This window comes from Oryzias latipes, chromosome 15 (assembly GCF_053564925.1).
Source record: "Oryzias latipes strain Hd-rR chromosome 15, Olatipes_Hd-rR_3.1".
In the NCBI taxonomy this organism is placed as follows: domain Eukaryota; kingdom Metazoa; phylum Chordata; class Actinopteri; order Beloniformes; family Adrianichthyidae; genus Oryzias; species Oryzias latipes.
The window spans coordinates 4,775,550-4,890,904 of record NC_136251.1 but is presented as its reverse complement, the minus strand read 5'-3'; the positions used below and the strand labels follow the sequence as shown (position 1 = coordinate 4,890,904).

General features: G+C 43.8%; 4 protein-coding genes across 12 annotated transcripts; 3 read left to right on the top strand and 1 right to left on the bottom strand.

The window, feature by feature from the left end:
• The first annotated feature begins 5,045 nt into the window (after positions 1-5,045).
• On the top strand, positions 5,046-33,365 carry LOC101163025 (insulin-degrading enzyme-like). The gene is made up of 25 exons (XM_023963161.2): positions 5,046-5,179; positions 6,085-6,273; positions 9,128-9,335; positions 9,961-10,130; positions 11,990-12,112; positions 12,290-12,402; positions 12,548-12,710; positions 12,822-12,914; positions 13,034-13,125; positions 14,056-14,136; positions 14,293-14,396; positions 15,037-15,139; positions 15,236-15,358; positions 17,936-18,018; positions 18,639-18,783; positions 21,065-21,175; positions 21,288-21,408; positions 28,206-28,297; positions 28,646-28,757; positions 30,256-30,423; positions 30,528-30,800; positions 31,801-31,862; positions 32,370-32,442; positions 32,514-32,581; positions 32,661-33,365. The coding sequence occupies exons 2-25, from the start codon at positions 6,114-6,116 to the stop codon at positions 32,754-32,756; spliced, it is 2,937 nt and encodes a 978-aa protein (XP_023818929.1). The 5' UTR covers positions 5,046-5,179; positions 6,085-6,113; the 3' UTR covers positions 32,757-33,365.
• Positions 33,366-36,148: 2,783 nt separating this feature from the next.
• On the top strand, positions 36,149-59,798 carry LOC101157559 (insulin-degrading enzyme). Of its 2 annotated transcripts, XM_004076883.5 has the most exons (25): positions 36,196-36,258; positions 36,804-37,000; positions 37,161-37,368; positions 38,972-39,141; positions 40,033-40,155; positions 40,305-40,417; positions 40,522-40,684; positions 41,178-41,270; positions 41,354-41,445; positions 41,608-41,688; positions 41,936-42,039; positions 42,443-42,545; positions 44,649-44,771; positions 44,895-44,977; positions 45,141-45,285; positions 49,729-49,839; positions 49,975-50,095; positions 52,108-52,199; positions 53,581-53,692; positions 55,230-55,397; positions 55,536-55,808; positions 55,957-56,018; positions 57,975-58,047; positions 58,305-58,372; positions 59,414-59,798. In XM_004076883.5, exons 2-25 carry the CDS (start codon positions 36,841-36,843, stop codon positions 59,504-59,506), a joined length of 2,934 nt encoding a protein of 977 aa, XP_004076931.1. In that variant the 5' UTR covers positions 36,196-36,258; positions 36,804-36,840; the 3' UTR covers positions 59,507-59,798. The 2 variants fall into 2 exon arrangements, with proteins under 2 accessions (XP_078788330.1, XP_004076931.1); XM_078932204.1 differs by lacking the exons at positions 57,975-58,047; positions 58,305-58,372; positions 59,414-59,798 and having other exon boundaries at positions 36,149-36,258; positions 55,901-56,019.
• Positions 59,799-59,915: 117 nt separating this feature from the next.
• On the bottom strand, positions 59,916-74,753 carry marchf5 (membrane-associated ring finger (C3HC4) 5). Its single transcript, XM_004076884.4, has 6 exons — positions 73,831-74,753; positions 68,494-68,696; positions 64,984-65,114; positions 64,721-64,904; positions 61,582-61,748; positions 59,916-61,018 (listed from the first exon to the last, which is right to left on the bottom strand). The coding sequence occupies exons 1-6, from the start codon at positions 73,872-73,874 to the stop codon at positions 60,902-60,904; spliced, it is 846 nt and encodes a 281-aa protein (XP_004076932.1). The 5' UTR covers positions 73,875-74,753; the 3' UTR covers positions 59,916-60,901.
• On the top strand, positions 74,604-115,123 carry cpeb3 (cytoplasmic polyadenylation element binding protein 3). Of its 8 annotated transcripts, none has more exons than XM_078932206.1 (11): positions 74,604-74,742; positions 76,191-77,011; positions 81,029-81,113; positions 91,532-91,588; positions 94,916-94,939; positions 97,584-97,751; positions 99,902-99,991; positions 106,966-107,084; positions 107,322-107,436; positions 107,846-108,027; positions 110,866-115,123. In XM_078932206.1, the coding sequence occupies exons 2-11, from the start codon at positions 76,202-76,204 to the stop codon at positions 111,091-111,093; spliced, it is 1,878 nt and encodes a 625-aa protein (XP_078788332.1). In that variant the 5' UTR covers positions 74,604-74,742; positions 76,191-76,201; the 3' UTR covers positions 111,094-115,123. The 8 variants fall into 8 exon arrangements, with proteins under 8 accessions (XP_078788332.1, XP_023818932.1, XP_078788333.1 ...); XM_023963164.2 differs by having other exon boundaries at positions 81,029-81,182; XM_023963163.2 differs by lacking the exon at positions 74,604-74,742 and adding an exon at positions 74,884-75,008.
• Positions 115,124-115,355: the final 232 nt, after the last annotated feature.

Sequence of the window (115,355 nt, the reverse complement as noted above, 5' to 3'; positions counted from 1 at the left end):
CAGGTATTTCCACCATTTGCTGCAACGACAGCTTGAAAGGGAGGGGGAGGGACAAGCTGTACGATCCTCTAGTCTCTTCTACAGCTGTTCCCAGACTATGGGGTTCAGGTCAGGGGTCATAGCAGGACACCACCTTTCTGAATTCCAGCTGTGACCATTTTGGTACCATGTGGTGGAGCATGATCCATGAACGGAGAGTTGGGGGTTCTGGTGGAGTTGAGGATGATGATGGTTGGATGATGTCTCTAAGGAACCTGCAGTGACTGGACCGTCTATAACAGGGATGTCTAACTCCAGTCCTCGAGTGCCAGTCCTGTAGATCTTTCAGAAACCAGGCTCTGTTTGCTGCTGATTACCTGGATCTGGTGTGTTTTGCTGATGAGAAGCTACAACAGCAGGTTAACTGGAAGAGATGAAGTACACCGGCCCTCAAGGCCTGAGTTTGACACCTGTAATCTACAATAACCAAATGGGTTTTTCTCTGACTGCTGATGCCTGCCCAGACTGTTGCTTCGCCACCAAGGAGAACCCTGGAACCATGCTGACCTCGGCGTATCGCTCACCTTGCCTTCTCCATCAACGTTGACAATCATCGTTTCTGTGACCCGAATGTCATCAGTGAACAGGACGGTGGAACGTTGGTTCATTGTCCTGGTCACATGGTCTAGTACTGCAAACGTTCACGGCGGTGTCTTGGTGTGGGTGGATTCAAACATACAGGGTATTTATTTATATAAACCCTTTTTGTATTTGAGGCTAAACTTTACATTTGTATTCATGTCTTTTTAAACTGGATGAAAGAGAAGGAGGGGACATTGGAGATGGAGGACAAGCAGGTAAAGGATTTGGAGTCTGGTTAAAGAAACACATTGGGGGGGGTTTACAAAATTACTTCTTTAAAATGTAGATGTTTATCACAAAGGGCGGGTGTGCAAAACCTTCACACATGCATGTCAAAATGTACACGAGATAAGCTAACACACACATGCATACAAGCAAGCACATGTCCAGCCCACACACGTCTGTACCAAGGTAAGCAGGTACCTGTACTCGAGTGAGCAGAGACCTATACTAATAAACTATTTATATAGCACTTCAAAATCCAGATTACAAAGTGCTGTACAATTTAATAAGAGACAAAATCATACAGTTTCCAGTATGTGCAAATAAAACCCAACACACACACGAAACTTTGATAGTGGTTAGAATCAATAAAATCGATAAATCAAAAAAATCAAATGTTTATATTTAAGAACCAGTAAAATCATTAAAAGCACACCTGTAGAGGAAGGTTTTTAATAGAGATTTAAATACTGGTAGGGACCCAGCGAGCCTGATCTCTTCAGGGAGACTGTTCCAGAGTGTTGGGGCTCTTATAGCAAAGGCCCTGTCTTCCTTCGTCTAGAATCTGGATCGTGGGGTTGTTAAAAGGCCTTTTGCCGAAGATTGCGACCAGATAAGGAATGAGGAGATCTGCTATATATTTAGGGGCCAGACCACAGAATGCTTTAAAGGCAATCAGTAAAATCTATTCTAAAACGGACTGGGAGCCAGTGCAAAGACACTAAAACTGGATGGATGTGGTCTCTCATTCTGGTTCCGGTTATGAGTCTAGCGGCAGCATTTTGGACTAACTGGAGTTGATACACACTCTGCTGTGAAAAGCATGTGTAGAGTCCATTACAATAGTCCAAACGGGAACAAATAAAAGCGTGAATCACCATCTCCAGACATTTGTTTGATAGGAGAGGGATTATTCTGTATAACCTATGTAGTTGCCAGAAACAAGATTTGACCACCGTTTTAACATGTGTCTCCAGATTCAAATCGGTATCAAATATCACCCCCAGATTTCTGCAGCTTGAAGAAACATTGTTAGACAGAGACTCCAATTTCTGAGCCACGCCATTTCGGGCCTCAACTGAACCAAAAATAATTACATCAGTTTTGTTCATAATCAACTGCAGAAAATTTTGGGCCATCCAGGTTTTAATATCAGCAATGCAGCTATTGAGATTCTTTAAAAGACCAAGGTCACCAGGTTTAAAAGATAAGTAAAGTTGAGTATCATCGGCATAAAAATGAAAATTGAGTGGTAATACCAGTGGTAACATGTAAATTGAAAATAGCAGAGGTCCCAGTACCGAACCCTGGGGAACGCCACATCTCATTCTCACCTTAGATGAGCAAGAATTGCAGATGAAAACATTAGAAAACCTGTCCGATAAATAAGAATAAAACCAGTTAAGAACTGTATCAGAAAAAAACAACCCAAGATTTTAGACGTTGTAATAAAATTGAGTGGTCAACTGTATCAAATGCTGCACTGAGATCTAAAAGAACTAAAATAAATATTTTTCCTGAGTCAGCAGCCAATAAAAGGTTATGCCTTACTCTCAGCAGGGCAGTCTCTGTGCTGTGGTTGGCCTTAAAACCAGATTGAAGGGTCTCAAATAATTTATTTTTAGTTAAAAAGGAAATCACCTGCTCAGCCACTAGCTTTTCCAGAATCTTAGCCAAAAAAGGCAGTTTTGAAAATGGTCTGTAATGCTCCAAGCAACTTGGGTCCAGGGAGGGTTTTTCAATGGTGGCTGAATCATAGCAGCCTATACTAAGGTTAGCAGGTACCTGTACTTGAGTATCTGTGATGTAAGGAGGAAAACAACATAGAGGAAGGCTTGGTCACAAAGCAGAAGCGAGTAATACTTGCATCATTGCCCCCCCTCCCCCCATCCCACGCAGAGTTTGATACATTTTTTGATTTTGATTTTTTTTTTTTGATTTATTGATTTATTTCAAGCATTGTAGTCAAAGCAATAAAGGTTTTAAACATATTTATCAAACTCATTACAGAAATGATGAAATGCATAGATTAAAAAGACAGAAAACAAAACAAAAATGTCACTTAAATCACATTTGCTTAATTAAATACAGTGATCATTAACTGAAGTATAAGTAGAGTTTGATTTATTGCTTGAAAAGGAGTGGGAAGAAGCAAGCTTATATAATCCCACCCCTACTGAGTTCATTCATTTGATAGTTTTACAGAGTTTTAAATCCGGTTCTGATCAGATAGATTCTCTTCAAGTAACAAAATCCAGTGCCTAGAAATGATTGATGATCTTCAGAAAACATTCATTCATGATTTCAGTAAACAGTAACGATACCGATATGTAATAATAATTGATTATCATTAGAACACATGATAACATCAAACTAGTAATTATTGCTACACATTGCAGATCAAGTAAAGAAAATCAATAGCTTGTTGATTGTAATTTAAACATTTCAGTAATCATTATTGCACATTACAATGTAACACTCAGTGGTTGTAATTAAAAGACTTTTGATTATTTCACCACAATCAAGTTCACACATGGATTTGGAATTATTCAAACACCTGTTGATCCTTAACTCCTCTCATCTTCATATCCTGAAATCAGAGTTTCTTTATACATTTTCTTGAATATTTGAACATTGTTTGAGCTCATTACTTAAACTGTTCCAAAGTTTAGTGCCACACACCGACACACAGAAACCTTTCTTTGTGGTTCTTATCAGTTTGATCTTGAAGTTCCTACATCCCCTCAGTCTGTAACCTCCTTCATTTTCTAAGAACTGTTTTTGGATGTTGGATGGTAACAATTTCCAGCTGGCTCTGTATAAAAGTTGCGCAGTGTAAAAATCAACAAGGTCATGCAGTTTTAAAAGTCTTGATTGATAAAATAGATTATTCGTATGATATAGATATCTGGCTTTATGTACAATTCTGACGGCTCGTTTTTGAAGTAGAAAGAGAGGATGTAGTGAGCTCTTGTAATTATTCCCCCAAATTTCTATACAGTAGGTGAAATATGGTAAAATTAAGGAGCAGTACAATAAATATCTGCTGTTGTATCCTAATATATGTTTAGATTTATTTACGATTGAAATACTTTTTGGGCCAAAAAGTATTTCAATCGTAAATACTTTTTGGCCCAAATAATGTCAGCCAAATGATTGATCATTTGGCTGGGTAATGTCCTTCCTGCCTAGGAGGAGGGGGCCAGGCTGCCACTGAGGGACGGCGATGCCAACCGAGCCGCCTGCTGTTGGAAAGGATAAGGTCCAGAACAAAAGGACCTGAACCAGCACCACAGGGACACAGACCCCCCACCCCAAGCTCAGATGTAATGTGATCCCTGGCTGACAGCAGAGCCACAGATCCCCTCCCCATGTGGATAGAGGACTGCCAGTGTCCCAGAGACACAAACACCTCCACTGAGGGACTATCACGATGAATATGGGTTAAGATGAACTCATAATGCTACAAAATAGAAGGATCAAATAGATCATATCCTTTCATTACATTTATGACCAAATACATTGAATTCTACCAAGCTGAAACCATATTTAATATTCAAATGTTAGTGTCGTTTGCATTTTTACAGGTGTGGACAGTAACATATACGGTAAAGTATGAAAACCCAGTTCATTGTTGCTCAAAACCACATTTTTTAAAGATGATGTCATTTGAAGCTTGCTGTACCACTTCATCCCAACCAAAGTCTGCAGCTGATTCAGTCAGTTCACACCGAAACTTGCAGAACTGGAAATCGGGAAAATTTAAATTCTAATTACTGGTGACTGATACTAAAACAACCTGCTGAACAAGCATCAAAGAATGCCAGGCAGAAGAAAATCCCTCAGTTAATCATTTCATCTGACAAGGCTGTCAGAAATAAGACAACCTGGAATAATAGGCATTTATTCTACTAATGTGTTCAAATGTTAGTTGAGTTTTATGGGGCGCCCATAGATTTTGGGTTCCTTGTCGTGTGGAGGTCTCAATCCAGTGCAGGCTAAATAATCGATACTAGAAGCCATGAAACAACCGTTAATAGAACAAACCAATAAAATGTAGTGTAATGCTAATTTCTGTGTAGATTGTTATTAATGTATTGACATCAGTCAAATGGAAGCGATTGCTAAGGTGAAACGGGTCCGTTTAACTTCTTTGAACTCAAACAGAGTCATGTGAATGTGTTAAAAGACTCGATGGCTCTGTGATCGGCTGCTTCTGGCTGCTGGAGGAAAGCGGCAGGTTGTGTTTGTGTCACGTGGTTTGCATCCACAGGTGTCTGACGGTCCAACCGCTCGAGCCACTTTATCACTGACGTTGGAGGAAGACTGTTTCCAGGTAAGCAGGTTTTTCAGAAGCATCCATTTAAATCTTATTTTTGTATTTTTATTTTAATATAAAGGTTTATTTTTTCTTTATTTCAACTTGAATAAAAACTGCAGCGGGACGCTATGACTTCTTTCAGCTCAGGAGGAGGGGACAACTTGGTGCAACAGATAGTTTGATTAGTAGTAGTGTAGTAGTAGTAATTTGATTAGTAAACGTCTTTCATTGATAGTAAAATATCAATGAAAGACGTTTACTAATCAATTGTAATTTTCAAATTGGAGGGATCATATGTTCATTTCTTTATAGAAGTTAAAATTGTATTTATATTCTAATAAGAAGTAAGAAAATTCGAAGGACAGTAGATATAAAACTAAAAACGGCTTGTCTGAATGAACCATGATAATAGAGTTCTTTCCTGACGGAAATGTTTATCTGTTATCTGCTCTTCATCTTCATTTGTTAGGATCAATCATTTCCTGTCATAGGTTTGATTTCCAAAACTTCTGTTTCTTTTCTTTCTGTTTTTTTTTTTATTGGATATTTTTTGCTATTTGGTAAAAGTTGTGCAGTACCACATTGGATCTGTTTTTTTCTTGATTATAACTTTATCTTTACCTATTAAATATCTTTCTATACATCTGGCTGAGCCTGGGTGCTGCTAACGATTTTCTCTTTCAGTTTCATCAAGACTCCCGTAAACTAGATGCCTTGAATATTTCTCTTCTTTCGCTTTTTAAGAATGTTTACTGAAGAAAAAGAGAATTTTAGGATCATGACAACAACGGAGTTGGACTTTCTATTTTAAATTCTCCCACAATGAGCCAGAAGGCCCTAACAAAGTGGAAACAGTTTTTTCCTTTTCCGTGTAAGTTTTGGGGATGTAGGTGATCCCATTGTGGGCTGTTTTCCTCCAGACCAGCAGGAGTCTTCCTCAGCCCTCGTGATGATCGGTCCAGCAGTGAGGAAGGTGGTCTCTGGTGTCATTAGTTCTTCTGAGGACAGAAGGACGTACAGAGGCCTGGAGTTATCCAACGCTCTGAAGGTCTTACTAATCAGCGACCCGGCGACGGACAAAGCCTCTGCTGCTTTGGACGTCCACACAGGTAAAGGCTTCTTATGTCTTTGGTCTTTTATTATAGTGATACATCATAAAAATTTCACTTAATTGCTTACTGGTCTATTTTCAAAGCGCTCCCAGTAATTTTTTATTCATGATTGTCGTTTGTAGCCAAAATCTAAAGTCCTGTGTCTTTTAGTAGGACATAGTTTCTGCAGAGCGGCAGGAGTTCATTAAAATTCACCTCTGAGTTGTGAGTTGGACTGTTGGCATAAAGTAAGCCCATCCCCACCTCCCATTACCCATCTGTTCATTTACTCTCCCACTAGCTTACAGCTCCTCACACCCCCAACCTGACATTAGTGGTGCAACAAAAATGTCCATCAAAATCAGATCTGTCCATCTGTTCAGTTCTGAACCAGATTCCAGCTCAGACCAGGAAAACAAAGACGTCCATGGATCCGTCTGTCTGACAGTGGATGATCAGAATGGAGCAGAGCATAGAGACTGTGACCCGCCTGCAGCATATTTTCTACGTCACAAATAAACTATATTTCCAGCAGCATTTTCTAATCTGCTTCTGATTCACAGCAATGTGAATAAAGAAATACTCAGAAATGCTGTTTTAGGCTTAATTTTATTTATTTATCCTCCGTCATCAGAAAAATGCTGCAGGAACATGTTAGAAACACCAAAACGCCATTTTCATCAGGTCTTTAAAATGAGCATGACAGCTAAATCAGATGGACAGTCTGGTTTGTGACGTTGTGGATCTGAATTAAACCTGACAGAATGCAGACGCTGTCTCTCTATCAACATTTATACCATGGTCCGGGTGAATACTCGATTCTGATTGGCTGCTGGGTGTGCATTAAAACCTGATGACTGCACCGTGAAAAAATAAGTTCCGGTCAGCTAGCTTAAATGTTTTGTATCGCTGCGCCGGCTTCTTTAAAACAACCTTTAGCTTCATCATCTGGACAAAAATAAGCGGTAAGAGGAGAACTTTTTCACTGAACTGATGCTTTATTCAACCCATCGGGACGATCAGCATATATATATATATATATATATGTTTATATATATATATATATATATATATATATATATACATCGCCCAATCTTGACTGCAGCGCTGGTGCGCCGCATCACGTAACAAATAGTCCGCTTTTTGTGAGAAAAGCGATCCAAATCGGATGAAAACAAGAATAAAGGACTAAAAACTGGTTCATATGTGTTGCTTTTGTAAGTGACCATGGTAAAGCGGGTTAATGGCCTTCAAAGTGTGCGTTATCACTTTTTAACGCACTTCGAGGAAGCAACCATCCGACGCGAAGGCTTCCACGGCGTGCGTTAAAAAGTAGTAACGCACACTTCGTCGGCCATTAACCCTTACGTAGCTGTTAGCAGATGTTTCTTTCCCAAGCATCTTTCAGGTTTCTTGATTTTAAATTCATGATGGTGTGAGGACATAATGTATTGTTTTTTTTTTTCCTTTCATGTTTGTTGTTTTTTTTCAGTTTAGAGACACTCACTGTCCAAATGGATGTTTTAGCCTGAGCTAGGAGGATTTCTGTCTTCTTTGTCCCTCCTCTCTGTAATCCATTTGCCTTAGAGCCAGGCAAACCTGTTAGAGTAGTGATTTGTACAAACTCACTCCAGTGAAAGTCTTGTTTTTGCTGTTTTTAACATGTTCTTTTAATAATAACAAGAATGGATTGGATTTATCTGTGCTTTTCCAGACGCTCAAAGCTCTTACGATGTATTCATTATTCATTCACTCCTCATTCATATTTGGTGATGGTAACTACTGATGTAGCCACAGCTGCCCCGGGGCAGACTGACAGAGGCGTGGCTGCCAGTTTACCCCCACTGACTATGAAGGTAGAAATGGGTCTAAATGGACGAACTTGTAGATGTAATGGGAGGACTTGTAAAACAGAAAGTGAGAACTTGCGCACCAGAAATCTGCTTCTGTGTGTAAAAATCTTCTGCTGTAAAGTCTGACCAACAAAATGACAGCTGACAAATTCCCATTTGCATGTGTTCATTTAGAGTTACAACCTCAAATCTGTGATTCCAACTGCTCAGATCTGCTGCTGCGTGTGCACGAATGTGAAATGTTAGTAGACGTATGATTCATAATAAAGCTGCTCACCAAATATCCTGTACTGACTAATCATGACCCTTTTGTCCGACTACAACAAAGATTACAGCAGACTAGTTTTTGGTTAGCTTCAGTATCTTTATTGAGCATTTTTGACCAAAAATGATCCATATTTAAATTTGAAAAAATTCTTTAAAATAAACAAAGTGAATTTATGACATAATCTTTTTTGTGGCAGGACATTGATCATGGTTTGGGGACAATAGCTTCAGTATCTTAGAGTTTTAAAGCAGTTGTAGCGCACTCGTGATCCGCAGCATCAGAATGTGCTGCCATTTCTGTTGGACCGCTGATGTTAGGTTGGGGGTGTGGGAGACTGTAAGCTAGCGGGAGAGTGTAAACAGATGGATGATGATCAACTTAGAGATACATTTCTATTGAAGTCCTGCTGCTCTGCAGAGACTATGTCCTAGAAAACGACACAGGATGTTGGCAACAGACGGCATAATCAGAAGTATTGGCCACTGCGAACAGTTTGAGAATGGATCCAAAGAGGCTGGTAGTGGGACTTTAAGGATAACCTGGTTGCATGCGCTCATGATGAAAGCCTCAGAAGCTTTCTTAGTTTTCCAACATGTTAGAACGTCTGCCTGCTTTGTGCTCGGCTAGCAAACCCTAGAAAGTGTAGCTGCTCTTACCCGCTAATGAATAGTTATGTATGTTGGTTTGTTTTTGATCCCATAAATATTCCCACCCAGCTCATTTGATGTGTGGAGTGTACTGTTCCCCTCAGGGTCTCTGTCAGACCCGGACAGCGTCCCCGGCCTGGCCCACTTCTGTGAACACATGCTGTTCCTGGGAACGGAGACTTTCCCCGAGGAGAACGGGTACGAGGAGTTCCTGAGCCAGCATGGGGGGAGCTTCAACGCCTTCACCAGCTCAGACCACACCAACTACTTCTTTGATGTATCCCATGAGCACTTGCAAGGAGCTCTTGATAGGTACTTTCAAAAGTATTTTCCTTTCATACGCTTATAGCTCATTTTTATCAGTTATTACTGATTGTTCCTCTGAATAAAAAGCTTTATCACTGCTTGATGAGAGCATATTTTGGAGTTTAGAGCTGTTTTCTGTGCCTGAAGTATGGTTTACTGTTTTGATGCGCAATACTTTAGGCGCTAATTTGACACCATACTGAAGGAGATGTCAGCTTGCAGCTTCGGCATTTATTGTTGATACAGGCTGAACACAGCAAACAGACACAAACCCTCAGAAGATCCTTTCTGTCGGTGGACTGAAACAGACGACACAAACTTTCAAAGCCTCTGAAAACGTCAATATGACCACAAAAACAAACAAATCTGGAGGAAGTCGAACCAAAAGCATTAAAAATTCTTTCCAATAAGATAAACGGCTGCTTGCTTGAGTCTTTTTTTATTGTTTCTGCTCTGAAGCTTGCATGTGCTTTGCATGTCTTCATTTGCATGTCAGTTGAGTCGACCTTCTCTCCATGCAAATGCATTTAATCTGTGCATGATAGATGTTACACAGCCAGCTTTACTGGATGACGATGCTCCAAATGCCAAATCTAACAAAGAAACTGCCATCTTCTGGATGTGGGTGCAGGTTTGCTTCGTTCTTCCTGTGCCCTCTGTTTGATGAAAACTGTAAAGTTCGAGAGTTGAACGCTGTGGACTCTGAGCACCAGAAGAACCAGATGAACGATGACTGGAGGCTTTTTCAGCTGGAGAAGGCAACGTGCAACCAAAGACATCCGTTTAGTAAATTTGAAACAGGTCAGTGATTCTACTGGGCCTCATTCAAAACAGCAACACAAGGTTTTTCAGTGGATCAGATTCTGACGGAGTGGATGTTGGATGAAAGCGTTGCTGCCTTTCTGGCCCTGCAGTGATCAGAGGCCTGACGGTTGGTTAATGCAATAAGCAGAAAGCTTTACATTGGAGCATCTCACAGTAATATTTATCTCCGTACTTCTGTTCATTTCAGTTCATTTTGAGCACGTTTTAGTGGTTCCTAAAGAGAAAACCCATTGAAAGGAAAAGCTAGTCTGCTCTTCTCAAAGTGAACATTAAGGCCGCATTTACACTGCATGGTTCAAGTGACCCAATTCCGATTTTTTCCTCTCATGTGGCACAGCTCGGATGTGACCGGTGAACGTGTAAGCAGGAAAAGGGCTCATGGATTCCGATTTTGTCAAATCGGATACAGGCCTCATTCATATGCGGAAATAAACCGGATACGTGCGTTTGCGTGTGCCATGTAAGCAGACAAATCGGATATTCCCCAGTAAATGCGTGTCGTACGTCAGTGACGTAATCTCAGGACACCACCAACGGAGATCACATGACTTATTAAGGTGCTTCTGTGCGCTGATTTTGCTGTTCGAGGACAGCTGGAGCCCCATCAGCGTGTTATCTTTCAGCCATAGGTTTCAGACCGTAGTCAGAAACTGCTGTTATTTTGTGTCCGGTCCCGGTCGGGGCGCAAATATAACTAATCAAGCGGGACACCGTTGCTCTGGAACAGGCTAGAAGCCGTTTATTTCTTTGCTTGTGTTGCGGAGTGGGGGCGTGTATGATGGGGACCGCGCGTGCTGTGTGTGTGTGTGTGTGTGTGTGTGTGTGTGTGAGGAGAGGAGAGGGGGTGTGAGCGCGGAGCGGGGGAGTGTCAGAGAACCGTAAATCAAAAATAAGGTGTCTCCCCCAAAAGTTTTGGAGTCTTTCTTAACCCACTCTGGAGGCTGAGGGTTCAGAACGGAAAAGTGAACCCCGAAGGAGAATCCGCCTTTGGCCCTGGAGAAAAATCTCCCGTGCGCTTCTGACCACGGTCGGAAAAGAGAAGTCATTGCGCAGGAAAGGTTCAACACTTGGATCAAACTGTTAGTACAGCACAACGTCTGCAAACACTTCCTCATTCAAAACTCAGAGAGAGCACATAAGCCGGCCGAGCAGCCCCCCTTTTTCCTCTCCCCTCTGGAGCGCCCAAGGCAAAGCCTCCTTCGTCGCTGAGTTGTCACCATGACAACCGCAGTCACAAAGTCCGAAGGAGGTCCGCGGAAGGCGGAAATGCTGCTACGTAGTCCTCAGAACGTCTACGTTTGATAGTTTCAGCATTGTGTAGTGTAAATGCAAAAATCTGATACGGGTCACTTTTAAAAGATGATGTAAGCGGGTCGTCAAAAAAATCGGATATAGTCAGAAAATCGGATTTGGGCATCAAGACCTGCAGTGTAAATGTGGCCTATGACACTTCATTGTTTCAATAAAAACATTTTTGAGCCACAATAGCTCCTTCCATTCTTCATTTCCCCTCTTTTTTCATGTTGTGAGCACAGTTGACTGTATTCGGTTCATTTCACTGAAGTACATGTGTTATATTTCTGTTGGTTTTTCTGTTAACTTTAGCTGTGGTTTTGGAAAATAACAACAGTTTTTATCCTGGTTTTACCTTTGTCTCATTAACATGTTCTTTTTCTCTTTATTGCCCTTAAAAACATCTTTCACTGAAGTTTATGCAAAGCTCCACACAGTCAGAGACTAACGATTAGATTTCAGTTTGTCACAAAAGTCGAGGTAGTTTGTTTTTTATCAGCACAAGTTTTTTTTTAATCCAAATCCATTTGGTATTTTTCTAGGTAATAAATGGACTCTAGAGACCAGACCATGTGAAGAAGGCATTGATGTCCGTCAGGAGCTGCTGAAGTTCCACTCCACGTATTACTCTGCTAACCTGATGGGTCTGTGCGTGTTAGGACGAGGTGAGACTTTACATTAATGTTTACATCTCTGACAGTATTCATTCTGCCTTTGCAGCGGTTCATTTAAGGTGAAAATAGTCGGGATATTTTAGATTATGATGAAACAATTTCCATCTTTATGCTTTTCTTTAGTTTCTAAACCATATGCTGTCTTCGTCATTTCCTTAATACCTTTAGAGTCACTTGATGAGCTCATGTCTACAGTGTTGAAGTTGTTTGGAAAAATCCAGAACAAAAGTGTCCCCATCCCAGAATTCAAAGAGCACCCATTCCAGGGAGAGCAGCTGAAAGTAAGTCGTTTGTTTTTTTTAAAGAACCTTGAACGCCTCACGATGACTTCTTACTTTCAGACAGCAATTAGGTCCTTTTTTGTATAAAAATGTTCAATTTTCCTTTTTGAAATGTCAGGAAATTCCTGTTTCTTTTCTTTTTCAGCAACTCTTCACCGTGGTTCCAGTCAAAAACATCAGGAAGTTACACGTGACCTTTCCGATCCCAGACCTACTGAAGTATTACAGATCAAAACCTGGACACTATGTGGCTCATCTGATAGCTCATGAGGGACCTGGAAGTCTGTTTGCTGTTCTGAAATCAAAAGGTACACATGCTGCAGAAAACCAAAAGGGTTCTGGTGATCTACATCTGATTCTTTGTATGTCTAGACATGCTTGTTTTTGATCTGTGACATGTTTATCCATTAAATGTCCAGGCTGGTTGGACTCTCTGGTTGGAGGACCAAAGGAAGGAGCGAGAGGTTTCATGTTCTTTGTGGTGAAAATGGATTTGACGGCAGAGGGCCTCTGTGAGTAGCTCGTTTGACTCTGTCTGCTGCTTTTTCATTGCTTCAGTTTGCTTGGTGTGCAGAAATCCTTCCCATCTGTGCGCAGAATACATGCAGTGAACTGTGATCTGCTGTTTCAGTGCACGTCAATGACATCATCCTCCACCTGTTCCAGTACATTCACAAACTGCACACAGAGGGGCCGCAAGAATGGGTGTTTGAAGAATGCAAGGTTCAGTTCATTCATAATTATTGTTTCAAAGGGACAACTTCACCCTGGTTACCTGTAAATACAGCGGAGGAAATGTTTGATCTGTTGCTGCTTTTGTAAGTTTGCCCAATTAAAAAGAAATTCACAGTCTGTCATCATAATGGTAGGTAGGCAATAAGAGTATTTGGTCTCCTAGTAACCATAAAGGCTGCATTTCCACTGCAGGTCTGAGTTTTGAATCAGGAAGTGTTTGCAGACGTTGTGCTGGACTAACAGTTTGATCCAAGCAAAGACATAAACGGCTTCTAGCCTGTTCCAGAGCAACGGTGTCCCGCTTGATTAGTTACTGTTTGCGTCCTCACTGGGAAACATACTTCTATCAAGATCATGGCGCGTCCAAGCCAGTCTCTGGACCTCTATCCTGTAGAAAACATATGGAGAGAGCTGGAGCTCAGAGTTGCCAATGATGTAGAAGTCATTCATAAAGAAGAGTGGAGCAAAATACTTCCTGTGTGCAGAAACCTGCTCATCAACTACAAGAAACCTCCAACATCTGTGCTGATCATAAGGGTTTTACCACAAAGTACTAAGTCTTTGGTTCAAATACTTCTTTCTCTCAATGAAATGCAAATAAATGTATATCAATTCTTTAAAGGGAAATTCTTGATTTCCTATCTCTCACTGTTTAAATGAACATACCATAGGAATGTCAGACTGTCAAACCTACAAAATCAGCAAATACTTATTTCCTCATCTTAGTGACACTTTATCATAAACCAATTCAGACCTTCCAACAACTACATTTTCCACACATGAATTAAGTGAAATGAAGATCTGAGCTCATGGCCATGCTGCAGTGTTCATGGAATCAGCTGTCTGAAGTGTTTGCTTTTGGATTTTTTATTCTGCGGCTCCTCTTGTTTAACCTGTTTTCTCTCCATTTGCTGGCAGGAATTATGGAGAATAGACTTCAGGTTTGAGGACAAGCAGCGCCCCCGAGACTACACCTCTAAAGTGGCGAGTTTACTGCATGTAGGTTTGCTTTTGGTGGGTTATTTTGAAAGAGAGAATTAGGACAGAATGTAATGTCGGCACTACCTCCCATCCTCAGAATACCGGCCTTCTGTTAAGCAGCACTGGTTCTAACTGGACAGGGACATGTGTCACACGTTTCTCTTTGTGTTGCAGGACTACCCTCTGAAAGAGGTTCTCTCCGGAAAGCACATTTGTGAGGAATTCAGGCCAGATCTGATTCAGATGGTCCTGGAAAAGCTGACCCCTGAAAATGTCAGGTCAGTGAGGCAAGAATGAGCCTTTGGTCACACAAAGAAAATTGTGAAGCAATAAACATATAGTGGCCTTTATAGACAGAGTAAACAGCTTAACTGATCTGATTTTACTGTCAAATTAGGTGGGGGCCAAACATGTCAGGAAGTAGGACAACCTGAAACCTCCAGCAGATCCAGTCCAGTTAGTGGTGGTTATGAAGTGGGATTTAGGTCTAGAGAGAACAGAAAGTGGATTCAGCATCCTGCACATTTTTTTAGATAAAGAATCCTAAAACCCTTAAACCCAGTGAGGAAAACCACTGAAACTGGCAGACGTGGTGGAGATAGAGAATGGAGCTGTAAAGGGGGATAAGACAGCAGGACCATCCAAATCCTCTGTCCTGATCCTGTTGGAAAATACAAATTCCAAGAAGAAGGAGTGGGAGTGAAACTGTTAGATCTCTGTAAAATATATAACAATATATATGCTTCCTTCTCCCACTGCAGATGGCTAATATCAGGGCTTAAAAAAGAAAGGGCTTCCAATCTGCCTGATGTAGAACTGAAACAACTTGTGAATGATGTCTCTGTTGCAGCACTTGACTGCAGTTTTAGAACAGACTGGGTGCAGATGAAGTCATTCTATGAATGCGACTGTTTCCAGAGTGACAGTGGTGTCAAAGTCATTTGAAGGACAAACGGACAAGACGGAAGAGTGGTACGACACGCAGTACAAGCAGGAGGCCATTTCTGAAGAAACCATCAAGGTCAAGGAAATACTATTTAGTCTGTTTGATTATTCTGCTGCATTCATCTGTAGAATCTGCAGCTTATTATATACTGAATATACATTTTTATTTCAGAAATGGTCAACTCCTGGCTTAAATCCCAACTTCAGTTTACCCAGAAGAAACGAGTTCATCCCAACGAACTTTCAGATTTACCCTTTGGAGGAAGATTCTAGTTCAGGTCCCACGCTGATCAAAGTGAGTGTTTGATTGCTGATCAACAGCAGCTAAAACTGGAGTGCTAGATCCATCCATCCACCCACCCATCGATCCACACATCCCCATCTGTCCATCCATCCATCCATCCATCCATCCATCCATCCATCCATGCATCCATCCATCCATCCATCCATCCACACATCCCCATCTGTCCATCCATCCATCCATCCATCCATCCATCCATCCATCCATGCATCCATCCATCCATCCATCCACCCATCCATCCATAAATTCAAATTCAAATTAATTTTATTTATAAAGCACCTTTCATGTAGAACAGACAGCTCAAAGTGCTTTCCATAAAAAACAAACAAGAATACAATAAAAACAAACCCCACATATGAAATAAAATCATTAAATAAGCCCCTCATAATAAAACACACAAAAACAAGCACAAGTAAAAGATAAATGACAGAGATTAAGAAAAGAGAACCCAGAAGGCGCCCTGTCCTCCTGTTGGCCGGGGTGTCAGCATCTATGCAACACAAGCACAACTCATCCCCAGCACCCCCCACCCCAGAGACCCCCAACCCTCCGGCCCAGAGCATCAAGAGATGCCAGAGGACAAGCATGGCCAGAATCTCTTGGAGCCCGAACACTATCACCCCCGCCAAGGGTGAGAAAACACTCGTAAACAATCTAAAATGTAAAAGTAATAAAATAAGAAAGTTAAAATATAAAAACAGGTAAAATATGCAAATATTAATTCAAATAAAATAAGATAAGATGATTTAGTGCCTAAAAAAGTAAAATATAAATTAGAATAAGTTAAGATATAAAAGGACTAAAAGACATTAAACAAATAAATATTTGATAAAATAGCATATAAAATATAAGAGTAAAGATACCACGTATAAGATCTAATTATATTCTTTTTAAAAACCTCAACAGTGGATGAGGCCCTCACATCCTCAGGCAGGCTGTTCCACAGACGAGGTCCGTAGTGTCTAAACGAGGCCTCGCCATGGATTTTTGTCTTGACTCTAGGGACCATCAGCAGGCCCGCGCCTGAGGATCTAAGGCAGGGGTCGGGAACCTTTTTGGCCAAGAGAGCCATAAATGCCACATATTTTTAAATGTAATTTCGAAAGAGCCATACAATAATGTAGTGTCCCTTTCCCACACTGAGGCACTGAGACTTAACCTCTTTTAAGGTTCTTTATTCTGGTTACTGCAGACCGCAACAAACGCCGTACAATTAATTCAGCAACTCCTGAATCTCTCCCGCCGGGACGACAGCGCTTCTCCCAACTTTATATTCCCTTCCTCCCGCTCCAGCCCCTCCCATTTCCCTTAATCGGCCCATAGCTGAACCCCATTGGTCCAAACTACCTAACAACAGGCTGAGCGACAGAACTGAGGGCCAATCAGATCTCTGCTTGATCGATGCGTTCCATGAACTCCAGAACTTTTAACGCGGCCCAACAGCCAAGTTTAACTCAGTCCGCAACAATATGTTTAAAACTAAATATTCAAATGAATGTCTGCATTTGATGTAATTTCAACATTTATAAAGTACAATAAGTCTGTGGATTCTTTTTAATAACACTGTTATTCTGTTGCTAATAAATGATGAGTATTTCTCGTGGTAGTTTTGCAGATGGTCTAGTCTGGTTGATACGTGGTGAGTTTCTGCTTCATGCAGACGTTGAGACTTTAAACGTGATCGTAGGTCTGAATGTTCTATAGATGTGAGACAGATTGATCACATGCAGACATGGAGCCAAACGCACACTCACACGCTGCAGTGAGTGACAGGCAAAATGCAGTCTTGGTTACTTGATTGACGTGTTTTTCAAAGCTAAGTTCTGCATCTAAAATCACACCGAGGTTCCTTACTGGATCACATATTTTCATAAAGTTGGTTGACAGATAAAATTGGACCCTATCTCTCTCAGCTTCAGAACCAATCCACCCACCCATCCATCCATCCATCCATCCATCCATAAATCCATCCATCCATCCATCCATCCATCCACCCATCCATCCATCCATCCATCCACCCATCCATCCATCCATCCATCCATCCATCCATCCACCCATCCATCCATCCATCCACCCATCCATCCATCCATCCATCCATCCATCCATCCATCCATCCATCCATCCACCCACCCATCCATCCATCCATCCATCCATCCATCCACCCACCCATCCATCCATCCATCCATCCATCCATCCATCCATCCATCCATCCATCCATCCACCCATCCATCCATCCATCCATCCATCCATCCATCCATCCACCCACCCGTCCATCCATCCACCCACCCACCCATCCATCCATCCATCCATCCATCCATCCATCCATCCACCCACCCACCCATCCATCCATCCATCCATCCATCCACCCACCCGTCCATCCATCCACCCATCCATCCATCCATCCATCCATCCATCCATCCATCCATCCATCCATCCATCTCATTTTCAGAAAGACTGGTCCCTGAGATGATCAGATTTATACCTAATAAGGCCATGACATGTGACAGCTGTAAAATGAAGAGTTTTAGAGAATTTAAGAATATAAAAACAGGATGGTTCTTTTTCCTTCAGAACTCTCCTTTGAGCAGAACGTGGTTCAAGCAGGACAACAAATTCTGTCTCCCCAAGTTGTGCCAGAAGTTTGCTTTTTTCAGGTGAGTCATTGATAAAGAGGAATCACGTAGCTGTAAATAAAGCTTTCATTGGACTGATTCACTTATCCCTGCTTCCCATCTGTTACCATTACTTTAAAGTGTTTATTGTGACCATTTTCTCTTGGCTGCTCAGGTTTTTGAGTTATTTAAGAGCTAATGAATAGAAAGTTCATATCCATTTACAGTTTCACAGCATTTGCAACACTGCAAATAAAACTAAAACTGAATCATTTGAAATTTGAAACATGGTTTTCTCTGAATTTTTCATTGATGTATAAATGAGATTTTTTCTTCAGTTTATGTTTCTACTGTGTCTTGATGGTAGATTGGTCATTTTTATTTGCTGGACAGTCCTCTGGTGTTCTAATGATGCTTATTTACAGTGTGAACAGATCACAGCCATGAATATATCAGAATAAATACTTTCTTGGGATTCACTTGATTCTGTTGTTTCCATCATTCTCCGGTTGAAACAGACATTGAAGTTGCATACTGGTCACCAGGTCCATCAGCTGTTCTGATTGTGTTCATGATGGGTGTTTATTTTACCAGAGAGCTAATGCAGCTCCTGTGTTTCTTTGACTTGTCCTTTTTGTGTTTCTCTTTTTTCCCTTCATCAGTCACTACATCTACACAGATCCTCAGCACTGGAACATGACGGAGTTGTGGATCAAATTGCTGAAGGATGATCTAAATGAGTTTACATACCCGGCTCTCTTAGCTGGGCTGGAGTATGACATCAGCTCACAGAGGAATGCCATTACTGTGAGTAAACTATCTAAAGTTTGAAGGAATCTGAGAATCTGAGTGTCACAAGTGCTTCTGGGAAATGTGGATGTATTGAAGACTGGCGCATTCATAACAACAAAACATTTGTAAAATGCCTCAAATGCTCATGCTTACGATCAGCTGTCAGAGCGATGAACGTGGGCGACAGAAGGTAAATTGTCCCAGAAATGACCCCCCCCCCCCCAAAAAAAAGACAACAGTCCTCTGCACAGTCTTAAAAGTGGACTAACTGACACTAAACAAACTGTAAAAGAACAGCAGGTACATAAATGACTGGAAGCAGACATAATTAAAAAAAATCAATCATCTGCTAGTTAAAATACACATTTACTTTAGAATTTTAAAATCCATCAAATGCATAATTTAAAATATGATTTGAAATCAAACGTCAAAGATAAAATGAAAACATATTCACCGAATTGGCTCAAAAAATGACAGGCACACAGCGTCCTGGCCACCCACTAGAATTCGGTACTTTGCCGGGAAGCTCCGCCCCTTTTAATTGAAAGGATTTGATGCCAGAGCCACACACCCCAGGTGTCACCCATCACATAAGTTTAACTGTTAAGGAAATAAATAGATGCATATAGTATTTCTCAGTCAAGATAATACCAGCATGCAGAGCCTCAGAAAAGTGTTACATGCTTTCCAACTTAGTAACCTAAAACCTATTTTAGGAGTTAAGGGTTTGATTTCCTGTAAATGTCATCCAGAGAAGCTTCATTTCTGCTGCAGGTCAGACACAGGAAGCTCAAAGAACCCCTTCACACATGACACATGACAACAAGCTAAGGATGCTTTACCAACCACTTCTAGACATGTTTGTTTATAACTGCGCATTGAGAACACGTGCCTGTCACACGTATCTGTCACATGTACCTGTCACACCTACCTGTCACATGTCACATGTGCCTGTTATACGTACCTGTCACACTGTTACACATACCTGTCACACGTACCTTTCACCCTGTCACACGTACCTGTCACACGTCACATGTGCCTGTTATACATACTTGCCACACGTACCTGTCACCCTGTCACACGTACCTGTCACATGTCACATGTGCCTCTTATACGTACCTGTCACTTATACCTGTCACATACACCTGTCACACGTACTTTCCATACGTCACATGTACCTGCCACATGTACCTGTCACCATGTCACATACACCTGTCACACGTACCTGTCACATGTACCTCTACGGGGGGTTAAACACTATGGGTACTGTGGGTTTTTGTTGGGTCCTGAAGGAGCAGCCACTTCTTAAGGGAGCACAGGTGTCTTGAAGTTCTCGTCAGGCTCATAAGGGACGTTATGAAAATCCAACGTACCACTGTGCGTGTGGTCAGTGTATCATGCGCACAAAGTAAATCTTTACTCGTAAGTGTAACTGAAGTTCCACGCATTTATGACGTACATGTGATGCTGTTGTACGGTGCCCTTACATGGACTCTAGTCATAAGTGAGGAGCTACTGAGCGCACATGAATGCTGCAAGCTTGGGGTGTTCAGGTGAGACGGAGATGTCCACACAAACTACTCTCTGATTGTCTAATTTCCTAATTTCTAACAGTCAGGCTGCACACATGGAGCGCACTTATATAAGCAACACTGACAGGCTCCTCACACAGTCTGCTAACCTTTTGGTCGGTTAAAACCATGAAGTCCATACAACACGACTCCATCTCACATACCGCACCCTTACTTGCTCTTGCATGTTGTATAAGTGTTCACTACGACCCGCCGCCCGCAGCATTCTCATAGAAAAAAATGTGGATAAACATTTTCTCGATGCACTCACTGAGCGCTCTACGATCTTGATGTTTAATGCGAGCCACCTGTATGCCCCGTTTGAGCTTCTTTCACCTACAGGCAGCCCGGTTCCACACGTAAAGGCAGTTGTGACTGAGGCTTTAAATGTGTCATGCTGGGACACAGTGGTGTTGGTCTGAGTCCGATCTTATTCCCAGTTCATTTGAATGATCTGTCGTGTTTAGTCCATGTTCTGGAAAAACTGGAATGTTCTGCTATATGTCTATCTCTGTTGAGCTTCCAAATGTTTATAGTACTTGTTTCTGTTCTTAAAAAGTACTTGTTTCAACCTTAAATGTCACTGGCTTGGAAAATTGCTTTACATCTATTGTCAAACTGTAATTAACAGAATTAAACGAAGACCATTGACTGGCTTTTGTGTTTTGAGGCTGAACATAGAAATATTTCATTAAAAAGACTCCATCTTCTGTGGCTTTTTGCAGGTCTCCATCAAAGGTTACAGTGATAGACAGTCCATCTTGCTGAGGGAAATCGTCCAGAAAATGGTGACGTTAAAAATAAACCAGCTGCGCTTTGAAATCATTAAAGAAGAAGTAAGTTGTACTGCTCACTGTTTCAGCTCTTTCTTTGAACTTTATTCAAGCTTACAGAACACATTGATACAAACCCTGCAGTTCTTTAGGGTTTATGTCGGTCTCTTCTCAGTACCAGAGGTATTTGAATAACTTTGGGGCTGAGCAGCCTCACCGACAAGCCATGCATCACCTTGGCCTGCTGATGACGGAGGTTGCTTGGACCAAAGATGAACTCCTTGATGCTTTGGAAGGTGGGGCCCTGCTTCTTCCTGTCAGTTTCTGCTAGAAACATTACATGTAAAGATTCCCTACTGTCAGTTAAGTCAGATGTGGAAAGAAAAACGTTTACAGACAATTGCGTTAAAGGAAACAATGATAGATACAATTCCATCTAGAATTAAGGAAACTGGTAAAACTTCAAAGTACCAAGCAAAACTAAAGTTGTATAGGAAAATTGAGTTTAAAGAAGTTATGTTTGGAACTACTGGTAAAGTTGATCCGGTTAGACAAAAACAATATTTGTTAGTCCCAGACTCTGCAATTTTTCCCACTTTCCCACTGTCCAGTATAGATAGATACACTTAAAGTGTGAGAGACAGAATGTAAAAAAAAAACAACCTAGCAAATCACATTGCTTGATTTTTATAGAATAGAATAGAATAGAATAGAATAGAATAGAATAGAAGAGGCTTTACTGTCATCGTGACATGTTCCCTACTCAACTAAATTCCAGAGAGTGTTATTCTGTCACATATCCAGAAAAGTAATCAACACAACATTTTAATATGCACTAGAAATACTAAGAACAAACAGTGAAGTTGGTTAAAATAATTTAAGGCAAAATTTAACAGAAAGAACTACCCTGCCCTTATACCTGTCCACTTACTGCACATTTTCCATTCCAGTTGCCCTCTTGTGTGGGTGTATGTATTTATGTGTGTGGGTCTGTCGGTTGAGTGTGGTGATGGTTGTGGGATAGAAACTGATGATGGAAAGCGGAGATGTGACCATGTCTTTGAGATCTTCATAAGCAGGTTATTCTCCTCACACTATCTGGACAGCCTCTCTACTTCAACCCTATAGGCCCCCTCGACCTCTTCAGTGATGAGTCCCACCATTACAGTGTCATCTGCATACTTCACAATGGTGTTACTGTGGTAGGTGGGGCACAGTCATACGTGTAGAGACTGTAAGAGCACTGAGCCGTTGTAACCTTGCGTTCACCATATTACATAGTTTGGTCAACTGATTAGTATAATGATGCAGAAAATAGGAATTTGGTCAATAATAGAATTTTATTTCAGTATGTTGTAATGTAACCCTGGTTGTCAATGACAGAGATCAAATGTTTCCTGTTGGTCTTCAGTAGGTTTGCACTGTAGTTGCTAATTTGGTCCATTCCTCCAGATCTTGTCCAGAGCTGAAATGTTTCAGGGCTGTTGTTCCTTCCACAAATTTTCTATTGGACTGAAGTCCTGATCACTCAAGTACCTTGAAAAAGTTTCTTACATAACCACTCCTTGGTTGTCCAGGTGATGTGTTTGAGATCACTGTCATGCTGGAATATCCAGCCATGTTTCATCCTCAATGTTCCCACTGACAGAAGGAGGTTTCTGTCCAACAACTTTTTCCGCAGAACAACTTGCTCAATGACAAATGTTTTCTTTGTCAATGTGTGTGGTAATCTTCTGTTTGTATTGTGTGTGATCTGGGCTAATGTGATGTGAGAGGTGCAAGGAGTCACTATACAATGGGGCAAAAAAGTATTTAGTCAACCATCAGTTTAGCAAATTGTATTTGACTTTCAAATTTCAGCCAATCAGATCAACCAGAAAGCTTACCGCCCCCAAGTGACAAAAACGCTTCTTAACACTGCGTGCAAACCCAGGAAGCGCGCAAAGCGGAAGTGAGCGCACAGGATCACCGCGGGCTCGCTCCGTTGGAATTACGCCTGCACGGTTGTAAGGTTCCTCAGTCAGTTCCTGAATACACCCGCTCAGTTGTCTTTGCACTCATTCAATTTATGGCAGCCGTGAAACACCATACATTCACAACAATTACAATTTTAAATGTATAGTTCATGAATTTCAATTTCACCTTATAAAAGATAAAAAGTTTAAGGTCCCAGGTAATCTATATGCTAGCACAAAGAAGCCACGTGCTACAGGGTTCCTGATTCCGCGACGCGGCACTGTGACCAATCTGGGACTCTGATCTGGTAGTGACGTGTGGGTGGCGTCCGCTTCAAAACATGGATGTACCAACTGCTGTAAACATGATCAAGAATGGGTAATTACTAATTGTGGTTTGTGTCCGGTCAGATTAATATGAGTCCTAGACGGACATTTATAGGAACAAAGATATGAAAACGTCTGGAGCAAGATTTGCGAGATTTGCACCGCTTTGACATTTCGCACTGAGGTTATACCTATTGTTGGTGGCGGACGAGCGCTAATAAACAGTAAATACACAAAAGAAGAAGAATCTTTTCCCTGTTGCTACCTGTATTTCTGGCGCTGGTCCTGTATGTCCAACACTGGCTGGATGCACGTTCATAAAACTGCCTAGAGTGCGTCCTTGAACGCACCACACGTGGTGGTGTGAATGCAGCATGAAATTTAAGTTTGTATCTGTCCTCTATGGTTGAGAAAGGGGTGTACCGCCTCCTAAAGTTCCTGTTGTGCTTTGAGATCCCAATGACTGTGGCTGGTGGTTATTATAATCATTTAAAATGACCACCAAAAAAAAGCGTCGACAATCTTTTTATAGTCGATTAGTCAACGTCAATTCATTGACAGCCCTAGTGACCAAATACTTACATACACCATTATTTACAAATTAATTCTTTAGAAATCAGACAATGTGATTCTCTGATTTTTTTTTTAAATTCATTTTGTCTCTAATAGTTGAGGTTTTCCTATGATGATAATTACAGGCCTCTCTAATCTTTCTTAGAGAGAGAACTTGCATAGTTGTTGGCTGACTGAATCCTTTTTGCCCCACTGTGTGTGTGTATAAAAAAACACGTCCCTCTCATCCTTCCAGTGGTGGTTTCTTACCCAGAGGCCCGGGAGTTTGAGGCTCCTGCAGTATCTTAGCTTTTCCTAGCACTGTGCTTTTCTGGACTGAGAGGTCTGAGGTCTATCCAGGTGTCTGTTGTAGCCACTCCTCCAGCTTGGGGGTTAATGCTCCGAGTGCTCCAATTACCACAGGCACCACTGTCACTTTCACTTTCCATGCTTTCTCCAGTTCTTCTCTGAGTCTCTGGTATTTCTCCAGTTTCTCATGTTCCTTTTTCCTGATGTTCCCATCGCTTGGCACTGCCACATCCACCACAACAACTTTCCTCTGTTCTTCATCCACCACTACAATGTCTGGTTGGTTCTCCATTACCATCCTATCAGTCTGTATCTGGAAGTCCCACAGGATCTTTGCTCTGTCATTCTTCACCACCTTCGGAGGTTTTTTCCCATTTTGATCTTGGGGTTTTCAGTCCATATTCTGCACATATGTTCCTGTATATTATTCCAGCCACTTGATTGTGGCGCTCCATGTATGCTTTCCCTGCCAGCATCTTACACCCTGCAGTTATGTGCTGGATTGTTTCAGGCGCCTCTTTGCACAGCCTACACCTTAGGTCTTGTCTGGTGTGGTAGATCTGAGCCTCTATGGCTCTGGTGCTCAGCGCTTGTTCCTGGGCTGCCAGGATGAGTGCTTCGGTGCTGTCCTGTAGGCCAGCCCTTTCTAGCCATTGGTAGGACTTCTTGATATCAGCCACTTCAGTTATGGTCCGGTGGTACATCCCATGCAGGGGTTTGTCCTCCCATGAGGATCTGTCCTCCAGCACTGTGTCCTCTGTTCTCCATTGCCTGAGACATTCACTGAGCACACTGTCATTTGGGACCTTGAGCTTGATGTAATCATGCATCTTGGATGTTTCATCCTGGATTGTGGCTTCTACGCTCACTAGTCCTCAGCCTCTTTCCTTGCGGCAAGCATACAGTCTTAGGGTGCTGGATTTGGGATGGAACCCTCCATGCATGGTGAGGAGCTTTCGTGTTTTAACATCCGTGGCCTGTATCTCTTCCTTTGGCCATCTTATTATTCCTGCAGGGTATCTGATAACTGGCAGTGCGTGGCTGTTTATTGCCCGGGTCTTGTTTTTGTCATTGAGCTGGCTTCTCAGGACTTGCCTTACTCGTTGGAGGTGTTTAGCTGTTGTGGCTTTCCTTGTTGCCTGCTCCAGGTTGCCATTTGCCTGGGGAATTCCAAGGTACTTGTAACTGTCCTCGATGTCTGCTATTGTTCCTTCTGGGAGTGAGACCCCTCCTGTGTGGACTACCTTGCCTCTCTTAGTCACCATCCGGCTGCATTTCTCGAGCCCGAATGACATCCCAATGTCAGTACTGTAGATCCTGGTGGTGTGGATCAGGGAGTCAATGTCACGCTCGCTCTTAGCATATAGCTTGATGTCGTCCATGTATAGGAGGTGACTGATGTTGGCCCCATTTCTGAGTCGGTATCCATAGCCAGTCTTGGTGATTATTTGGCTGAGGGGGTTCAGACTTATGCAGAACAGCAGTGGGGACAGAGCATCACCTTGGTATATCCCACATTTGATGGACACTTGTGCAAGTGGCTTCCCATTGGCTTCAAGGGTGGTTTTCCACAGCTTCATTGAGTTTCCTATGAAGGCTCTTAGAGTCCTGTTGATGTTGTACAGCTCCAAGCATTCAGTGATCCATGTGTGGGGCATTGAGTCATAGGCCTTCTTGTAATCAATCCAGGCTGTGCACAGGTTGGTGTGTCGTGACTTGCAGTCTTGAGCGACTGTTCTGTCGACCAGGAGTTGGTGTTTGGCTCCTCTGGAGTCTCTACCAATGCCCTTCTGTGTGTTACTCATGAATTGATCCATGTGCTTATTTATCTTGGTTGCAATGATGCCTGACATGAGCTTCCATGTTGTGGAGAGACAGGTTATTGGCCGCTAGTTGGATGGGACTGCACCCTTTGAAGGATCCTTCTGGATCAGGATCGTTTGTCCTTCCGTTAGCCATTCGGGGTGAGTCCCGTCTCTTAGCAGCTGGTTCATTTGTGCTGCCAGGCGCTCGTGGAGTGCGGTAAGCTTCTTTAGCCAGTAGGCATGTATCATGTCAGGGCCCGGTGCTGTCCAGTTCTTTATACCTGAGACTCTTTCTTGGATGTCTGCCACTGTGATGGTTACTGGATTCTGTTCAGGGAGGTTGCTATGTTCTTTTCTCAGAGAGACCAGCCACTGTGCATTGCTGTTATGTGCTGTCTCTTTTTCCCATATACTTTTCCAGTACTGTTCAGTTTCTAGCCTTGGTGGGTCTGCTCGGCTGTTTTGACCCTGCCACTGAGCGTACACTTTTGCAGGTTGAGTTGCGAAGAGCCTGTTTATTCGTCTGGCTTCATTGTCTCTTGTGTACCTCTTTAGGCAGCTGCTCAAGGCTAGGAGCCTTTGTTTGGCAGTTTCCAGTGCTTCAGGTATGGACATCTGGCTGTATCTCTTAGGTTCTTGCTTTCTCATTGTACCTCTTTGAGCCTCTGTCAGCTTACTCACATCCTTCCGAGTTGCCTTGATTTTGGCCTCTAACCGCTGCTTCCATGGTGGGTACTGTTTTCTTCCATGGTTGCTCTTGTAGCCAAGCATCTCAAGGATCACTGCTGCTGAAGTGTAAACCAGTTCATTGGTTTCTGTGATGGTTGTGGTAGGAATTGCCCTCAATGCTTCATTCACAGTTTCCAGTAGACTTTCAGGCGGTACATCACTTAACCGTTGCAGCTGGTGTCGGGGTTGCCTAGTGTTCATTGTAGACATGATCTTGTTTTTCAGGTCAGTTGCTGCCTTGCTCAGCGTAATTGTGGTTGTTGGGGCTGTGTACCCAAACTCAGGGTGGGAGTGTGGTATAACCTCCTCTCTGACCTGTTGTTCTGGCTCTCCCGTGGCATTGTATTGTATCGCTTCAATCTCAAGTTGTGATAGGAGTTGCCGTTTGTGTATGTTAGAGCATTGGGCTACCAGTTGTTTGGCAGTTAGCCTTGATTGTGGGTTTCGAAGCATCCATTCATTCCACATTCTCTGCATGTAGCCTCTCTGGGTGGGATTACTTGAGTAGTAGCATTCTAACAGAACCTTGTTCTCACATCTAGTCCATTTCCGTCTTGTTCCAGTAGCCCACTTTCCATCAGGGTGCTCTGGTCCCTCAGCACCTGACGCAGACCTTGTTTGGCCGGGTGACGTCTGAGCCGGCATGACATGTGGTTCATTGTCTCGCAGCTTCAATACTGTTGTGTCAATAAAAGCTGCAGACGAACACATTTCTTTAGCATGTTAACATAAAGGCTGTAAATATTGTGGCCTGGGACTTGCTTCTTCCTCTCTTCTCAAAACATTTTCCTTCCGTTTCGTTTCTGCTTATCCTGTGGCATAAGTGGGGTAGCCGTGGTGCAGAGGTAGAGTGGTCGACCACTGACTGACCTTACCCGCCCATGCATTGGTCCTGGTGGCTTTAGGTTGGCGGCAGTGTGTGAATGTGTGTGTGTTCACAGGTGAATGTGTCTGTGACTGCAAAGCACTTTATATAGAAAACGCTGTAAAAGTATACGCCATTTATCATTTTATCATTGATGAATCTCAACTATTTTTTTTTTTGCTTCAGGCTTTCATTTCATCTGCAGCACTTGCCTGAAGCATTCATCCTTATCTGTTATATTTTTTAGGACTAAGTTTTTACTGGAAATTCTCTAAATCAAATGAGGATGACCTGCAGAATCAAACCTGAAGTCCCTGCAGCTCAGATTTAAGGTTTTAGACTCATCTGTGGCTGGCATAAATATTTCCTTCGTATGCATCAAAACGGCTCAATTTCTATGAGTAAATTTATAGCTTTAATGATGAATTAACCTGTCTTATGAGTGTACTAATGAACAAACATGCTAAACAGAATAAAATGTTAAAGCAGTGACTCCTTCTCTTGACGTCAGTGTGAGAGAATCCATTTTTGATTCATGATCTGTGTTCCAGATGTGACCCTCCCACATCTGCACATCTTCCAAACTCAGCTGTTGTCACGGTTACATATTCAAGCCTTATTTCATGGCAACATCACTAAGGAGGTTTGTTTAAAGTTTTTATCGTTGTTATTGAAATATCTGTATAAATTCACAACTTTTATTTTTAACAGGATTGTTGCTTTTCATGTCAGTGTCATATGTTTAACATGCTTTTTCCCTCTGTGACATTTATAGTTTTGCATGCTAAAGAACTATCTATACCTCTAGACTACAAGTTTCGAAGACTGTATCTAAATGAATGTACTCAACAAACTGTCTGACGTTAGGCCACGTGTTAAGCTGAGGCTGGGACACGACTGATTGTCCGGAAACTGTAACCCGGTGTTTGTAATTCCTAGTCCTATATTTGAACTGCTGTGTTTAATTTTGTCTCCTGCGTATCTTCTCTAGTCTGCTCTTACCATGATGCAAATGGTGGAGGACACACTCACTGAGCATGCTCACACAAAGCCCCTCCCTCCACATCAGCTGATTCTTTACAGAGAATTTCAAGTTCCTAACTGTGAGTCTTTTCCAAAATACGCCTTTATGTCAAATAAAAATGCTCTTTTTTTTTGTTAAAAGTTCTTCAGTGAAAACAAATTGTGCCTACGAGAAAAGCCTTCATAGCAGCTACCTCTGTTTTGGCCATTCAAGCTAACTAGCCTTTCAAAAAACAATGCAGTCAAGTAGAAACAATAAAACACAAGATCCATGTCTCACTCTGCAGTACGGTGGCCGAGAACCGCCATTGCAGCAAAAAAAGGAAACAGCAAAAACGAAAGTAACTGCAAACAAAAAAGAGATGCAAACAAGAGAAAGTCACAGCAGAAGTGAATCGGGGACTGTTTTGCCAGTGACACCTCTGTCTGCCAGCTAGCATCTGTCGGAGCTTGCTTGTTCCGCCGGTGGACAAAGATCCACTGCAGGAGGAGAAGGAAAAGAAAAGAAAAAGCCGTTTGGCGGATTGATTTTTATTTTTGAGTCAACAAATGCAGCTTCATTGTGAAAACGAAAAAGGATTTCTGGTATTGACTTTTATTTTGAATTATGAGACAGATATGCTTCCTTACACATAAAGCGCACTGCTATGCAAATAAAAATGCGTGACACCAGGGGGCGCTGTTTCACAATTTTATTGGAATTCCGATAGAAAAACAGCATTTTACTATGCAAAAGATTTGAAGTTACTTTACAATACATTTAAAGCGAACCATGTTTTGAAATTATATTTTTTAATATTGAATTGTAAATAACTAAATACATTGTAAATTGAATTATAACATCAAAAACCCACAACAATTTAAAGTGCAATTCATTTTGTTTTATTTCATATTTCACTTTTTAAATTGTCAAATTGAATTCTAAATTTCATTATTGAATTCCAAGTGACAAAATATCTTTTTTTATATTCCAAGCCTGAATTGCAGATGAAATTTCATATTTCTTAGAATTATGACTAAAAAAATAATAATCTTTCACCCCTATAAATGTACACTTTACAGATGAACGACCTCCAAATCAAACTAGATTTCATAAATTCGTTTTTAAACCTCAAAAAGAACTTTTTGGTTACCAAACTTGTTTTCTGCTGTTAAAACATCTGTCTGACAGCATCTGCGGGCGTAAATTTGACTTTCTTTGGGGTGAATTTATTTTATGAATTGGAGCAACTTTGTGCACAAAAGTGTGAAAGTTTCTAACAGAATCTGTGGATTAAATCTTATTGAATTTTACAACTCTGTAAATACCTGCATACTTATCTCTGCGTCGTTATTTGTTTGTTTTTTTGTGTACATAAAATCTATAAAGCTTGTAACTGGTATTTAGTCAGTTCCCACACACCTGTAGTTTGAATCCTTCCATTCTTTAGTTTGTTTTTATGACGACAGATGTGGCTCATCATATCTTTTCAAGCACTTGATTTCTGTAGAATGAGTTTAGAGAACATTTGATTAATGAACATTGAAGCTTTATTTTAAAAGACAGTATTAACTTGTCTTGCACTTTTCTCTTCTCAGGTAGCTGGTTTGTTTACCAGCAGAAGAACGAGGTCCACAACAATTGTGGCTTTCTGATCTACTACCAGACAGACATGCAGAGCACCCACAGCAACATGCTGCTGGAGCTCTTCTGCCAGATCATCCATGAGCCGTGTTACAACACCCTGAGGACCAGAGAGCAGCTGGGTGAGACCACCGTCAGCAGGAACATTTTGAAATCCCAAGTTTTAATCCAAGAGGTAAAGCTCCATTTTTAGCTTCCGTGAAAGATGCACCTGCTCTGCTTCCAGGTTACATAGTGTTCAGTGGACCTCGATGCGCTGAGGGAGGGCAGGGCTTGCGGCTGATCATCCAGTCAAACGAGGAGCCACTGTACCTGGAGAGCCGCGTGGAGGCCTTCCTCTTTTCCATAGAACAAGCTTTGACGGAGATGAGCGAGGAGGTCTTCCAGAAGCACATCCAGGCTCTGGCCGTCCGCCGCCTGGACAAACCCAAGAATCTTTCTGCTGAAAGTGCCAAATACTGGGCTGAGATCATCTCCCAGAAGTACCATTTTCACAGAGGTCAGTGCCGTGGACTGTCCTCATGTTTCTGGTAACAGGGTTTATTGGCTGAAAGCTACTCCAAAACGGGGTTTGGGTATTGTTTAACCCTTGTGCTTTCCTATGACCCCACCCTTACATTGACGTGTTCTCCCTACCATGACAAAGGTGGATAAAGGTGGAAAGATTTCATGTAATCCATGGACACCAGTGAAGATCACAAATCATTGAAGAAAAAAGGTTCAGAGCACTGTCTAGTGGGTCTAGATGACCCAACTCCCAACGTTAAAGGGCCTAGGATAGCACAAGAGTTACAAAAACTAGGAGCTTCATTTCCAGAAGAAAATGCAGCGTTGAATGCTGTACTGCTGAATAAAAATTAAACTTAAAGGGTAATAAATGGCAAAAATAAAAATTAAAGAAATAAATGATCAAAGTTGCCCATAAATAAAGCAAAAGCAGCACAATAATAAAAAAGAGGTTTTTGTGAAAAATGCCAGAGCCGGGTATCGAACCAGCGAGCTTTTGCACCAAGGTTTCCCCATGTATTTCAATGGAGGCAGAAATCCTGGAATATCTGGAAAAGTTCAAAGATTTAAAGGACTAAAAGTCACAGCTGGAAAAAGCTGAAAGAGCTGAACATTTGAATAGTTGAACGGTTAAAATAGATGAAAAACTGTAGAAGGAGTTTAGCACCAAAAAATGGTGGACGATACTGGAATAAAGAGAAACAGGAAAACAACGGTTGAACGCTTGACAGGACTCAACCAACAAGTTCTGCCGTAATCGGTACTGTTCGATCACAGGTAGGCCGGCCAGGTGCTGCTTAAAACTATCCAAAAGTTAACCGTTGTCACCCCTCTTCTTCAGTGTAGAGTCTGAATGAATGTGGGTTTTCATTAAAGTCAATATTTTTGTTTGCTGAGTAGAAATGTGTATAAAAAGATCTAAACTGAGTCTGAAGCTGTGGGGTTGTTGATTTGTGAAAATGCTGACATTTGTGTTTCCCCTTCTGTTGCAGACAGCGTTGAAGTAGAGCATTTGAAAACGTTGACAAAAGAGAACATCATTGAGTTCTTCAGAGTAAGTGGAACAGTCATGTGATGCCTGGATGCACGGATCAGATGCACATGTCATGCATACCTGAGCTCACTACGTTACCATGAAGGACAACATCTGTGTGCAAAGATGTCATAAAAATGTTCAAACTTAATTTAGAACTTTATGGAAGTACACGTCTTTACTTTAAAGTCCCTCTGTGATCATCTTTTGATCTAAATAGATTCCCAGTGGTCTTTTCATTATAATGATGCCGTTTTTAGCCAAAATCCAAAAACTTGTCGTTCTCTAGAACATAGTTTCTGCAGAGCGGCTGAATTTTATTAGAAATTCACCTCTGAGTTGTGGGCGGGACCGTTGGCACTTGCTTCTGAGAGCTCTCCGTTTACACTCGATCTTACAGCCCCTTACAACCCCCTGACATTATCGGTGCAACAAAAATATTGGAGCCATCCAGCCGTAGGTTTTTGAGCCAGAGGCCAGCTTTATTTTTAAACCAGCAAATATTTCTCATCTACTTTGTGACCACAGGAATGGCTGGCAGTGACGGCTCCAAAAAGACGCAAAGTTTCTGTGCACGTCCTGTCCAGAAAGATGGATCCATGTGAGTACAAGTGGAGACTTCATTTGCACATGAGGCTGAGTTAAGCTTCTACATGACTTTGTTTGAATTAGGTCCAAAAGGGGCAGAGCTTCATTCCCAGAAGGGTGTCAAATTGACTCCTGCTCCCTCTCTGCCACAGGTAACTCATGCAATGTTTTAAAGCTTCCACTGAATTCATGGCCTCTTTCATCCAAGGGAAACATCTTTGTTCTCTGCAGCCCACTTTGGTTCAGGACGTGACGGGGTTCAAGAGAAGCCTGCCCCTGTTTCCACCAGCCAAGCCTCACATCAATGTCACGACTGTCAAAGTTTGATCAATCCTCTGAATGAGTGTCTGCTCGACAGGGGGACATAGGAATGGCTGTTTGTTTGAGGCATCTGATTGGTCAGTTTATAACTTGAAGAACGTGGACTAAAGAAAAAATATCATGAAAAAGGCATCAGATCAAAAATGGTTCTTCTGACCAATAGAATGACTAAATAATTGATGTGTATATTTTGATGTGTATTTAATAGTTAGGTGCTGTTGAGGACTTTAAAGAATGTTAGCTCCTCCATAAAGGTTTTTATTTATTAGGTTTATATTTGCTGAAAACTGTTACTCACTATTCACTGTGATACAAAAAGGATTTTGTTCTAATTTCCAAAATGCACAATACGTTGTTCTGTTGACCAGTCTTTTTTCAAACGGTGATATACATTGTTATTATATTGTTGTTGTTGGTATTTATATAATTATTATCTGTTTGTGTCATATACATTGTATTCTAATTATTAACATGTTTGAAACTAATTTAATAATATATATATTTGTTGCATTATGGTTCCTTTTGAAAACATTGAAAAGTTTCTATTAATATATTCATGGATTGGCAATAAGCATTTTGAATAAAACCCAGCAGCCGCTGTGCGTTTAGTTGCAACTGTTGTACAGGTGATTACTGGCTTTCTGCAGGGGAGGACGGGCGGGGCAAACCTGTCTGTCTGGGGAACGCAGGTTTTATGGAGTCAGACCACTCTGTGAGCCCACAGACAATGCTCATGGAAAGCTTTTGCTACAGCCATGCTGCAGGTGACAGGTAATACACGTAACGGTGAGGAAGGTGAGATGTAGGTGTGTCATTTTTTCAGACTGTGCAAGGGGCCCATAAGTGCTGTTCAAGTGATAAGTGTGCGCTTAGAATTTAGGACATTAGACTGTCCCAGGGTAGTTTGTGTGGACATCCACTGGGGTATCACCTGTGCACACCTATGGGTGCAGTAGTCATGCACGGTCAGCCAGTGTGCACACTCTGCTAATAATAGTGTGACATAAGGGAACCACTCATACGTCAAAAGCGGCATGCAAATTGCATTATCCTTTCAAAGACTTCCCAAAACACTTACCGCACACAAAATGGTACGTTCCTCTTTCATGACCTTCCTTAAGCTACAAGCCTCAAGGGAACTGAAAGGCATACCTGTGCTCCCCTTAAGCTCCCCGCCGCTTCTCTCCGCGACTATCTACGAGTTTGGACAACCCAAAACCCCGCCACACCAGTATGGGTCAAATATTTTAGGGGATGAATGTTTTGAACTGAGTGTTATCTACTAAACTCAAAGCACCTGCACAGGTTCCCCAGATAATAATAATTATTATTTATTAGATTTATCTGTGCTTTTCCAGACGCTCAAAGCGTTTACAGTGTGTCCATCATTCATTCATATTTGGTGATGGTATCTACTGATGTACCACAGCTGCCCTGGGGCAGACTGACAGAGGCGTGGCTGCCAGTTCACGCCTATGGTCCCTCTGACCATCACCAGGACATTCATGCACATTCACACACCAGTGGAGCCACACTGGAGGCAAGGAGGGTGAAGTGTCTTGCCCAAGGACACAACAACAGTTGGCTGGGGGGAGCGGGGATCAAACCGCTGACCTTTCAATCATTGGATGACCTGCTCTACCGCCTGCTCTCATTAAAGTGGTTCAGTTTGGTTCAATATGGGGAAGACTTGACAGCTATCTAAAAGACCACCAAGGATCCCCTCTAAAGTCTGGGTAAGACACAAAAGTTCCTAGCTGAGCAGGCTGGCTGCTCACTCAGCGCTGAGTCCAAGTAGACCAACAGAAAGTTTGTATTTCCATCCATCGTTTCACTTTCCTAACCCACTCATTCCCTTTTGAGGGTTGCTTGAGCCTATCCCAGCCACTGTAGGGCAAAGCAAGAACGGCTTGTTCATCGCAGATGGACTAGGGACCCAAGATTTGGTGGGAATAGTTAGGGGGAAAGTCAAAAATGTAGTCAGAGAGGAAAAAGAAAATGCTTACCAGCAAAAACTGACTTAGCAGAGAAAAACCTAACCATGTTATTTAAAAAAGCACAATAGAAATTAGCTTTGCCCAACAGTTGCTTGGATTGGTGCCAGCAACCCCATGACCTTTAAAGGGATAAAGCGGGTTCAGAAACTGGCTAGAAAAAAGTGATGTATACAAAAATGCAACCAACATGCAAATAGTTGTATTAACGCAATTAATATTCAAAGTTTAATTAACGTTTTTTAGGAGAGGAGCTTTAATGAAGAGTTGAGACCTTTTCCATAAAGACCTGTTTCATCTCAGCCATTTGGAATCTGTTGTGAAGAACAATTCCACTTCTGAGTTTGTGTTTCAATCGTCTCATCATAGAAAACAAGACACTTTTGAGGACTGGAATGACATAAACAAAGACTATGATTATTCTCTCCTTTCTGATTATAATGTTGAGGAATTTCCATCCACCACAACGGCTCTCCTCTTTATCCAGCGGCCTCCTGCTGGTTTTCTAGAAATCCCGTCTCACCTGCTGCTGATTACCTGGATCAGGTGTGTTTAGCCAATAAGGAGCTTCAATGTCAGATTGATTTGAAAACTTGTAGGACACGGGCCCCCCATGCCTGGATTTAGCATAGCTGGTTTATATACTTCTAAGCAGTGGTGGTTCTACACTAACTTACTCCCCGGGCGAGTAACACCCCTAGCCCACCCCCCATTTTACACAAAAAAGCATGAATTTTATGAACTCGTAATACAGGGGGGTCAAACTCAGTCGCACAGGGGGCCTTAATCCAAAACACAGTTTAGGCAGAACAACATAAACATTTATTGAACACACTAAAGCTAAACGTAACTTTTTGAAAACAAATATGAAGCAGTTAGCAGTGTTTTGGGGATCCACCTCCTAAGAGAAAGACAGAACACAGAATCTGGAAGAAAACATTTGGATCGAACATGAATCATTAACCCTTGTGCTATCCTAGGCACTTTACCATTGGGAGTTGGGTCATCTAGACCCACTAGACAGTGCTCTGAACCTTTTTTCTTCAATGATTTGTGATCTTCACTGGTGTCCATGGATTACATGAAATCTTTCCACCTTTATCCACCTTTGTCATGGTAGGAAGAACACGTCAATGGAAGGGGGGGTCATATGATAATACAAAGGTTTAGTACAGAATAAGTACACTTGTAGTACACTTATAGAACACTTGTAATACTGAGGGTTGAAGGAAATGTCCTGCAGGACAGCTAATCGACCCACCAGCCCGATAGAACTCTATATTATGCTTCTAGGAGAAGGTTTGTATTGAAGTCTGTCTAAAGTTCTCTCATGGTTTGTTAAAATCCGTGGCTGTTTCATAAAGACATGCTCGAACCGGACCGATCTGGGTTCGGTTGCTTCTGTCTGCTGCTCGGATCTCCACGTTTCCACCTTCGGGGAGGGGAGGGGGGCGGGGGCTGATTTTTGTGGGAAGCTTCAGGAAGCAGCGGCAGCTTCTGACCCAAACATCCAGGTAAAATCCAGAGTTTGAAGAAAATCATCGTTTCTTATACATCCATAAACTAACCTCCAGTCTGACGGAGGGATTTTAGTATTTCAACTTCCGGTCGGTCCTTCATGTTCGCTGAAGTATTAGGTGTTTAAGTTAAGACGAAGCTTGCTTCTCTGTGATTCTTTATGGACTTTTAAAAGTATTCTAACTAACCGGTTAAAGACGTCAGTCCCGGCGTGTTTTTGAATTGTAATCCGGTTTCCTTCGGTGTTTGTCGTAGAAAAGGAAACAGAAAGTGAAAGCATCGCTCCAGTCGACTCCTTTTCCCTTATGCACTCCTTCATGATAATGTAGAGTCAAAGGAAACTCTTTAGTTTGTACCTTTGGGGTTCTGTTCTCAGGCTTTGAGATGGACTGTTGATTACTGCCTCATTTATGAAGACTTTTGTGTGGCCGAACCTAAGAAGAGAAAAACGATGAGATCCTCACTGATTACCACAAAAACAAAGACCATTTCTATGGTTGCTCTACAGTCTACAGCTCTACAGATGTTGTGTCTCTTTCAGGAGCAGCTTGTTCTCGGTGTCATCCTTTCTCCTGATCATGAAGGACGCGGCGGTCAAACGGCTGGTTGATGACATCGTTCACTCTCCAGAGGACCAGAGGGTCTACAGAGGCCTGGAGTTTACCAATGGTCTGAAGGCCGTGCTGATCAGCGACCCCACCACCGACAAATCAGCTGCTGCCCTGGACGTCCACATAGGTCAAATGTTTTGGCCTTCCTTTGTCTTTTGGGTTTTAATGCAAGTTTTGAAGGGTTAAGCTCATTTAAAACCAATTTTCAAGAGACGTTGATCTTACCGTCTCTCCTCTCGGTCAGCAGCCTGATGTAGTCGTCCTATGATCTTGTCCCGCCTCCTCAGGGTCTCTGTCAGACCCGGACAGCGTCCCCGGCCTGGCCCACTTCTGTGAACACATGCTGTTCCTGGGAACGGAGAAGTACCCCAAGGAGAACGAGTACAGCCAGTTCCTGAGCCAGCATGGAGGGAGCGACAACGCCTTCACCAGCTCAGACCACACCAACTACTTCTTTGATGTATCCCATGAGCACTTGCAAGGAGCTCTTGATAGGTACTCTCACATTGTCTGTCTTATCCCTTGTGCTAAAAAAAGGTACAAAGTCAGCCCTGGCTCCCCCTAAAGGAGACGGAGGGGTTTCTTCTTTACGTGAGGGATTATTCAATCAGTAGGGGTTACAGTTTCCATGTTATAACGATGTTCAGTATGAGCATTGGTTTGTGTTAGACTAAGGTTAAAAACATGTTGTTTAGAGTCAATATCTGTCAGATTTGGTGATGCAACTTTTTAAAATTCTATTTTTATTATTCTGCTACATTTTTCCATGATCATAAAGACTATACTGCAGGAAGCAGATCAATGCCTGCTACAGATGTTCCTGATAACCATTTTTAGCTTTACCTAAACCTTCCGTAACCCTTGTACTATCCTAGGCATTTTAACGTTGGGAGTTGGGTCATCTAGACCCACTAGACAGTGCTCTGAACCTTTTTTCTTCAATGATTTGTGATCTTCACTGGTGTCCATGGATTACATGACATCTTTCCACCTTTATCCACCTTTGTCATGGTAGGGAGAACACGTCAATGTAAGGGGGTGGGGTCATCTAAGATAGTACAAGGGATATACATGGAAATAACACGTGGTCAGTTTTGCTTCACGGGTGACACTTCCTTCCACCAGTTTAAAAGTGGCTTTAGTTTTTTTCTGAAAATGCCCAGTCCCACTATTTTAAGACACCAGACAATTCTTATGTCTCCAATCATTTTGGATCTATATTAAAAGCATCCCCAGAGGTCTTTTAATGATGACGATGCTGTTTTTAGTCAAAGTCTTAACATGTGTCGTTTCGATAGGACATAGTTTCTGCAGAGCGGCTGGACTTTATTCATTTACCTCTGAGTTGTGGGCGGGACTGTCGGCGTGGCGTAAGCTTGCCCCTGTTTCCCAACATCCTTCTGTTTACGCCCTCTTCCACTGGCTTACAGCCCCCACCTGATGTTACCAGTGCAAAAACGCTAGAATATCCCATCTATCCAGTCGTCCAGTTCTGATCCAGATTCCAGCTCAGACCAGGAAAACAAAGACGTTCATGGATCCGTTGGTCTGACGGTGGATGATCAGAATGGAGCAGAGCAGGGAGCCTGTGGCCTCAGATTGTAGCTCCTACATCACAGCTGCCAGCTTTTCAAACAGCATTTTCCTGATTCACAACAACATGAATAAAGAAGAGGCAGGTTTCATCCTAATTTCCTTCCTATATGTCCTCCATCGTTAGAAAAATTCCAGAAGAAAATGTGAAGAACACCATTTTCAATGGAGTGGGTCATTAACGGATCTTTCTACCACATTGTGATTGGTGGTGAGAACTCCAGCAGGTTTTATCTGCACCCAGCAGAAGAGCAGTGGTTTAGTGTTTTACATGTGTGGATTTAGACCGGGGCCGGTGTTTGTGGTCCAGATATCAGGTGTGTCCGGCCTTTAAGAACAAACCACAGCAGACTAGGCAGAAAAACAATCGGGAAAGCGGCTTTCTGGTCTCCAACTTTGGTTGAGAGCATTAAATGAAAAAGAACATCTGAAAGGGTCATGTGCAGGTTCTATCAATCCTTCCATGCTTGAAACACGTCACCAGTAAATGCAAATATCTCTTTAGGTTTGCGCCATTCTTCCTGTGTCCGCTGTTTGATGAGAGCTGTAAGGACCGAGAGTTAAACGCCGTGGACTCGGAGTATCGGAAAAACCTGATGAATGATGACCGGAGGCTTTTTCAGCTGGAGAAGGCGACATGTGACCCAAACCACCCCTTCAGGAAATTCAGAACGGGTAAAACTTGAAAGATAGGATTAAATCAATGTATTCTTAAATTACTATAACTTGTTTTTATTCAATTGAAATCCTAACGATGTTACTGATCCGTAAAAAAAAGCCAATTATGAAGCATTTTAGTTAACTTGTGAGTGTTGGTGGACCGCAGTAACGCCAACCTGAAGCACTGATATGAAACGTGACCAGCAGATGGCAGCACAGTCATTACTCTTCTGTTCCAGGTCAGCTTCAGAGCCGCAAACTCCTGCAACAAACCAAAAACATCCAGTTCTGTCAAATTGAAGTCATTTGATTTGAATCAAACTTTAGTATAACCCAAAAAGAAAACTCTTAGTGCTGCTCTGTAGGACCAGATGTCAAAAAGACACTCTTAGGGTAAAGTTAAGCTCCGCCTTATGCACATGGATGTTTATATTCACTAAGAAATAAATCTCTGATGAAGGTTGAACTTTACATACTTAGAAATTGTTCTATAACCATCTATTATTAATGAATAAAAGAGTCTGGGTGTCATTCAGTGCTATACTCATTGTGGGAGTGATGTCACCCATAGAAAATGATCCAATTCAGTCGCCATGTTTTGGCAATGTGGACGCCGGCGTGTTGGAGCCAGACGACTGAGTCGTCGTTTCTATGGCAACCGCTCTCGCCAATAAAGAGTGAGCTTGACAGTGGGCTCTGGAGAATCTGTCAATCAAACGTTTTGAAGGTTTAATGCCCGAAAACGTTTTTGTAATTGGTCAGTTCAGAACTTGAATATATTGCGTTAAAGAAAAAAAAACAAAAGGATTATCAAGAACATGTTAAAGAAAAGGTATCCGAGCAAGAATGGATATTCAGTCAGACTATTCAGGCAGATGTGTTTGAACTGAATCCCATTTCTTGAAGGTAACAAGCTGACTCTAGAGACCAGACCATGTGAAGAAGGCATTGATGTCCGTCAGGAGCTGCTGAAGTTCCACTCCACGTATTACTCTGCTAACCTGATGGGTCTCTGCGTGTTAGGACGAGGTGAGACCCCACGCTCCAGCAGAATCAGGGCTTTTTACATCCTATTTTCCTGCATTCCATTCATTTCTGTATAAAAATGGCAAATATGAGTTCAGCCATTGAAAATGTAACCGGTTCCTCACACGCTGAAACTTTTGTGGATGTTTCAGAGTCACTGGATGAGCTGACATCAATGGTGGTGAAGCTGTTTGGAGAAGTAGAAAACAAGAACGTTCCCGTCCCAGAATTCCCTGAGCATCCCTTCCAGGAGGAGCACCTCAGGGTGAGCTGCTTCCTGTCTGCCATGGCTCCCGTTCATCCACTCGCATGACACGACTGTGTCTTTGTGTGTTCTGTGTGCTAGTCTCCTTTTCACGTTTGTTTCAGAGAATCTACAAAGTCGTTCCTGTCAAAGATATCCGGAGGTTATATGTGACCTTTCCTATTCCGGACCTTCATAAATATTACAAATCCAAGCCCGGGCAGTATCTGGGGCATCTGATTGGTCACGAAGAACCTGGGAGTTTGTTTGCAGAGCTGAAAGCTAAAGGTACACATTCTGCAGAGCATGAAGATGCAGCTATGATTAAAAAACAAACAACAAGCTTTTATAAAACAGGTTATAACTATTTCAGATGATGAACACATGTAGAATTCACTTTTGCAGCCAGTAGATGAATATTAATAGTTTTACTACCTTTATGTGATTGGAAAAGGACGTCCATCTGTCCATTTCTAAACCTGCTTTAGTCCCATTGGGAACCTGGGGTTGCTGGAGCCTATCCCAGCATGTGCAGGGCAGAGGCCCATGCAGAGACCGACCACACACATTCACACTTAGGGAGAAGTGAATCATCAGTCAGCCTGTCAGCAACATGAAGCGTGTTTCAGAAGAACACTCACATGTACAAGGAGAACACGTGTGAAGAACCCCAACTGGGATTTGAACCAGGGTCTCTCACTGTGAGGGGAGAGTGCGTACCACTGCACCAGTCCGTAAAGAGAGATGCATGACTCCTGAATATGTTTTTTGTCTGGTGAAGGTTGGGTGGATGGACTTCTTGCGGGTCAGAAGGAAGATGTCCGAGGATTCATGTTCTTTAAAGTCAGGATGAACTTGACTGAAGAGGGCCTCTGTGAGTCTGCCGTCTGACAGGAACGAGCCCATGATCTAAATAAGGAAAGATGGAAAAACTCTGTGGTGATGTTGTTGTTGCAGTGCACGTAGACGACATCGTTCTCCATCTGTTCCAGTACATCCACAAACTGCACACTGAGGGGCCTCAAGAGTGGATCTTTGAAGAGTACAAGGTGAGATCTGAGACCAGGTGACGACATCTGCACCCTGAGAAAGAAACACTGTCAAAAAGTGGGGCAAGAACAAGCAAAAGGGTTTCACCTTCACTCATTAGTGTAGTTAATGTAGCTGCTGATGCTTCAGCGTCACCCGTTTGTTCGTCTGTCTCTCTGCAGGACTTAAAGGAAGTGGCCTTCAGGTTCTGCGATAAAGAGCGACCCCGTGACTACGCCTATCGGGTGGCAGGTTCCCTGCATGTAGGTCTTCATCACACCCCCATCACAGAGCTGCTGTCACTCTGACAGAAGCTGAGGAGCGCTCTGCTAAGGGTTTGGACTCAGTGGGTAAAACCATTAGTGTTACTTCAACTGCAGTCACTGATTACGGACCTGACTCCAAAACAAGACAGGAATGGATGCAACTGATTGACCTCTTGACCTTTTTGCCTCCTTTGTTATTCATTTTTTCCTGACAGACTTTATCCACTCTGCTCTGTGTCTGCAGTACTATCCCATTGAAGAAGTTCTCTCAGGAAAGTTCACCATGGATCAGTTCAGACCAGATCTGATCCAGACCGTGCTCCAAAAGCTGACCCCGGACAACGTCAGGTCAGTGCGGCGTCCACTCTCAAACGTCTGAGTCACTTCAGAGGATCTGGGTTGTTCAGTCATGTTGATAAATATATTTACTTGATAAAAAATCAAATGAAATGACTTCTTTCAGTATCAGTATGTGATGATTTTGTCACAGGTCTGTTTCTGTGCAAGTGATTCATCCTTTGCTCACAGTCTCACTTTCATCTTAATGAGATCATGCAAAGTACTAACTGAAATGTTTGATCACATGACACCGGCAGATGCTGTTGGGTCATGTGTGTGGCTCACGCTCAGATCAGACATGCCTCTAAGACTTCCTCCCGGTCTGATCCCAGTGAAAGGAGCTGGGCTCAGAGTTTTGCTGGAGATCCAGATGTGGTTTGGCGTGTGATCCGGCGTTTGTCCTGGTTTCCAGGGTGACGGTGGTGTCCAAGTCCTTTGAAGGGCAGACAGACAGAACCGAGGAGTGGTACGGCACGCAGTACAAGGAGGAGGCCATCCCTGATGAGGTCATCCAGGTGAACGGCTTTTCTGTTTCCAGCTCCCTTACAGGTGGATGGGGGGGGGGGTCTGGGGTGAAACACGGGCAGATCTGAATGGGACTTTCAGTACTCGCCCCTCACTCGCAACTAGAATGTGGCGTGAGGACGCTATATGACAGCATCACCCGTACGCCATAGGTGTGTGTCACTGACTAATGCTTGGAATGCTGCTTAACCACACACGTACTACACACACACACACACACAACAATGGTACGTGCCGTTTTCATGACGTACCTTCAGGTGGCCAAACGACCCTAAAGGGAACTGGAAGACACACCTGTACAGGTGATGTGACTGCCATCTTTAAAAAAGACCAACTTTGCACTTTAGCAATCTGTCATTGTCTGATTGCTGAAAGTAATCAGAGTGTTCTGCAGCAATCAAACAGCTAAACTATTTCAGTTAAAGCTAATATAGTTTATTTAGAGTTAATATTCTTCTAGGAAAAGTGTCACATAGGAAATAAATGAGATCAAGTGATTACCCATGATTCATCAAAACCTTGTTTTAAGTGCTACTAGAAGTGAAGTTATTCAAACCCCTGAGCCATTGAAAGCTTTTAAAAGCTTTTAAAGGCAACAAAAGCAGTTATTGAAAGCTACCAAATACTACAAAAACACCTTTAAAAATACCTTTTAATGTAAATAGCTATCTGGCTGCACGGTGGAACAGCGCTCTTGCCTCACACCAAGAAGGTTCAAGTCCCGGCTGGGGGACCTGAACCAGAACCCCAATGGGGACCTTTCTGTGTGGAGTTAGCATGTTCTCCCCGTGCATGTGTGGGTTTTCTCTGGGGACTTCCTCCCACCGTCCAAAAACATTCATAGGTTCATTGGTTCCTCTAAATTGCCAATAGGTGTGAGTGTGAGAGGGAATGGGTTTGTGATTATGACCCTGCAGCAGACTGGAGACCTGTCCAGGGTGTCCCTTCTCTTCACCCAACAGTGGCCGGGATAGGCTCCAGCAACGCCGTGACCCCAAAAGGGACGAAATGGAAAACTTTCAAAAGCTGTGAAAGTGATTTAAATAACCATTAAAAGCTTTTTAAAAAGTTAATTTAAATATAAAATCAAATGAAACCCAAGTTCCTTACCCATAATTCCTCAAAACGGCTAGTCAAGTGCCTGTTTCTTCTAATGGGCATCTATTGGAAGCTGCAGGCGGGTGAAGCTTTTTGTAGAATTCTAAAAACGACCAGACAGCTTTTAAAGATCAGAAATACGTTAGTATCATAAAGATAGTCCTTAAATGCTTCTAAAACAGCTTCTAAAAGCTAACTAACTTATTTAGAGAACTTTTAAAAGCCATAAAAAACTTTTAACGAATGAAATGATTGAGACCAAGAATATTACCCATGATTCCTCCAAACTGTGACTAATGTGAATGTTTCTTCTAAAGGGATCCTACCGGAAGCTCAACAAGCTCCGCCCACGGTTCAGTGATGATATCAGAGAAGTTTTGTCTTTACTGAGTGCAAAGAAATTACTCCAACTTCCAAGACGGTTCTGTGCAAAACGCTGGAGCATAGAAGCTCTGATCTCTACAACTACTGTAGTTCAAATGTTACACTTTGACATTTTGATCTCAAAGTTTTTAACCCTTGTGGTGTCTTATGGGGTCCAGATGACCCCACCCTTCCATTTTCGTGTTCTCCCTACCATGACAAAGGTGGATAAAGGTGGAAAGATTTCATGTAATCCATGGACACCAGTGAAGATCACAAATCATTGAAGAAAAAAGGTTCAGAGCACTGTCTAGTGGGTCTAGATGACCCAACTCCCAAGTAAGTGTCTAGGATAGCACAAGGGTTACACGTTTCCCGGCCCTCTAGTGGTGATTTAAAGAGCGTTTGAACAGAGATTCACCAGGTTCTGGAAACCTAAAGGTGCATCCAAACCTAAAGCAGGGATTTTGGCCTTTAACAGCAAGAGCTTTAAAATGCTTCAAATCTTTATTGCTGAAAGCAATCCCACCCCAATTCTTTAAAGGAATTGCAAGTCTAGTCTGAGTCTGTAAGCCTTAGCTGTGCTTAGAAGCCATCTTGCTGACTGACCCCCTTTGTTCATTTACTTTCAGAAATGGTCAAATCCAGGCCTGAACCCCAACTTCAGGTTACCCACTAAAAACGACTTCATCCCCTCCAACTTTGAGACTTTTCCTGTGGAGGAAGACGCTCCTGCAGTTCCCACTTTAATCAAAGTGAGTTGCTGCAAACGCAGCCTGGCGTTCCTGCATTACCGGATACGTCTGTGGGGATCTGAAGGTTGGGAACGGCGGGATTCACTCTGAAACTCTGAGAAAAGCTTCACTGATTTCTTCCAGAACACCGATCTGAGCCGCCTGTGGTTCAAGCAGGACGACACGTTCCGTCTGCCCAAGTTGTGCCAGTACTTTGCTTTTTTCAGGTGAGTCATTGATGAAGAAGATTTCTTCTTATGGAGTCAATTTGGCCACAGAGGTCATCTCTCTGTTTGAACTTGAGCCATTGGTTGGTTAGAAGATCAATTTTTGATCAAGCAAACGGCTAAATGGCATTGTCTATGTTTCCTTCCTGTCTTCTGTCTTCAGTCGCCACCTTTACACAGATCCTCTGCACTGGAACCTGACTGACATGTTCATCAGGTTATTGAAAGACGACCTAAACGAATACACGTATGCAGCGGAGCTCGCCGGCTTGAAGTACGATATATCCCCACAGAGGAACGCCATCACCGTACGTAACCACAGACACGCACTGGTTGGATCATCTTGTGATGCTAACCCAGAAACCGAGTTAGCCCCGCCCACCTCAACACTAGCTGAGGTTCTATGTTCAAAATATCTGTGACCGGATCAAAGATCAGATTAGAACTGAACTGTGAACATGGACCCAGAAAAACTTGATCCGGTTATAACAAACGTTTCCATACGCCACACTTTCAGTCAGAATAAATCATGCAGACATGAGCAGAACTCTGTAAAACACCAGAAACAGCCGTAGAAGAAGAAATATTGAGTTCTGTTGTAAACAAACAAGCTGCAGCAAAGAGCAGAAGATCCTCTGAACGTGATTTTAATATGATTATGATGAAGCATCTGTTCTAACATCAATTTATTATAATCTGTGTGGTCAGTGCTTTAGTCTTGGCTGCACGGAGCCAGAAGAAGGGTTAGGATTAGGTTATACGTGCCAACAACAACATTTAGCCGTGGATGTAGTTAAAATCCATGCGGTCAATGCAGCAATGAGCATTTCTGCTGCAGGTAAATATGTGGGAATAACTTTAGGAAACACAAATTCACTTGATTGTTTCTTTGGACTAAATTCAAATCTGCCTCTGTTAGCTCACACACCGTCCCAAAGCTGCTCCTCTGCTCTGAGACCCGGTTCTACCGGGAGACCCGGTTCTCCTGAGTCCAGCTGCTCTCCTCAGAGACATGGTTCACTCGCGCAGAGCATCCGGCCCAAAGCGTCCTCTTTAAGCTCCAAAGCCTCCTCTGGAGGTCTATGCATGACCTAAACCAGAGCAGTAGTGACCCACGATCAGAATGAACTGTTAACACGATCAGATCAACAATCAGCATAACCCAAATATTGATCTGAATGAGTCTGATTGGAGCAGAGTATTCTGAACGGCGTGTTTACATGACACATTTTATTCTGATCAGGGGTTTACTCTGATTACTTTTGACCATGTAGACGCAGCTATTGTTCCAAAAACGGCTAATGGGGGGGGGTCACCTGAAGGTCCACCCATAGCTCATTGACTATGTAAGAGAAGTGGACTGAGTGAGTGTGACGCCACCCGGAGGAAATGGTTTACTTCCGGCTCCAACCAAATTAAATCAGTCAGTCAGCTTATTTGTTCCTGTATGGATGCCGCCATGTTGGAGCCAGACGCCTGTAAGCAGTGATTGGTCTAGTCGGTCTGTATCTACATTTCTATTAGGGCTGTAACGCTGTTAAACCGTAGTTTTCAGGTCAGTGTTAAGTATCCAAAGTTTTAAAATCAAATCAAATCAAATCAAACTTTATTTATAAAGCACTTTTCATATACAAATATAACACAAAGTGCTTTACATTAAAACACAACAAAATATAAAACAAGCATTGACGATTTAAAAATAAATAAAATAAAAATAAATAAATAAACTGGGCCCCCCTCCCCGTACCTAGCCCCCCACTCCTTTCACACCTCCCACCCCCTAAGTGATGGCAAAGGACAATGTGAGCTGAGCACAAAAAGAGGATGCTGGAAACGCTAATAATTGGAACCTCCCCCTCCGTGAACAGCCGCATAGACAGCCAAATGCAGCATCACAGGCGGAGACCGCTCCACCACAGCTAAGCGGTGATGCAGGTCCCCATCTAGAGCCGCTGTGGCTGAACAGCAGCCGACCCAGAGGGAGAGGTTCCAACTGAGGAAGCACTGGAAATAAAAATTAATAAAAATGAGAATAAACAAATAAACATATTGATAAAAACAATAAAACATTAAAATAAGGTAAATTAAAATAACGCGTTAAAATCAGATTCAAGTTCATAAAACAAGATAAAACGGATGAATAAATAAATAAAATAAAAAGTACATATAAATAAATAACTGAATAAATACATAAAAGTAGTAAAAAATTAGCTAAAAGCCAGGTTAAAGAGATGGGTCTTGAGCCTTTTCTTAAAAGTATCAATGCTCTCTGCGGCTCTCAGGTCCTCCGGCAGACTGTTCCATAAACAGGGGCCATAGTGCTGAAATGCAGCCTCCCCATAGGTTTTAGTTTTTGCAGTTGGAATGGTTAACAGACCAGTGCCAGAGGATCTCAGGGTCTGCGAGGGTTCATACTTTACTAAAAGATCTGATAAATAAGAAGGCGCAAGACCGTTAAGACATTTAAAAACGGTTAAAAGTATATTAAAATCAATCCTGAAGCATATGGGGAGCCAATGCAGGGATTGTAAAATTTGGGTAATGTGTTCGCCTCGTGGTCTTTGTAAGAACTCGTGCAGCAGAGTTCTGGAGAAGCTGAAGGTTCTTAATGTTTGTTTTTGGAAGACCAGAAAGCAGGGCGTTACAGTAATCAACTTTACTCATGATAAAAGCATGCATTAGCATCTCCATATTAGCAAGAGAGAGTAGTGGGCGGACTCTAGCCAGATTTCTATGATAAAAACCAGTTTTAACCACCTGTTTTATATGGGGGATAAAAGTTAGCTTAGAGTCGAAGATAACGCCCAAGTTTCTGACTGTTTCTGAATGACTTAATTAGGCCTGCACAATATACCGCAAATTTATCGTTATTGCAACATTAAGCTGTGCAATATGCACACCGCAAAAGACGGCGAAAATCGCAATAAATGGTTACCTTAAATGTGCTAAAACAAACTCATGGCAGCTTGAAATATTGAACAAATGAAATAAATCCCTTTATGCATTTAACCAATCAGAAGGACCCGTTTATGTTGTTGATCAATCAGATGAGCCCTTTTATGTTTCATGTTTGCCTCCTACGTCAACAAGGGTCATTTGGAGTATAATTTTTAAACTGTTGTAGTGAAATGGAAATTATTTTTTTGGTTGTTTTGCTATTTGTTTATATACCGCAAATTATATCGTTATCGCAATATTAATCACCAATATCGCATATCGCGAGTTTTCCTCATATCGTTCAGCCCTAAACTTAATGAAAGTTCCTGTAGCTTCAGAAACTGTTGGTTCCTGGCAGCTAAAAGTTTTTCTAATTTGTTTAAGCAGATCACCTACAGAGGTCAATTTTATTTATTGTTATGTAAAACCAATAAATGCATTTTGTAAGTACATTTTTTCTGCCTTTTTGTACCGAAAAAAATACAGCAAATAGATAGATAAAAACTTTATTAATCTCCCAAGAGAGAAATTCAGGTGTCCTGCAGCAAAACACACACAATAAATAACAATAAAATAATATTTCATAAAGTAGTAGTTCATATCAGGCAGATTTGTTAAACAGCAGTACTGAACCGAAACGTATCGAACCGAGCCCAATGAAATTCTGAACCAAACCGAATTGAAATTTTAGCGTACAGTTACAGCCGTAATTTTTGGGTAACCACTCTGACCAATCAGGAGTGAGCTTGTTGGAAGTTCACACGTATTCCACTTGAATACGGCTCTGGGAAATCTGTCAATCAAACGTTTTGAGCGTTTGACGTGAGACCACCTACTATTCTTGAGGGATCTGATTGGTCCGTTTGTAACTTCAATAACTTGAACAAAAACAAAATATCATAAAAAAAAACAAGGATTATAAAGAACATGTTTAAAGAAAGGGATCAGATCCAGAATGGTTCTTCTGACCAAAAATCTGGAACGAATGGCCCTTGTACCTCAGACAGATAGACTCACTTAGTATTTTTAAATCTGCTCTTAAAACATATTTTTTCACTTTGGCTTTTAACTGAGCTGGAATCCGGACCTATTTTATGTGTTTTATGCTTTATATTTTCATGTGCTTTTATAAATTTTTGTGTTGTTCAGCACTTTGGTTAACCTTGTTCTGTTTAAAGTGCTTTATAAATAAAGTTGAGTTGAGTTGAGTTGACCAATAGAATGACTGAGGAACAGTTGGTTGTTTGGGATTTTGGCGGGTACTTCCTGTGTGGAATGCCAAGGGGGAGGAGTCACTCAGTCCAGTTCTCTTGTACAGTCAATGCCAAAGGTCCACCAATCTGTCAGTAAAAACTAAACTTGTACTGAATAATAATAACAACTTAGAGCTCTAATGATGTCATGAGTTCAAGTGATTTTAGGAGAAGCCCCACATAAACAATAGAAATTATAAAGGAGTAAACGTTGTATGTAGATTTTAAACCAGACTGCAAGCTTCATTTGGGTGTAAAATCGGGCATTTGTCACCAATTATTTGAGGACATGTTGTTCTACCAGCCCGTCTGCCCACAGGAACAAGGAGAGAAAGTCCTGAGTAGAGACGGGAAAGAGGAGGAGGGAGGAGGAGCACCGAGGATGCTGAACAACCTCCATCTCTCTTCTGACCGCACAGTGTTGCATTGATTTGTCACGTTTTAGGGATAAACTTGGTTTTTCTTCAACCGGGTTCTGCTGGCAGGCAGCTTCCTGTGTTCACATCAGTGTGGAGTGATGAGCCTTCAGCCTCCGTTCATGCTGACTTCTCTCCTGTTCAGCTGTCAGTCAGAGGCTACAGTGACAAGCAGCACATCCTGCTGCAGAAGATCATTGAGAAGATGGTCTCCTTCCAGATAAACCAGACGCGCTTTGACATCATCAAGGAGGAAGTAAGTCCTGACTGAACACTTTATGATCCAACCACATCTGTTCTCTCATCTCCTTTCCACGTTTTTCCTTTTCAGGATCAGGGTTGAGTCCCTTTAATCAAACTGTTGGTTCCGTTTTTCTTCCTTCTTTTCTAGTACTCGAGACATTTGAGCAACTTCCGAGCTGAGCGGCCGATCACACACGCCGCATTTAATGTGCGTCTGCTGATGACGGAGCTGGCCTGGACCAAGGAGGAGCTCATAGAGGCTCTGGATGGTGATGCTCTTTCCTTTCTTTCTGGGGTTTCCTCACACGTTAGCCTCAGAATCAACAGTTTGGTTGAGTTCATTTGTGAAACTCCTTCCTGTTTGTTTGTTTTAATAATGAAGTTGCTCTTTTAGGTTTTAATCAATCCTGCTAAGTGTGTGAGTCAAAGTGAATTCAGAAATGTGACGGTGATCTCTGCTCAAAGGTATTTATAACAAGAGAATACACTGCAAAACAGCCCCCGTAAAAATAAGTCAAAAAAGTTTGAGAAACCTCCCTTCAAAATGGTCTTAGCAAGATTCTCATCAGTAAGACGGGTTTGTTTTCTTAGACTAGCATTATGTTCACTTCTTGGGTTATTTTGTGTGTTTTTTCACATACCTGACATGTTTCGGAGGATGCACTTCGTCATCAGGTGGTGGTGACGTGACGTCTTTGAAAAAACAGATGGTTGTTGTGACTGAGGCGGAGTCACCTGTCAGACTTTGACAGGTGACTCTGCCCCTTGATGTCTGCTTGCTGCTGGAGGGTGTTGCTCCAGGTATGAGAGACGACAACAGGCAGTAAAGGAAAACATGAAATCAGCCATGATGGACCTCTGCAAGCAGGAAAACCACATCCTGGACTGGGAAAAGGCCACCGCAGACACCGCAGATGGAGATCCGAAAGCGAGCCCACACTTCCATGAACCGGGATGAGGGGGCCTTCCTGCTCTATCACACCTGAAGACCTCAAGGGGCGGAGTCACCTGTCAAAGTCTGACAACCATCTGTTTTTAATGACTTCGCATCACCACCACCTGAAGATGACTCTGATGAAGGTGGAAGGTATTCCGCCAACACAGGTATGTGAAAAAACACAAAGAATAACCCAAGAAGTCAGTAAATCTTATAAACACGATGAACTTTATTGCATTAACATGATTTTGCTTTGGAAAACCTCTCCTGATGAGATCGTCTCTCTGGTCAAAAACAGTTTTTGTCTTTCCTGTCGTCTGATTCTCATCTAGCAGAGGGAGGCTTTCTGTGGTGACGCTGCATGTTAATATCCATGATTGCAGGGAAAAAGCAGCTTTAAAATGGAGCTTTGGAGCCCACAACCCATTTAGAGCTTTGCAGGGTCCTGATTATTGCAGAACCTGATTCTTTAAGCCCCTAAAGATGGACGACGGTCCTGGAGAAAAATGAAATGTCAAGTTAAAGTCTTTTTGTTATTGTGAGTCAGCATGACCCTGACAGCAGAAACGTGTCGGTGGAAGCTGAGATGCTGTCCTGAGGTTTGTCTACAGCATTTTGATCTACAGTTCTGAAAACGGCTTTAGTGGGTTTTGTTGTTGTCACCTCAACGCTGAAACACTTTGCTGTAAAAAGGTACACCATCACATATTTTTTACCTGATATAATATACCCGACAAAAGGTACTTGTCATTAAAAAAATATCAAAACATGACAACACATGATCCATTAGAGGGGCTATTTATTTTCAACTGTGGTGAGTGTTACAAAATGAAAACAGGAAGTTCCTACAAAGATGCTCAAAAATGACTGAAAAATTAGGATTTTGAGAACAAAACATTCCTAAAAATAATAAAATTATAGTAGAAACGGGATCTTTGGTCTTCCCGTTCCTGTAACATCCCTGGTGAAGGCTCAGGCTCCTGAGCGGGGTGAAAATGACCCGGTGGGGGTGCTCTGGGGTCAAACACAGGGCCTTCTCTGAAACCATGACTGGATCCCTCTGGATCACAGTCGGTCAACCGCCAGCATCTCTGCTGTAGTGGGAGTGGAGGGACGAACTTTACGGGGACACACTGCCCGTCGTCTCCTGGTGTTGTGATAATCTCGTACAGGAAGTGGGTTTGGATCTGTGTTTTAGTTCTCTTCGTCTCTGATGGACGCTGTATGTTTGTCTTTCCAAGCATCTTCTTATTGTTTTGCTTTTTTGGGACAGATAAAGGGACAGAGGCAGCGGACGGGGGGGGCATTTCTCTCTGATTGACAGCTGTCGTCTTTGATCTGTAGATGTCAGTCTCCCCCGCCTGCAGGCCTTCCGAGCTCAGCTGTTGTCACGGTTACACATTGAGGCTCTCATCCATGGCAACATCACTAAGGAGGTTTGTTCAGACTCTGTTTGCTTTTTATCGAGATAAATGACCCAGTTCTTTGCACATGCGTGACGTCTAGCATGTTCTGTGTTGTCAGTGTTGTTTTCTGCTGTGACTGTGCGTCTGGTTATGATTGACGGGTGGATGATCCTGTAATGAGCGTGAAGCTGTAGGAGCAGTCAGAGCTGAATTCATGTGGATGAAGCTCCTCACAGCCTGATTCTGCTGCTGATAGTCAGAATGAGACTATCAGCAGCAGAAAGATAACATCTATGTTTATACATTATGACATCAAATGATCAACTTTGTTCTTTTCCTATTTAGGTTTATTTAGGCTCAGAATATCAAGACACTTCATAAAACTATTCCTCGGACAATACAGACCATAATGCAAATATACTGAGTGATAAATAACTTAGTTGCAGGTTTTCTCTCTCTGTCAGAACAGACATGTCCAAAGCCTGGCTTGAGTTCAGGTGTCCTCAGTTCCGCAGGGTCCTGTCATAACATTCCAGTGTCAGAACAGTGGAATGTCTGGATTGTGATTGGCTGGTTGTAAAGCTGTGACAACAGCCTGCAGCTTATGACCTTCAGGTTCAATCAGGAGAACAGATGAATGTGTTCCTGAGGTCAAAATAAGAAAACTGTGGGCATTTATTCATGAAAAATATGGATTTCATGTTCATGAAAACTGTTTTATTTTCTATTTGAAATGTTTTTTCTGGGCTGTGTGAAGAAATGGAAAGCGTCTGATTACAAACAAATCCTGTATGAGTCCATTTGCATGAATGACATTATCAGGGCGGCCCTCGCTCACTATCAGATCAGCAGATGTGGACTCTGCCAAACGTTTGGACGTGTCGTCTCCAGGGAGTTCCAGCTTTCTGTCATGTTTCTGGTAGATCTACCTGTGAGCTCTGCCTCTCTGCTTGTAGAATAGTTCCCCGTGTGTGACGGTCCGTCTCCACATTTAGTCTTCTGATGATCATCTGAAGCTTTGTGGAAATGTTCCACACGAAGCGGCTGGAAAGCTCGGTTACCGTGGCACCCACACCACAAGAGCTAAATGACTATATGGACATTTGTAAATGTAGAAAGGTCAGTGGCTGCACAGCCTAAAGGTGGATCCACTTGGTGGAATAAGGTCTGGAGCGGCTGAGGCTGCGGCGCCGCATGCAGCTCTTTATGCCTCCACTGTGGCTCTTTGGCTTGAATGGAAATGAATGATGGGTTTGGAGTTCTGCTTGATTTGTCTTAGTTTGTGGCAGATTCCTTTCAGAGGAAGCTTGAGGCACTTTGCTGCATAAATGTGTGTAGTTTCTGTTCTGAAGCTTTAGTGTCAGATCCGTGCCGTTTGTGGTTTGGAGCTAAACGTTTGTCTTCTCTCTAGTCCGCTCTGAGGATGGTGCAGATGGTGGAGGACACGCTCACTGAGCATGCTCACACCAAGCCCCTCCCTCCCAACCAGCTGGTCTTCTTCAGGGAGGTTCAAATGCCAGACGGTGAGTCTGGAACTGATCCTCTCACACACACACACACACACACACACACACACACTGGTCTTCAGTCTCCTTCTCATCATCAGAGGCATCCTCTGAAGTTTGGTCTGACATTGGGGGGGGGGTCACTACACTAACAGCAGAAACGCCCTCCACCCCACTGCTCAACCATTTACTGTATAGGAGACCTGGAGTGAGTGAGTGAGTGTGACGTACCCCATAGAAAACTTCAGGCGCCAACTTCTGCCACGCTGAAGCCAACATGGTGGAGCCAGACAGCGTCAGTAAGCAATGATTGGTCCGAACCCGTCTGAGTTTCTATGGCAACCACATGTGCCAGTAAGGAGTGAGCTTGTTGGGAGGCCACACCCCTTCTACTGAAAGCAGGATATACCAACCCTCAATCCAACCTTTTTAACATTTGACGTGAGACCACCGACTTTAATTGAGGCGTCTGATTGGTCGGTTTATAACTTGAATAAGTTGAACAAAAAAAATATGAAAAAAAGAGGATTATCAAGAAGATGTTAATAAAGGGATCGGATCAAAAATGGTTCTTCTGACCAATAGAACGACTGAGGAACAGCTGGTTATTTCTGTTTAGACCGCCGGGAGGGAGGGGTCACTCAGTCCAGTTCTCATATACGATCAATGGGAAATACGCAGAACAATGTGGCTTCTGGTTCCTGTTGAGTGGAGCAGAACTATGCTGGACCGTATAATGGCGTCCAAAAAGGCTGAGAGCAGCAGGAGACATGAGAAGACGTCCACGTAGGTTCTTACCTACGTAAGTCTTCCTTCTCAGACTGACGAGACGAGTGATGAAAGGTTTGAAGAAAGAAGACTTTAGGTCCAGACGACTCAACGTCCAGACATGAAAACAGGACGTGTAGAGCTTTCAACCTGAAACGTCTGCAGAGAGGAAAGTTCCTGAATGAGCTTTAGAGCGTGGAGAGGATTCCATGTAATCCATGGACACCAGTGAAGATCACAAATCATTGAAGAAAAAAGGTTCAGAGCACTGTCTAGTGGGTCTAGATGACCCAACTCCCAATGTTGAAGTGCCTAGGATAGCACAGGGGTTCCACAGACTGGATGAATCCAGTTTAAACCGTGGAAACCGTCAATCCTGAATGACTGCAGGGCGATAACAGGAGCAACAAGGGGGAACTTCCCCCGGAAACGAGGCTCTGGATCACTTGGTGTGACGTTTAGCACATGTACCCCTTTCCTCTGCTGTGGTAACCGTTACCGTGACAACGCATCACGGAGTTCTAATTGGTGTCCTCTTCTTTCAGGAGTGAGCGTGGTATAAGCGGGAAGACGCCCCACGAGGTGCTTATTATCAGACATTACCACCCTTCACAGGAGCAACCGCCCCCCCTCCATGAATTTCTGATAACAGACACTTCATGGGGCGTCATCCCTTGTCAATGTCACTCTTCCAGAATGACGTTTTCACACTGAACTCCTCTGTTTTTGGGGCTCTACCCTTCAGATGAATGAAGCATTAATCAGCATTTGCTGTTGTTTGTTTCAGGCGGCTGGTTTGTTCACCAGCAGAGGAATGAGGTTCATAAGGACTGCAGCATTGAAATCTACTACCAGACGGACATGCAGAGCACCCACAGCAACATGCTGCTGGAGCTCCTCTGCCAGATCATCAAGGAGCCGTGTTACAACACCCTCAGAACCAAGGAGCAGCTGGGTGAGACCAGACTACTGACTGAAAGGCTGAGGTTTCATCCACTGATCAAATGATGACAAACACCAACAGTGTCTGTTTGGTCCTTCAGTTCAGCCCAACAGCTTTGTTCTTCCATCTTCCTTCTCTCAACCCTCCAAGGTTACAGTGTGTCCAGTGGGGCTCGGCGGGCTGACGGCGTGCAGGGCCTTCGCATCAGCATCCAGTCAAAGCAGGCGCCCCACTACCTGGAGAGCCGCGTGGAGGCCTTCCTCCTCTCCATGGAGAAGCTTCTGGAGGAGATGAGCGAGGAGGCCTTCCAGAAGCACATCCAGGCTCTGGCTATCCGCCGCCTGGACAAACCCAAGAAGCTTTCTGCTGAGTGTGCAAAGCACTGGGGGGAGATCACCTCCAGGCAGTATCAGTTTGACAGAGGTGAGAATGGTGTTCCTGGAACATTTCCGTCTCGTTCTCACATCTCCGGTTGAACCTTCCAAACATCTTTGGGTTTTCCTCTGAGCCTCCAGGAGGGCCTGTGTGAGAAGACGGGGGCGCTGACCCTGATTCCTGTGCTCTGTTGCAGACAACATGGAGGTGGAGCATCTGAAGACTCTGAGGAAAGACAACATCCTGGATTTCTTCAGTGTAAGTGGAGTGGTCTGCTCAAATGGACGCTTCTCAATCTAAATACATTCAAGTTCCGTCTAAATATTTGTTAAACTTTGAGTGAGAGGATTGTGGTGTCATGAAGCACAATAGGAAGGTGAAGCTGGAATCATTTCAGGTAGAAATCACTGCATTGAGCCAAACAGCAGTTGAGCTGCCTTCATTCTGACATGTCAGTCATATTCAGAAGTGCTTCGATTAGCTTTCCTCTCCTGCATCAGCTGTGAAGTCGGCGTTCGTCATGAGCCTGAAGCGTTCCAGGTCTACAGCGTTCCAGGTCTACAGCGTTCCAGGTCTACAGCGTTCCAGGCTTAGAGCGTTCCAGGTCTACAGCGTTCCAGGTCTACAGCGTTCCAGGCCTAGAGCGTTCCAGGCCTAGAGCGTTCCAGGCTTAGAGCGTTCCAGGCCTAGAGCGTTCCAGGCTTAGAGCGTTTCAGGCCTGAAGCGTTCCAGGCCTAGAGCGTTCCAGGCCTAGAGCGTTCCAGGTCTACAGCGTTCCAGGTCTACAGCGTTCCAGGCCTAGAGCGTTCCAGGCTTAGAGCGTTCCAGGCCTAGAGCGTTCCAGGCTTAGAGCGTTCCAGGCTTAGAGCGTTTCAGGCCTGAAGCGTTCCAGGTCTACAGCGTTCCAGGCCTAGAGCGTTCCAGGTCTACAGAGTTCCAGGTCTACAGCGTTCCAGGCCTAGAGCGTTCCAGGCTTAGAGCGTTTCAGGCCTGAAGCGTTCCAGGCCTAGAGCGTTCCAGGTCTACAGCGTTCCAGGCCTAGAGCGTTCCAGGCCTAGAGCGTTCCAGGCCTAGAGCGTTTCAGGTCTACAGCGTTCCAGGCCTAGAGCGTTCCAGGTCTACAGCGTTCCAGGTCTACAGCGTTCCAGGCCTAGAGCGTTCCAGGCTTAGAGCGTTCCAGGCTTAGAGCGTTCCAGGCTTAGAGCGTTCCAGGCTTAGAGCGTTTCAGGCCTAGAGCGTTCCAGGTCTACAGCGTTCCAGGTCTACAGCGTTCCAGGCCTAGAGCGTTCCAGGCCTACAGAGTTCCAGGTCTACAGCGTTCCAGGCCTAGAGCGTTCCAGGTCTACAGAGTTCCAGGTCTACAGCGTTCCAGGCCTAGAGCGTTCCAGGTCTACAGCGTTCCAGGCCTAGAGCGTTCCAGGCTTAGAGCGTTCCAGGCTTAGAGCGTTTCAGGCCTGAAGCGTTCCAGGCCTAGAGCGTTCCAGGTCTACAGCGTTCCAGGCCTAGAGCGTTCCAGGCCTAGAGCGTTCCAGGCCTAGAGCGTTTCAGGTCTACAGCGTTCCAGGCCTAGAGCGTTCCAGGTCTACAGCGTTCCAGGTCTACAGCGTTCCAGGCCTAGAGCGTTCCAGGTCTACAGCGTTCCAGGCCTAGAGCGTTCCAGGCCTAGAGCGTTCCAGGCCTAGAGCGTTCCAGGCCTAGAGCGTTTCAGGCCTGAAGCGTTCCAGGCCTAGAGCGTTCCAGGTCTACAGCGTTCCAGGCCTAGAGCTTTCCAGGCTTAGAGCGTTTCAGGCCTGAAGCGTTCCAGGCCTAGAGCGTTCCAGGCTTAGAGCGTTTCAGGCCTGAAGCGTTCCAGGCCTAGAGCGTTCCAGGTCTACAGCGTTCCAGGCCTAGAGCGTTCCAGGCCTAGAGCGTTCCAGGCCTAGAGCGTTTCAGGCCTGAAGCGTTCCAGGCCTAGAGCGTTCCAGGCCTAGAGCGTTTCAGGCCTGAAGCGTTCCAGGCCTAGAGCGTTCCAGGTCTACAGCGTTCCAGGCCTAGAGCTTTCCAGGCTTAGAGCGTTTCAGGCCTGAAGCGTTCCAGGCCTAGAGGGTTCCAGGCTTAGAGCGTTTCAGGCCTGAAGCGTTCCAGGCCTAGAGCGTTCCAGGCCTAGAGCGTTCCAGGCCTAGAGCGTTCTAGGCCTAAAGAACAGCAGCTTTACTTCCTGTCTGTGTCCCACAGGAGCAGCTGACCACCAGGAGTCCCAAACGACGCAAACTTTCAGTGCACATCTTGTCCAGAGAGATGGATGCATGTAAGTGGGAACATGTGAAGTACTGAGTGTTTTGGGGTTGTCCGGCCGTGGAGGGGCTGCGTCCTAAAGGGGTGGGGGCGTGTCTTTGGTTTGTCTGATTTCCTTACAGTCCTGCATTCATCATCTTTAGTGCCGTCCCAGTCTACGAGTCCAGAATCAAATGATATTTTAACACTTGCACCAAAGAATGCAGGATTGTTTGGATCAGTGGTTCACTATGAGCTTCATTTCCTCTCTGAATGCTGGCTGTGCTGCAGGTCCAGCCGGGGGAGGGAGCTCCCAGCAGACTGACGGCAGCCTGGCGCCTGCTTCTTCACCGCCACAGGTAATCATGGGGCTTTTTTAACCAGGCGGAGAAGCAGAAACTCCTCCAAGACCCAAAAAAGAAGCTCTTCCTCCTCTCCACCATCTGTTCAGGAGCTCAAATCAGCCATTCTCTGGTTTATGATCATTACGATGAAGATTTAAATATTTTGCTGGTCTTCATGTTCGTGTTTCTTCTATCTGGACGCTGCTCAAATCTTCTTCCTTCTCCTTTCCATCAAATATGCAAATGAGTCTCCAGTGAGAGGATGTGTTCAGTTCTAGACCGCTGGAGCCACAAAGGGCTGCCCAGGAGCAGATGAGCAGTGTTTTGGTGATCCACCTCCTAAGAGAAAGACAGAACACAGAATCTGGAAGAAAACATTTGGATCGAACATGAATCCTTAAAACCGATTATTTCAAAACTGTGGCTTTTGTTTTAGTCCTTAGCTGTTAACCCAAACAGAGAAATGCTGCGTTCATGTGGTGTTTGAATGATGGGAAAAATGAAAAACAAATCTTCCATCACCACATGGATGCTAGAGTGGGGGCCCCAAACATTTTCTGGTGAGGGCCACAATAACTCTCTTCTCTGATGAGTCTGATTTTAAACTTCTTTAGTCTTTCTTTTGGTAAAGTGCTGTATGAATAAAGTTTCATTCATTCATTCAGGACTTAGAATAAAGTAACTGGTCGATGAATAAAGTTACAGATGTTTTCTAGAAGTCCTGATTACACTTTTCTCTTGTTTCATTTCTCCAACCTGCATAGAAATTAAATCCAGTCTCTTAGAATGAAAACAGATCTGATCTTGATCCATCACTGCTGTAGATCTGAACAGCTGAGTTTTTTGTTCAGGACACAGGCAGCACTGAGATTGATTGACAAGGTCTCCAGCCAATCAGGACAGAGTGGCTGGTGGGCAGGGATTGTTGGAGGGGTTCAGGTTCACAGAGGGATTGAATCAAATGTCTCCATCTCTGGGCCAGACTGGAAGTGTTTGGAGTCCCTGCGTCTCTGGGCTGCAGTGCATCCTGACCTTTAGGTGCTTCTGTCTTTGCAGCCTGTCGTCATTCAAGACATGACAGACTTCAAGAGGAGTTTGCCTCTGTTCCCGCTGGTCCAGGCTTCCATCCACGCCGGGGGTAAGCCGTGAGTGGATGGTTCGACGCCGGCCGGGCAGAAGCTGGTCTGTTTGATGGGGATTTAGAGAGAAACGCTGCCGTTTTGATGACCTTTTGACCCCAAACATTGATCCTTGAACAGTTTGTTGGGTTTCTTCTTCTATGATCTGCTGCACTCAGAAAATGAACTTCGTCATGTTTACGAGTTTAATCAGCTGTCTGTACTCAGTAAATTATGGGAATTATTTAAGGATTTCAGCATTTTATCTATACGTCACTGTAAAGATTCAGTTTCTATGGTAATAAAGGTTGATTTTTTCTGTTGCTCTTCTTCCTACTGCATTGTTTTCAGCATCTCTACCAGCTCATTTGCTTTTTTCCTAAAACTCTTATGAACTTTCAAATCCTTCTGACCTGAAGACCCAACCTTCACTCCACACATTTGGAAAAATACATTTATTCACAGAACTGACAGAAGGCTGGATAGAGAGGTAACATACTGACAACAGCGCCTCTAGAGGAGGAGCACAGGAACTGCAGGACAGTAGAGGTTAGCAGGAAGACACCTGGAAATCAGGTGGTTCCACATTTCTATGTACAGGTGAATTCTGCAGCAGGCAAAGGAAGGGTGACCAGGAGGAACCAGAGCAACGGCAGGAGGATGGTGACGGCTTCTCATTCGGCCAAACAAGTCCGAGTTTTCCAGTAAATTTGGTTTGAGGTTTTTCTACATTCTCATTTTTTGTGGGAGCCAAAACAAAAACATTTGATGATGAATGGATGATGCCCAAAGTGGTAGAATGGTGACTGTTCCAGCTCGTTCTATTTGTTTCCAACAGTCAACGGGTTTCTTGGTGTTCAGGAGGAACCTGCTTCCACCAGAGTCCAACAAAAAGTCCCTTCAGCTGCAGACTGAAGGATGATGATGGTCTCATCATCATCCTCCTCGTGCGAAAACAAAGGCAGGTGAACGCCGGAGAGAAACTCCAGTGGATTCATTTCATGATACAGTCGCCTGCCTACAGTTACGTGTGTGTTTGCTCATGGGTACATTCCACACGCTAAGCTTGAATCCAGCTGAAGCCTTAGTGTTGGCAAACAAAGTGTGGGGGTTCAAGCCTGCAAATAAAGATTATAAAACATTTATTCTTTATATAAAACTCTGAATACACGCTCTGCATCAATCTTTAAAATACAGTGAGGTTACAATAATGACAGAGCAGGACGGGTGTGTGTGTGGGGGTGTGTGTATGTGTGTGTGTGTGTGTGTGCACGCTGAATGCAAACATGCTCCACTCAGTCGTCCTCCATCACTGAGATGGTGCAGCTTTGGCGTCAGGGCGCCTCACGCCAACATGCCTGCCAGGACAGAGGTGGTTGGGGGTGGGGCTGGGAAGCTCCGCCTCCTCAGCATCAGTTCATCCTCTTCAGGCCTCCTCCTGCTCGGGGAAGTTGAGGATCTTGCGGTGGGCTTGCCTCAGGTACTGCTGCTGTTTGAAGTACACCTTAAATGCCCCTTTGATGGCCACAAAGGCGATGCCGCCCTGCAGGAAAAACACGTCAGTGCACGCATCAAAGCGTGCAAAGCCCCCCCCCCCACAGCAGACAGACGGGTGACGCCACCCGCCCTGACAGAAAGACAAACACAGCCGTTCCCGCTGCTTCCTGTTGGGTTGCAGCACGTCTACGATGCAGCTTTGTGCTTCTGGAAACACGGATCTCGTCACAACTCCAAAGGTTGATGTGATCACAGATTTAAAGATCATTTCAAATCTGTTTTAATTTGGTTAAAAACCAGATCAGAAATCTGACCAAATGTTTTTCATTTTAACATCAAGACTTCAAGTCTGATCCGGTTCAGATGACCCAACACATGTGCCCCGACATCAACATCTGTTCAGAAACCCAACCCAACCAGCCTCAAAGACAGATCTGCTCCGTCAACAGAACTTCTAGAACCTGAGGATGATGGTCCTCAAACCACATTTGCTAGTTAGAAGCTCTGTCCAGCTCTGAGCTCCACCCTGAGAGCAGCCCAGAGGCAGCAGAGGCTCACCAACGGGATTCTGGGACTGGTTCTGACGGCGAGGACTCGGCTGCTACCCACCAGGATGGTCCTCTGCAGGTTGGAGTTGACGCTGCTGAACATGAGCTTCCCCACGATGGTGGCGATGGTGGGGAAGACCAGAGCGCCGCACAGGATCCGTGTGGCTGAGACGTGGTCGGCCAGCGGGCTGGCCTCTGCGGGGATGCGAGGAACCGGGCAGCCGATCCCTGCAGGTCAAACGTTTGTCATGGGTCATGCTCACGAGATGGCAAAGGTGTGAACACACAGAAGACCAATGAGGACGATGCACACGCCAGCAGGAGTCAACAGTTTCCAAAATATAAAGCCCATCAACCCTTCAGCTGAACTGAAATGCTGGCGCTTTCTCTGGACGGTTTGGGACCATGTGTCTGTGATGGTGGCTCTGGCTGTCACAAAGCGACAGCTAAATAAGGTTCTTTGAGATCCCAGAGTTGTCCAAACTTAGTCAGAGAGCCACAAACAGCCGATCTCCTCATTTCAACATCTGCCTCTAAGATCATCAGAGGAGCATGAACCAGCAGCAGATGATGACGTCTCAGAATTTAGAGTCCGGTCTGCTTTTGTTGGCTTCTGCAGTGACATTTAGATTAGTTGTGTTGGCAGCCTTGGTCTTCCTTCCTAAATCTACCAATTGGCTGAAGGTGAACCACAGTGATGGTCAGGTTTTTTTCTGAGCACTTCAAACAAGCATAAATAATATGACTCACTTTTATTTAACCACAAAGAGCAAAACAGTGTAAAAGAACCAAAATGTCAGGTTTTATGGCTAAAGCTGTTATATTCTGTAGAAATGTGTTTTTGTCAAGAGCTGTGGAGGTGTGGGATTTTTGATCACCGTGGTGATGAAGCAGCACCCATGAGCCAACCTCTGGCGGGCGACACAGGAATCGCAGAAAAGCAAATTATTAGCAAAGATGAATGTATTTATTATAGTTCAAATCATGCACCATATGCAGAACTTTAAAAAAATAAATAAAAAAGAGGGACGTGTGGTGGTCATCTCATCACCGCGGTGATGCGGTTATCACCACACCCCCTAGCTTTTGTTAAAAGTAAAACAAACCAGTAAGAAAAGAGAGTTTCCCTGTAAATTACCCCAAAGGAATGATAAATATCTAGATTGTATTCATCTAGGGAGAAACTTTGCTTTATCAGCATGAAGTTAGCTAAATCTTCAATGTGTGGTGGAACATGACTGGAGATGGAGACATACACATCCCAGTAAAAACGCCTCTGTTCTGACATTTGTAGCATCATAGTTATATTTTCTAATTGTTGTGAGTGCAGACCGTGATTCGTCATCATTTGACGTGTGGGTCAGAGCAGTCGGCTCATTTCAAGCAGGTTAAAGACCCAATCCAAAGGAAATGGTGTTTTACCATCTCCTTTAAAACGCCAAAACATACACGGCCTTCTCCTGAGTGTTTCTTTATTGAAATCATGATGAATCAGGAGCTAACAAAAAAAATAATTCCCTTTAAAAAAGCTCTCCTTTGTGTCGCAGCGACTAAAAGGGGCGGACCAAAGTATCCAAGCTCCGCCCCTTTCTGATCATCCACCTGCAGACACACAGATCCATGACGGCCTTTGTTTTCCTGGTCTGAGCTGGAATCTGGATCAGAACTGGAGGATGGATGGAGCTGACATCGCTCATCATTTCTGTTGCACTAATAATGTTAGTTTGGGGGTGTGAGGGGGAATTGGCTAACATGAGCTAGTGTAAACAAAGGCATGATGGGAAATGAACACAGGCTTGCCCTACGCCCACAACTCAGATACATGTCTGAGGAACTGTTGCTCTGCACAAACACCGTAATATCCGGACTATAGAGCGCACCTGTCTATAAGCCGCATGTGCCCACATTGAAACATGTGATGTAGAATGAGGATGTGTATGTGCTGAAACCAGGAGCCGTGTGTAAGAAAGAGGGGAGAGCGCATGCAGTGGAGGGAGGGGAGGGCACGTTCACAGCAAGAGGGAGGCTCTCGCTCACTCTTGCTCTGCTCCTTCCTCCTACACACACAGCGCACTGACACACACACACACACAGTCATTCTACAACACCTATAGAGTTAGTTCATTAGTTAGATAGTTAATAGTTACTGTTATTTGTTAAGAATAGTGTGTTGTAATTATTAATTGTACCAGTTTTCATTTGCGACACAGCTGCCGGGGGATTTTGTGTTTGGGGGGGTTAAACCGTGACACCGCAACTCCTGCTGCTTCATCGCCGTGGTGATCAAAAATCCCACACCGTCACAGCTCTATTCCAAACAGTGCCTGTGACGCGGCAGTAACATGGTAGTAACAGCACCAACAGGGCTGGTTAAAGAAACATTCCGGTAGAAGTCACTGAAAGCAGCAGTAACTTTTAGGCACACGCCTCCTGTGCACTGAAACCATGGAAGTCTTCCTCCTCAGTGTGGGATTGGAATAGCGTCAGATATTCTCCGCCACTCTCTCTCAGTGTCTCCTTTGTTGTCGCTGTCACTCAGTTTGTCAGTCTCATCCTGAGGTAAATTCTCTCCTGAGCTTGCCCGTCCTCTCCGTCACGCAGCAGACCGGCTTTTCCAAACCCGTTGGTGACGGTGGATTTTTTCACACTGCTTTAACGATTGCTTTGAACTTGAAAGCTGCATCATATGCATTTCTTCTTGCACTTTCCATGATGAGGGTCCGTTCGTGCTATTCATTCACAAAGCAGGAATTTACATTAAACTTGCGTCTTTCTCAACACATTTACCGTATTCCCCCTCTCTCACTCTTACCCTTTCTGCTCGAGCGCCCATAGCGTCCGTTAGAAAAATGCACAAATTAGCCGCATCATTGAATAAACTGCAGGGTTGAAAGCGTGTGACAAAAGTAGTGTCTTATAATCCAGAAATTACGGAATGTCCTAGAGAACGACAGGTTTGCTGGTTTGGGTTGATAATTAAAGACTGCTGGAAACAGATCAAAAGAGGATCAGAGCAGGACTTTACGATGTGTGAAGCAACAGGAACGCACAAACTCCTCTCAGTAGTTAAACCTGCTCCCCATCATCAGATTGAGAACTTCCAACATGTGCAACCACCCATTTCTATGACCACATACATGAAGGAATCCATCACATCAAGTCCATGTTTAGAAGACTCCGCACACAGAGGGAGCACCCACCTGGAAAGATGCTGTTGAGGATCTGAAGCTTGTTGGAGTACTTCCTCCACAGCCGCAGGACGTAATCCTCCCAGCGGATCATCTTGCCAAGGATCAGCATGACGGGGATGGTGGGAAGGCCAATGAGCAGGAACAGGGGGTCCGCTCGCTCCATGACGTCCAGGCCCTCCTTATGGCCTACCACCTGCACAGAGGAAGGTTCACTGCAGAGGTCAAAGGTGAACAGTCCAACAGCGTCTGACGGACACATCCATCAGCAGTACCTGCATGACGGTGACGGCTCCGTAAGTCACAGCTGTCCAGTAGATGGAGCCCACCATGATGCCGGCTGCAGCAAAGGGGCCGGCCTTGGAGATGAGGCGGTCCGCCAGGTCCAGCACGTAAACCACGGGGCCTGAGGGAGGAAACGCAAACATCCCAGTCAGAGCTCCGTGCACGCTGCCTTCCTTTCCTCTTACGGAGCAAAACTCAGTGGCTGTAAGGAACTCCTTCAACACACGATCTGTGTCTGTGCAACAGGGATGTCAGGGTGAGTGAGGCCTGCAGCAGACCTGCTGCTGCCAGAGACACAAAACACAGAGGCGTGCTGAGAATCAGCTGATCCGAGCCTCAGGGATCAAATTATGTTTTTCCTTTGTTTCTGTGGATCAGGGTGTAAGCAGACGTGGACAACACTTCCCCTGAAGACGGTCACGCCGGCCTTTGAAAACTCAGAATGCAGTCTTTTACCACAGACATTATGTGTTCTGACAAAAACAAAATGAAACCACACAAAACGATAAACTAAAGAATAATCTTCAGCAAAAACAAAAACACATGCTGTGTGTTACACACCAACACTGCAGCATGCTGCTGTGTGTTACACACCAACACTGCAGCATGCTGCTGTGTGTTACACACCAACACTGCAGCATGATGCTGTGTTACACACCAGCACTGCAGCATGCTGCTGCGTGTTACACACCAAAGCTGCAGCATGATGCTGTGTGTTACACACCAGCACTGCAGCATGCTGCTGTGTGTTACACACCAACACTGCAGCATGCTGCTGTGTGTTACACACCAACACTGCAGCCACACCGTCACACTTCAGGAGCTTCCAGAGGCAGGTCTGGGGTTCCCGAAGGGCTCCAGCTTCTGTTTAGGAACATTTTAACACTAAATCATAGAAAGTCTTTGTCTTCAGACTCTAGCTTCAAATTTTCCCCAAAAAAAGTTTAAAAATAGAAGCGAAAAGTTCAAGTTAGTTGTGTTAAAAACAAATATTATGAAGTGAAACTACAGAGCCTTCCTTCCTTCTTACACCAAGCTGTGATGTTAGCCGTGGCCAGAGTCCTCAGGAGCAGATCAGACTTCAGGTCATCTTCAGGAAACGACTGGCTTTAACGTTTTCTCCAACTGCTGGGGATGTTTCTCAGCTTCAGCCCCACCACACCGACGCACAGCTTTATTCACATCCAGGACCCCCCTGTTCCTTAGTCACTAAGACTACGGAATTCATTTCAGCTAATGGCACCACGCTCCATGATTAACACCATCAAACAGGACAAACTGCAGCGTCCCAGTCTGGGCACTAACCCTGGCCCTCCTCTTACTACTTGTTTAGCCCCTTTGGGCTGGGAGTGAGGAAGCAGCAGCAGGGAGGACAGGCGTCCTCAGACAGCGTTGCAGCGGCTGGCAGCAGCACAGCAGCAGCACAGCAGCAGGTGCAGCAGCCAGGAGAAGCTCAACAGGCCTGCTGCTGTGCTGCTGCTGAAGGCCTGAAGAGCTCCTCCGGCTTTGTGTGCCATCTCACCCAGAAGCAGGAACGCCTCTGAACCAGTTTCAGCAATGCCCACCACTTCACTAAAGTGATGGGAATTGAGAATGACAGGAAAACCCCAGCTTTCCACAGATCTGCTTTCAGCTGCATCAGGTTTCTAATGTAGGCCTCCAAATCCCCCCAGCAGCGTTCTGCCAGAGAAGAAACCCACAGAAAAGTTAGAAAGCAGAGAAGAGGGGGGGCTGAGACAGATGGAGGAGAGAGGGAATGAAAGGGCTATTACTATTAGACTGTTAATGCCTGATGAAAAAGGATTTCCTGGAACGCTGAACTAAAACAGTAAAATATTTCAGCTGAAGAGTAAAATGATGAGTTTTCTTTCCTGTCCAGAGTCTGCTCTGCCTAAAGCTGAACCTTGTTGTTCATGATATCACCTCTCTGTTAGTATTCAGTGACTGAACCACAGAGGAACAGCTGGATTTTTGTGAATGAAAAGAGGGAAGCGTTCCTGTCTTTCACTGCCATCTGGGCTCCTTTGATGAGCTGCAGGCTCCTCCCCTTCCTCTCTACCAGCCTTCATCCCAGCGCGCATCCCTCATCACTTCTGCCTGAAACTCCTGAGAGATGAACAAACGGAGCGTTTCCCATTTTCTGCAGTGCTTTCACTTCCTGTCCTGATCCTTTGGACGAGGTTTGTCTGCTTAGCTGAATGTTAATCCTATCCAAACACCTCAGGTTGTGTTTCAGCCTGGATGCTCGAAAATATTCCAAATGGACTAAAGAGAACCGGCTGAACTCAAGGATGAATCTGAAAACAACTATCCGGTTTAGTTAGCTCATCTCTGTGAGCGACTGACACCCGGAGGATCCCAGCAGTTTTCCACATGCTTCCCTAAAGTCTGGTCCCAGGACCTCCAGGCTTTGACTGGGCTTAGGGTCGCCTGCCTGTAACATACATGTACAACACTTTCAAAGATCAGAAACATTTTCTACATAAACCATTTCTCTGAAATATTGTGGACAAATGTGTCTAAATCTGTGACAGTGAACATAATGCATCCAACCTAACATCATGATGCTGATCAGACAGCCTGATTATTGCACATTACTGCTCACTTTCACAGATTTAGACACATTTGTCAGCAATATCTGAGAGAAATGGTCACTTTGTAGAAAAGGTTTCAGACGGTTGAAGTCATCTCATGACAGACGAGAGTAAAAAAAAAAATGTTGCCTTTCTATTTGTCTTCAGGGTATTCAGACACATGCAGGGTAAATCCTGCAATCTGAGTTGCAAGCGTTAATCATCAATCTAAAAGGTCCTGCAGAAATAGAGACACAACATTAACCACATATTCAGTTCAATTTGGAAAAGACTGAAACCATCACTGCATGAAGTGCTGATGCATCCCAAACTGGAATCCATTTTGGTCCTTCACTGTGAACGTTGTGGTTGTTTATTTGGACGTCAACAATTTGGCGATAACGCGTTTAACCACTGGGCATCATTGGGTCAAGGGTCATCGTCACGATGATCTTCATTTTGGTTTGCAGTTGCGTGACAGTTATGGGGGCCTGACACGTCTTATTGGAAAAAGGTCTGAGGCCTCCAGCAATCGTTTCTGCTGACTTAGGAAGGTTTTCAACCAACTCCAGTTGAGGAAACGCGTTGCAACTTTGGAGGAACTTCAAACTAGCATTCTGAGGTACTTTGGAAACATTCAGAAAGGCCAATCCTAATTTGTCCCCAGCTGTCACTACCCAATCAGACAACTCTTCTTACAATGATTCCCATTTGGGGAGACAAACTTTTAACCAATCATGATTCTGGAAATTCTTTACAAACTAGTGATTCACTACCTGTTTATTTAGTTTGGTAAAGCTGAGGAAAGAGGAAACCGAAAACCGTCCAATGACACAAGCAAAAGGCTGAACACCGACAGGTCAGCTTCTGGAGGTCAGCTGTCCTCATAAGGTCCACAGGTTCAAGACTGTCTGAAATGTGGCATACCTAGTTTGGGAAAGACAATGAGGTATTCTGCGTTGCACTGGGGGCATGCCACGCGCGCCGTGCTGTTGCCCCTCTGCTTCTCGTCCACCCAGCGCTGCAGGCAGGCCTGGTGAACCCACTTTGTGGAGCCGCGGCATCGGCACGGTCGCACCCACTCTGCCGCGCGATCGTCTTCATCCGTGGCGAAGCACACCCAGCAGCTCCTGAGACGAACGCACAACCGCAGAGGACATTCAGGGGAAGACGCTCAGACAGTTGACATCCGGCACAAAAAGCTTCATGCCTTCAAATTAAGGTGCTGTGAAACAATCTGGGCTTAAAAAACTCTAAAGAACTGCACATAGGTTGAATATATTCCCACAAAGCCTTGCTTGCATTTTCACCAACAGTAGAGAAGACGTAAAAATAGCCGCAGGCTTTTCCAGAGAGTCTAATGATTATTTTTCACACCATGTTGTTATAGAGGTGTTAAACTGTCAGAGGACAGATTGGAAAAAGAAAAGCGTTGAGCTAAACTGCTGGATATGCAGGACTTGGATTATTTAAAGCAATAAAAGGGAGTATTGTATATGTCTTCTACTGAAGAACGGCAGACAGAACCAGGCTCCCTCCACTTCATGAGCTCTCAGCTGGCCAAACCGCTCTGATGTGGTTTAGATGCTACATTTACTAACAGAAACCATTATCCATTCAAAACAGCAGAAATTAAGTGTTTCATAAATTATTCTGGCTGTTAATCTTAGCTGACAGAGTCTGAAAGTGGAACATAAGGCCAAAAAAAAAGATATGGACTCATTGATATGTCTATCTGAATCTCTATCTATCCATGTAACAAAAGCAGAAATCAGCTGCTGGCATGACTTTTTATGGACTTTTTCCAAAAAGAGTTCAATATCTACATGTTCAAAATGTTGTTCTCCCAATAAGCCATAGTTTATTCTATATTTACCCTTGTGAGGGCTCATGTCTTTTTGGTCTTAACTACACATTATCAATATGGTTCTGCTGCCCGTTCTTGAAGAAGAAGGGACATGTGCAGGGTCATGGACACTGCAAAGCAAAGAGAGTCAGAAAGAATTCTGTGGATGTTTCCAGATGAGATTTGCAGCCACGGCAAGAAAGGAAGAAATGAAGTTCATCTGCATCAAGACAGAGTATTTGAGGGTAAATGAGAGGAACTGCAGTGGAGCGGTTAGGTACCGTTAGAGGAAACAGAGGTGCAGAAGATGGAGGACTTTAAGTTCTAAGGATCAACGGTCCAGAACAACAGAGAGTGTTGGAAAGAGGGGAAGAGGCTTGTCCAAGCAGGTTGGAACAGTGGAACACTGTCATCCATTTTCAAAGCGTTCTCAGTTGTCTTCCCTTTCTGATTATGCTGTTTATAACCAAAACCTTTGTTTTCCAGGACATAGTTTCTGCAGAACAGCAGGATATTCACCTCTGAGTTGTGGGCGGGGCTGTTGGCTTGGAGTAGGTCTGCTGACACTTGTTTCCAATTATCCTATTATTATCCCTTTGTTTACGCTCTCCTGCTAGCTTACAGCCCCTCACACCAAGCTAACATTAGCGGTGCAACAACATGTCCATCAAAATCAGATCTGTCCATCCGTACAGTTCTGATCCAGATTCCAGGTCAGACCAGGAAAACAAAGACGTTCATGGATCTGTCTGTCTGCAGGTGGATGATCAGAATGGAGCAGGAAGACTGTAGCTTCTTCGTCGCTACTATACGCTTTTTTCAACAGCAGTTTTTCCTCTGCTTCTGATTCATACAGATTCAAATAAAGAAATACTCAGAACTGAAATTTGAAGCTTAAATTTCTTTCTGCATGTCCTCCATTGTCAGAAAAATGAAACAAGTTTAAGAAAAGATTCTAATTGGAGCAGGTCTTTCAACCAACTTTTATTTAAACTAGTTTTATTTTTATTTATTTAAACTAGTTTTAGCAGATTATGAGCTCATATAGAGGCTGCAGAAAACTAAATGGATTATCTTAAAGAAAAAACAACACAAAGTGGGTCATTGTTCAAATATTAAGGATTCTAAAGTCATTGGAATTTCAAACTACATTGTGACTGTATGTGTAATGGTCATATTTAGACATTTTAATCATTTATATTAGGCCTGCACAATACAGCGCAAATTTATCGTTATCGCAATATCCAGCTCTGCAATAGGCATATCGCAAAAGACTGCGAATATCCCAATAAATCGTAAACCCAAAATGTGTTAAAACAATCTTATGGCAGCTTGAAGCATTTAACGCATCAAATAAATCCCTTTATGCTTTGACCAATCAGATGGACGCCTTCCCATTGTTTACCAATCAGATGGAGGCCTATTATGTTAGATGTTTGTCACCTATGTCAATGAGGGTCATTTGGAGTGTAATTTTAAACTGTTTCTAATGAAATGGGAATGATGTTTTTGGCATTTTTCTATTTTTTTTATATACCGCAAATTATATCGTTATCGCAATATTAATTACTAATATTGTATATCACGTGTTTTCCTCATATCGTGCAGCCCTAATTTATATATATGAATATATAAAATGAATTCTGAACAAGGGAACCTTCAAACGAGTAACTTATATGTCTATACTGTAAATATGTAAATACAGTAATGTTTGTGTCCAACGCTCACTTTATGACAGATACATGAAATAAAGCAGCTTTTTTCTAAACTTTAAAAGTAAAAAGCAAAAGCATTTTCATGAGCACCAGCAGACGAGTCAAATCTATTTAAAAATAACTTAGGTCAATGGGTCAGTGGTCCAACATTAATGGACACATGACAAAATCCAGCAGTGCTTTAAAAAGGTTCCTTTGCAAAAAGATCTTGACAATTCATAGAGAAAAGGGAGACTTTTCAGCAATAAGGAATGTGGTGAACCGTTGTGTAAGTTAGAGTTCAGACTGGATCAAATGTCTCCCTCACACATTTGTGAAACACTGCATTGCAGTGGCAGCTGGTAGCCAGCCCAGATAAGAGCCGTCTGTTTGCCACCGATAGTCTGGGTACACAACTGTGTACGTGGCGTACACCTCACTACTATCAGCTTCCTGTACACAAAGGGGAGCTCTGCCCCACACCTGCAATACGCAGCTGAGGCACATGCATTTTCTTTTAATGCTTAAAAGATTATTTCAAAGCTCAATATTGACAGAATGTGCAACCAGAAATGACTTGTATAAGCCTTTATCAGATTCTGTCAGTGCTGTGGGCCTCGGGGTCCTGTCTGTGCACAGAAATGCTTGGGGAGCGTCATCGGTGTGTGGTTAGACGTAGGTGCTACATGACATTCAACTCACTCTACATCATGGCACGGCTGGTTATCTAGTTTGAAGAGCGCTTTCAGGCCCCAACTGATTTACATCAATACTATTGACTATCAAAAGAAGAATTTCTATTCAATAAATTGATATCCAAGTCCCTAACTTTTTGACACCATTGACCGCCCAGTGGCCTTTAAGTCAGGTCAAAAAAACGATGCAACCAAGATTAAGAAAATAAGAACCTAGAATACCTACAGCCTTACAAAGAGTTCTGGTGTTCACTGGGTCACTAAAAGAGGGATTTGATGGAAAGACTGCTTCGTGAAATGGGGCGGCAGTGGCTCAGGCAGTAGCTCCAGTGCGGCTCCACTGGAGTATAAATGTGCATGAACGTCCTGGTGATGGTCAGAGGGACCGTAGGTGTGAACTGGCAGCCTGTTCACATTGTGCGCTGAGGAGCTGTCACTTTAACCCAATGCATCATGGGAGATGTAGTGTGAAACTGCCGCCGAGGGCAGAGAGACTCGCATCTCTGAGCTTCATGGTTTTGTTCACTTGTTCCACGGTCTGACACCGGATTCTGTGGAAAGCTACACCGCTAAAGACGAGCTTTAGCTGGTATTTTTGTTAGAACTGAGAGACTTTATGAACAGAATCTGAAGAAGGAAGTGAAGAATTTAACCACTTCTGATTGGTCAGACTGATGACGTGTGATTAAGCCTCCAAGAATGATTGGTGGAGACAGTTAAAGGGGCGGGACTTTTCATAAAACAGAGCTGCAGCGGCTAAATCGCGGTACCGTCATTCTTATCAAAATGTCTTTTATAGAATCAAATGAACACAAAGAAAAAGTATTTTACGATCTTTCATATTCCTAACTACTCAGTGTTTTATCAGGACCTGTTTGGATGAACACAGAGCTGAAATCCTGGAGATGGGAAATGTTTTTAGATCAGTGAATGAGGACAATCTCCCACGGCACACTAGTGGGCCATGCCACACCGGTTGAAAAACAACACAAATGGACCGGGCATTTCCAGATGTCACGCTGTTAACACAGGTTCTTGGGGCAGACGCCCACTAACCTCTCTTAGTAGAGCAGCTTGTGTCCTCAGGTACACCTGGGGGCAACAGCCGCTCTTTGCTAATGACACAGCTAATTTGACAAACGTTTAAAGACCCAGTCTGATGAAAATGTCATTTTTAACATGTTCTTGTGGTATTTTTCTGATAAGCTTAAAAACGCATTTCTGAGGTTTTCTTTATTTAAATCATTATAAATCAGGAGCAGACAAAAATATGCAGTTGGAAAAGGAGCTTGTTTGTGATGTAGAGAATCTGCTGGGCAGGATTTAAGCTTCCTGCTCTGCTCCATTCTGATCATCCACCTGCAGACAAATAGATTCATGAAGGTCTTTGTTTTCCTGGTCTTAGCTGGAATCTGGATCAGAACTGGACGCCTGGATAGATCTGACATTGCTCGTCATTTCTGCTGCACTGCTGATGTTAGGTTGGGGTTGTAATGCTGGTGAACGCTAGCGGGGGAGGGTGTAAATAGAGAGCTCAGATATTGGGTGACGGGAAGGGGAGCGGCTTGCTCCACGCCAAAAGTCGTGCTCACTCTGAGGCAAATTACTGATGAACTCCTGCTGCTCTGCAGAAACTATGTCCTATAAAAACAACACAGGTTTGATCATTTTGGCTAAAAACTGGAAAATCCTAATTCAAAAGGTCATTGGGAAGACTTTTACAATAAATCAAAAGATCCTCATAGGGACTCACAAATATGCATAAACTTACAAACAATGAATCACTTCAGAACTGAAAGCATTTTCCTCCTGAACAAGTACCAAAACTCAATTATCATGTTTTAATACTATAGTAGTACTGTATAATGTTTGGTTAATGAGAGAGGTCTTTATTTGGATTCTGTTAAGTGTTTATACAGTACGAGACACAGAAATGTGCGTTCATAGCAATGAGCTATTATTTCAGATAGCATCAGTATACATACGCGGGGGGGGGGGGGGGGGGCAGCGTGTTGTTGCTGGAACTCACCTGTCCAGGTTCTGCTGCGCGACCACTGCAGCCTCTTCCGCCATTGTAGTGGGGATGTGGGGTCGAAATTCTCCCTATTGCTGTCAATATTTAACTGCAGTAAACATACATTTACTCGAAATCCAGCCCCTGATGACTCGGTTAGCTAGCTTGGTTAGCCGCACGGGCTCGTGCGTTGGTTTCCCGCGTCAGCCGCAGTCCAACAACAATATTATCTACGGCCTAATAGTCATGTCTATCCGAATAGCAACGATCTACGGACTATGTGCTATTCCGGGTAGAAATCCTTTTTAAACCTGTTACGGCCTCGTTTGCGTGACCGTTTGACTCCATTGACTGGCCGTCTCTGAGGTAACGTAAGGTACCGTGTGTCTGACGTCATCAACATAAGCCCAAAACGGAAGTTAGCTGGAAAATTTTAAAAATAAAGACATAAGTTTGTTTACTACGATTTTTAGCAAACATATTAGTTTAAAAATATTTATGTTTACATTTTTAGAGGTTTTCTGCTATATACGCCAGGATATGAAGACAAAAATAAGAATTCTTTCAATAATTGCGTCCGGATCTCCGTTACGCAAGAACGGAGACCACATAATTCCTACCTGACGTTTTTTCACAAGAAATTTCACGTCTTATTTCATAAATTAATTCAGACTTTAAATACAAGCCTTACACCAATTTTAAAACATTAAATACCTTTTTGAATAACTGGTGCTGTCATTACAAGTCCCGTTCAACTACAAGTCCCATCAGCCACCTCGGTATTATCCATGCGCTGCAGTCAATCAGCTGTTGAGGCAACTGCTGACTACTTCGGCACCACCAGGGCAGCTCGTTTGTGAAATCCAAAGCCCGACGAGGCGTGGAGAAGTAGCTTTATTCACAGTCTCAGAAAGGTGAACGATAAAGGTAATGGCAGTTTAACGGAGGGGCGACGTCACCGCGCGTGCATGCTGTTCTGACGTTTACAGGACATATCAAAGAGGGATTTCACGGCAACATCGTGTCATGTAAACGGGGATGTCTCGACCACACTAGCTGCTTCAAGTGTCAGCTGTTTTGGTCAGGGTGTGTGATGAAAAGGCCAGAGAGGGGAGCCCCCCCAGGCAGCTCAGTCTCCCGCGTCCATGACCTTGGAAGCGTTTCTCTTGGAGGAGAAAACACCGAATTCCCCGGTGGGCTGAGTGCAGCGAGTGTTTCATTGAAAGTCCTGCTGGTTGTTTTTTTATTTCGATTATGTTGTTAAAATGATCTGACACACGTGGAGTATTGATTGAAAACATCCGTGCTATTAAAAGGCCTGAAAACGATGCTTGTTTCAGTGTCACCACAGCTTTAAATTGTCGTCAAATCTTTGCTGATCATTGGCCAGGCAGAGTTTGATTTATTGTTGTGCCTCTAAAACTAGTTCAAATGACACATGTTACTGTGTGCTTTGAGTATTTCTTATTCTCAACAGCTAGAAATGTTGTTGTTTTTTTATTCAGTCTGTAAATCTAACCTAACTTGCGGCATATTTGCAGAATGTGCGCTGGATTTACGCAAGGCGTTGAGCCGAAGCAACGCACAAGGAGCACATTTATGCTGCAAACTAAGTCCTTTTTCTGTGTTTATAGAGAATAAAGACTTTTCTAGTGGCACTATATTGTGATCCTTAGGTTTATATCGGTTGAAATGGCGAGGGACACTCTGTTCCACGAGGGGAAATGGGATCAGTGGGAATGCGGTCCTGTCTCATTTTACGCAATAAGAAAAATCGGACAGATGATCGTGAGGATTTATTTTCGGTGAGACCTCCGGTAGTTGTGGTGATTCTTATTCACCGAATCTGCCCAAAATGTAAGGAAACAGCAAACAAAAAAAGCCCTAAGTTTTCCAGTTGCGCAGTTTTCAGTTAAAGGGAAATAAACGGAACGAGGTGTCCGCTTCCAGCAGGAAAGGTCCAGTGGTCGCTCATGTCATGTCAGAGCAAAAGCGCCTTTTCACCTTGTGGAAGGACAGCTGTATTTACTGACGTATGGAAATGAGAGCAGGGGAGGCGCTTGGAGGGCAGAGGACGACCAGTTTCACATTGCAGCCCTGGAGTTCCTGCGTGGAAGGAAAAACGAGACGTGGCGAAATCTGGTGAATATCAGCCGCAGTCGCCTCGCTCGGCTGGAGGGGTTCCTGCTGGGCGCTGTGGTCTCGGGAAGAGGCCGTTTGTTCTGCTTTCGGATAAATGGACGATCAGCGCTCGGCTTGCAGCCGGCCGGTCCAAACGTTATCTCGGTGTCGGAGTTGTCCCCAGCCCGGTGTTTGAGCTCCTCACCTCCGCTCCGGCCACATTAACAGCCCGTGTCTGTTTCCTCCCGTTGCAGCTTCCCAAACCATGCAGGATGATTTACTGATGGACAAAAACAAAGGCCAGCCTCCGTATCAGCAAGAGCCCACGCAAGAACCCCCTCCATCCACGCCGACCCCATCATCGGAGCCTTCCTCCTCAGCCTCCGACTCGGACAGCCCGTCCAGCGGGAGCATCCAGGCGCAGAGCAGCAAGGACAAGGCGCCGATGGAGTCCCCCATCCTGCCCGGCCTGAGCTTCCCCCAGCAGCCTCAAGAGACCGGCGGGCCCCTCTCCGCCCCCTCCTCCACCTTTGGAAGCACTTGGTCCACGGGGACCACGAACGCTGTGGATGACAGCTTTTTTCAAGGAATACCCTCCGTGAACGGGACAATGCTCTTCCAGAACTTCCCCCACCCCGTCAACCCGGTGTTCGGGGGGAATTTCTCCGCGCAGATCGGTCTACCCCCCCAGTCCCAGCAGAGGAGGTCCCCTGTCAGCCCCAGCCAGGGCCCTTTCCCCCAGAGAAACGTTTATCAGACCATCATCAACAACAGCAGGGGCTCCCCTGCGTCCTCCCCCACCTCCGCTTGGAATAATCACCAAAACGCGGCCTGGAGCACAGGTTCGAACCCCTGGAGCGCACTGCAGGCCGGCAGGGACCCGCGGAGAGCGGTGGGCGTCGGTGCAGGAGTCGGCGTTGGGGGGCCCTCACCCCTCAGCCCAATTTCCCCCATGAAAAAGCCTTATTCTAGCACTGTGATTGCACCCCCCAAATTTCCAAGACCTAACCCCCTTGGGCCCAAGCCCTGGATGGAGGACAGCGCCTTCAGGCCTGACAACGTGCTGCCTTTCCAGGTAACTGTCTCAATGGATTCTTCCAGAACTGCCTTATTATTTATGCAGATGCAATGTAAAGCTCAAGTATCCCAAATGTTTCCCATGTTTGCTAAAGGAAGGGACTGTTGTTGGTCCGGCAACAGCATCACAATATAATTTTATTAGATTAGAAAAAATGAATATGGATTCAAAATATCACAAAAAGTCTGCTTTACTAATAGTAATAATAAGTCATTTGATGCCTTTTTCCTGAAGCTCACATGATGCATTCACTGACTGAATAACCAGCTCATTATTTTCCATATATGTGTATATATATATATATATATATATATATACTTTATACAGGATACAAATAGATCCGCATCCTCAAAAAATCAAACAAATTGAAGCTGTAAAAAGTCAAATATTGAATGTTTCTGTCTTGATTTTCCTCATTTATTATAAACTCCTATCAGAAATGCTGTGGGAAAACACCAGCGACTCACGGTTTTGTAAATAGGTTTCTGGATTTAGCCATTTGGTGTCCTGGCCTGCTCCTGGTATTTGTTAGTCCTAAACAATAATCCCCATAAATCAGGTGTTTCTATGGGCAGGTGAACTGACAGACAGCAAAACAGTCCAGAAAGTCTCAAAAATGATCATTTTATACGTTTCTGACCAAGAAAATGTAACATCTGTTAGTTTAGGTTCAAGTTTTTAGCAATTTTTCAGGATTTTTAAACAAATAAGGTCATTTTCACAAACTGACAGCTAAATCTGTAAACACAAAGTTTGGTTTTTTTGCTTTTGGGTTGCAGGGTTTCATGTCACGGATACTTCCTAAAGTTCAAGCCAAAAAGTTAACCTGTTACGACTGAGGAGGACTTTGTGTAACTGGGGCTGAAATTCCAGCCCGCTTGAAACCCAAAGCCTCCTGCGGCAGATAATGGTTATGTGTCGGCCGGTCAGGCCTCTCCAGGTTTTTGTTACTCAGTTTTCCTCTGTCGAGAGTGTCTATCAGTGCTCTCTCCTGGATTTCAGCTGGAGTTATCACTTGGAGGCTAGGTCAGAGGGGGGCGGGGGTCTGAGTGTCACTGTGCATGGAGGGGTTTGTGTGTTGAAGGCAAACAGCAGCAGTGAAGCTCAGCTGTTCTTCCACCAGACGACACATTACAATATTGTTATTGGAAAATGTCTGCCATTATTAGAGAGAAGTCTAAAGACCCACTCCCATGGAAGTACGGTTTTAGATCTTTTTAACATGTTCTTGGGGCTTTTCTCATGATGGGGGACATGGATGAAGAACATTCGGCTAAAAATTACATTTTTGAGTATTTCTTTATTCAAATCGTTGTGAATCAAGAGCAGACGAAACAATGCTGTAGAAAAAGCTTGTAGCTGTGATGTGGAAGCTGCAGTCGGCGGGTCACAGTCTTCCTGCTCTGCTCCATTCTGATCATCCACCTGCAGACCGACAGATCCATGAACGTCTTTGTTTTTTCTGGTCTGAGCTGGAATCTGGATCAGAACTGGACGGCTGGATAGATCTAATGTTGCTGCCATTTTTGTTGCACCACTAATGTTAGGTTGAGGGCTGTCAGCTAAAGGCTTACTCTGTGCCAACGCTCCCGCCCACAACTCAGAGGTGAATTTTTGATGAACTCCTGCTGCTCTGCAGAAACTATGTCCTAGACAACGACACAGGTTCTTTGATGTGGGCTAAAAGCAGAATCATCCTAGTTAAGAGCACTGAGAACGCTTTGAAAGTGCATCAAAAGATGATCGGAGTGGGACTTTAACATTCAGACTTATGTTCAGAAAGTCTTTCTGTTTGTAAGCTGTTTCATGTCTCTTTAGTCATTGTTATAAGTGGACCCTGAGTACCATCAGGACATAAGGTCATCTGGCCTGTTTACTGAGGTGAAGCCCTCAGCAGGTGGGGCAGCCGCGTCCGGCAGCATCATATGCTCCACCTGCGACTGCTGCACCTGCTGCACCCGCTGCACCTGCTGCACCCGCTGCGACTGCTGCACCTGCTGCACCTGCTGCGCCTGCTGCACCCGCTGCGACTGCTGCACCTGCTGCACCCGCTGCGACTGCTGCACCTGCTGCGCCCGCTGCAGCGGTCAGCTTGATCTTCCTCACAGAACTGCAGTCTGAAGCGCTGAGTCATGCGTTTCTGAAATACACTGGGACTCGCCCACTGCTTGCTCAAAGGCCAGAAGAATGCATGGCATGGAGTTCAATGTCATGTGTGTGCATTAAGCTTACATAAAGTCCTTCCGCCTTTTTGATGGTAACAGCACTGTGTGAACCTCTGGAACTGGACGGGAGTTTGGAGCAGCCTCACCGCTTTGGTTCACAGGTGGACAATGTCTGATGCAGAACCGTTATGGAGTCTTATTGACGCCACCACGTTGCACACAAAACTTTCTAAGTTGCAAATGAAAATCTTAAATATTGGCTTTCAAATTTATTTATTTTTACTTTCAAATTTTTTTATGCTTTCAAAAAAAATTGTTTTTGCTTTCAGTTGTTCTTTTTCTTTCAAAAAATGTTTTTGCATTTGCAACACAAATGTTTCAGATGCGTTGTCTCCTCTTCCTTTTTTCCCATCTTACATTTTTCTCTCATAAGTTTCAGTTGAGCGTGACAGAGCTGCCATCAAACAGCTGCTGAATGTTTTGTTTGCAACGTGGTGCCATTAATATCACTCCATAAACTGTAGGGCTTTCCGATGATTCAGTCTATTTATCTTATAAACTCAACATTGTTGAACATCTTCCTTCTGGAAGTCGAAAATCTACAGCACAATCTTTATCATGATAAATTAATGTTTCATTTAAAAGAAATTGGCTTACATGAACATATCACTTCTTATCGTATAGCAGATTTGGTTGAACTAAGTCTGTTTCCTGCTGGAGCCTGTAGCTCTGCTGCTTCTTATCCTAATCTCCCTGTTATTGCTCTGATATTCCCCTCATGAGCCACATGGACTGATGAGTTGCTGCTTAGTGAAAACAGGTGAACTTGGACCCACATTTTTACACTCCTGTTACTGATGGTGTGTTCAAGAGCAAAGTCTGTGTGGGAATAAAGCATGTCCTCTCTCCAGTCCTGCCCACCACCACGGTGGTCCACATGGTGTGAGAGAGGAGGGGAAGAGGCGGAGAGAACCAAAAGCTCAGCATTTTAAGTGTATGCCGTTTGGACCGAGCGGGCAGATTTTTATCTGTGCAGGGCCGTCTGGCCCAAAACTGGGGGAATGACGCTTTTGAACGCTCAGCCGAACGGGTAACAATAGCTGTTGCGGGCAAACAATATGGCCCCCCGCCTCGGGCAGCAGACGCAGCTGCCAAGGGCCACCAGTTAGACGGGCTCCGCAGCTTCACCTTTGGCCCCCCATCATGTTCTCTGTATGGATTAAGCTTCAGCATAGGAGGTTCAGAAAAGTTTGATGAAGAAGAAGGAAATAATCAAATCCACCTTATAGTGAATGCACCTCAAGACGGTCATGCCGGTTTGACCACAAACCTTCAAATATTTGGAGTTATTTCTCCATAATGAGCGACTTTCCCCGAGGTGGGACTAAGAAAATCCATCTTTGTCACTTTAACCAGGTTGAATTTAAGTCAGCTAGAGTTTGTTGGATCTCAGAGGGAATCGATCTTCGCTGTTATAAAATGGAAAGTCTGTGAGTTCTCTCGGACAACGCGACCGATTTCAAAAGAAACCAAAAAAACAAGTTAGATCTTCATTGATTGATTCAGTCATAAAAAATAAATGAATACAATGAAAAAGACAAAAGCACAAACTAACATTTGGAACATTTTTATGAAATGTCGGAACCAAGAAGCGGTTCAGTTGTCTCTTTTGGAGATAATTTGATTTTGAACAACCTGCAGAAGGTTTTAGGGAAACAAAACCGTTCTGAGTTTTAGAGCGTCTTCCATGCAAAACCTCAAAATGTCTGTCTTTAACCCCCCCTGACTAAAAAGAATCTTGTCTCTACCATTCCTTGACATGAATCCTCTCTTCTGTTTTATGCTGTAGGACCGGAATCGCCCTTTTGATGCTTTTGGCTTGCATTCTTTGGAGAGTTCCATAATGGAAATGATAAGGACTGACCATGACAAAGGTAAACCACAGCCAGCTGGTGGCCCACCAATGACTATCGCTGATATTATATGGAGGAATCACTTTGCAGGTTAGGAATCTTCATTCGTCCATGCTTACCGTGTCAAGACTTTTGCCATTTCCTTTTTTTTTTCCTTTTAATCTGATTTTTATGTATTATTGTTTATACAATTTGAGATTCAAACTATGATGTTTTAGCTATAGTTAAACATTTCTCTATTTCTTGTTGATTTGTGAAGCGGAGTTCCGTTTTCTCACACGCGTGTCATCTTGGACATGAGTGTTTGCATGAAAATCCCAGTTTGACCTGTGGAACAGATCCTTTTCCTCTTGGACATCGGGTCCACCTTCTGAATCTGAAATCAGATTTCCAGCCTTTTAGGGGGGGCCAGTATCTCTCAGGCTTTCTAAGTAAATATTTTTGCAGCTCTCTGATCACAAGCCCCTTGTCAGAAGTCCTGACTCCCGATGGGGTCCTGTCAGGTGGGGTGTAAGGTTTTGATTATTCTCCACCGTCCTACCATGTGAACACTGGAAAAGTTGTGGGTGTGGGTGTGTGTGTGTGTGTGTGTGTGTGTGTGTGTGTGTGTGGGGGGGGGGGTGTTAGAATGATTTTTTTCTCCTCAGCTGCAGAGTTTGTTTTTCCAGTTTGTCTTGCGCTGCGTTGTTGCAAAATGAATGTCATGCCCTACAGCTACTGGAAAGGTATGCCAACGTCCTGCAGGGCTTGTCGGTGTTTGTCAGAGCAAAGTGGGAGGAGCTGTGAGAGAAGTCGGGGTGGGGGCAGGAACAGGGGTGTGCGTTCCTTGCGTGCTTCCCGCTGTCTTTAAAGTCTCTGTGCAAACCACACACACCTCCACCCTGAGAGCATACCTGCTGTGCTGATGTTTTAGATCTCAACACGCCATGGCACATTTATTGCCACCTCAGATTCTTTAAGCCGTGAAGGAGAATGACCCCAGGCTTAATGGGGGTGGGGGGTGGGGACGCCTATCTGCTAAAGCCTGTTAAGACGATACCAACACGGGAAAATGTTCAAACCTCCCACTTTCACGGGGCTTGACTAGCTGTGGCCTGATTTTATGAAACACACGGGCAAAGTTTGATGAACATAACTGGGTTAAATGCGATAATGGTCTCAGGTCAAAACGGGTCACAAACTCTGAAATGACAAATGGTGTATACCTATATAGCGCTTTGCTACCTTCTTTGAAGGCCCAAAATGCTTTACAGTCACACCCTCATCCACACACGCATCCACACACCGAATGGCTGCCGAACACTGGCGTCCAGAGGCAATGGCGGAATCCAGTGTCTTGCCCAAAGACAGTTCAGCATATGGGCAGGCAAGGTGGGAATCGGCCCTCCTGCCGCACCACAGCCTCAGAATTTGAAAAGCTTTGTGCCGTGGAATGCTTCTGACGTTCCTGATTCATACATTTTTGTTTGCATGCCTTTCTTGTGAGCAGAAGTGTGTTGCTCAGCTGTAGAAGGAAAAAGGTGTTTTCCAAATGTGTTGGCAGACGACATGCCAGTCATGGAAACCATGTGATCAAAAGCCTAGCTCTGGCAGATGAGACCAGGTTGGAATGGCAAACTTCTCAAATGAGTTTGTGTTGGTGGCTGTCAGCTGATGGGTCGGCTTTGGTCCGTTCATGTGGTTTGATTGGAAGCACTTAAAGACCTACTTCTATAAAAATTGTGCTTTTGGTGTTTTTAACGTGTTCTTTTGGCATTTTGTCATAATGGAGAACATATATATTCAGAAAATGAAGCATTTCTGAGTCTTTCTTTATTGAAATCGTAAATGAGGGGCAGATGAAAAAAAGGTCTAGTTTGTGACACAGGACAGGTCACAGTCTTCCTGCTCTGCTCCATTCTGATCATCCACTGTCAGACCAACAGATCCATGAACGTCTTTGTTTTCCTGGTCTGAGCTGGAATCTGGATCAGAACTGTACGACTGGATAGATCTGATGTTGACCACCTGATGTTGCACCACTAATGTTGGGTTGAGGTGGGCTGTAAGCTAGCAGGAGAGCAAGTAAATAGAAAGCTAATGGGTTATGGGAAGGGGGGCCGGGGTTGCTCTGCACCCAAACACAATGGGTTGAATTGCTGCCAAGGAGCTCGGTTCTGATCTGTTCTGACCACAGCTCCTTCTCCCAATCTCTCTCTAGATCATGAAGGTGTTCGTTGGTAAACTCTATGTGGGTCTGCACCTGTGTCTTCTTAAGCAGGAGGACTTTCTGAGCTCTGAAAGATGTTGTATATTTAAGCTCTCCCAGTATTTCCAATGGTTTTCTGGATGACTGTGGTTCCAGCTGCTTTGAGATCATCAACTAACTCCTGTCGTGTTGTTTTAGGCTGATTTCTCTCTGGTCTCATGATCATGGAAGTCCCACCAGGTCAGATGTCACGATAACCCCCAGCTAGTTGCTGATGGTTTTGTAGTCCAGTCTGGTCTGGTGCAGGTCTACAATCTTCTCCCTTCAATCCACTGTAAGCTCTTTAGTCTTTCCATGTTGGGGAGTCTGACTGATGGACTGATGCTGTGGACAGGCGTCTCTTCTACAGATGATAATTTCAAACAGGTGTCTTCAGTTCAGAGTTGATGAGGAGAGTCTAACTGCTCTGTGTGAACCAGAAGTCTTAATGGTTACTAGGAGACCAAATACTTATTTCCTCCACTGTATTCATACTATGGAAGAGTTGATCTGACTGTAACTCAGGCAGAGATGTGAACATTGATGAGTCAATATTCAGCTTTGTAGATCACATTTTTTCACTTTCTCAAACTATTTAACCCATGAAAATAAATTATGAGAAGTTTGTGATACCACAACACTTGTTTGGAGAAAAGATCTTTCAGGCATTGTTTCTGCATTTTTGAAGTGCCTTTGCCATTAATGACAACTATTTGATGTCACAAGTTGATCTGGTTCAACTCCCATAATCCTGCTGACTGTATGACTAAAAGGAACTTGATAGTTACTAAATTCTCATAAGCTCCTCCCCTTTTTCTCTCTGTCACTTCAAAAGATAAAACTATTAGCCGTCCGTCTCATTCCAGGAATTTTTCTGATCAGCTGAGAACCAGTAAAAAACAAAACAAAGGAACCCAGTAGAGCCAGTTTTAAGCTTCTAACTGAGCACATAGCTGCCACATCCATCCCATCCCAGACATTTCTTGCATTCTTTTCTCAGCTTGGAATACCTGTTCCTGCTACTGTAGTGTTTTGGTATGCAGGAGAATTTCTTTCTTCTGTTCACCTGTGTTGTGAGTAGAGTATGTCTTCTAAAGGGAGCATGAACTGACCCCACCCCTGTCTCCTGCTGAGAGTTGAGGTTACCTCATCTTACCTGTTTTTGATTTTATAAATCATACGTTATGGAAGCTAAAAGGAAAAGATCTTTTTCAACGGTCGCACAGTAGAGCCACACAGCAGAGACAGAGGTCTGCTGTGACCGTGGAGAATGAAGCTCCCTCTACACAAAGACACTCTGGAAAAACCCCACCAGTTTCCAGTTTTACAACAACTGCCTGCAGATGCACCAACACACACAGGCACACATGGGGGAAGCATACCTCTTCATTGTTGCTGACTCAAGCATTCTTTCCACACTCTCTCGCATACCTATTTCAGGCTGCCATCCATCATGGTCTGGTCAGCTGAGCAGACCGGCAGCCTCTCCCTGTTCCCTGCCACTCATATGTCGTCACTAGCCACCTGAGAAGCACTAAAGTGTTTGTAAGTCCCTTAAGTCCTTGTGAAAGCAACGTCTGGATCCTACGCCGCCCATGTTGTGTCTTTCCCTCGGCGTGTTTGCCTCACTAAGTCCCATTTCTGCAGCTCTAAATCTTTTCTGTGTTGAGTGTTTCAAGTTCAACAGCTTTATGTTTTCTCTGTCTTAATAATTCTGAAAACAAAACATTTTTACATCAGTTGAGTTGATTAACCAAATGGAAACTTAGGTTAGGCATGTTGTTATTGACATGAGTGCTTTTTTATTTTGGTCACTCTGAACTGTATTGAAATGCGTAAAAGTTCCCTTTGATAATAATGAATGAGAAGAAACACCTTTTTAATTAGTGTGGTATTTATTAACACAAAAACGAGGACATAAACTAAAGATGCCTCCAAATAACAAACATTGACCGTGTCAATAGCAGGTTATTTCCAGCATTTGACAACGACATCTCCTCACTAGCCTCAGTTCTGCCAGGTCCCTTTTTCTATTTTTTTTAACTGTCCAACAGCTGGGCAAACAGATGAAAGCTGAAGGCCTCTAGTTGGAGTCTCTAGATCTTCTGACAAACCAGAGGTATGTCTGAATAAACCATGAAGCAGCATAAAGCAACAAGTTGCTGGATGGTTACACTCATTACAGTGAGGTTCAGATGTACTACACGTCTATAAGGGTGGGGTCTGTCCACACACACACTCAAATGTCACAAACATACCTGTTGGCTCTATAAACGTTCACGTCAACATGTACACAATACAGATAATGTTCACACACTCATGCTTATGCATTTAGAGACCAACTAGTGTGAAATATTTCATTCAATCACACAATCTTTTTGTGCAAAGGTGAGCTAACACCTGTGCTCAGGTGAGTGTTTATGGTCTTCTAAAATGGATGGTGGAATGTAAAAGGAGGGAGGGAGAGTGCCCAGTCATCCCCACACCAAGACCCCCGCCACAGCAGCAGCTAGAACCCCCCAACACCCGCACGGCAGCAGATAGAGAACAACCGCCCCCCAGGTGATCACATCCGCCACCCAGGCCAGGGCCAGCAGGACCACCACGGGGCCCCCAAAGCCAGAGAGCAGGGAGGCATGGGGGCACAGAGAGTGTAAGCTCCAGCCCAACCAGGAGAACAGACCCCCCCCCCCCGCCGCGGCGGTAGGACCCAACGCGGGACCCCGCCCCAGACGAGCACCCCACCACCACCCAGGAATTCTGGGCATCCCCCCGCCCCCAACCCAGTCTCTGCTTCAGCTGGTCCCAGACGTGATCTATGGGGTTCAGGATGTTGATGGTTCTATCATGTCTCTGATGTAAGACCGTGCAGTGACTGAACCATCTCCAGTAACTGAACCAAAGTTGTGCTGACTGCTGATGCGTGCCCAGACTGTTGCTCCTTCTCCACCAAGGAGAACCCTGGAACCATGCTGACCTCGGCGCTCACCTCACCTTCTCCATCAACGTTGACGATCATCATTTCTGTGAAAGGACACTCATCAGTGAACAGGACGGTGGACCGTTGCTGCATTGTCAGGGTCACATGGTCTCATACTGCAAACGTTCACGGCGGTGTCTTGGTGTCAGTGGATTCACCTGCAATGAAGTCATCTGTCAATCAAACTTTTTTTATATAGCACCTTTCCTATGAAAACATAACACAAAGTGCTTTACATGAAAACAAACCAAAATAATATAAAGACGAGCAAAAAAATTAAAATAGAGCCCTCTTCCCAGACTTACCCCCCCCCCCCCCCCCCAGCCCTTTCCCACCTCCCACCCCCTAACTGATGGGGATAGACAATGGGAAATAAGCTGAGCACGAAAACAAAATGTTGGTTGTTGGAAACGCTAATATTTGGGACAAGTCTGCTGATGACACTTTGAGACACACCAGGAAGGTCTTAGTTCAAATCCCAGCTGGGTTCTTTCTGTATGGAGTTTGCAGGTTCTCCTCATGCATACTTGGGTTTTTTCTTAGGCGCTCTGGTTTGCTCCCACCAGCTCTGTGACTCCAAAAGGCTTTCAGCAGATTCTGAAGATGGATTGATGATTGGATAGAGGAATGGATGGAGGGGTTGAGTGTCTTTGAGAAGCTCATGGGCAGGAAGGATGAACCGACGGTGGACAGAAAGCTTCTACAGCCAACAGTGTTGGTGTGTCACCAGAGAATGAAGAGACGAGGAGCAGCCTATTCCAGTGTGAATCTGCTTGTCCTTGGATGGTTATTGCTGGCCCTTCTTTACCATGAAAAGTTGTAAAAGGCTGGGGGCAAGGCCTCGTACCGTTGGTGATGATCCGTTTTACAGTTACGCTTCCATGGAAGTGTTGAGCAGCAGTTATGGCTTGAGGATTGAAGTTCTCGAATGTCTAGAACTCAAGCAGTATTTTTGAGTCTTTGGTGTGATATGACTGCAAAAGGGAGGCCACAGTCTTCCAGGAACAGCTGATGCTCACCTCTTGGCCACAGAGCTGGTAGGCAGAGTTCCACGTGTGCTAAGAATTAGGTCAGGCAAATGGTTAACCCTCCGACCAAGTTTGGCCCTTTAAACTTGTCATCCTTTTCTGTTAACAGCCCATGATGATTTCATGTGAAGAAGGATGTCCCTGTACTTTAAACGGCATGTAATGACTGCACACAGATAAGATGATGTTTTTATTGGCAGCTTTAAAGGTCAGACCTCACCTTTCTCTCCAATAAACAGCATCATCAGCGTGCTGTGTTTTGTTTTGGTGGAATAGTCATGACTTCTGTAGGCACAACTGAGTTTCTCCAGTTTGGATCGCAAAAACAAGCAGTTAGAGTAGCTCTCACAAACCCTGGAAGCTGTTGAAACACTGCTGTCTATGCCAAGCAGTGCTCGGGGGTTAACTGTGTTCTAAAGAGCCCTTCAAAAGGACCCGAAGGATTTGCCATTCTGAATTCCACTAAGCCATAACTGCAGTAACTTGTAGACTTGGCAGAGAAGCTATTCTTCCTTTAGAGTTGGGTCTGTCATCAGTTTTAGAAACCCCTCAGTCTTGTGGCTAAACTGACAAACAAACTTTGACCTCATTGTAATCCGTGTTAAATATTTCTGCAGACGGCTTGAAATACCAGCGTTCAGGGAGGAATCCATTAAGGATCCAGGCGGGTTTCTTAGTGACACCTCCACCCGTCTCTCTCCCCAGTGGTCTAGTGTTGTGAATTAGCCTTGTTTTTTCCCTCTTTGCTGTTGAAACCATTTTTTTAAAACCCCTGCTGAGGAAATGATTTAATTTTGGGCTCTACTGTTAACGAGAAGAAGCAGAACCAAAGTGACTCATTTTCATGTCCAATCAGTTTTTACATCTAGTCATTTTGTGATAAGAAAGCATTTGCGTAATTTGCCGTTTCTTTGTGTGGAAGCAGTCCAACAAATCACAAATATTCTAAGTCAGTTTTTAATGGCCAAACCATCAGAATGGTAACATTTCCTTTGACAGTCACTTCTCTGATTCCTGATTTTCTGTTGGAATATCAGATGGTTGAAATGGTTTAGCCAAAATAAACACATTTTGAGCACTATTGAGCAATAACAGTAAACTTATAGAGCCATGTTGCAGGGAAAAGGAGTCACTGTTGGTGAAGAGAAGAATAACGTCTGTTCTGAGTGCTCGACATCTCCTGGAAATGATGACAACATCGGAGGCTTTCTGCAAGCAAATGTCACTGAAGCAGCAGAAAGTCCGGTCCCCCACCCCGGCCCTCCCAGCCAGCTTCTGGAGAAGCAGATGGCACATGCCCAGAGTTATTTAAAGGCTTCAAGAAGGCAACTGTTTCAGGCTGCAGGGTGCATGCAGAGGGCTTAAGATAGGACTGCTAAGTCACTGGAGTTCTGGATGTGGTACTGGAACAAACAGCATCTGACTCATGACTAACTGCTGCTGGTTATTAAGTGACTGCTGTGGCAAAGATGAAGGAGCCAGTTTGAACATTTGGATTACTGCTTTGTAAGCTGCATTTGGTGTGGTGGTTTTAATCGGACTATGAGCAGCTAAGAGGGCCGGTTATCACTAATAATGCTGCTTTGGAGGTTTAATGAATAAAAATACTGTCTCTAGCAGGCCAGATCTTTAAAATAATTGAGTTTTGCAGTTAATTGCAGCCCTGACTGTACATTGGTTTAGGTCAGTGAGAGATGTACAGAGAATGTTCTAGATGGAAAGGAAAACGTGGCCCTCTCATGCTTCCCTTTCCTACCTTTCTACCGACATGATGCAGAGTAAAAGACCCCTTTCTTACCTGAATGTAACCACTGAGATCACAGATTTAAGCCCGTATAGCCCACTACCTTAAAGATTTGACCAAAAAATGCACTTATTTTTGGGAAATAATGTTTTGTTTTAAATCATTTAAAGACATCTAAAAATATATAATTTTCTAAATGAAATCTAGATAGAATCAATTATGATACATTTGTTGATTTGTTACGTTTTTGCTCACAATAATGTTCGTTTAAGATGAAAAAGCACCGTATTTACCCAGTGTCTGAGGTTTGGTAGAAACATTTTCGCCATGGCGTGACTGTACTTAAACCGTCTGAGACTACCTGGTTATACAACAGTTTTTTAAGAGATAGGGGTTTCAGAAATACATTGATAAAAATATAATGGTTAATAACAATAGGTAATAAAGGGTTGTTGGCTTGGACATTTGCATTTCTGCTCATTAGGTAAAACGTTTCATTCAACACCGTTTCCTCTCCGTTTACCAACAGAAGCTTTGCAGATCTTGACAGGCTTCTGCAGGAACACAGCCTGCAGCTATGGACATGTATCTTTATTGCTCATTGTTCTTAATTTAGTCTTTTTTTTATTGCACCATATGAGATGGAGCCGATGTGCAGGATCAGCTGAGAAGATGAAAATGAGCCTCTATGAAGAACATTTGATCAGGAGGAACATTAGCAGCAAAAACCTTGTAATCTGGTTGGAGAACCAAACAAACAGACCACCCACACATTTATCAATGCACAGATTTGTGCTGCTGTCTCTTGGGGCTGTTGACCTTGGATGACACTCTGAACCTGACTATCAGATGCAGAACCAGAGAGGGGGAAAAGCCGGAGATGGTCCGACATCCCTCTCTGGAGGTTAGTCACACTAGAGGGCTGCATTGGGATCGGGTCCCGCCGGGTCCCGCGGGACCCAACCCAAATCTCGCGGAATTGGGCGGTTTGGATTGTGCTGCGGGCGGGAGCGGGCGGCAAAAAATAAACCCCGCGGGATCAGTGCTGCCATGAATATCTCGTGAATATATATTAGCGGACTACGTTAGGCTGAGCGGCTGTTGGATTCTTATGTACTGAAGCTCCGTGAAGGCATCAGGTAGAGACGCCCAATGGCCTCTGTCATCTAACCTGTTGTTGGGGGTGTGCAACGCCCCGCCTCTTACTAAGAGCGCGCTTCAGGCCGTCTGTCTGCGCGCGAACACACGCACACTTTTAACAGAACAGGATTTGTGAAAATATATTTAATATTTAAGTTGCACATTACACAAGAGGAATGCATCAAAAGATGAGGCTGGAGGAGGGACATGAATCTCTTTAATAATATCAATAAAAATACATGTTTTTTTCCTGCGGGACGGGGGACGATACAAAATCAATGCATCTCTATTACTGTGCGGGACTAAATTCTCTGAGTTTTGCGGGTGCGGGCGGGAGTGGACATACATATTGCGGGAGCGGGCGGGAGTGTAACGCATACGTTGCGGGAGCGGGCGGGATTGGTCAAAAATTCAGCGGGCGCGGGCGGGAGCGGGATGAAGAAAATAGTCCCGCGCAGGGCTCTAAGTCACACCCTTCAGAGGGAGGAATGATTTCTGATAGATGGATAGAAATGATCACTAAGTAGGATAATCACTTTGAAGGAATAAACTCGTCCTGACCTGCACAGGCCTCTCTTCCAGATTAGTTTATAACTAGCTGAGAGGATTGTGGAAATCCACATCTGTGGAGCTGTGAGGCTGTCATCCCCCTCATGGTTTTGCTCTCCTGACTTACTGCTCTTTCACCAGATCAGCTAGTTCCAGTCTTGTTGTTTAGCCAGGAAAGCCCACCTTCCTTTACCCTGTGTAGAGATACCAGCATCTTCTCCCCTTGCAGTTCAGATTGGATCCCCGTCTGAACGTGTTCCTGATGTCGTTGGATTCACAAAGTCAAAAAGGACGTGTCATAACCACTCAAGCGGGGCGGATTTCCTGAAGTCTAATTGGAATTTGACTGTGCAGCATTGCAGCCGCTCCTGCAAATGACGCTGGTGTTTAATCTGAAACCAGTTTTGTTTGTTTTGCTATTTTTCCTGCCATTTCCTACATGACCATAACCGATAACCAGGCAGTCTTCCTGTAAGGCAGACCAAACAGCCATGAAACGGTCACCACAGCCGCTCCGTAGATTTCTTTTTCAGCTGATTGGATCTCACTGGCACTGCAGAGATTTGACATGACAAATGATTTCCAGGTTGTTTTTCACATCGCCTGTCTGTATTTGTTAAGACTAATCATTTCCTGGGATGTTGGTATTTTCCTGCTGGTGAGGATCTCATTGAATGCCTGCTGATAAACTCGATTGTTTGCCAAATTTTTAGTGTTGTCCATTCTTTGTAACAGTCTTCTTTCTGTTTTCTGTTTTTTTTTCTCTGGCAGGACGAATGGGACTCAACATTCATCACCCTGGATCTGACCACATCGTGCCACTTAATAGTAAGTAGCACTTTCAGTGAAGGACTGAACCAGTCTTCAGCTTCAGATGCATGCGGTCCCTCTGCTCTTCACTAGTCAAAACATCAGCGCTGTCATCACAGAGCTGGATTCCCTCTCACCATAATCGTAGGACAGACCTCTTGGTGCTTAGGGAAGCACACTTGACCTGTGAATAACTCTACCAAAAATACCCCCACATGTAAGACTAGATCCACCCTCAGCCATCAGCAGATGAGCCAGAGAAGGAGTTGTGCTCTTGATATGCTCAGACATGACCTGAACATTGCACGTCATTGAGATTTTCTTGATAGAACCTCTTGATTTCCACCTTTGTGCCCCCTTTCCCTGTTTTGCTTTCATGGTTTTTATTGTTTGGCCCAATTCTCAACAAAAAAACAAAACGGGGACCCCTGACAGGAGATCAAAACATGACGGGGAAAGCTTTGGTTTGACTCCTCGGACACGCTACGTTGGTCTGCAGGGTGTAGACGCTAACAGCTGCTGGAGTGTCTGCCTTTTGTTCTTCTGTGTATCCTCTGGGATTAAATCTCACACTGACGTTGTGGTGTTTTACTAAAGTCTTCAAAGCCTTTTAGAGCTGGGTGTCTCCACGGCAGCCTCGCTTCCGTCACACTGTGACAGTCTGTGAAGCTGAACTTCCTATAGACGCCAGCAGCATTTGAAGTAAAGAGAAAAGTCAGTAAAGTTCCACTTTCTGATGTTTTGTTGCTCTCAAGACAGCGCGGTAGAATCGTCTTTCAGGCGTTTCAAGCTAAGCGGAGCTGGGAAGACATGAAACTCATCATGCCCGCAGGAATCAGCCGGTTTCCTGTGAAACATGCGCCCTCTCTCAGATACCACACAGCTGGATGTTTGTTCTTTCTCCCGGTCTCTCATGGGTGCATTCCCTCTGGCTGTGGAATGGTAGGGTTTCTCAGCTCTGTGTTCTCTTCATTTGCTCTGGTTGCTAGGTGACTTTGTTTTTGCTGAGGCCAGACAGAGATGGGGCAAAGCTACAGAGACTGTCCAGGCTTTTTTGGAATGAAGACACAGATCTTTTTTAATGAAAACATGGGCAATGAGAAGAGGCCCGGAGACAATAAACTCTCAGACGAGCCAGAGGGGCAGGTCGCATAATGAAGTGCTTACAATGCAAAGCCTGTATTGGTTTTTAGAGGCAATGGGTCTTCTTTGACCACAGAGGGTGTACTTAATACTGAGTTACCCCCTCCACTTAGCTGGCATTTTGGCCGTGCTAAACAGTGTTTTGGCCTCCTTATGGTTTCATTTTGATGCACGTCAGACTAGTTTGTGGGAACATTTTTGGAAAAGTTGAGCATGGGTTTTCAACGAGATTAGTTTTTTTTGTATGACTTGAGTTTCGTTGAACGTGAACGTTTGTTTTCTCTTTTAAAGGCCAATCTGTGACCCACTTTAAACAGATCCCAGAGTGTTTTTTTAACAGATGTGTGCTTTTCTTAGAATGAACACAACTTCTGTTGAAGTTGAGTTATGGCATTTGGACTTGGTTTACCTTCTTGGACACAATTCAGTTGTCTTCTTTTTTTGAGGTGATTCATCCAAAAAAAAAAAGCTGCCAATGGAGAAAGAAAAATGGTTTTACCACGAAATCTTGTTTTAAGGAAGAAAATCTAGTCACTAATCATGTGTTCTTAAAATAAGATAATTTTGAAAGGGTGTTATGAGCCACGATTTGATTCATATTATAATTTATGGTTGACGACACGATTCCTAGTCGACATTGGCTCATTTTGAATGATCCGATTCTCTGACTTTAAATGGATCCAGATCATCTTTATCCAAAACTTCAACCAGTGAGACTCAGACAGAAATTCCTGCTACTGAACAGTGAAGTTTTCCAGATTCTTGGATTTCTTCCAGATCATCAAGTGGAAATGAAATCTGTGTCCAAACAAACAAGTAAACTAGAATGAATCTCAAATCCATTCACATGTTAGTTTCCTAAAGTTCACCACTGTTGCTTTCACATCCAAAGAATCCAAAGGGAACATTCTTAGAACATTCTAGACACTGGATGGTCACATGACTTTATTCAAAGTCTGTCCACACATGGACTGTAAATATAATTCGCTCTAATTGTTTTCTTTTTGAAATGATTTCATAATGAAATAGGTCGATTAGATAACCTTGCCTCAGACTGGTTGGACTGTAGGAAAATGAATCGATTCATCGATTAATCGCTACATTACTTTGCTATTCAGAAACTTTGTTGATAAGATTGTTTTTCTTGACTTTCTTAGGATTCAGTTTTTGCAGTGCCCTCATCCAACTGGCTTCAGTTTGATAAAATGATGCTACGACTAAACTTCAAAACTGCATCGCCTGGACGAATGAGAACCTTCATCCACATAACAATTACTGCTGCTAAACAGAAGTGAACATGTTTGGTCTTCTTCTTCTGGCACTAAACTGAAAGACCACCCTGGTCCTGTGTCCCCAGCAGTCCAATTTGTCCTAACTACCACCACAGCAATGTTAGTATCAACGTCAGAAAGCTAAAAGAAAACTACCAAATCAATCAGGTCTCAAACCTAACACCTCTGTTTTTAGTCTTTTGAAACATCTTCACGCTTTTCCTGGATCAGAGTCCTGTTGGCCTCATGTATAATTGCCTCCAGTATCATTTTAGACCTCCATTTTTAGAAGGGAACTTGGTTTATTGTCCATGCCGTGTTTTTCCTTAGAAATGCTAAACCACAGCACTGAAATTAGAATGGAGGAAAAGATGACACCAATCATTTTGGACAGATGTCACCATCAGGAAGTCCTGCTGTGCCCCCTCCCTTCACTGAGTCCGTCCAGCTTCCTTATCTCCTCAGGAAGTTTCCATTCTCACCTGGCCTGCCTGTCCTGACCCAAGAACGCCTTTAATATTTTACCACGGTCATGATAATGACTAACCTGCCCCACCCGTGGCCCAGCCTGCCCCCTGCTTTATGGTCTCATTTGTGAACCTTCAGAGATGATTAGCAGGGACTCGCTCCTCTGCAGGTTCATTTAACTGAGATTACAATCTGCAACTATGTGATGTTGCATCATGGTGCTAAGTGTCTCAGCCATTTCTGTGGTTGAACCTTTCCTAATGCCCCCCCAGCTGAAAGCCTCCACATGCTTCTGTTGCCAGTAAGGGCTGCCCAATGGGTCTGCCTCTTCTGTGGTTTCATTGTTGTTTCTAATGTGGTTAATCTCCACAAAACCCACATATGTCTTTCCTGTACTTGTTCCCTCCCCAACCCTCTGTCTGTCTGTCGCTGTCCCCCCCCCCCCCCCCCCCCCCCCGAGCAGCCCGGAGCTATGGCCGCAGAAGAGGTAATGTGGATTTTCTCTGTTCTGCTTGCCATGCCGGCCGGGTCTCGCAGAGGCTGGGGGGGGGGGGGGGTCATTCTCATGTGTGATTACAGGAAATATAAAAGGTAGCTGACAGTTGGTCAGATTTACACTACTTTTCCAACATTTACTGCAGTTTTATTACCTTTCTGTCAGAATTTACCACAAAGAAATGGGATTTCTTTTCGGGCCAAATCTTTTCAGTCGTGCTTTTTGTTATCGGTGAAAATAAAGAAAGTTCCAGAAGAAAAATCTGCAGTGTTTCTGCAAATGCAGCTGTTCAGTTTGCAAACATGAGCTAGTTTGGCTTCATGTTAGTGACCCAGACCGATCTGTTCCGGGTTAAAGTTTGAACTGTTTTTTACGTCTCTAGAGGCGGCTGACCTTACTGTCAAAGAGGTTTTAAAACCTCAACCCCGCCCACACCGCTCCACAGACGTTCTAGTAGGAGGACATGGCCGGTTTGTTTAGGTGGGGGGCCGTAACGGCAGGCAGAGGGGCTGTGCTGTGTGCTTCCACTGATCGCATTCATCCGTCGGGTTTCCTCCGCTCAGTGGGGGCCAGCACAACAACACAGGCGACCCAGCTGCAGCTTCACTCCCGTCTCTCTGGGTGACCCAGGTCCTCCCCCTTTGGGGGGGGCGCCCAGCCTCCCTGTGGAGGATTCTGGAAGTCTTTATGACCCAGAGCTCGGGATCTCAGATGAGTGCTGCTACAAAGATCGACTGAAAAATTGACCGCTTTTCTTTCTGCCTCTGCTGCCTTTTTATCAAGAAGGGCGAGTGCAACGACCGCTGCACCAATCCAGCAGGTGACCTCACCCTCAGATCTGCCCTCATTCCTAAATGTCACCCCAAGAAACGTAAACTCCCCCACCTGGGGCAGGAGGACTCCTCCCACCCAGAAAGTGATGCCCTTTGCGTCAACTCTAGAGTGAGCGCAGCTTTCTTTATAAAACAGGGATGTCTGCTGCTGACATAAATACCAAAACTATAATTGTAAAGACAGGGCTTTCCTGGTACACAGCTGTGGGCGGGGCTTACCTTTTTGGACTCTTTGATTGGTGTGGTCAAACATGAACATTAAATGTTTACATAGAATAATTTTCATTTTTCCTTTAAGTCGACATGCTTCTAAATGCCGCATACATCAAGTGTGTTTTTCATGAATTCTGACATGAAGGAAATAGAAATGCAGACGCTGTTCCAAAGTTGATTACATCTGACAAAATGTCCGCTGCTTTTTATTTGCTGAACTTTTACACTTGGCGCCCGTATGCGACGGAAGGAAATCATTCATTTGGAAACAGTGATTTCAATCTTGTGCAACTAATCAGATGGGATGAGTGATCTTTTTTAATGAGTTCTTTTATTTCCTTGATCTAAAAGAATCATTTTGCTTTTGATCTAATTCTGTATATAGTATAAACAAGGAAATAGAACTTAATTAAAGGCCACAGGTTTCCTGAACTGCAATCATTTGCTAAATTGATTTGAATAATTTCATAACAGAAGTCATTCCTTATCAAAAGATGGGGCTTTAGCTTTCATTTCATGGGCTTTTCTTTTATTTGAACCAATTCTATCGTTCTTTGGAAAACTGGGAATCTGCAGAAAAAAAATAAAATTAGCTTTCAAATGAAGTAAAGATAGTTTGATATATTGGTTCTGGAAAACACCAATGTTTAATAAATTGTGATCATAATGCAGAGACATTGTGTAGCTCTGCTGCATTTTTCACACTAGAGTGTAAATGACAGACAGGCAGAGGAGTCGCACTCTAAAGCAGCATGTCGACACTTCATCAGTCTTTCCTTTTAAGGGTCTTTTCCTAAATGATCAAATGGGAATTTGAAACAGGACACTGATCTCAACGGAGAACATGATGGGGAAAAAAGGGACTTTTTCAGATTCTATAGACTTCAACCAACAAAGAGTACATGTCTGTTAAAATCTAAACGGAATCAACAGGTTTTCTTCTTCTTCATTTATTGAAAGTAACAAATCAAATAAATACAACAGAGAAACAACCTAAAGATGTCATTTGCAGGAGACTGAAACCAAATCTGACCAACCTTAAGGACCCATTCCTATGAAAACTGTATGTGTAGAAGTATTCTGATGATGCAGGATTTTAAGAAGTTAGTCAACGTCCAAAAAGAGAGGGGGGGGTAACTGCCTTTAATAACGTGGGTCTGATAATATGATGATAATCAATGAATAGCTCGGTTATGGACAGAAGGTTTAGAAGCTAAGAAAACAAAACATGTCATTATATTTGTGCGCTGAACATCTGGGTTTGTCTCATTTTCACACGTGTGAAAAGACGCTTGTCTGTTTTTTACTCCGCCTTTCTTAACATCAGTCTATGGACTCACATTTTCAAAGAGAATGTGAGAAAACGCTGGATGACAAATGAGTGACGCTGAATGAGTGTTGTGTTGCACGAGTTTCCCACAAAGTTCCACTCATCTTCAGCTTGGCTGGATTTTTTTCTCAAATCAATCAAGTGTTTTCCATCTAGTTTTGTCAAATTTGTGATATGAAACGCTTGACTGGTTTCTCCCATTCTTACCATATGTTCCGATGCTCTTCTCTCCTCTGGTGGTTTTTTCCCTTCTTCTCAGGTCGCTCTTGCCTTTTTCCCTTTGAAGATGGTTTCCTGAACGACGGGCACGGCGACCCTTCCTTGCCTCCTGGTCTGAACTCCCCGACCCGCTGTCAGAATGGAGAAAGGATGGAGCGCTATTCCAGGAAAGTCTTTGTGGGAGGCCTTCCTCCAGACATCGATGAAGGTAACTGGAGAAGGAATCGTTGAAACTGCCTGCTTCTCACCCTTTGGATAAAGGTTTTTCTTGACTCATGGTCTGTAGAGTTTTCAGTTGGAAGTCTCCCAGTCCGTAATGTTCGCTTGACTTTGAAATGACTTTGCTGGTGAGTTGATGCTCTAACTGGGCTCTGTTGGAATACATTGGCCAACTGGATGGAAACCAGAAAATATTCAGTCAGTTGGAATTGAATTTCTTTTGGAATTAGCTCTTTATGGAATAGAAATGTTGCTATTGTATATTTCAAGAAACTGTGGGAGACTGCTAATGGTACAAGTACTATTAATGTGTACCCCCCTTTGTTATTTTTTCCAGGTCGTGATTGTTCTTTTTATTATAAAAAGTTTCTGAAATAATTTTCCTTCAAATGTTTTTTGTTTTGTTGTAAAATGAGCAATCCTAGTTGGTCAGCTTGTAATATCTGTGCTGTTTTCTTAACTCATACAAAAAAGAAAAAGGAAAATGATCAAAGTATAATTTTTACTCCAAAACAGCAGCTGATCCCTGTGAAAACCTTGTTCTTGTTCTTTTCATTACTCTTGAGGCAAAGGAAGCATGACGTTTCTGAATGACTCCCTTTATTATGAAATTTTCTAAAACGTATATTTTAAGTAATAAATGAAATATAGCTGCAGAAAGCTGGCTTGAACTTTAGGAAAATGCGTTAAGCAAGGTCTCATCAATGACTTAGTCCCAACAGCCTTTGCGGCGAGTCACAGGCCGTCTGCGGGCGACAAATGGGCAAAGGTGGCCCACACCAAGCAGAAAGGTTGTGGACCGCTTGCTGACCCCGTAGACTGAAAATATTCATGCACGTTTTTTTCAGCGGGCATGCTGCGGCTGACAGGTCATAGCAAACACCGTACGACAACATCACCTGTACGTCCTAAGTGCGGTCAACTTCTACTAGCCTTACATATACTTACCACATGCACAGCAATGGTACGTTCCATTTTCTAAATGGACATACGAGCCACTTCATAGGGCAGCTCCTGTCTACAGCCCTCCATGGGCGCGGACAACCCAAAAACTACATGTGACTCCAGCTTTAACCTGTTGTAACCATCCTGTTCATGATTCCGACAGATTAAAGATCGAATTAGAAGAAACTGCCGAGTAGAATAAACACAAAGACTTGTCTCACATTTAACTAAAAAAATAAAAAAAGACATCTGAATTATCTTTGAAAAATGGTGACAACAGTTCTTTTTTTAGCCCCTGTGACACACTGGTGACCTGTTCAGGGTGAACTCTGCCTTCACCCTACAGGAGCTGGAATGGCTCCAGCAACCTTCTGACCCTGAGACGGAATCATGATTGATGGATGCATGGATAAAGTTTTTCTAGATCTTTCCCGTTCCATCTGGATATGAACTAACTCAGTATTATCACTGCAGCTGTGCAATGTGGGGCTGCTTCTCAGCTTCATGGCTTGATTTAGTTCTATGCCAGCTAATTCTAAAGGAGACTGTTCATGACCCAATGGCACGACATGATCTGAGGAATGATGTCCCAAACACTCAGTCAACACGAGTCAAAGTCGAGATGTGAAACGACAGCATTTTGTAGCGTCAGCGCTGAAAGGTCCAGTGTGGATGAGTTGAAGCCATTCTGGAATCAAAAGGAGGCTCTTCACAGATGGAGAAAGCCCCCCCCCCCCCCGTCACCTGCTAAAAAGCTTACTTGAACAATCTTTGTGTCGCTACGCAAAGATGATTTAAAGGATTTACGTGGGACAAAAATCTGGAATGTGCAAAGACTGAAGCTGTTGGTAGCACAATCATGTGGAGAATCCCAAACGGTCCTTCACTCACAGTTGAGCAAAGTAGTGGAAAAAGAAGTGCAAGTCTAAAGAAAAGTGTTCAGATGAACAATTTTCTTTAGGGTTCATTAAACACAGTGTAGTCTTTGTAAATGGCTGGAAAATGAGGCACTGGGGTGCATTTCCATGACCATTTCCTACTGATTAGATGCTCAGTACATGCCCCCACAGCGTGAAAACCATGACTTTCCATGTTATGAGTGAGCCCACTACCGACAGTCTGACCTCTGTTTAATGCAGGAACAGGGACAGAAAGGAGAGTCCGATTTCAAAGGAACTGTGTTCTCTTTCACAGATGAAATCACCAACAGCTTCCGCCGCTACGGACACCTGGTGGTAGACTGGCCCCACAAAGCCGAGAGCAAATCCTACTTTCCACCTAAAGGTAGCGACTCCTTTCACAGCACACTTTGTCTTTTCCCATTGGTCATCAACAGCAATGCATGTAAATGTGGAGCAGTGTCTTTGTCCATTTCTAAAACTCTTTTTATTCAGCTTTCATGACTCTGACGCTCCTCTGAAAGTCAGTTTCATGCAGGGGCTCAGCCCCGTCCGGTGCAAACCGCTGCGTCCCTCCCAAAGGCCTGGGATCTGCGGTGTGTTGTTTCAGAGAAGCTATTAAAGCAGTGGAAGACTGACATTCATGACCAAACAGTGATGCTCTGCATCTGGAGGAACCTGCAGGAATCCCTCAATGAATGAGTTTATGGTGGCAAAAGGACACTGAGCGTAAGGAAGGCGTGTCCGACCACCACTAACCCCAACTTGTAGCCAACTGGCAGAAGGATCACATCTATGTCCCAGTCTGGCTATTGAGCAGGTTGGATGCTTGTTTTAACCGCAATGGTCTTAGGGTCAAAACCAGTTCAACACTTGGTGTGATTGTCTGTTTCCATTGGGAGGGGAACTAAGTCATTATCAGTGTGGGATTGGTCTCCTCCCATCAAACTGTGTTTGACCAGATGGAAGACGGCTGTCATTTTCTCAGCTTCTTTCTGCAAACGGTTTCTCTCAGGGATGACTCATCCTGTGCCTCATCTGACTGTGGTGACAGGGAAAGGCGCTTTTTGGTTTGATTCATGGTGAGGACTGCAGCCAGAGAAGGAATTTCAGACCGATTAAGCTTTCAGTTAAAACGAGTTGAGCATGTCCTGCAGCCGTTAATGCACGGCCCCTCAGAGAAGCAGCATCCGTCTGATGTACAGTTCTACTCCCCCAAAAACAGCAAGAGAAGCACAACTACAGGTCTGCGCTGTTGACTCAGCCCCCATGCTCCAGTTTTAACACACTGCACCAAAAGAGATGGATCTGTGGAGGCTGCAGCCCACAACACTGCCAGCGGGTCGGAACCAGCGGTCAGTAACAATCTCAGGAACCAACTTTTTGTTTCCCAGTTAAGGTTAAACCACAGCAGCTGTTGCTTCCAGAAAACATGACGCTATCCTTTCAAACATTTCTGTCAGCAGAATAGTCTGAACCTGCCTCTAATGTGTTCCTTATTTCTGTGGAGGATTATAGCGCTGAGACACTGTTCTCTCTCTAAAAATCCACCATTTTTTCAAACTGCAGCAGACATCAAGCATCTGAATCCAAACAAAGACATAAGTCAGGAATCAAGTGTCTTTCTCTGACCTTTAAGAAAGATCAGTTTTCTCATTGTCCTCTTAAGTGTAAGTGAATTGATGCTGCATTAGGTGTTACATCTCCCCAATTGACAGCTAGGACCAGCAGTCAAAGGGTTTTCTCTGTCCACAGGAAATGAAGATGAAACTACAACCATGATAAATACTCAGACCACACTGCTGTGGTCTGTATTCTCATCACCTCTGATGGCCAAGACCTTTTTTCAATAGTAAACCCGTTTTTCTTTTTGAGTTTTGTCGTGCCTGCAGATACGTTTCTTGGATTAGGCAGCTGATTAGCTGTGCCTCTGTTTTTTTTTTCTGGTAAAACCCCACTTGTGATAAAGATCCAACCTGTCAACATGTGGTTTTTGCTTCAAAGTTAACTTTTCACTTCAGCTGAATAATTTCCACAGAAAAACAGGATGTGAGTGCTTTGAATCTCTATGCAGCCAACAGGAGGGCTCACCTCTAAAACTGTCAAAACTAGACAAACCTTGCAGCCCCAGCAGGAAAAATCAAAGTTGCAGACCACTAGGGCAGAAGAGCAAAAATGTTTGGGCACATTTTTCCTGCAGGCAGGCTGCAGGCGACAGGTCGTAGTGAACACTTGTACAACACAGAAGGGGGAAGTAGGTGAGACACAGGTATGCGGACAGATTTTTACATTTTTACATTTTTACCCCTGCAAATCCTGCACAATAAACCCGTTAGAGCCAACCACAGGAAAACATTGTGTTCCGACTTAGAATTGAGGAAATTAGAGTGTTGTTTGTGTGGACATCCTTGCAGATCACGTGCACACCCCAAGTTTGCAGCATTTGTGTGCAGTCTGTAAATATTCTTCATCCAAAACTCCTCCTCACATTTAACTCTAAACAGCCCTCATTTAATCAGCAAAGATGCTGCTGGTCTTCATATTCCTGCCCGTGTTACACCGTGCTCAGCAGGAAGGCTCCATAAATCAGAGGCAGCAGTGACTGCAGGTCTGTGTTCTCCTCCTGAGGCTGAAGCCTCTGCACTGCAGAGCAGAAGAACCAGGCCGACTCGCAGCCACAAAGCCGTCAGGCTGTCAATCCAGCAAAGCCTCAGCCACTGTTGCTGTGTGGAATAGAGCTGCTCATCAGCAGGCATGTCTGCTCTAAAAAATGACTAAATATGAAACCTTCAAGGCTCACAACGTTTGATATTGACTATATATTTATTGAAAGAAAAATCCAATCTGTTTAACTTATTCCTTAATAGCAGTATAGGCCGTAAAGACCCACTCTAATGAAAATGGTGTTTTTAACATGTTCCTTTGGCGTTTTTCTCATGATGGACGACATTTATGAAGAAAATTAAGCTTAAAACTGCTTAAAATTTCTGAGTATTTTGTGAATCAAATTGTTACAAACGTCCATCAGGAAAAGCTTATAGCTGTTATGTAGAAGCTACAGTTTGGGGTCACAGTCTCCCTGCTTTGCTCCATTCTGATCATCCACTGTCAGACAAACGGATCCATGAACGTCTTTGTTCTCCTCGTCTGAGCTGGAATCTGGATCAGAACTGGACGAATGGCAAGCTACGATGTTTGTTGCACCGGTAATGTTAGGTTGGGGTTGTGAAGGGCTGTAAGCTAGCGGGAGACGAATTTTAAAGATGGGTGATGGGAAGTGGTGACAGTCTTACTGCATGTTAACTGTCCTGCCTACAACTTCTAATGAACTCCTGCTGCTCTGCAGAAACTATGTCTTAGAAAATGACACAGGTTTTTTACAGATGTGACAAAATGGGCATAATCATAATTAAAGACCACTCAGAACGCTGAGGGTCTATATCATGCAAAATCTAAATTTTGAGCCTTTAAGCGTATTATAATGTTTATTTCTCACAAAAAGAAACCCTAGAGTATTCTTCTAAAAACCTGCGCCCTGAGCACGAGCTCCTCCCAACCCATGAAAAGAAGTGGGTTCTCACATTGTGACCTCACAGAGTGAAGAACCGCCCCTTCCAGGAAGAGTCTGCACATCCAGCCCCGCCCCCAGGCTAACAGACACACCCCCTTTCCCTGCAGAGCTAGCAGTGATGGGCTCTAGGATGATGTCATGAAATGGGCGACACCCACAAGGAGAGAAATCGAGTCTTCTTACTTCTGGGTTGGAAATTTCTAACAAAATTTGTATTCTTTGATATCTTTTATAGATATTGTTTACTATAAAGGGCTTAAGAATAGCATGATACAGGCCCTTTAAAGTTTCCTTCTTACCTTTTCTTACCGTGTAGCTTGACTTTGAAAGAATGATGTACTTGTATTTTTTTCTTCACATTCAAACCCTTTTAGTTTTTTAATATTCATTCTCCATCTCCCTTCCTCCTCTCCCTCTCTCCAGCCGTGCACTAGCTCATGAAGCATGTTCCTTTCTACGAGCCCTACTGTTTCATTCCTGAACACAACACAGAGGCGAGACATTAACGCTAACCTGCATGATTCCTCTGAGACAAACCCCTGGTGTGTCAGCTTGGCACAGAGACGACTATCCTTTTCTGGGTGACAACAACACCTGAAGCAATGGGACCATGCAGGAAATGGTTCGTCTGGCGAGTTTGCAGTCTATAATTAGCAAATATGATATTAGCTGGTCATTCACAGCCACAATCTGTTGAGACAGCATGTTGTCATATTGTTGTTTGCCAGCTGAGGTTAACTCGAAAACGAGTGTCTTCGTGTAAAGATCTAACTAACAGTGACTGTTGGAGCTGAGCGTGGAAATCTGCTGAATTTCTGCAGAAGTAGAAGAACATTTTAGAAGGAAGCTGTTTAAGTGCAGTGTTGTCACATCCCTGTAAGGGAACTACTGTTGTAGCTCTCGCAATGTGTTTTGTCAATTTGTTGTTATGCAGATGATCTTCTGCTGTGTTTACGCGTGTCTAGTTGTCCAGTGGTTCTCTGGTTTGCAGATTCAGATATTAGATTGTCCTTTTTGTCTGAAATCGCAAGTTTGATGAACACATACATGCTTTTAAAATAAAGCAGCTTCTCCCAACTGAAAATGATTGCTAAATAAACATATGGTTCCACAACCTGCTTTATATATTTTAAATCGGAGTCAATGAATATTTACTTGCTTGTTTGCAGTTACTTTAAAATACTTCATCTAAACTCTAAACTCAGGGGTGTCCAAACGTTTTGCAAATAAAGCAATAATTTGTACGATGAAAATAAGCGAAGCCTGCTTTCTTTGAACCCTGATAATAACATTGAATGCAAATAAACGATTCAATGACACATTTTGTTACAATGCAGTACTTTTCATTCCTTTACATAAAACAGAAATAAATCTAAATACATTTTTACGATTTTTAAGATTAAAAATTAAGAAGCCACACACGCATTTCTTGGAAAGTGCTTGGGGACACATAGTATTGATTTTATGACAGGAGCCTGCAGGCCGGCAGAAATTTGAACACGAGCTGCATTTGACCCACAGGCCAGACTTTGGACATGTCTGTCTTAACCGGTACAAAATTAGACGAGCTTTATTCGTGTTAAGTTGCAGGACATGTTAATTTAGCCATATTCTTCATTTCTAATGTAGCATGAGTTGTGACAGAGCCCCCCATGACACTGCAAACATCTACACTCACCGGCTACTTTATACCAGGTCAGACCCCCTTTTGCCTTCAGAACCACCTTAATCCTTGGTGTCACAGATTCACTAAGGTTCTGCAAACATTCCTCAGAGAGTTTGGTTCACGTTGACATGACAGCATCACACAGTTGCTGCAGATTTGTCGGCTGTACATCCATGATGCCGATCTCCTGGTCCACCACATCCCAAAGGTTCTCTACTGGGTTCTGGTGACTGTGGAGGCCGTTTGAGTCCAGAGAACTCATTATGTCCTAGAAACCAGTCTGAGATGATTCCTGCTTTATGACATGGAGCCTTCTCCTGCTGGAAGTAGCATCAGAAGATGGTAATAAAGAGATGGACATGGTCAGCAGCAAAACTCAGGTAGGCTGTAATGTTGGAACCATGCTCAGTTGGTACTAAGGGGACCAAAGTGTCCCAAGAACAAATCCACCACACCATGACACCACCCCCACCAGCCTGAACTGTTGATACAAGGCAGGGTGGATCCATGCTTTCATGTTGTTGACTCCAAATTCTGACCCTACCATCTGGATATGGCAGCAGAAATGGAGACTCATCAGACCAGACAATGTTTTTCCATCTTCTATGGTCCAGTTTTGGTGAGTCTGAGTGAATTGTAGCCTCAGTTTCCTGTTCTTAGCTGACAGCAGTGGTACCCGGTGTGGTCTTCTGCTGCTGTAGTCCATCTGCATCCAGGTTGGACGTGTTGTGTGTTCACAGATGCTCTTCTGCAGACCTCGGTTGGAACCTGTGGTTCTTTAAGTTCCTGTTGTCTTTCTATCAGCTGGAACCAGTCTGACCTATGACCTCTGGCATCAACAAGGCATTATCATCCACAGAACTGCTGCTCACTGTATATTTTCTCTTTTTCAGACCATTCTCTGTAAACCCTAGAGATGGTTGTGGGTTAAAATCCCAGTAGATCAACAGTTTCTGGAATCCTCAGACCAGCCCGTCTGGAACCAACAACCACGTTCAAAGTCACTTCAATCACCTTTCTTCTTCGTTGTGATGCTGGTTTGAACTGCAGCAGATCGGCTGAACCATGTCTACATGACTAAATGCATTGATTTGCTGCCATGTGATTGGCTGATTGGAAATTTGTCAAGAAGAAGTTAGACAGGTGTGACCAAAACAGTGGCCAGTGAGTGACGATTTATGTTTCTAAAGTCGTATAGCCTCACAAGAAATAAGTGTTTTGCCAAAGATTTATGGAGATTTTCCAAACGTAGAGTGGGTGTGTGGGTGTGAGGGAGCTCTTTTGGGCATGACTGCTCAGCTGACTTGCTCTCATGAATTTGCACAACAGCTGATTTGTACGCAGGTTTGGTCATTTACTGATGCACAGTTATATTTTATGTTTGGTGTGAATGTTCCAGATATCCTGTAAATATCCCACCCTATCTTTATTTTTATTTTATTTTACCTTTGGGCATTCAGAGCGAACAGCAAAGTAAGCATCTCATTGTACAGGGAAACCATGACCATAAAGCCCTTTGAATCCGGACACACACAGGTGCCGCAGCAGAAGCAAGAGTGCATTAAACTAATGAGCGTGAACCGTTGTTGGACAGCATAATCTGCTTTTACATGTATTCTTTAACCTTTTTTTGTTGTTTTTTGTCCAAAAAATCAAAGTATTTGCTCTTGATCCAGCCCACTCTTTTCCGTAACATCGTTTGGTAGATGTGTTTATCACGTCTGTGTTCAGTCTCTCCTAAAACAGCTAACAGCCTGACCTTGTATGAAGCCTCAGCTCTCACCGCTAAATAATTAATCACTTGTCTAAACTGCTCTTTCTTTGCACTTTGCAAGGACATCACCAAGCTACAGCCAGGCTTGTGGGGTTCTGGGTTCATCAATGTTGCATAGTTGCTTCATTCTCCTGCTGTTCAGCATCTGGCTGCTGGTGCTGAGCAGTAAGTCGAGGCAAGAAGGACAGAAAGATCTTCCTTCCTGTAATGGTGTCAAAGGACCGGTAGTTTCACACAAAGACATTGGGGTATCCATGTGTTATAGATGAGAGAAGAATAGGGAAAAAAAGCCTTATGGTCAGAAGATTGGTGTTGAAGGGATGGTCCATTGTTCCTTCTTTCTTTCAGGCTATGCCTTCCTACTGTTCCAGGAAGAGAGTTCTGTTCAGGCTCTGATCGATGCCTGCATCGAGGAAGACGGCAAGCTTTACCTTTGTGTTTCCAGTCCCACCATCAAAGACAAACCAGTAAGAGGCGGCTTTTATCTGGTTCTAAAAATGTTCCAACACTTCCCAAACAAAGACGTCCACCTCCTTGGCAGGAGTTTTATGAGGGACATGACCCCACAGAAGTCCTTCTAACAGGCATAACCAGCTCAGAAATGCTTTCTGCAGCAGAACTTGTATGGCTGCCCAGCAGTTTTCCATGACATTAAAATGTTTTTACTGTTTTCTCAGACCATTTTTTCCTCTCTGCACCCTTAGGTCCAGATCCGTCCCTGGAACCTGAGCGACAGTGACTTTGTCATGGACGGCTCCCAGCCTTTGGATCCCCGCAAGACCATCTTTGTTGGAGGTGTGCCACGACCTCTGCGTGCAGGTGGGTCCACGATATGATTGAAGCAAAGATTTTCTCTGAAATCTGTCAAAGCCTCTAAAGTGGTCTCATAACTTTGACTGGCATGGACCACTGAGGCCGGAGGTGGGAAAGAAAGTTGTCCCCGTGAGGAAAGTAATGCTGGTCTTGAGTTTCTGGGAAACCAGCCCAGTGGTCATCCTGTTAGGAATTCATGCCGTAATGGAAGATTCCGCCTCTCTGTGTCTGGGATAAACATTACGTGCTCGTCTGCAATCTGACCCAAGCTAATTACCCCCCAGCAGTGACTGCTGCTGCGGTGAATAAGATATCCAGCATTTACAACATTTTAGAGCAAAGAAAAAAAAGACATGTCCTGTGAGAGGATTTTCTGCTGCAGAATAGTAACTTTCTTCCTCCTGTCCATCTCCAGTGGAGCTGGCTATGATCATGGACCGACTGTATGGAGGGGTCTGCTACGCCGGCATCGACACTGACCCAGAGCTCAAATATCCGAAGGGAGCCGGCCGCGTCGCCTTCTCCAATCAGCAGAGCTACATCGCTGCAATCAGCGCCCGTTTTGTTCAGCTGCAGCACAACGACATCGACAAGAGGGTGAGCGGGTTCATCACTCAGCGTCTCGGACAGACGTGGGCTTTTCAGTCAGACCACTCGCGCACATCCCAGCTTTCATTACAGGGCTTTTGCAGCCTACAATGACGGACGCCCAGCCGGGCCGTGTAATCATTACGGCCTTTGGCTGCTGGGCTCCCCGCAGATGTTTCACGTTTCATTCACAGACAGCAGCTTTAATTATAGCAGCTCCCTATATGTGAATATCCACTCTGGCTGTACTGCAGTCTGATTATTTTAAGCACAACAGCCAATTGCTGAGAAACATGGCGACCATGAAAGACTGGTTGTCGGCCAGGAAGCCAAGCCTCTACATGGGGGGGACTGTCTGTCTGGCCCTCCTTAGCTACCACCATTTCTCATCCCTGGGAGGTTTGGAGTTTCTTTTTGATGGCTGAAACAGGGTGGAATGTAATTAATGGAAAATATATGTGGCCCTTATTGATTTGACGTTGCTTTTACTCTAGTTTTCACAACGTTTAGCCAGTGAAGGCCTGCTGGTGGAGTTTATTTCATAACAACCCCTCCCATATGTTCATCTCCACAGTGACTGGGCAGTAATATGCCCCCCCCTCCCCACACACAAACTTCAGGAATAGCCTTACACTGTTTTAAATTCAAATGATGCTTTGAGCAGAGCACCAACATTTCATTTTAAACCTAGTTTGTTCAGAGAAAACTTACTCAAACAGAAGTCAGAGGCAGCCGTAAAATCCGGGGGCTTCATCTGTTGGTGCACATCCCAACCCTATCCTGCCTATGTTCATCTCCATGGCGACTAGGCATTTAAAGATTAGTGGACACACTTTATTTTCTCTGTTTTTTAAGTTTCCTTGGGGATGAACTCCTGAATCAAACAGGCTGTCGTTTGTCAAAAACATACAGGGTATCTTCTTGAGTTGATCATATCTACACGAGGAAAATGCTCCAACTTAAAAGCAGCACCGCCCTCAACCATGTTTGTCTAGAGTGGAGGTAGCAACGAACTTTGGTTTTACATAAGCCCATCTGGAAAAGAGTGGACAACATTAAAGCTTATGCCTTAGTCATATACACCTGTCTGGGGGGTTGATGTGTACAGGCACTGCGGGTTTTGGCTTGTCTGGGCCCGTGGAGGGTCATAGAGACGAGCAGCTGCACCTTAAGGGGAGCACAGGTGTGTGTCTTGCAGGTCCCTTGAGGTTCATACAGCCACCTCAAAATGTCATGAAAATTGAACGTACCATTGTTAAGCATGTGGTAAGTGTATTTGTAAGGATAATATAAGTTACATGCTCTTATAATGTAAGGAGGTAATGCTGTCATGTGGGGCCATAACTTCACACTCTACTCATTAGTAAGGTGCCAGATCTGACTACTTACTGACTATGTGCTAATGCTGAGCACGGGGTGTGCACGTGATACCTACATGCACGTAGGAAGTCCACACAGACTACATACACTCTGATTGTCAACTTCCTCATTTCTAACAGTCAGGCTGCAGGAACATAGCGCACACTTATCAACTGAACAGCAATAATGGGCCCTTTGTGCACTTTGCAGGATCTGGGGGGATGAAAAAATGAAAAGTCTTTATGATGTCCCAGCATCTACTTTACCCTTAAATGTTGAAGTAGGGCTGGGTGATATGGCCTAAAAATAAAATCTCTGATTTTTTTCCCAATTCCCCCCATTAAGGAAGAGCAATAAATACAAACGGCAGATAACTTAAGTTAAAGCAAATTTTGCTTTTATTTAATCAAACACAAGACAAATGTAACCCCCATTTCTGGGATGAATAATAAATGAATGATCACACTCTTGGAATCAAAGTCCCAGCTGTGTTTTGAGTCACACTTTGTAGTCTAGACTAAAAGGAGACAAACATTCACCTTGAGAGTAGCACCATTTTCTAAAGGATTAACAATACAGCTCAGATCTGGGGTCTAAGGTTTTAATTAAATTAATAAACCCCGTCTTCTCCACGATATATATGGGTACCATGTCTTTGGCTATATGCAAAGCAACCGCTTAGGTCATTGTTCTCCACCGTGCCCCCTTCCTAGGGATGGGTGCCGAGCCCCGGTATTGAACGAGTCCCGGGGCAACATTCTTCAAGACCGCAGTAAACATTCTTTAAGAGCGCAGTATCCGCAAGATCTGACATCAACGGCTCTGCCATCAGTACTGGAGAAGTCGCATTTTTTTTGTGTCCCACAAGATGTCAACTACAGCGGTGTGGGATTTTTGATCACCGAGGTGATGAAGCAGCAGGAGTCGCGGTCAACTGCGATGGGCTTTAGGCAAATGTTGCATGGTGGGGTCTCTTCCTCCACGTCTGTGGCAGTAAACCCATACCAGTTCCAAAAAACAGATGATTTTATTCCTTTCTTGGGAACAAACTTCCCACTCTCACCGGTAGCCTTGCTGTCGCTTGCTGTTTTCGTGTGTGCTATGATGTTTGTCGCTTGCCATACCGCCATGTGACACTAACGCTACGGAAGCTCTGGGGAGCCAAAAATGTCCCATTACACAAAAATTCGATTTAGTTATTTTTTAAATCGCCTGTAACAAAAAATTCTAATTCATTCATTCAATCAATTTTCGCCCAGAACTATGTTGAAGTGTTTACTATGAAACAGTGTTCACAATCTTAATAGTTTGTGCTGCCCACCTGTGTGTCCCACACAGCCCATATCCACACCTAAGGGCAGTTGGGGCTAATAAATGACATGTTAAGTAATTCAGCACAGTAGATTTATTAAAAGTCCTGTTGACAGAAACAGCGATTGACGTCTTGAAGTTTTGTCGTTAAGTGAGTTGATATGCCTCTTTTTCTAGGTGGAGGTGAAGCCTTACGTCCTCGATGACCAGATGTGTGATGAATGCCAGGGGGCACGCTGCGGGGGCAAGTTCGCCCCCTTCTTTTGTGCCAATGTCACCTGTCTGCAGTACTACTGCGAGTACTGCTGGGCCAGCATCCACTCACGTGCCGGACGAGAGTTCCACAAGCCGCTGGTGAAGGAGGGCGGCGACCGCCCTCGACACGTGTCTTTCCGCTGGAGCTGAGAGGGGAGGGTTTGGGGGTGGAGGGTCTGCCTTACCCTGGTGGGAGAACAGCCACCAGACTTTTAGAAGAATAGAATATAACCCGCCCAGAATCAGCTCAGCTAATCCCCCTCTCACAACGCCCCCTGCACCCCCCCCCCCTTGTGAAAACAAACATAAAACGGATACAATTACATGCACAAGACTGTTGAAACCACATGGCTCTGAGCTCTGACTTGTGTTCCACTCTGAAGAAGCTTTTTGGGAAAATGACATACAAACTCACAGCTTAAACAAGCTTCGATTTTGCACTTTGGCACAAGATCTCACTAGAAACACCTGCAAGAATGGTGAACACGTGCAGGAATGGTGAACACCTGCAAGAATGGTGAACACCTGCAAGAATGGTGAACACCTGCAAGAATGGTGAACACCTGCAAGAATGGTGAACACCTGCAAGAATGGTGAACACCTGCAAGAATGGTGAACACCTGCAAGACGGTGAACACCTGCAAGACGGTGAACACCTGCAAGAATGGTGAACACCTGCAAGAATGGTGAACACCTGCAAGAATGGTGAACACCTGCAAGAATGGTGAACACCTGCAAGACGGTGAACACCTGCAAGACGGTGAACACCTGCAAGACGGTGAACACCTGCAAGAATGGTGAACACCTGCAAGAATGGTGAACACCTGCAAGACGGTGAACACCTGCAAGAATGGTGAACACCTGCAAGAATGGTGAACGCCTGCAAGAATGGTGAACGCCTGCAAGAATGGTGAACACCTGCAAGACGGTAAACACCTGCAAGACGGTAAACACCTGCAAGACGGTAAACACCTGCAAGACGGTAAACACCTGCAAGACGGTAAACACCTGCAAGACAGTAAACAACTGCAAGACAGTAAACAACTGCAAGACGGTGAACACCTGCAAGAATGGTGAACACTTGGAAGAATGGTGAACACCTGCTGGACGTATTACAACTGCAGGACGGTAAACACCTGACTGCTTTTAGTTCCCTGGTATGTTGACTGGTCAGTGTGGTACATTCTGATTGACCCAACCCTATATTAAAACAGTAGTGGTCTCATATGAATATTAAAAAAAAATATCTTTATTTTTTTGCTTTGTACCTATGTATTCATACATGGAGAATTTAAAATGTATGTAAAAGAAGCATGCACTTATTTTTTAAAGGCTGTAGTTGTGTTGCCCCTAGTAAAAAAATTACCAAAGGTAAATGAAATAAATAGAGAAAAGCAGAATAGGTGGCATAAAACGTAGCAAAACCTAACAACTGTATGGGCTTATAATGTCCAGGAAAAAACAACATAGTTTGGTTCCTGATTTTGACTTGGAAGATATTAATACCTCATACACACAATCAAATTAGTTCACCTTCAATTTGCAAGTCTTTATTTTTTTGATAAGATAGATGATTCTTTTATTGTTATATAAATGTGATGCAGGCAGAAGCTTTGCTGCTAAATCCATGGTATAAGCGTACTATAAGTACTTTTTTCTGGCTGGAGTGTAAAATATAAAAACCGCTGTTGAGAAACAGATCGACGAGCCGCCTCGCGCTCAGAGGGGCCCTGAGGAGCCCTGAGGCAATGACGGCTAACTTTGTTGGTGGGGGGTCAGGGTGTTTGACCCTAACTGCATGTTTGTTTTCAATCAGGTCCTTGCATGCAATAGACTTTTTAGTATCATACCTACTATTAGTATCATACCTACTATTCAACTCTGCCCATGTTTGCACATCACCCTAGACCTGAACCTGCACCAAACTGGACAGTGGAGGAAAAGGTCAGAGGTCAAGGCCAGGCTTACGGGGTTCTCATCCAAGTGACAAGGAGGTGAAAAAACAAGTGAAATGTAGGATTACCATTTAAAAACTGTCCAATAGGTGAAGTACTTTTTGCAGTGATTCTTGATATAATTGTGCAATTTTTTATACCGTATGTAGTTAGATCTGAGTTTGCCTAGAACTGTGATTCGCTTTAACTGTCGTTAATGTCCGACATAGAAGTCCTGTGAAGCTTCATAGCGAGTGTCTGCACACATATTATGGTCTCTTGCACACGTCAGTATACACACACAGGACACACGACCGCACACACGTGGACGCCGCACAAACACGAGTCTGAGCAGTTTAGAAGATGTGAGAGATTCTGGGTTTTTGTTTTTCTTTTGGAGAAAAAGTGCAGAAGGCAACCAAAGAGCTGTGGTGAGCGCTGAGACGTTACAGAGGGGCAGCCAGGCCGTGGAGGGGCGGGACATGAAACGCTAAAGCTACTGAGCCCCGCACATCCCCTCACTGGAGGGGGTCGGCTGGGAGGAAGGGGATCCAGAACATGCAGATGTGCGACCCGGGGTTACCGTATTTATTTTTCTACTTTTTTGTCATTTGTTTTTCCTGCAAAGCTTGAAGTAATTGACCTGCTAAAAGTGGTGGACAAATATGTATTCAGTTGTACCAGAAGGAACAATCTGGATTTGCTGGGGGGTGGGGGGTCGGTAACCAAGTGACACTGGTTGAGGTTTTACATGACTGCATGCTGATGCGTCCCCCCCTTTGCCTTTGAGATCTGATGTTGATCCTGGAGCCCCAAAGTCCCCGCCCTCTTTTACCTTTTTTTTAGTCATAAACTGTTTTTCCTGCTTTTTTGTGTGTCTTAGAAATCATGAATGCAACTTAAAAAGAGGAGTTACAACAAGCATCCTTATAAAAACCAAGAGTTGTGGGTGTTTTTGTGACTTTCTTGAACCCTTGCTTTGTTTCTGTTGATGGGTTGTCTTTGTGCACTACACTTGGAACAGTTCAGCATGCTTTGACTGACAGGATCTCTTGTAATACCTCAATTTTGAAAATCTATAAAGAGAGAAAAATATTTTCTAAGTAAAATTATTCAGATGAAAAAGATATATTAATTTAAATCTTGAAGAGAATTGATTTAACAAGTTGATTTATTTTTATGCCTTATTTTAGTTTTTTTTTTTAAGGCATCAACTGAAGGAAGTAGAGCTTTATAACTAACAATCATGTAGTTGGTGGGAGTATAGTTCAGAGGAATCTAATATCAGGTGCTGGGAGAGGAAACGGAACACCTTTTTGTATATTTATAACCATTTATTATCCTGACCAGAGTTGTGAAAGATCTTCTGTTTGTTATTTTTTTAAAGAGGTTTTTTATTTTCTACGAGTCTTTTGTTCTGTGCTAGCACCACGGCAACCCTGATTGGTTCTCTGAGAGGAAAGCAGACATGGGGGGGTGGGGGACAACCAAGGATGTTTTCTGGACTGGAGACCCCCCCCCCCCCCCCCTCTCTGAGGTGCATCAGTAGACTGGTGACCTTCTATTCATGCAAGACTTGAATTAGTCCCATTTCTAAGGCTTTCTTGTGATGTGCAATACTGTTTGTACTGTTTGTAGAAAAGAAGAAAACAAGAAAAAAGAGGCAGAAATCTTTATGGCAGAATTATTTTCATTGCAAGCATTGTGATTCACTAAAGATCATTTTCTACTGTGTATTTACCTACTCTACCTACTAGTATCCTCCAGTAGTAATGTAGCCTTTGTACTGAGAAATTTTTATTAGTTTTAGAAAGTTTTGCTAAAAGAGAAAAGTAATTTAAACATTTGCATGTTTTTTTATTTTGAATTTCATATTCTTCTTTACAGATTTTTTTGTCAAACATTAGGAGGGGAAGTTTTCACAACTGGTAAATGTCTTTATTATTAATTTTTTTTTTTTACTTGGAATGAATTAATTTAATGATGCAAATTCTTTAAATAAACCTTTTTTTCCTTCATCTGCTCACTTTCTTTTGGAGCTGAGAAAAGCCTTTGTAATATTGTTACTAAAGTGTCTGGTTTGTTAAAGAGCTAAGCTTAATTTCTGATGTTGCTTACATTTGTGTGACAATGATCTATTCACTAGGAAAAAAAAACTACTCCTGAGAAACAGATTGGAGGTTGGTGATGTACAAGTGATTTGTAATGTACACAAATGAATGGGCAATAAAGTCAAAATGGCTGAATATGGAGCATCTTTTCAGTATGTTGATGTCATTGTGGCAGAAGAAAGACGTCTAGTCCTGGTACTCACACTTTAAGGTCTTCCAGGAACCTTCTGGCGAGCAGCTTCAGGGAGACGCGTTCCAAAGGGAGTTCCACTTTGCTCTCTTGTTTGTTGACATTTGAACATTTTCTGTTGTCTGACAATGGATCCAAACCTGACAAGTATTCCAATTAAGTGTACTACAGGTACAC

Coding starts and splice junctions, on each gene's coding strand:
- cpeb3 (XM_023963162.2), top strand. CDS start 74,909: ATGAAAAGGCCAGAGAGGGGAGCCCCCCCAGGCAGCTCAGTCTCCCGC. Junction 99,992..106,965: donor ATCCTACTTTCCACCTAAAG/GTAGCGACTCCT, acceptor TCTTTCTTTCAG/GCTATGCCTTCCTACTGTTC. Junction 107,085..107,321: donor CCACCATCAAAGACAAACCA/GTAAGAGGCGGC, acceptor CTGCACCCTTAG/GTCCAGATCCGTCCCTGGAA.
- LOC101157559 (XM_004076883.5), top strand. CDS start 36,841: ATGAAGGACGCGGCGGTCAAACGGCTGGTTGATGACATCGTTCACTCT. Junction 42,546..44,648: donor TCCCTGATGAGGTCATCCAG/GTGAACGGCTTT, acceptor ATTTACTTTCAG/AAATGGTCAAATCCAGGCCT. Junction 44,772..44,894: donor CAGTTCCCACTTTAATCAAA/GTGAGTTGCTGC, acceptor GATTTCTTCCAG/AACACCGATCTGAGCCGCCT.
- LOC101163025 (XM_023963161.2), top strand. CDS start 6,114: ATGATCGGTCCAGCAGTGAGGAAGGTGGTCTCTGGTGTCATTAGTTCT. Junction 12,711..12,821: donor TGCTGTTCTGAAATCAAAAG/GTACACATGCTG, acceptor TTAAATGTCCAG/GCTGGTTGGACTCTCTGGTT. Junction 31,863..32,369: donor ACATCATTGAGTTCTTCAGA/GTAAGTGGAACA, acceptor TTGTGACCACAG/GAATGGCTGGCAGTGACGGC.
- marchf5 (XM_004076884.4), bottom strand. CDS start 73,874: ATGGCGGAAGAGGCTGCAGTGGTCGCGCAGCAGAACCTGGACAG. Junction 61,749..64,720: donor CCTCAACAGCATCTTTCCAG/GTGGGTGCTCCC, acceptor TTTGACCTGCAG/GGATCGGCTGCCCGGTTCCT. Junction 61,019..61,581: donor ACCTGCAGAGGACCATCCTG/GTGGGTAGCAGC, acceptor TTTTTCCTGCAG/GGCGGCATCGCCTTTGTGGC.